Below are 141,399 nucleotides of genomic sequence, written 5' to 3' on the forward strand. Positions count from 1 at the left end.
GACATGGTCCCTTTCCCGCCTGTTTTGTGGGGTGGCACCTACAGAAAACGCCACGGGTACGATACCTATCGGTCCTGGAGGGGGTCTGGTACCCCAGAGGCGGCCGAGCTGCTCAGCCCCTGCCGGGCCACTCTGAGAGTAGAGGGGACAAATCTCTTGGTGTCGACCGGGAAGACCTCCCTAGAGTGGACCTGTCGTGGGAATGGGTCACTCGAAACACCTCTCCTCCCTCATGAAGCCTGCTTTCAAGGCCCTTGTCCCTCTGCAGAGGTCAAGAGCGGCCGCTTGGCTGATCAATGGTCCCTTTCTTCTCCGATATTTCTCCTTCCGGGGACAATAAGCCTCCTGGCTCAGCCCTGGGGCTGGAAGGAGAGCAGGGCAGTTTGAAGTGGGAAGGGGAAGCCTACAGGCGTGACTTGGGTGAAAGGGGACCCTCCTGCAGTTGCAATGATGACACTCCCTCGGGGGTGGGCTTGCTGGCCAGTCCCCCAAGAAGCCACACACTCTAAGACCTGCGGCGGCGGCGCTTGGTGGCTAAACAGCCCTCCACAAAGGCAGGATCGGGTTACCTCCAGGGCTTTTCTTTTGCTGAGTGGCTTATGCAAATGTGGGGCCAGCCTGGTGACTCTGGGCAGGAAGGGGAGAGGGCACCGCCCGGCTTTCCAGCCACCCCTGAAGGCTCCTCGCTAATCTCTAGGGATTAACTCGGTTTGTTCTTGAACTTGATGTAAATACAATAATGCAGGATGCCCCCCACCAGCGTCAGGTCCCTGGGGTCACCCGTGGTGTTGCAGACAGCAGCCACACACCTGTAATGGATGAAGCCCACCGAGCCCCATCCACAGTCTTTTTTGGAGATTGAACCCAGGAGCGCTCTACCACTGTGCTAAACCCTGGCCCTTTGTATTTTTTATTTTGGGGCCAGATCTCCCTAACTTGCCCAGGCTAGGTTTAAACCTGTGATGTGGTGAGTGGCGGGGGGGGGGGGGGGGGGGGGGGGGGGAATGTGGGTGTGCCCTCCACCCCCGTCTCCCTCCAGCTTACCTGAAATTTATTTGGCTGTTGCCCACGAGGAAGCTGCTAGAACCTTCTATCCAAGCTTTTTCGTGGACATCCTTCCTGTCTCCTGCTACGTGGGGATTTTTTTCTTTTATACTCTCATTAAAGTATTCTTTGCTTCTCGTGAAAGTAGCGTAGGTTCGTTTTGGAAATGGAATGTCTAAAACCCCATCACCCGTGGACACCCCGTTGGCCTCCTTCCTTGTCTGGGCTCACGGTTGGGAGGTTTTACCCAGGACGGACATAGAGGCCACTGGCCCCTGTCCCCTCCTTCAGCCCACACAGATGTAGCCTGATGGAGATGAGGGCAGGTGGTCCCCCCATGGCTGGCCGACTGTCAACCAGCCATAGATTGAGTGTGTGGGGGGGTGGGAAATTGGAAAGCAGATGTGGTGGGGGTAAGGAAGGGGTGGGCGGGAAGCAGCCTCAGGCCACGCTGTCCAGGAAGGGAGACAGAGAAAGCCAGTCCTCCCTCTCCCCATTCTCCCTTCAGTGCAAACATGGGTGTCCTCTCCTCTGTAGCTTGTTCTATATGCTCGTTTTTTGCTGAGCCTGTTTGATCGTGAGCCTAGGTACAGGATCACGTCTCACTCTGAACTTTGGTTTCCTCATCTGTGAAGTGGGGAGGTGGCAACCCCTTTCTCCAAGAGCAGGGTTTCTCAAGCTGAGCACGGGTAACAGAGCTGGATCAACCTCGGCTTGTCCTGAGCCTTGTAGAAGGTTCAGTAGAATCCCGGCCTCTACCCGCTAGAAGCCAGCGCATCCACCAGCCCAGCTGGGACAAAAACATCACCATACACTGTGACCAAATGTCCCTGGGAGGGGGGCAAAATAACCACTACCACCACCCCATTAAAAATCACTGCTCTAGAGCTCTAGCCTTGCACGGTGGCACACACCAGTAATTCCACCAGCTTGGGAGGCTGACACAGGAGGATCACAAGTTGAAGGCCAGCCTCAGCAATGTAGCAAGGCCCTAAGCAACTAAGCAAGGCCCTCTCTCTAAGTAAAATATAAAAAGGGCTGAGGATGTGGCTCAGTAGGTGAGCACCCCTGGGTTCAATGGCAGGTGCCAAAAAAAAAAGAGATCACTGCTGTGGAGGCACCGTGGGTATCACTGAGATGACGCATGGAAGGAGCTCGATACTCTGAGGAGGTCCCTGCTGAAGGAAATGGAAACTTACAAAACCCTCAGAGAAAAAGGGAGCTTAGGACTCTGACCTGCTGCAGTCTCCCTCGTCTGCCCCAATCCCCCTGCCTGCCCCAAAGTAATGGCCAAATGGTCCCATGACCTGGCCCTGCTAAACCTGTAGAACTCAGACCTGTTGTCACTCACTGCTGCCATTTCCCTCTTGAAAACGTGCCCCTCTCCTGCTCGATAAAGCATCTCTGATCCGATGAGGTCTGTCTGTTTCTTTTTGTTTTCTCCTTCATTGGCTTCTACCTGAACGGCATGGACTTGTGGACAGGGCTCCTTCATACACTCATTTTCTTTCCTTCCTTCCTTCTTTCTCTCTCTCTTTCTTTCTTTCACAACAAAAAAAGGAGGTGCCCTTCTCCGTAGGTACAAGTATCAGAAATACAGCTCAGAAGTCCTGGCATTCACAAGTGCCTTTTGAAAGTGGAGAATGTCAAAGACATGTAAATCATACTCTCTGGTGGTGACACAAGAGCCAGTCTTTCTGAAAGCTTTTGCAACTGGTAACTCATTGGCTGCGGACCAAGAGTCCCAGCAGTTCCCAAACCCAGTCGTGAGCCCAGTGTTTGCAGAAGGTCTGGATGGTGAGACCACACAGTTGGAATGCACGGGGGTGGTGGTTTGGGAACGTGGTGTTCCCCAAAAGTTCGTGTGTGGGACCACGCAAGGACATTCAGAGGTGAAATGATTGGGCTAGGAGAGTTGACCTAGAGCCAGTGGATTAATCCACTGATGTGGATTAATGGGGTGGTAACTGTAGTCAGGTGGGGTGTGGCTGGAGGAGGTGGGTCACTGGGGTTTCCACCGGTGAGTGGAGCGCTCCCTGCTTCCTGGTGGCCATGTCCTGGGCTACTCTTCTCTGCCACGCCCTTTGCCATGATGGTCTGCCTCACCTTGGGTCCAGACCTACAGAACTGGCTGACCAGGGACCAAACCTCTGAAACCAGGAGCCAAAATAAACCTTTCTTCCTCTTCGTTGTTCTTGTCGCGTCTTTTGATCAGGAGACCATTCTGTGAACAGGAAACCCGCGGAAGGGCCCCTGAGCAGGGGGCGCCTGCTGGGGGAAGGACCTTCCTGTTGCAAGAGGGCCCAGCTGCAGAGCCAGGGGGGCCGAGGGGCGGTCCTCACACCCCTCTCCTGCCCTCTGCTACGGACAGGCAGCTGGCTGCCCACTACCCAGGTCTCCCCCAGACAGAGGTGGTTCCAGGTCGCCCTCATGCATGGCCACCAGCAGCCACAGAAAACACCACTGTGTGTGACCGGGACCTGTTCCCTGACTTCTTCCCAGGCTGCTCAGGGATCTGGGCCCAGGTAGGTGCTCTCACTTGTCTTTGGCTCAATTTTTGCCCTGAGTCTACCTGAAGTCCTAGCCGTGCTGGGGAACAGGGACTTCAGATCTTTGAATCCTGCTACATGTCACTGCGATGAAACCAGTCAGTAGTTCATCCAGGGGTTAGCACTGCAGAGGTGAGGCTGGCAACCACGCCCACGGGCCACAGCCACACCCACATGCCTGGCCACAGCCACGCCCACACTCCTGACTACAGCCACGCCCACATGCCTGGCCACAGCCACGCCCATGACCCACAGCCACGCCCACATGCTAAGTGCAGTCTTCCCAAAGTCCAAAGCCACGCCCACAGATCTAGCCGCAGCCACGCCCACACTCCTGACTACAGCCACGCCCACATGCCTGACTAAAGCCACCCTATGGTCCAAAGCCACGCCCACCTCCATGCCCACAGCCACGCCCACATGCCTGACCACAGCCACGCCCATGGCCCACAGCCACGCCCATATGCTAAGTGCAGCCTTCCCCTGGTCCAAAGCCACGCCCACAGATCTAGCCGCAGCCACGCCCCGCCACCCAGCCAAGGCCACAGTCTCTGGCTGCTCTGAGACCCGCGCGGCCACACCCTCTGCCGCTGCCACCCCGCATGGACATTCCTTCTCACAGCTGCCCTCCGCCGAGTGGCTGCCACCACGTTCCAGAGAAATGACTCACCGAGACTGTAGCTTTTGGGGAAATCTGCTGCTAGTTTGTTTGGATGTCCCAAAGGCCGGTGTGGCCAGAGGCCAACAGATTGGCACCTGGACTCCAGAGCTCTCAAAACTCCACATTCAAGCCGGGCAGGGTGGCCACGCCCTGTACCCCCAGCCACTTGGGGAGCAGGGCTGGGGCAGGAGGATCACAAGTCCCAGAGGCCAGCGTCGGCAACTTAAGACCCTGTCTCAAAATAAAAAAGGGCCCAGTGGTCAAGCACCCCTGGGTTCCATCCCAGGTACAGCCAAAGGGACAAGAAAAGGAAACTCTACATTCAACTCAAAACCGTACTCTCAGGGACTCAGAGCACCGCTGGGTGACCTCTGGGCCTGGAGCCCTGAGCCAACCCCAGCTGCCGGGCACTGCAGTCGGTCCATCTCAGCAGGACATTGGAATGGCCCTCCACGTTTTCCTGTGCAGCCTAATAAAGCCTCATTTTCTCTCCTGTCCCTCTGCCACTAGGGTTCTTCACTCAGGGAAGCCGCGCGGGGGCCCGCAGAGCCCTGAGAGCTGCCCCATGCCCCTCGGACGCTTTCCGTGTCCCTTTGGACTGCCTGTCCGGCTCCTCCCTCTAGAACGTGGGCTCACCAAGGTCACAGCCTGCGTCTGCCCCTTCCTTGTTTACAGGACAAAAAATCATTCGTCTGGCAATGTCCTCATTTCTTCTCTCTCACCCCACCACACTCAGCCTCGTGATTGACAGCCGTCCCCTCCCCCTGGCTGCCGAGGAGGGGTGGATCTGGATCTTGAAGGGACGGAGGAGGGGGAGAGAGGGGAGTGAATCAGAGTGAGTCTTCAACTTCAAGTGCACAGAGCCACCTGGGATCCCTTTGAAATGCAGATGGATTGGAGGGTCCGGGCTGTAGCCCGAGGTCCTGCATTTCTAACCAGTTCTTCTGGGAGGCCAGCACCCCTGGTCCCCAGGCCACGCTTGGCTCCGCAGGGCTGTGAAGGACGTGAGCCTGGAGCTGGGTTCTGTGGAGCAGCTTCAGCCCTGAGAGAAACAGAAGAGGAAGAGGGACGTTTCTGATGGGTGTTGTCACAGTCTTAGGGTTTGGTTGTCCTCCTTCGGGAACTTGAGCCTGTTGGCTGTCTGTCAGCGCCCGGCCGCCAGCCCGGCTTCTGCTACCCGCTTTCCGCTCCCATTTGGTCGAGTGGCTGAGTCCCCCTCCCCTGCATGTGACATTGCAAGGCCAGAGGGAGCTCCCTTCCTGAAGCTGAATCAGGCACTCCGTCCAAAACAGAGCTGCCGGAGCCGCCGAGGGAGATTGTCCACGACCCTTCTGGAGCTTCTGGGTGCCTAGGGCTTCCAGCCCGACTCTCCGCCATCCCTTTGCTGGGCTGAGCTCACCCACAGCCTTCCAGGAATCCCGTTCTTGCCTAGATGGGCCCGAGTCAATTTCTGATGCTTGTAATCAAATCAACCAGCATAACATCTTGACCTGTTTTGAAACAGTGTTTCATTTCCAGATTCTCTGTGTGTGTGTGTGTGTGAGAGAGAGAGAGAGAGAGGGAAAGAGAGAGAGAGAGAGAGAGGGAGAGAGAGAGAATTATCAAACTCCTGCACTATTCTGAAGATGGGGCTGGCTTTAGAGAGGTTGCACATGGTATCACTGCCTAGCACTGTGCCTGGGAGACAGACAGTAGGTGCTCAATTAATGGCCACAGAAACAACGGGCGGTCAGAGCATCCACGTTTGACCTCCAGCATCTGCCAGCTGCCCCTGTGCCTAGGGACACATGAGTTGGCCTATCTGTCCCTAAGCACTAAAGTAGCAACAGCTTCTAGGCAAGTGGAGACAGGCTCGAGGAACTGAACCCAGAGACTCTTGCCACTAAGCTGCATCCCCAGCGCTTTTTGAGACAAGTTCTCACTAAGTTGCTGGGGGGGGGGGCCTCATTCAGTTGCTGAGGCTGGCCTCAAACTTGCAGTCTTCCCCCTCAGGCTCCCGAGTCGCTGGCTTTCCCTGTGTTTCTAAAAACCAAACGCGGCACAAGGGTCAGAATGCAGAAGCGTGAAGTGTGTTCCGTGAGTCTGTCCTGGTGGGATTCCTACTCCCACTCAGCCTAGCGGGTGGCGCGTGCCTGGAGTGCCAGCTATTTGGAAGGCCAAGGCGGGAGAATCACTCGAACCCGCGTGTTCAGGATCAGCCCGGGCAACATAGCAGGACCCTGCTTTAAATCAAATCCCATTGTAACACTGTGGCGTCTGTAGTGGAGACACTGTCCCTAAACCAAATTCTACGTGCACTATGAAGATCAATACCCCAAGCTGCGGGGCAAGGACTCTAAGTTCAAATCCATCTTAGCCGCCCGATGAACTCGCTGTCCTCGGCCATGTTCTCATTTCTCTGGGAAATGGGGTTGGTATTAACATCTCCCTCAACGGGCTTCTGTGCAGATTCAATAGGATGCTGCCAATGAAGGGCTCGGGTTCCCGTGCCCTCCCCCGCCCCCCCCCCCCCGCACTTAACAGAGTGCATAGAACTCTCCCAGCAACTGACAAAGTCAGAATATCATTTCTTTTTCCCACTCCCCAATAGAAGATGTTTAGAAAGCTTTGCTCTAATGGGGATGAAAAATAGATACACAAACGGAGAGAAAACATACTATAGCCTTTGACGCTGGCCTCTGTGACGTCATATATATCTTTTAATTTCTACTTGGGGCTCTCTTTGTTTTCCAGATTCATTTGCAGTGACCTTGTACGTTATTTTTATGACCAGAAGACAGCCCTGACAGATGCTATCTTTAAAGAGATGAAAAGCTGGATGGGATGGCGCTCAACCGCAATCCCAGCGGATCAGGAGGCTGAGGCAGGAGGATTGCGAGTTGAAAGCCAGCCTCAGCAACTGGAGGCTGAGGCAGGAGGGTCGTGAGTTCAAAACCAGCCTCAGCCACTTAGCGAGGCCCTGAGCAACTTAGCGAGGCCCTGTCTCTAAACAAAATATATAAAAAAATGGCTGGGGATGTGATTCAATGGTGAAGCACCCTGGGTTCAATCCCTGGTATCAAAAAAAAAATTTAAAAAAAAAAGAAAGATATTGAAACAAACTGGCAAACCTGCAGCATAATTTTGCAGGAACTGAATTTTTTAAAAAAATCCCAGTTAGATGAAGAAATAGATCTTTTCTGGTCAAGAGCATGTGGGGAGGGAAATGACATCAAAACGTGTTTGTGTCAGCTCGGTGACAAATCATAACGAAAACCGAAAGTCTACTGGGGTGGGGGGGCTGACCCCACAGCGGCAGCATTTGCCTGATGAATCATCACGTTGGAAATGACCCAGGAGGGCATGTCCCCCGCCACCGCAGGGAAGGTGCCCTGTGACAGATGAGCACGGCCCTATTTCTCAGCCCTCTAGGGACTCAGTGCCCACCGTGGCCTTCCTCCTACACTCCTGGGCAGCTGCAGCTGACCTCCACTGGCCTTCTGTCTGGAGGAGCCTGCAGTTATCCCCCACGGTTCCCACTCCCCGGGGCCTTGGACAAAATCGAAGGTACCTGGAAGACAATGTGGTCAACTGCAAAATCAGGGCAGGACTTACAACAGGGGGCCACGTGCCACCTTGCACCTGCCACCCTGGTGTGAAAGGGGGGAACAGGCAGAGGGGCCCCGTCTATGTGGAGTTAGAGGCTGTGGCGAAGAAGCGAGGAGTGTAGGTGTGGGAAGCGGGGAGGGACTGAGAGGTGGCCTCCGAGCAGCGAGCAGTGGTCAGCCAGGGTGGCCCCGGGCAAGCCAGAAGCCAAGAGCCCGGAGGCCACGTTGAGTTTCGATTCACCTGCTCTGTAGGACGGTTATGGCCCTTGCAGTTGTGCCCAGGGACTCTGGGGAGCAAACCTTGTGCTCGCGATGGTGTGGAATATGGGAGCCAGGGGACGGCTGAGGGCCAGGGGAGAACCACCGCGGCTGCAGCCCCCACTGACCAGGAGAAGGGACGGCTTTCTGGAAATCAGTGCTGTTTTGAAGCTGATGTGCAGACAGGGCCAGCCCCGAGTTCTTTGTTGATGGAGGGAAAGGCTGCCGCGGGACTCCCCGAGGGGGCGGTGCGTAACTGTCAGTGCAGTGACACCTCTGGATGGCGTTGGGATTTGCCTTTCTGCATTTGTATGGCTGTAACGAAATACCACAGACCCGGTGATTTATAAATAAGAGGACTTTAGTTCTCGCACTTCTCAGTTCTGGGAAGCCCAACGTCAAGGTGCCAGCAGGTGCGCGACCAGGTTTCTGCTTCCAATAGGGCACCTTGAAGGCCCTGGTTCACTGGGCAGAAGTGACGGACCTCCCTCCACCAAGCCCTTCCCGGGACACAGCCTACACACCTTCTAGAAAGCTCCACCTCCCCACACCTGTGCTCCAAGGACTGCTTTTCCAACCCAGGAATGTTGGGGACATGGTCAGATCACTCATTGTCCTCTTCTTCCCCCTCCCTCAAGGCCTGGAAAGCTCCTGCACCCCCCTGGGGGCCGGATCAATGAACCACTGCTCAGCGCACCCCCCTCCCCTCGGCCTGGGAGAGAGTGGCATGTGGTATCAAATTAAAAGCCCTCCCAGGGCATGGAGACTCTTATTGCTTCCTCACCCACAGGCCAGGCCACTTCATCACTGGAGGAAATTAAATCGGCGTAGAGTGAACTGTTCCTTCCCACACCGCGCTGGTCCCTAAGCCTTCCTAGATGGCTACAAAGCCCAGCGGCCGCCCACGGGTGGTGGCATAGCCAGTCAGCCCCACATTGACTGGCAGCACGGTTTCTGCAGGTCCGGGTAGGGGGTGGCTGGCTGGGTGCCTGTGGCCTCGAGTTGCTCCTGAGGTTGAGTCCTGGTGCCACCGGGGCCACCATCTTCTAGAGGTCTGGAGGTGGCCTCCAGGTGGCTCGTTCACGGGGCTGGCCCGCTGGCTCCACAGATCCCTCCGTAAGGTCATTGGAGTGTCCCTGTGACATGTCAACTGGCTTCTCCAGGATAAGGGGTCCGAGAGGCAGAGTCCTGTGCCCCGTGACCCAGCCTCAGGGGACACGCTGTCCCTTCTGCAGTATCCTACTGGTCACCCAGGCCAGCCTCACTCACAGTGGGCAGGGCCACTCAGAAAGGGCTCTGCCGGAGCAAGGGAAATCTCTCTTTTTAAAAAAGTTCTTAGATTTTTTTTTTTTTTTATTCCACAGCTGACCCACACTTATTCAAGAAGAGTCACCAAGACGAAATGATCGAGGAGGAGGGAAATAGAAGGAGGGACGTGGCTTTGAACTCCATTATGGCGGCGGCTGCAGGTCAGGCCTCACCCGCAGGGAGGAAGGCTGTGAAGCGCGGTCTCCTGAGTGTGCGCAGGTGTGCGCAGGTGTGCCCGCCGCGGACCTGGACGCTCCTAGAGCTTCCTGGCCCAGATGCAGAGGCCAGCAGGGCAGCAGTCAGCCCCGTTGGAGGGGAAGGTATTACCACCTTGGTGGGGTGTTTCCTCCGGTCGGAGGCCGCTCTGGCTCCAGGTGACAGACACGGCCCGCCCTCTGGTCTGGCTCCAGTTCCCTGCAGGCGGAGGCTGAGGGAGTTTAATTCACTCCATCTGGCATCCTGAGTTCCTGTGGAGCGTGGGTCCCTGTGTGCTCCCAGGGCACCCCAAAGCCCCCGTTTATCAAGTGCAATTCCACATTTGTGACTGTCTCTCCTGCTGCTCTTCCAACCCGAACATCAGCCCCAGAGGTGAGGCTCCTCTGCCTGCTCACCTGGACCTGCCTCTCAGCACCGCCCCCGTGTCTAGAAGGTGGTGTTTGTGAAAAGCTGCTTGAAATAGGAAATCAACTGCACGGTTTAGGGTGCTCACAGGTGTCTTCACCTAGGAGCCAGACCCCCTCTGAAGCAGGGAAGTCAGAGGCCAAGGCACCTCCTCTGATATCTAAAGGTAACTCGGCACCTTAAAGTCACGCTGCCGCCCCTGGGGACCTAAGGGCCAGTTATACTTTCTTCCAGGAACTGCAAGCAGTCTTCTAAGGTGCTGGGCCCCCCTTCTGTGCTGATAGAGGGAATGAAGTTCCCTGTTCCATGGAGCTCAGCTTCAGTGTCTAAAGACTGGTTGCAAGCGCAGCGTCTGAGACAAGAGTGTTCCGCACCTCAGACTTGGAGTTGGAAGAACTGAGAACCGTGTGCCAGGTCATCTGAAGTCCAGTGGTGTGAGCCGGGGGACTTTTGACGCTGCCTCTGAGCCTCCGTTTCCTCATCTGTAACATGGGAATCATGGCATGCCCTTTGCAGAATGGTGGTGTTTAAATGAGACGGGAGGGTCTTCCAGAGCCCCTGCACATCTGTGCCCTTCCCCTTGGAAGAACCTTTCCCTTCCCCTTGGAAATCAGAGAGCAGTGCCAGCGGGCGGCCCCAGGGTCTTTGTCTGGGGAGGACCTTGGTCAGTTATACCTAGGAACAGCTCTCGTGGACCGGCCTCCCTCTTCAGTGGTGCCCCTGTGAGATCAGGACAGGTGGACGCACCTCCAGGCTCTGAGCCCCGTGGTCCCCCTGGGGAGTTCCCATGGACACGCCCCCTGCTCCACCAGGCTGGAGAGACTCCCGGGGTGCAGGTCACACACTCTGCCCTCTGGGTTTCCTTTCTTCTTCAGCTTGGGCCGGGGCAGGGGGTCTTCCACAGTCGGGGTCCGAGTTCTTGGAGCCAAAGCTGAAGCCGCAGGAAGGCCGAGGTTTCGGATGGTGATTCTCGAGGACCAGGACGTGAGGAAGAGGGTTGCGCAGTGCCCTGTGGCTGGCTGGCCGTTCCTGCTGCCCTGGGTGGTTTCTTCCCTGTGTGAGAGGCTCCCAGTGCTGGGACTCTCCGCCTGCGGGGACTTCTTCCCCATCAGAACCGCCCGCCCACCGTCTGAATCCTGGAACCCTAATTGCTTTGCCAACCAGCCCCGTGTGAACAGTTATGGGGACACCCCATGCTCTCTGTGACAGCTGACAGCTACTCAGGGTGCTTTCAGAAGGATCCACCTGCATTTTCTGGGCTGAAGGACTAGAAATCATTCCTGTCCCGACTCCGGGGTCTTGTGTCTCCCCGAGGAACATCCACAAGGGTTCAGGTGGTGCCATCTCTGACCCCCGGGGCCCCTGTGATGGATGTGCCATCTAAAGTTCTAAGGGGTGAAGGAACTTTCTCAAAGTCTCAGGGTGACTTGGCGGCAGAACCTGGGGAGGGGGGTCAGATATTCTGTCCTCTGTCCTATGGCCCATCCCTAATTCCAGAACCTCCGGAGGCTGAGGGAGGAGGATGGGGAGTTCAAAGCCAGCCTCAGCAATTTAGCGAGGCCCTGAGCACCTCAGTGAGACCCTGTCTCTAAATAAAATACAGAATAGGGCTGGGGAGGTGGCTCAGTGGTTGAGCGCCCCTGAGTTCAATCCCTGGTACCAAAAAAAAAAAAAAAAAAAAACCAACCAGGAGAGCGCAGCGGAACTGAAGAGCCCGCTGTTTCTCAGACGCTGACTTTGGCCGTTGTCGGGGCTGCAATAGGAGACTAATCAAGCGTCTGCCTCTGTTGGTTTCCAGAACCCTCCTCCCACGGCCACGGCTGTGCAGATGTTGCTCAGAGCCGTTGGTCACCCCACTCGCCCTGCAGGAGCCGTCGATCGGGATCTGGGAGCCTCTGTGTCCAGCCGCGGGCTGAGGGCTCGCTGCTCTGCCTCCCGGGCTCTCTGGGACAGGCAGTCCTGCCCTGGGAGCCTGGCCTCGAGCTGAGGAGGCCCCAGGGTCCGCTGCCTGCTTCTGCCGGCTGTTGGGACGCGTCACTGAGCCCCACGCACGGCTGCACTCCGACCCCTGTGCCCTGCAGCAGTCCCGGATGCCAGCTGAAGCCAGGCAGAGCGCGTCCTCCAGAACCAGCCCTCTCCTCGGGCTTCCCCCCGTGGCTGGGCAGGGGCCTTGGCGATGGCCACACAGTGCTGCCGACCACCCACCTGCAGCCCACAGGCCTGCAGGGCCCCTGTGTCAGACGCGTCTGGGCTTCACAGAGGTGGCTGGGCGAGGCTGGCCTTGCAAGGTTGAGCAGATGTCCGGGTCATCTTCAGCACCGACATAAAGTGTCCCTTAAGCCACCGTGAAAGTGTGCACCTGGCTGTAGGTCCAAGACCCAGGAGCAAGCAGGTGTCCCCAGCAAGCACAAAGCAGGCCTCCAACACAGTCGGCCTCCACCTGGGACGGCCGGGACTCCACTCCCACAAGCAGGTGTCTGTCAGGGGGCGCTGTTCTCAGGGTCCAGCTTCACATGACCTCCTGGCCTTTCCATGACAAGGTCATGACTCTCCAGTTCTCCTCGGTAGGGTCACATGGGACCAAAGGACCAAAGGACCTTTGAAACCAAATGGGTAGTTCACTCAGGCGTTCGAGAGGCACTTATTTGATTAAAGGGACCCTGTCTAAATGGCCTTTGGTGGTTTCCTATGTCCAATCAGGGCAGACCGTACGCTCGGCCTTGGTGGCATCAGGGGCCGTGGCTGGTCCAGGGAAGAAGGGGGTTAGCAGAGGAGAAGACCCGTGAAACCCACTGAAGAAAGAGTGACCAGGACTCAGAACTAAACAGCCACTGGGAAGGCGGGCACCGTGGGGCACACCTGTGCTTGGGAGGCCGAGGCAGGAGGACGGCAGGTTTGAGGCCATCCTCAGCAAATTAATGAAGCCCGATCTCAAAAGAACCAATTAAAAGGTCCGAGGACGTAGCTCAGTGGTAACGGGGAAGCACCCTGGGTTCTATCCCAGCACCCAAAAGGAAAGGAAATCTGAGCCTGGGAAATGAGAAGCCTCTCGTCCGGAGCTGACCACTTCCTAACGTCCACTTCCTAATAACTGGCATGTCTACACTTGCAGACTCCACCCCTGGAGGCTCCGTCACTCCCACCCCGTGGAACGGACTCCTCGGACTTCATCAGTTTGATAGGAGAGACTTTGAGTGGCCTGGTGCTGGGTGCTCAGGGCTGGGGTGGCCTTTCGGGCTGACCCCGCCTTCCGTGTCGAGGACGGCTCCTGGTCATCCCCTTCTGGCGGATCATGGCTGCAAACTCTGTAAGTCGCTTCCATGGGACATTCATCCCAGAACAGGGTTTCCATGTGCTGGGGGGACGGTGTTCTCCCTGTGGCCTCCCCTCCCCGGTCACAGGCCCCCGTCCCACCTGCAGGGCCCATCTTGGAAATGACAGGGGAAGAAGTGGGAGCTGGTGGTAAAACGCACTGGGAAGACCACAGTAGCCGGGGAGCCCTGGCTGGTCTCTGGGCCTCCTCCGTCAGGAGGCAGGGCCTCCACCCAGCCCAGAGCCCTGTGGCCGGCCGAGGAGCAGGACTGTTTGTGGCCTCTTTACTACGACTGCCCAACACGCTACTGTGGTTTCAATGGTGCACGTGTGAAATGCATCCGAGGTATATTTGGAATCCATGCTTTGGACTATATTTGGAACAGAATCAGGATTTGAAAGACAGAGAGAGATTGTGAGTTTCCGAATCTCCTTCTTCCTGCTTCTCCAAGGATAGACTGAACATCCGGGTGCTCACGCGGTCCCTGGAGAGGTTTGTGGATGACGGCACCTGGGGGCACCTGGGTGATACAGGGCACTGTTTAGAAATGACCCATCTGGAGGGACTGGTCTGGGTGGGTTCATCTCTGCCACTCACTGACCAAGTGACCTTAAACAAATTGCTTAAACAGTCCGAAGTCTCAGTTTTCTTTTTCTTTTTCTTTTTTTTTCCTGGTACTGGGAATTGAACCCAGGGGCACTTAACCACTGAGTCACATCTTCGGTCCTTTTTACTTTTTTATTTTGAGGCAGGGTCTTGCTCCGTTGCTGAGTCTGGCCTCCAATTTGCAATCCTCCCACCTCAGCCGCCCGAGTCTCTGTGATGACAGGTGTGTACCACTGTGCCCTGCTCAAAGCCTCCCTGGAGGGCTGGTGACCTTGGCGATCGGACACCTGTGAGCACGCTTAGCAGTCTCATTCTCCGCGTCCCAGGGACACCGGGTCGGAGAGGCCAGCTTGTTAACAAAGGTGCAGAGCTGGAGCTGGTTTGTCCGCAAATTTGTGTGGGGAAATGAGATATCGAAAGGCAGGACAGAGGACCCCCAGCAGCCGGACCTGCGTGGCCCCAGCGAGGAGGTGGAACGTGGCCCGTGGGTTTGGTGCTGCCCAAGAGACACTGGGCAAGTTATGGAACCTCCGTGCGCCTTGGCTTTCTTCTACATCAAATGGGGACATCAGGGGCACCTCCCTGCGTTCTGAGGATTGAGCCGACGAGACTCAAGTGCCCGGCAACGGTAAGCCTGTGTCCCGGGCGCCTTATCACCAGCGCCATCGTCATGACCATGAGCAGCCTGTTGGTGCTGCTGAGCGAGAGACGGGAGATCTGTGGCCAGCCAGCGCGGGAGTGTGTGCCAGACGAGGCTGGGAGGTACAGGGTTTCTATTTGGGGGGGTGGGGATGGTAGTGAGATACCCGGGATTGAACCCAGGGGCACCTGGCCACTGGGCCCCATCCCTAGGCCTGGTTTGTATTTTAATTAGAGACAGAGTCTCACTGAGTCGCTTAGGGCCTCGTCATTACTAGCTCTGAACCTGTGATCCTCCTGCCTCAGCCTCCCGAGCCGCTGAGATCATAGGTGTGTGCCACTGCGCCCGACTGGCACAAGGGTTCTGTCCTGCATGTCGACTCCGGAAGCCGACTCTTCTCTTCAGAGCCCTCTCTGGTTCTGGGGGGCCTCTGCTTTCCCCCGTGGCTGCTACCACCCCGTGAACGGCTGGATTCTCCACGCAGACGCTGGTGGTGCCCTAGCACTGCCACTCCTCTTCTTCCTTGTGAGCAGAGCGTGGGTTTGGTTCTGACAGCCCTGTGCCTAGCCCCAGGGCAGGAGTCATGATCAGTGCCAGCCACTTGTGACAGACTCACTTTCCCGTTCTTTAAGTTCCTTAATTGGTCTCCGGGAAGGCAAGTGGATTAGTCACGTCCCGTGAGACTAGAGAGAATGTGCCATGATAAAAGGAGGAGGAGCCTGAGATGAGCCTCCTTTTGGTAGTTACCCTCTTCCTTCCTGCTTTAGGTACTGTCCTGTGAGGATGTGATGCGTGGATCTGCAGCTGCTATTTTGTGACCATGAGGATATGTGTGTTTGAGGACGAAACCCAAAGATGGCAGAACAGAAAAATAAGAACAAATCCCAGTTCTTAAAGATATGGCTAAGCTCTTAAATCAGCTCTGAGGCTGCTTGTCTCCAGACTCTTCTCTTTAGAACACCACGACTCTTCTCAGGCTTTGAACTATTGTTAATCAGCTTTTCCGCTACTTAATTGACCTTCTCTTTTCTTTTTTGCCGATCCTGGAAAATGACTGCTATGCGAATTCTGCCTAGTTATGAAGACATCCCGTTCCCATTTTCTTCCTCCACATTGGGGTAGTCAAGAGGCTTTAAGTAAATTCCTCCCTCATCCTTATAGTGAAACTGGTCTTGAAAAGGTCACCAACCAACTCTTGATTGACACATGCAGCCGCTTCCTGTTCTCGTCCATCCTACTTAGCCTCTGCTCCACTGGATGGCTCGGCCATCTTCTCAGGCTCCCCCGGCAAGAATTCCTGCTGCTTTTGTCCCTGGCTGGTCCCTGGCCAGGGTCCCTTCTCTTTCTGCTCCCTAAGTAGCTACAAGCCCCGACCCCCTGCCCTGTGCCTTCCTGTCTCTCGCCGGACACTTCCTGTGACTGCTGCCTGCATGTCCAAGACTGGTTACCCTCCGGGGCGCCCGGGGCCTCCCATCCTCACCCCCAAGGCCGACCTTCAGTGCGGATGCAGGTTGTGGGGGGCAGGACTCGCTCCCGGCGCCTCCCCCACCCGGCCACATCTGCGGGTCCTACAAGTGCTTTCTCTGCCGGCCCTTTCCCTCCGCCAGAAACCTCAGCGTGGTGCCACGGAGTCCCTTGTCCCCGGCGTGCCATTAATCACCCTGCGCAAAACTTTATTCTCAGGACGCGGCTGCTGCGTCCTGTGTCCCTGCGGCAGCCCCCATTTGTCACTTCTAGACTGTGAACGGGAACCTGGCCCAGCCTCGCTGTGCTATGCTGCTGTCGGGTGGATTTGCTAAATGCTAATGGCACCGTCCCCCAGGGCGGACACGTGCACGAAGTAGAAGGCCACCAGGGGACAGGTGCCCTCCAGCCCGCCACGCAGAGCCCCCACGTCATGGCACAACATCCGAGACCCTGTGCTGCACCTCCTCCCGGTCACCCTCCGTCCCTGTGCTCTGGGGACAGGGGCTGCCAACGCCTCTGTCCTCCCGAGATTTCCTCTGAGATGGTGCTGGATGCCAGTTCCCGGCAAGGCCACCACCCGATCTCCCATCCAGAGCACTGTGGACCCTCTGACTAGGCCAAATTCTGACCTTGACACTGGAGGCCTCCAGGACCAGGGGATGGCACCCGGGCAGCTGATCTGCGCCTGGCAGGCAGCAGTGTCCCTGGCCTCTTCCCACCGGAGGCCAGCAGCACCTGCCTTGCCCAGTGGGACAGACGCAATGTCTCCATTGCCGAGTGTCCCTGGGGAGCAGAGCTGCTCCAGTCGAGAGCCACTGAGCTAGACCGCGTCCTCCTCTTAGCGTCCCACAACTTCCCGGTGTTTCTTGATCCACGCACGCGTCGCGCTTTGGACGTGAGGTGTCCCCCAAATCTCCTGCGAGACCACACAAGAGAGTTTAGAGGTGGAACAGCTGGGTTGACCGGGCCTTCGGCTCACGGGCCACTGATGCCCTTGCAGGATTTCCTGGGTGGCCCTGGGGACAGGGAGGGGTGGCACCTGGGCGGTGCCTTGGGGTTTCTATTTTGTCCCTGGTGAGCAGAGCTCTCTGCTTCCTGGTGCCATGTCCCCCCTCCACACCCTCCGGCCATGATGTCCTGCCTCTCCTGGGCCCAGAGCCATGCCGTCGGCCCTCTGTGCACTGAGACCTCTGAAACCAGGAGCCAAAATACACTTCCTTCCTCTAATGGTTTCTGTCAGGTCTTTTGGTCACAGCAACGAAAAAACTGACCAAACCAAGAAGTGACCCGTGGGAGAGTCTCCTCCACCATGACCGCCTCTAATAGGCCTCCCCTGGCTCCGTGGGAGGGGCTCCTGGTGGTGGCCACCTGGTCTGCCGTCTCCGATGTCTTCCCGGGACGCGGCTCGGTGCTGGGGTAGGACTGGGAGCACTAAGCAGCGGTCGGGGAAGGAGTGACAGAAGGTCCCACCTGACACTTTCACGCAGTGTTGACTCTAGGTCTTGGGCCTTGTGTCCTCTTAGCCCTCATGCTGTGCACACGACCCTGTCCCCCAGCACTCGGAGCATCGTCTGTCGACGCCCATCAAGGTGACATGTGCGCTGCCATCTGTGCCATCAAATCAGGCTCCACCTTGAGGCCTTTTTCCAGAAGCAGAAAGTCAAGGTCAGGCGCAGGGATCTGGGGTCCTGACCTGTCCCTGTGCTGCCACACCTGCTAGGTCCTGGCCGCTCTGAGCCACGCCCACTGTACCCCCTGGCCCAAGAGAAGGGGTCACCAGACCTGCCAAGCTGAGGGACCATGGCCTCCGCTCCAATCCCCTATGCCCTGCTCTCCCCTGACTCTGCCCCAGCCCAGCATGGACTCCTGAGAGGTGCCGGTGACAAGGCACTTTGTCACCAGCCTGTTCTGGTGATGGATACGCCACCTCTGCAGAGGCGGCTTCGGAGCCGAGATGTCATTCAAGTCAACAGCCACTCAGTCTGGTGGGTGGACAGGAGAGCCGCCTGCCTGGGGGCCGAAGTCAGCGGGGGCTGAGAGTGACCTGCAGCTCTCTCTGCCCAGCAGGTGGTTAATGTGCACCTTTAGTCACGGGGGTTGGGGGGGTCGGGGAGGTGCTGCTGTCTGTCAGGGGACCCTGTGCAGAAATAAAAGCAGAGCCACCATGTGTTTGGTGTGAGGTCAGCTCCGTGTAAATAGCTGGGCCAGGTGCAGACACACGCTGGGGACCTTTGAACTCTCTGTGTCGAAATCCAGATGTTGGGCAAAGGGGCCTCACTCGGGTCCTGGCCGGTGAGAGGGTGTGTGCTGCTGCCTTCTAGCATCTTCCTCGGGGACTCTGGACGGTGGGGCTGGCCCCAGGCCCACTTTCCTTGCCAGAGTCAAGAAACGGTAGCAGCTGGTTGTTGCCCGGGGTGAGGGACAATCCCCTGGGGGTTGGGAGAGTCGGAGGTCACGGAATTGACCGCGCTGAGCCGCTGCCCATGCTGGGCTCACCGGGGACCTTCTGCCGTGGAAAGACATCAGGCTTTTGATGACAGTCCTGGCCGATCCGATCCGTAGGACCAGATCAATCTCAAAATCAACCACTCTCATTGGCTAAGGGAGGACGTGCCAAATTGCACTGTTCTTCTAGAACTTTCCTAGCCGCACTCTTTGCCTCCACCGTGCACGTAGGGTGTGGGGTTCGAATTTCTTTTTTTTTTCCCCCTTTGCATTGAATGCCAAATGCATATGTTGTTTGGGTTTTGTTTGTTTGGATTTTTTTTTTTTTATTTCTGCAAAATATGTTATAGGAGAAAGAACCACACAGCAACGAAATGACAACGTCAACAGAAAGCCCACGAAAAGATGCCACCTATTTCTAACACGGGGACAGCCACCTTTGCTTAACGAGGACTGAAGAACGGGGGCTTCGGCCGAGCATGGAGGGGTCCCCCTGTGACCGTCCCCGGATGAGTGTCTCTGGCACGTCTTACCCGGCCACTCTCAGAACCAGCAGCTCCTGGCGTAGAGAGGGCACGTCTGGTGCTGGCAGCCGGGCCACTTGGCCCCGGGCCTGAGTGCCGGCCCTGCTCTCTGGCTCCCGCCGCCGCAGTGTGTCACTCAGAGCCCTGACAAGGGTCCCAGTGACCTTCTAATTGCTAAATGCAAAGGGGCCTTCTGCAGCCGTCTGCCCTGACCTCCTTCACTAGAGGACATGATTGTCCACTCTTCCTCCTGGAGACTGTCTCCCAGCGGCTTTGATGACCCCACCCACCCCGCCACCTCTGGCTTTCCCCTTCTGAGCTCTCTGGGGCTGTCCTTTTTACCTCGCTGGGTCACAGCCACCGCGAGGCCATGGGGCCGGTCAGTGTGCGTCTTCACGGCAACCCAGGCACCAAGACCCTGAGTGACAGACAGATGCTCCCGCGAGGTCCTACAGCTAGTGAGCAGCAGACTCGGGATCCCGACCGAGGTCTCCACTCCTCAGCTCCGATTTCCCTTTCTCGGTGGCCCTTCTGCGAGCAGAGGCGTTCTCCAAAGTCCCCTGTGTGGTTCCTCTTCCTTCCCCATGTGGTCCCTGTAGGAGCTTAACCACGTCGATCATGCTCAGGTAGCTGTGTGCTTCCCCAGCCCCAACCTGCCCCTGGGTCCTTCTTTCCAGATGTTCTCAGCATCTTTCCACTGACCACGGGAAGTGGACACGCCTGCAATCCCAGCCGCTCGGGAGGCTGAGGCGGGAGGATTGCAAGTTTGAGGCCAGCATCAGCAATTTAGTGAGGCCCTAAGCAACTGTCTCAAAAGAAAAAAAAAGTGGCTGGGGATATGACTCAGTGTCCCCCTGCTCAGTCCTCCATATCACATAAATAAATAAACAGAGAAGTTCTCCACTTTGCGTGGGTCACAGTGGTCTCTTAAGGGTGGGGTGTCCCCACTGTCATTCCTGTTCCTGGTGATTGGCCAAGCCAGTCATTATCTGAGGAGTGGACCCAGTTCCTCCAGGAACACTGAAGGGGGAGATTTCTGCAGGGAGGGGACGTTGTAGTGTTCTTCCTCCCGAAAAGATGGGGGCAGGAAATAGTCTTTTCCTGTTAGCCTCGCGCCTGGGAACACAGGAGCTATGACAAGGACCTTAGGCCGATGCCAGTCGGGGAAGGAGGGGGCATGGGAGGTGCTGAGGCCTGGGCACTGCAGAGACAGGGAGGGCTGGGGGATGGAGCTGGTTCCTGACACCGGCTGATGGCCCTCACGGGGACCGCGATCCTCAACCCCGTTGGACAGCGCCTCCCCCACGGCTTGTGCAGGGCTCTGGCTGACTTGTTAGGTGGCCCTGTCTCCTGCAGCCAAACGCAGCCTGAGTGACCCGTCCAGGTTGGGCACCTGCGCTTGCTCCTGGGCCCCTCCCTCTGCCTCACCCCTGAGTGCCGTCCTGGTTCCGTCTGTTTTGGGTTTTCTTTGCGGGTTTTGGTCTCCTGTCCCCTTTCCTACCCAGACCCCAAGTCACTGCCATCGACACTAGTCCCAGAGGTTTTTAAATTCATTACAAGTCCCTCCCCTCCCCCGACACCCGGTGACCCGCCTGCCACTGTCTTGCAGGTGAGCCCTGACCACTGCTCACCTTGGGAGGGCCACGGCTCCCGTGTCCCTGGACCTGCTGTCCCCTGCCCTGGGCTGCGCTCTGGCAGGCCCGCCTGGCGCACCTTGGTCCCTCTTTGCAGGCGGAATCCCAGGTGCTCCAGATTCCCCCCCGCCCAGGTCCCTTTCCTGATTTCCCTGATCCGACTCCCTCTGAGAGCGGGCGGCGTCCACCTGGGGCCAGGGCATCTGTCTCCCACCAGTTGCCATAGAGACGTGCCTGGCATTCTTCTTGGCCCCCTGAGCCCCAGAGCCATCTTGGCAGTGCCCGCACCCGGTGGAGCCCCTGGGGGGGGCCGTGGGCTTTGTGGGCACAGGAGCCAGGCTGCTGCGCCTGCCCCAGGGCCTGGTGGCCGGGTGGGCTCCCTGCTGCCCGGCCGAGGCCCTCCGTCCCCCCTGCTCCGGGCGTCTTCTCTGTGCCTGCAGAAGCCCAGCCTCCCCTTCCTCTGCCTGGTCTCTGGCAGTGTCCCTCTGGGAACGTGGAGTCCAGCTCCAGCCCCGGAGAGAGTCGGGGCCTTCTCTCCTCCACACAGCTGCCCGAGGGGAGGGGACACCCGAGATTAAAGATGCCAGGGCAGATAAGCCCTCACCCAGCGTCCCTGCCTGTCTACTGCTCACACGCTGCTTCTCCCAGTTGCAGAGGCCCGCAGCGTCCTGTACCCAGCACTCCTGGCCTCTGGTACACAGTAGGAGCCTCATACGTGCCTGTTGAAACTAAAAACAGAAGTAAGAAGGGAATGCACTCTGGAGTCGGGACACGGATCCTGAGACTGCCCTGGAGCTGTGTGACCCTGGGTGAGAGTCTTGCCCTCTCTGTGTACTGGTGCAGCAGCGGGGTGCAGAGGGCCCTGAAGAGGAGGCACATGCCAGGATGGTCTTCAACACTGTCTCCTCTTCGCCCTCCCAGGTCCCGGCCCCTTCTCACCAGGTCCTCCCACCCTTCAGGTGGCCCTGTCGTCCCAGTCAGGGACGTCGGTCTCCGGAAAACCACGGGGGTTTGCTCTAGTTTCTCCAGGTGGGTTCCCTCCCTTCCTCCAGTGCACGCGGGGTTCTCGGGTTCCGGGGATTTGGTTTGTCGTGAAGCCCAGAGAACCTGAAATTCTGGTTCTGCTACACCTGGCTGTGGGAAGTGGGACGCGCTGTGGGTCCGACTTGCCTCCTCTGGTGGTGGGCACGGTGCTAGGTACTGAGCTCACTCCTACCCCCAGGCCAGGGCTCCAGAGCCCAGGCTGCCAGGTTCAAGTTTTACATTAATCACCTCCTTTTTTTTTTGTAGCAGGGATTGAACCAGGGGCACTTAACCACTGAGCCACATCCCCACCCCTTTTTATATTTTATTTAGGGACAGGGTCTTGCCAAGTTGCTTAGGGCCTTACTAAGTTGCTGAGGCTGGCTTTGAACTCGTGATCCTCTTGCCTCAGCCTCCCAAGCCTCTGGGACATGAATGACCTCTTTAAAGATCTCCATCTCCGAATACAATCACCTTTTCAAGTAGCAGGGACTCTGTCTTCAACGTAGGGATTTACAGGGGACACAATTGAGTCCATAACATGTTAAATAGATCCCAACCCTAGGTGTTCCCAAGGGGGAGTCTCAACACGTAGGCAGGCCTGGGGGTGGGGGTCGGACTTGGCAGGAAACAGCAAGTGCCCATGTGCCGAGAGCTGAGTTGGAGGCCAAGAAGCTGTAAGTGGTGAAATTAGTGGCCCCTGAGTGCCCAGGTCAAGATTTCAGATGGTCATCTAAGTATCCAGAGAAGTACTTGGAGAATTTTGAGCCAGGAAGTGACCTGGTCATAGACATTGTTGTTGTTATTATTATTTTTGGTGCTGGGGATTGAACCTAGGGGCACTTGACCACTGAGCCCCATCCCAGCCCTGTTTTGTATTTTATTTAGAGACAGGGTCTCACTGAGCTGCTTAGGGCCTCACTTTTGCTGAGGCTGCCTTTGAACCCACGAACCTCCTGTCTCAGCCTCCCGAGCTGCTGGGATGACAGGCGTGGGCCACCGGGCGCCTTCTGGTCATAGATGTTTTTAAAGGATCCCTCTGGCCATTGTTTGCAAAAGAGACTTTGAAGCATCGTGGTCATCACAAGCAAATGGCCGAATATTTCTGGCTCGGCACCTTGGAGGCACAAGTGGACAAGTGGATTGAACCTGCCATTGACTGTGACCTTGAGGCCGAGATCCCTGTGCTCACCAAGTCATTCCAGGCCCAGCTGCTCACTGCCCTTGGGAGGCCCTCCAGAGCCCCTTCTCAGTGACCCCCTGGGTTCCAGGTGGACGTGGCTCCGCTGGCTTCCGTCTTGGTCTGTCTGTGAGCCGCTGTAAAACACCTCTCCGAGAACAGGACGTTGTTTCTCGCGGTTCTGGAGGCTGGGACTCCGGGGTCAAGGTGCTGGCCTCCTGGGAGGGCTGCTCTCTGCTCTGGAGGCCGAGCCTTGAATTCTGCATCCTCAGGGGGCGGAAGGTGGAAGGCGAGAGGGACCAACACCCCCTGGGCAACCCTTCCCCGGGGGGGTTAGTCCACTTGTGAGGGTGGAGCCCTCCTGACCTCAACAGCCCCTCTGGGTCCCACCTCCGAGCACAGCCATGACGCGGAGACAGCAGGGGACACCTTCAGACCACAGCGCTCTGGGGCCCAGGGTGAGGAGATTCGGGGTAGAGCTGCAGCGACCTGCAGGGCGTCTTTTCCGACAGAAATCAATCAGAAAGTTCTGGAAGCTGTCACCATGGCATATCTAACAGGTGCAGGGAGCAGGAGGGGACCTGGGGAGGCCACTGAGGGGGCTGCTAGGTGAGCCTCGCTCGGAATGGAGTGGCCGCAGCGGAGGTCAGGGGAAGGGGCCAGGTTCAGGACGTACCCTGAAGGTCAAGTGCAGATGGACTTAGCAGAGGGGAGGGAGGGAGGAGTCCAGGGCACCTCCCAGGGCCATGGCCTGGATGGCCCTTGGGACAGCACAGGTCGCCCAGGGCCAGGCCCACAGCAAGACCACGGAGTGCTAGTTCTCAGGGCGGCCACTTTAAGAGGGAAAGTGAGACGGAATGTACGGGTTTGGAGAACTTCTCGACCCAGAATGACTGGAAGTTAGATTTACTGAGGTCTAACTTACGTTCACTAAAACTTAGCCTTTTTGGCGCACGGGGTTCAGTTTTGACTGATACATTTCCTTTCGTAAGGAATTCCACAATCAAGTCTGCTGCACGCGCCTGTTATCCCAGCGGCTCGGGAGGCTGAGGCAGGAGGATCTCGAATTCAAAGCCAGCCTCAGCAACAGCGAGGCCCTAAGCAACTCAGTGAGACCTTGTCTCTAAATAAAATACAGAATAGGGCTGGGGAGGTGGCTCAGTGGTCCAGAGCCCCTGAGTTCAAACCCCGGTACCCCCCCGACCCCAAAAAAAGATCGTGAGTTCAGAGCTAGCCTCAGTAACTCAGTGAGACCCTTTCCCTAAATAAAATATTGAAAAAGAGCTGGGGATGTGGTTCAGTGGTTAACTGCGCCTGGGTTCAATCCCTGGTACCACACACACACAAAAGTTTCAAATTGAGATGTATTCCATTTCTGTCTCCTCCCCAAATCCTCCTCCCACACCAAGCCCTGCACCCCCCAACCTCTTCTCCATCTCCATCGCTTCTCCTGTACCGGAAATCTACATCGGTGCCATCAGTCCCACGGGTCGCTGTATTCTGAGCCTGGCTTCCTTCATTTCAGAGAGTGCATTTGGGATCTGTGCATGTCGCCTGGGGCCAGGCCAGCAGTTGGTTCCTTTTAATCGCTCAGTAGTACTCCATGGCGTGGATGTACCACGATGTGCTGTCGTTCGCCAGCCGGAGGGCGTCTGGGTTGTTTCCAAGTTTGGGCGCCCACGAGGAAAGCCACGGCAAGTGTCTGCTGCAGGGTTCTGCGTGAACATATGCCTCCGCTTCTCTTGGTAGATCCCTAGGAGTGGGATTGCTGGCTCATATGGTAAGTGTATGTTTAACTTGATAAGAAACTGCCAAAGTGCTTTTCCAGAGGAAATGTACCATATTGCACTCCCCCTGGCAATGTGGGAGGGTTGCCCCAGTGCCTCCCCAGCACTTGGCATGGACAGGTTTTTTGATTTCAGCCATTCCGACACGCAGAGACACCACCTCGCTGTGGTTGTGCGCGTGTGTGCTCCCTACTGAACAGGGCTGCCGGGCCTGGTTTCATGTGGTCACACGTCTATCTTTGGGGGAAATGTCCGTTCACAACCTTGGCCTGCGTTTCCTGAGGCTGCTGGCCTTCTTCCTGTCCAGTTCAAGTTCTTCTGACGTTTTGGACATGAGTGCTTCATCAGGTACGTGTTCTGTGAATATTCTGACCCTCCCCGCCCCCCCCGAGTCTTTGACCTGGCTCTTCATTTTCTTAACACTGTCTTTCAAAGAGAAGTTTTCAGTTCTGATGAAGCCTAAACTTTTTTTTTTTTTTCCATGTATCAGTTTTTTTGGTGTCATTCTTAAGTAAATCTTTTTTTTTGGGGGGGAGGGGTTAGGGTTAGGGTTAGAACCCAGGGGTGCTTAACCACTGAGCCACATCCCCAGCCCTTTTTTATTATTATTATTTTTTATTTTAACACAGGGTCTTGCTAAGTTGCTTAGGTCCTTGCTAAGTTCCTGAGGCTGGCTTTGAACTTGCGATCCTCCTGCCTCAGCTTCCTGAGCTGCTGGGATCACAGGTGTGTGCCCCTGTGCCTGGCGCCTATGAAATCTTTGCCTACACAAGCCCATGAAGGTTTTCTCTCAATATTTTCTTCCGGAAGTTTTAAGGGTGTACACTTAGGTCTATGATGTCGTTTAAGTTTTGCAAATGGTGGGCAACGGGGACCCAGGACAATTGGAATTGATATTTCCTGCTGCGGAAGAGGCAGGTCCATAAAACTCCACGTTCCGGATGAGCATGTGCACAGGTGACACTGCAACTGGTTCCCTGACATGCTGGTCCGGGAAGCTGGCCTCTCTGCTTCCTTAGGAATCCCTCCTGTCTGCAGCATCCCTCTCCAGAGTCCACCCACGGCAGCCCGTGTGTGTCCTTAGGGAAACCAAGTGGTTAGATGCTCCAAGAAGCAATTTTCTCTCTTAAACCACCGAAGCAGCGTTCACGCAAAGCAGCGCGTTAATTCTCACCAATTAGGGTGCAAAGCCTGACTTCCCCAGCTCCTGCCCGCCGTGGGTGACCTCTCTGGTCATCCTGAGATCCGGTTTTCTGCTCAGTCACACCAGCTCTGAAAGTTCCCTCAAAGTCATTGACATCTTGGTCCCCTGGAAACATCAAGGATGACGTCGGTGAGGGGAGAGGACCAAGGCACAGCTGTCAACTGTCGATTTGGCTGATTGAGGACATATTAAGAGAGGCACATGGGTTGTGGGGGACACATTCAGACCACCGCGGTGATTAATGCCACCTCTCCATTAAAGACAGGATGTTGTGAATTGGAAGGAGATAACCTCAGAGTGAAAAATACTGTTTCCCAAGAATCAGTTGTTGGTAATTTACTGGGTCAAAGCATTCCTTTATTCACTCCTGATTTTCCTCCTTTCGCTGCAAATTAGTGAGAGCCTAGCGCATGGTACAGGACTCAGACCCTCTGGAGAAGCAGGGGTGCGGCTTGTTTCTCTGTCCTAAGGACAGAGTCTCAGGCGTGGTGGGTGAGCAGGGCTCCTGCCTGGGGGTGGCAATGTTCATTTGAAGGCAGGAGGCCGCTGAGCTGGACACTCTGCAAACCCTTCCTCTGGCATGCACAGGGCTCCTGAGCCAAAGGAAGGAAGGAGGCCCACCCACACTGACCCTCCTGGCCCTGTTCCCCAGCCATTTCAAAGGACCCTCCCCTACCTCCCATTCCCCGGGGTCTGCCTCTCCCAGCTCTGCAGGCAGCCCCAGGTGGAGGTGCCTCTTGGTGAGCCCTGAGTGGTTCCCAGGCACTCGGGGGACAGCTCTCTCACCTAACTCAGGCTCGTTCTCTTGCCACAGGGCCTAGCCAGGGCTGCCCCTCCAGCCTCGCCTCTCCTCCCGAGCCTTAGCCACAGCCGGGAGCCTTAGCTGCCCAGAGCTCTGGCCTGGTCTTCTCCTGGGCAGCCTTCGCTTTTCCAGGGAACGAACATAGCCCTACCCTCCCTCTCTTTGCATCCCCTCACCTGGCATCTGGTTGGCCTCTGTAGCAACTTGGGAGGCTGAGGCAGGAGGGCCGCAGGTTTGAGGCCAGCCTAAAATGAGCGAGGCCCTGAGCAACTTAGGGAGACTCTGTCCAAAATAAAATAAATAAATAAATAAATAAAAAAGGGCCAGGATGTGGCTCAGTGTGGTTAAGTGCACCTGGGCTCTATCCCCAGAATGCCCCCTCTACCAAACAGCCCACCAAAAGCAAATGAATGGTGACAGGGAGAGGCAAGATTGGAGCCCACAGGAGCTGTCACCTCTTACTTGTCCCCCCCTCCTAACTGGTGCATGGCAACACCTTGGGACAACCTGGGGAATCTGGTTGGTCTCTGAACTTGCCACCAGGTTCATCTTGACATTCCCGTCTGTGCAGCTGTAGGTGTCCTCTGCTATCCCCGGTGGCACACACACTCTTTCAGAAGAGTCCCATCGGCCGGCCAGGCCCCTAAGTAGGTAAACCAGGAGGAGACCATCGACATTCACCTCCAACCTCTGAACCCAATCAGGGCCTCTACAGTTCCGGCCGCAGGGTGATCTGTGGACCTGATCAAGTTCCTGGTGACTAGCTCTGTATTCTGGAACCTCTCTTTCCCTTAGTATCTGTATTTTAAAAGATGATTTATTTTCTGGAAAGTTAACAGAGACAAAGGAGGGAGACTGAAAAAAGTCAACGTCCTATGGACAGATAAATCGTGGTGTAACTGAAACGGGACTCCACACACTTAATTAAGCAAACAAAGAAGAATGAATGGCGGATATAGGCGACAGCCTGGATGGATATCACGTTGAGGTGCCTGGCCGTGGGTATGGCACTCTGGAGCCGAGGCTGGAACAGTGGGCAGCTCAGGGGGAGGATGAAAACGGCTTCTACTTTCACCTGGATGGTGGATTCACGGGTGTCACAATACGCACCAAGCCACAGGATGATTTGTGTATTTTACTTTTTCTTTTGGTACTACACTCCACCCCAGTCCTTCTTATTTTTGAGACAGGGTCTTGCTAAGTTGCTGAGTCTCCTGGATCCTGCCATCTTCCAGGCTCAGCCTCCCAACTTGCTGGGATCCCGGGCCTGCCCTGCCGCATCCGGCTTGTGTATTTTACTTTACAAATAATAATAACAAAGTCATTCTCCTTTCCGCGAAGGATTGACTACGGGTTTTCTCCCCGAGGCCACTCCTCCAGTGGTTTCTTTCTTTTTATTTTGAGGCTCAGGGGATCGAACCCAGGCCCTCATGCCTCCTAGGCAGCCTCTACCACTGAAGTGCCTCCTCGTCCTCCAGGGGCATTTCCTCATGCCCAGTACCTTCCCACCCCAGGGGCAGAGTCCTGGGAGCATGCCACGCAGACGCCAGAGGCCAGGGCAGCAGGCACTGGGCCATGGCTCTGTTCCTTGGCTTCTATGGCCCCTCTGCCCCAAGGGATCCAGCCTCCCTCTTCCTCCTCTCCTCCTGAGGAGGCAGCTGAGCAGGCGGCCGGGAGGTTGCTGACCCTTGTTAAACAGGCTGCTCCTCCTGGCCCTCCTGGGTGTGCCTGCCTGCCTGGAGAGGACATCGAGTGCTGATCAAGCTTATCGTGGTCACACTGCCTCCCTCTTTTACTCTCTCCCTTCTGATCCCTGGACTGATCCTAGGACTTCCTGCTTCCTGGGTTCTCGGCCTCTCCCGGCGTACCCTCCGCGGGCCAGTCTTGATAACGACCCACTGTGTGTGTCCACGGGGCCTAGGCCCGTCTTATCTGCCTCCCGCACCGCACCCAGCCACCACCTCCTGCACATCCTGTGGTCCCGTGCCTCCCCCACCTGGGGCTTGGGCCCGGCCTCCGCGACCTCTGCCTCTGGGGTCTGGCCCCTAGCCTCTCCCCGGCGGCCCTGGGCAGACGTCCCTTCCCGAGTCACGTCGGCCAGGCTGGCGCGATCCGGAGCGGGGCAAAGTGAGGGGCTCGCCCGTTCCCACCCCCCGAGGTGCACGGACAGGGCCCAGGCGCGGATCTGCGCGCTTCCCACCCATTGTGTCTCTGAATTCTCGAAACCTCCGTAGGAGGAGGGTTACGAGCCTCATTTTGGAGGCGAGGAGCTGCGGCACAAGGTTGGAAGGCAGGCATGTGGTCGCCAGGATCTGAACGGCAACTTCTCGGGGGAAACGCCCTATTTAGGCTCGGGGGAGTCGGAGGGGGAGCCGACGGCCCGCAGCCCGGGGTCTGGCCTGGGGCATTAGTTGCACCACACCCTCTCTGCAGAGTTCCCTCCCGCGACCCGGCCGCCGTCTCCACCCGAGGCCGGGACTTTGGAGGCGGCGGCTCCGGAGCTCCGCGTGGCAGAGGAGCACAAGTGCGTCCGGGCACGCGGGCCAGAGGAGGCCCTGCCGGCCGCCGGGGAGCTGCAAGCCTCGAGGCGCGGCGAGCGGCGCGGCTGTTGCCAGCCCCCGCGGCGCGCGCAAACTGCGCACAACTACTTCTCGGGCGCCGCTCGGGGGGTCGGGGGCTGGGCGGCTGCCCCGCGGGGCGGCCGTGCCAGAGCCCCGCCGCCGGTTGCCCGCCCCCGGGCGCGGCCACGTGCGCCCCGCCGGGCTCGCACGCTCCGCCGCGCCGGGCGGCTAAGGCCCCCGGCAGGCACGCGCGCCCCCCGCGCGCACACGCTCCCGGGCACGCACGCCGCCGGCCGGCTCACGTCCGCCACGCCCCGCCTCCCCCGCGCCCCGCCCCCGCCCCCGCGGCGCCGGCCGCCGCGCTCCCATTGGCCACCCGGCGCGTGACGCGCGGCGCCGGCCCCGCCCCTCGTCAGTCACTCGGCGGAGGCGGCGCTGGCGGGGACTAGTCTCGTCCGGAGACTGGCGGCGGCGGCGGCGGCGGCCGAGCTCGAGCCCCGGCGGCTGAGGGCGGGCGGGCGCGGGGGAGGGAGGGGGGCCGGTCCGCGACGACTCCCGGGCGGCGTTTCTCCTGCGGGCGGCGGCGGCGGCGGCGGCGGGGGGGGCTGGGCGCAGCCCGTCCATGACCATGGGCGACAAGAAGAGCCCGACCAGGTACCTGCTGGGCGCCGCTGGCGGAAGGGAGGCCGGGGCGGCGGGGGCCGGCGGCGACTAGGCCCGAGCGGCGCGCGCGGGGAGGCGCGGCTAAGATGGAGACCGGCGGGCGGCGGCGGCGCTCCGCGCGGGCCGGGGCCGTGCGCGCCGCAGCCATGGCGGCTCCTCCTCAGCCGCCCTCCGCCGCCGCCGCTCCTCCCAGACAAAGGAGATTTGCCCAGGTGGGGAGGAGGCGGCGCGGGCGGGCGGGCGGCGGCGGCGGCCCGCGCCCCGCCGCGCCGCCCCGCGCCCCCTGGACGCGCCGCCCGCCCGCCGCGGCCTCCGGTCGGCCGCGGGTGCGCGAGGCCCCCGGCCGGGCTGGCGGCCGCGCGGGGTGGGCGGGGGGCGCCGCGAAGTTTGCCGCGCCGGATTCCTGCGGCACCGCGCCGCTCACGCGCGCCTGTGTTTTGCTGTGCCCTGTCCCCGCTCGCGCAGGCCGAAGAGGCAAGCCAAGCCCGCCGCGGACGAGGGCTTCTGGGACTGCAGCGTGTGCACCTTCAGGAACAGCGCCGAAGCCTTCAAATGCAGCATCTGCGACGTGCGGAAAGGCACCTCCACCAGGTACGCGGCGCCCGGCCCCCTTTGTCGGGCACTGGGCTTTAAAAAAATTTTTTTGGGGGGGTGGGGGGGGAGGGCGGCGAGCTGTACTTTTCTGCCCCGGCTCCAACTTGTTGATCGCGGCTTTTCCTGCGCCCTGGGGGTGGGCGACGGGTTTGGGGTCGTGTGTCTTCGGCGTTGGGTGCAGTGCCTCGTGTTCCCGGGATGATTTATGGGAAGGAATTTTCCCAGGTTTTCGTCTTATTTCATACAGACGCCGGGGTTGACACTTGTATCCTTTTGGCTTATTGGTGTTGGCTCGGAAAGAGAGGAAGCAGTGCTCTTGCTATGGATTGTAGGACATGAGACCTTTTTTTAAAAAAATTTTTTATTTTTTTAAAATTTCTTCCATGTGCAGAATGGTTTTAATTTGCCTGTCCTGAGTTATTTTCCTCTTCTTTGGGAAATTTAATGGTGGTAGTACAGAAAGGCTGGTTGTGCTTTTCTTGTTGGAGCTGCAAATGTCTGTTATTTTCTTGCACTTGAAAATAGACGTTGGGGGTATGATAAAGAAAGTGCATGTTTTGGAAGGCTGAGTTGTCAGGTTTTTTTTTTTTTTTTTCTCTTTCACCTGCATGATTAGCTTATGCAGAGTGGTGATGGGGTTTTGCAAAATGTGAAGTGAATGGAATGACTATTTTGAAGTTTGTGTTTTAAGCTTCATTGTGATGAAAATAATGTTGGTTGAAAGAATTCCTTTTCATGTAAATGAAGGTGGTAGACTGTATGGTACCAACGGAGTAGAACTACTCTGGATCCCCTGGGAGGAAATGTCAAGACTGATTTTGTGGTCTTCCGGTCATCCTTAAACTTTTATCTGGAATTTCAGTCGTGTTTGAAGTGAAACTGTTCTTGGTATCATTTAATGGGCAGGCGTTGGGGTGTGTGTCAAAGGAAGACATTCAGTTCTTGGTGTATGCTTTAGAACTTAAAGTCGGTGGCCAGGAGTCTCATTGCACTAGCTACCTGTTTTTGATTGGTGGTGTTCCAATGTGTCTGTGTAGTAGTGCTCCAACTGGATGTAGTTATTTGAATGTGTCGTGTTGAGGGTTCCTTGCTGTGTTTATACCTGGGATTAAATAGGATACTGGACAATCTAAAAGCATGTAAGTGGGGTTATTTTGTCCAATTGCCGGTAGAACTATTCTGTGATTTCCACTAACTCTTAAGTAATGAAACTCCTCAATAAAAATAGTATAGAACTTGAGGAAGATATTTCCCCATAAGTAGTTTTCCTAAAAGTAAATTCATGTCAACTTTTTGTATCATCATAGATTTACTTAAAATTCATCATAGGTTTACTTAAAATTAAAAAACAAAACCTTTATTCATGGTTTCATGGATTTTGTTTTGCTATCTAAAATAGGGGATTCCATCAGATGGCATGAAACTTTAGAAACATATTTGTTACTTAAACAATAGTGATTGTGTATTATTTATGAGTAATGTTTTTTACATGTAGAATCCCTCAGAGGCCAAACCTCTTTATTGTGGTTTTGCTTTGAGTGTTACTGTAGATGGTGTTCAAGTAAATGATAGGAAACTCCTAAGAACTTGAGAATCTCACTGGTGAATAGAAACTTAAGCCAAACTCAAAAGTTTACATCTGATTTATTGCTGGGAATAATTATCTCATAATGAAATGCATTTCAGTTTCTGCAGAAAAGTTTTTTAAAAACCTGACTCATCAGGTTTTTGGAAGCACGTGGAAGGTTTTGACTTTAAAGAATAAAGTTTTTTTTAGGGCCACAGATGATGACAGTGAAATTCAGTTTTTAACAAATACTATGAAATATTTCAGAGTAAGTTCAGGCAAAGTTGCTTGTAGTACCTTTATGGATCCTCAGGCAGTTTTTTTGATGTCTGTCATTGAGTAGTATTTGAACATACATTTCACATGTCTGAGGACTTGAACTCTCACCAAGTTGTGATACTCTTATTTGACTGAGATTTCTTTGACTTTGGTTATTATCACTATTTTAGTGTTTTAGATCTTTGCAGAAGGCATTAATCAGAATTCAGTTAACACCTTGGCTTTCCTCAATTACGGATGGGCGTCGTGTGGGGACAGTGAGTTTTTGATGGGTTTCATCTTGTCCTTCTGTGCATTAGCTTGGTTAATTTCTCTGTGATACTTGCCACTGCGCTGTTTTTTCTTGGGTCTTTTTTTTGGTACCTCACAGGTTTGATATGAACCTGACGTTTTCTGTCTTGTCTGGTATTAATCAGACTTGGTATTGACGGCAGTACAAAACTTTTTTTTTTTTTTCCTTTTTCTTTCTTTTCCAGTCTGGGGGGGATTGAAGCCAGGACCTTGCACATACTAGACAAATGCCCTACCCCTGAGCTACAACCCAGCCCTGTTGTTGAGTTTTGGAACTGGGTAATAGGCAAAAATCAGGGATTTTAGAACAATTTGTTGACTGACATAGAAATTGTTTTAGCTGTATTTTAACAGCCTAGTTGTCTAGCCCATGGTTATTTTGAAGTTTTTGGTCATTCTTTTCTTTATTGTCAGTGTCATCTACCAGTCAGTCTGGGAGAACAGCTTTGAATTAGTGGGAGCCCAGCAGTGAACAGAACTCTATTTGCCCTATGAAGACAGAGTTGATATTCCTAAATATGATTAGGAAAATACTGCCACTCTTCCTAGGCTGTGGAAGATACTGTTGAAGGCATTGGGTAGGAGAGGGACATGTGTAAAGGATGGCAAGACATGTATCCAGATGACTGTAATTCAACTTGTAAAGACTCTGAGAGGCAATAAAAAATGGGATTGAAGCAGTCTGGCTTGGGGAATCAATCACATGGTTCCCTTCCCCCCCTTCTTTTGGACAACTAGAATTGATTTCTCTAGAATCACCTGCCAGCTTTACACTGTTATTGCCATGTGCATCAGTTGTTTTTAATTCTGTAGGTATAATCATGAAGGTGATTCAGAGTGAGGACTTCTTTTCTTTTTTGGGGGGAGCAGAATGAAAGGGAGATAAAAAGGTCGTAAGGAATATGCTAAGGTCCTAAGGAATTTGTAATAGTCCCCTTGGAAGGCTCAGGGGCAATGGAGATACATGTTTTAGATGTATTATTAATTACGTGTTGGGTCTCTGGTTCTTTTATGCAATTTTTTCCCAAGCACACTATCCCACTCTCTAGCCCTTGGTCATTATTTGTTTTAAAATCTTTTTTGAGGTCCTGCTTGGTGATGCACACCCGTCATCAGAAGGGACCAAGTTGGAGGCTAACCTCAGCAACTTTGCTGGATGCTGCCTCATGATAAAAGGACTGCGAATGTGGTTCAGTGGTAAAGCACCCTTGAGTTCAATCCCCAATATAAAACAACAACAGCGAACCCATAAACTTTTGTTAAGGTGTAATTTACATATAGCATTCGTCCATTGCTAATGCTGCAATTAATTTTTTTTTTTTGTCATTTTAAAGAGTTGTGATGTCATCACCACAGTGTAGTTTAGAACCTTTCATCACCTAAGCTGGTTACCTTATGCCTATTCTCTGATAGAAAGTCTCTGATCCTGGAGCATGGAGGAGTCAGGGGCCGCCAGAGAGTTGCTTCGCAGTGCTGCTGGATGGAAAATAAAGAGGGGGGTTCAGTGTTAAGAGAGGTGGCAGGTGGGTAGGAAGAGAATCCTATCCCTTCCTATGTGATCGCTGTAGTAGTGCTTCTCTTCCTGCTTTGACAGACACACAAAAAGAAGATGCTGCCTTAAGAGAGGAAGGGAAGCAAAGCTGGATGTTGGGATCTGCCTAACTGTTCTCTTAAGCTGCACTTGCAGGTGTCTGGTAGTCACTTCCTAGACTGGTGAAGAAGCATTTTGCTTTTGTGGTCTTATGACTGTGAGTGCAGTGTTGTCTTTAAAATAAAAATTACCAAAACATTGCTCCATGTTCTTATTAATGAATGTTTCTTTGCTAATAGGGCTGTAATTTTTGTTTTCAACTGCTGTTTATGTTGCATTCACTTGAAAAATTAGAAAAGTTTTGTTTTGGCTAATTGCCACAGATTTAGAACTTTGCTCTTATGATGTTGAATTGAAATCATGCTTTATTTAATTCCTGATCATTTGACAACTGCACCTCTGAAAAGTTCACTGTTTTGGGAGCCTTTATAGACAAGTAGAAGCGAGGATTCCTGACTTTGGCTAGTGCTGTGGTGTGGGAATAAATAACTTGCTTTAAAAAAAAGCTGGTACTGGGCTGGGGATGTGGCTCAAGTGGTATTGCGCTCGCCTAGCATGCGTGCGGCCCGGGTTCCATCCTCAGCACCACATACAAACAAAGATGTTATGTCCGCCAAGAATAACTAAGAAATAAATATTAAGAAATTATCTCTTAAAAAAAAAAAAGCTGGTACTCAGGATATTGGAGTGCAGGGAGAGGCAGCAGCAGTGTTGTGTGTGGTTTTTCTTGTTCTAGACTCCCTGATTCTTTGCATTTGTACTTTTGGAATCTTCCCCCCTTAAATGCAGGTACCTTGCCAACTCAAAACAGGTAATTATGAACTGTTGCAGACTTTTTGTGGGAAAACACAACTTAGTTATGACTTTTGCTGGAAGCTTTGTAAGGGTGTCACCTGGTGATGCTTTTTAGGAAGGAAACCCCCGAAAGAGGAGGAGGTACCTGCACTGGGACAGAGGAAGGCCAGGCTAACAGTGCTTCCTGAGGATCCAAACCGTGGCTTTACACCTTAGGTACTTGGTTTTGTTATGTTTGTCTTTTACAGGAATACTCCATAAAATACATGGAAAAATTGCCTCTGTCTTCGAAATCATCAAACCTTATCAAACCTTTCAACCTCAGAGCTGGTACAAAAGCTGGTACGGTTTCAAAGATTACTCTTACCCAGGAATGGAGTGATAATTTATTTTGTGTTTGCTGTTGCATTGGACTTAACTGATTTATTGGTACTGACTTGATCCTGTGTGTACTTGATGACCTTAAAGTAAATTACCTGGGTAGTTGTGGTCATTTGACATGTTTTTATTGAGCATACCGCCATCTGGGCTCTGGGTATGCAGTGGTGTAAAGACAGAGAAGGTCTCTATCCTCATGGGATTTGAAATACTGTGGAGAGGAAGAGAAGAAAAGCAAGTGGACAGAAAAATGAGATAACTTCAGTTGGCCACAAGTGCCGTGAAGCAATTGGTAGGATTAGGAACTGTGGAGTGAGGAAGACCAGGCAGAGGCCTCCTGTGGACCAGTGTTGAGGTATGCATTTTCACTGTTAGGAAATGGGCTACTTTTATTTGATGCTTGAGGATAATTAAGGTGTAGTTTTACCTGTGCAGGTTAGCTCATTTCGTAGAGCTGCAGTATTGGTGCAGAACCTACTAAAGTGAGTTGCATGCTGTAGACTAAGCTCAGACTAACCAGTTTCTGTTAGTCATTGAGTTGGGAGGGTGTGAACAGATTCATTTATGTATTATTTACATGGCATACATTGGTTGTGTACTTCAGTAGGTGTGAAGAAACTGTAAGATTTAGAAAATTGTCAAGCAACCGTAGTTATTTTTTTTTTTAAGTTGTAGATGGACACAATATCTTTGTTTTTATTTGTTTATTTTTATGTGGTGCCGAGAACGAATCCAGGGCCTCACATGTGTGAGGCAAGTGCTCTACCATAGAGCTACAACCCCTGCCCCGTAGTTTGTTTATTTTTCATTTTTTTAGAGAGTTTTTTGAATTGAAGGTGCATGTATTGTGAGTTTAAAGATTTGCTGCTCTTTCACAAGGTGATTGTGTGTTTGTAACTGGGACCAGATTCTGCATCAGATTCTTAAAGAGAACATTCCCAGAAGCCCTTGTACTCTGCCACCTGCCCCTGCTCTCCTGACTTGTAGCACAGGAGATAAGGCTTTGCTTGTTTTTGAATTCTCTTTGAATGGAATCTTAAGAGTATAAACAGTGTGGTTCTGGCTTCTTTCAGTCATAGTGGTGTTTGCAAGACTCCTATCTGTTGTGTGCAGTTCTGATTTTCCCAGTTTTATCCCTAAGAATCTCTTAACGCTCAGCTCTTGGTATGCAGACCCTTGTTTACACATTGTAGAGGGAGGACCCCTCCCGCCCTCTTCACTTACCTACCTCAGCAGTTGCCGCCTCCTGGCAGCACAGCACCCAGTGTGAGAGAAGTGGGGCCTGGTGTGTAAGACTTTCCAGTGGTCATAAAGGGAGTCAGTCATGGCCTTTCGTCAGTAGTATGTTCATCAGTCACTTCAGTTTTAAGGCATTGGTTAAATAAGTGGGAAACTCCTGCTTTCAGGGAACTTAACAAACTTGTTGGAAAGTTAGTGCATAAGAAGATGGCCAGTGGTGGATAGCACCCTGGATGTGAGTGGTGCAGTGAGAGTGGAGCGAGTTGAATCCAAGGTAGAGACAGACAGTGCCTTTTTTTTTTTTTTTTTTTTTTTTTAAAGTAAGTGCTTTTTGAAAGAGGGCAGAGAGAAACTTTGGGCCTCCCTGATTCTTGCATGTCAGATTTGTTCTGTAGGCAGATATAAGTTACTTAGTTCTTTGCCCCCTCCTCTCCTGTACCTTCATCACTCTATTCAGATGACATCATCCACACTTTTTTACTTCTCCCGTGTCTGCCCAGGTACTACTTACCATCCACCCATCACTACCTCTGCCTGTGTACATAGGGTTAGGAAAGCCACTGCGTCCTGGGTTTCTTACTTGGGCTACTTAAAGACAGTTCTTACCCCACAGGTTGAAAAGCTGAGTTAATGTAAAAGTGTTTTCTCAAATGCCAACCAGAACATTCCAGTTCCTGGTTAAAATTATGACCTGGTTCTCATTGTCTTTAGGATAGAATTCAAATCCTGAGTATCACGAAGAGCTTTGGGATTGGGTTCCTTCCTCTGTCTTTGTTTAGAATTTCTGGGAGCAGCCCACCACTACCTCATTTGCCCTCCACACACCCAGTATGGTGTGTTCTGAGTGTGGACTGTGGGGTCTCACTTGCATGCCTTCATGCTCTTCTGTGGTTTCTTTTGAAATGCCCTCCCTTCCTTCCTAGATTGAACTCAGGGGCACTGGACCACTGAGCCACATCCCCAGCCCTATTCTGTATTTTATTTAGAGACAGGGTCTCACTGAGTTGCTTAGGGCCTCGCCTTTGTTGAGGCTGGCTTTGAACTTGAGATCCTCCTGCTTCAGCCTCCCTAGCTCCTGGGATTTCAGGCATGTGCCTCCATGCCTGGCTTTTTCCTTTCTTCTTGTGTCCTGACTAGATGTCTCTCTGTCCTCTCTCAGGCCTCAGGAAGCCTTTCTTTCCCCTGCAGTCATGCATATCTCTGTCATAACACTTGGAACTATATTTATGGGATCTTCAGTGTGCTTCTGTTGTGTTGTCTCATCTTGAGGGCAGGACTTTTCTTTTGTATCTTTATTTTCCTATGTTTATTACAATGCCTGGCACTTGGTAGGGGTTCAGTAAATACGTACTGTACAGAATAAATGAAGACTGTAAGAAAAGAGTTCCAGAAAGAATTCTAATACTGTGGGGGGGGATGTACCGCCCATCCCAACTTTTGGGGAGGCTGGGGTGGGAGCACACATTGAGCTCACAAATTGGAGCCCTGCTTGGGCAATATAGTGAGACCCTGTCTCTCTCACCCCCCATCCCCCCAAAAGTTCTATTAAACGTTCTTATATATTAGAGCTGTCATCTTGTGTGTTTGTTTAATGTGACTGGGTTAGGCACAGGTGGTCTTTATGAAGTCTGGGTAGTATTCCTGTTTTTCTGGTTTTGTTTTCTAAACAAGTACTTGAAATTAAAACAGGATTACAGATGCAGGGGCTGTAGACTGTGCATTTAACTCACTTCCTAGAGTGGGGTTTTTGAACTTCAGATCATTGGTGTGTTTACCTAAGTAACATTAATTGTGAAAAGCCTTATTTCTGGTTGTCCAGTTCATGGTGTCAGTAGCCAGAAATCACGTTGGAAAGTCTGGTTGGTAATAATGAAGCAAGGGATTGATCGTGTGGTACAAAACCTATTTTGGCGGGTACTAAGGAACTAAAGTTGTATGTTTGTAAACTGTCACCTTAAGGGGACTTAAAAATGTTTACAAAACATACTAAGTAGTGTTGGAAATGTTGTGCTCTTGTTCTGCCCTAATAACTTCACTTGATAGCTGGACCCTTTGTGCATGATAGTTGGACCTTGGACACTGTGGACGCTACCATCTGTCAAGTAATTTGGATTATTTCTGTTAAGTTGAAGTCTTGACTCATGCAATTCATTCATTTTTTTAGCTGTATTTTCATTTCCGTATAGTTAATTGACAAAAACAGTCAAATGTTGCCAAAATGAATTCTGAGTAAAGGTAATGCAGATGTACCACTGTACTACTCAGAAATCATGAGAGTTTGATGCTACTATCTCCTCTGCTTTCCTTCCTCTGTTTAAATTATCCTGTGGTTGTGAAGAGAAACTAGCAGAAGGGATATGTTTAGAAAAAAAAGTGTCTTAAAACTTTCCAAAATATTTCTCTCTACAATTTAAGAGCACTAGCAATACAGACGAAGAGAAACTTTGGCAGATTTTAGAGGGGGCAAGAAATGAAGAGTGGCATCCGCCAGTTTCAGCAGCATATTGGGTCTTCCACAGGGCATGGTGGTTAGTCATGGCTACAGTGAACCTGGTGACTGCTTTCTTCTAAGAACAGATGAGATGTCACACGAGGGTTTATAGCTACCCTCTTCATGCTTTTATAAAACTAAAGCTGATTTAATATCATAAATGCTGCAAGAGTGGTCAAAGTCATAAGAAGAAGGAATTCAACTTCTTTCAGCCAAAGACAAGACAGTTTACTGGTGCACATGGCCAGTAACGAGGAGGTCCATATCCATTTGGACTCAGGGAATCAAAGGAAGAACTACAAGAATCAGGTCTGCTGTCACTCGCCCAGTCCCTGGGTCACTCTTTGTTGCCTAGAGGTGGGGATTCTGTGACCAAGCCACCTTACTTGTCTTCAGGGTGCGGGAGCTGGGACACTTGCTAGGTGGATGGACATTCCCACCCCAGCTGAGCGCAGGTCCTCCAGGGTGGGAGCTGGGTTCCATTTATCTTGTATCAGCCTGGCATCTTTGTGAACTATTTGTGTATTTTTATTGTATGGGTAAAGGAATTAGGAATATCAGTGAAGGCTGGTTAGAACCTAAAGAAGGTAATGTTCCATAGGTTATTTTATTTTGTAGTTACATTTGGTAAATGATTCCTTGTCCTTTGTTTTGGTTATGAAGGTAACACATTTATTTTAGGAAGTATGGGGACAAAACAAAAAAATATAAACATTACTCATAATCCTGCCATTGATAAATATTTTTGTTTATTGAGTAATTTATTTATTCAGGCGACTACAAATATCTGAGTGATGGCAGTTGAGTTTCTAAAGCAGTAGGTATTCCATGTGGGATATTTCACATCAGGCTATGTGTGATGTGAAACAAATTAAGTCTGATTTGAAGACTTCTGATCTGGTTCAGTCTGGATTCTTTAAGGGAGAAGAAGTTCGTGAACATTTTACAATTTTAGGATTTCTTATTTGTAGAGAGCAAAGCAGGAATTAATTTTTTTTCTAGATCGTTTCATTTTGGGGGGAAAACTGAATAGTAAATTCTTAATTCAAAGGCATACTAATTTTGTCCAAACCCTTCATTAAAGAACCATTTTGGGTATGCGGATTTAATGTTTTCATTCTAAATGTGTTTAGAGTGCTAGTTCTGGGACCTTCATGTGCACCACAATCACCTGAAAGCTTTGGGCTTCGTTGTCATGTGTCTGTACATGTGCAGTTGGGCAGTTTCCTTCTCTACACCTCTCTGTTCCCCTTCCTCCTCCTTCCCCGCTCCTTTCTTCTATTGGTCCTCCTTCTGTTTTCAGGAGGACACCCCCCCCCCCCTTTTTCTCGCTCTCTTCCACATTGGAGAGAAAACATCCACAGCTTGACCTTCTGAGTTTGGCTTATCTCTCATAACATAATGCTTTTAGTTTTCCATCCATTTCCTCATGAATGACATAATTTCATTCTGTATGGCTAAATAAAACTCCATTCTGTATACTGCATTTTCTTTACCCATTCCTCCATTGACAGACACCTAGACTGGTTCTGTATTCGGTTGTTGTAAATCATGCTGCTATAAACATGGATATTCGTGTATTGCTATAATAGTATGATGGCTTTAATTCTTTAGGATTAAATATGGAGGAGTGGTGTAGCTGGGTCATATGGTGGTTCTATTCATAGTCGTTTGAGGAACCTCTATACTGATTTTCATAGTGGTTGTACTAATTTATGGTCCCGCCAACAGTTGAGTATTCTTTTTGCCCACATCCTCTCCAGTATTATTCTCTGTGTTCTCTATTCTAACTAGACTGAGATGAAGTCTCCGTGTTTTGATTTGCATTTCTCTGATTGCTTTGAACATTTTTTCATATTTTTGTTGGCAATTTGTATTTTCTTTTTGTGAGAGGTCTGTTTAATTCATTTGCCCATTTATTGATTGGGGTTTTCTTCCCTTGGAGTGGTAAGTTTTAGAATTCTTTATATATTCTGAGTATTCTCTGTTGGAAGAGGAGCTTCCAACAAATATTTTCTCCCTTGTTTCACTCATTTTCTTTGCTGTGCAGAAGCTTTTTAATTTGATGCCATCCCATTTATCAATTATTGTATTAATTCCTGAATTTTAGGAGTTCTGTTGAGGAAGTTGATACCTGTGCCTATGTCGGAGTTGACCCTCTGGTTTCTTCTAGCAGTTGCAAAGTTGCAAGGTTTCTAGTCTAATTCTTAGATCTTTGACCATTTTGAGTTGACTTTTGTGCAGAATGAGAGGGATCTAGTTCATTCTTCTGCATATGAACAACCAGTTTTGCCAGTATCATTTGCTGTCTTTTCAGAGTCTGTTGAATAGACATTGCTGAATCTCAACCTTGGAAGTTACTGGTGTAGGGTCTGAGAATTTGCATTTCTAGTAAGTTTGCAGGTAGTGTTGACTCTGCACTTTGGGAAACTACTGGTTTACATGACCTTAGGCTCTCCTAAAGAGCAGCTGGTTTTTTCAGGGAAGTTTGTTTATTTACTTATTTATTTTTTTGGTACTGGGGATTGAACCCAGGGGAACTTAACCACTGAGCCACATCCCCAGCCCTTTTTATATTTTATTTAGAGAGAGAAGGTCTCACTGAATTGCTTAGGGCCTTGCTAAGTTTCTGGGGCTGGTTTTGTACTTGTGATCCTCCTGCCTCAGCCTCCCTAGCCGCTGGGATTGCAGGTGTGTGCCACCATTCCCAGCAAAGGTTTTGATTGTATGGAAACATGATGTGTTGGTATTTCAGAGTGAACTTATCTAAGTGGTCAACATTTTAGGACCATATTATTGACCTAGGTTGGCATTGGAGGTGATACCTTAATGAATGAATATTCTGTGCAAAGTATAGGAATATAAATTGGGGGGGCCATATCAGTTCTACCCTGGTATCTTTTCTGCATTGTAGAGACAACTGTTATCTTACTTTACTAACACTTTGATTTCAGATAAAATATTTTTTTTAACAAATCCTGTTTCTAGATGGAACCAGGTTTTATAATCAGTAAACCAACATTCTAGTAAAAATCTGGCAAATAATCTGAACAAGTAATTAATTCATTAGGAAAAAAAATACAAACTCGAGAAAAATATAACTTCCTCCATTATTCAGAGAGATACAAAATAAGATTAATATATTTTGGCCAATCAGATTGTAAAGACTAAAAAATAATTTTAGTGAGGTTTGGAAATGGGCATTCTCATCTTCAATGGATACATAAATTGATTAAGTTTTTGGAGGCCAGTATGGCAGTTGGTATCAAATGCTTGTAAATTATTTGTACCCTGTGACCCAACAAAAAATGATTTCTAGGAATTTGTGTGACCACATAAATTCCTCAGTATAAAACAACAAATTGAAAATCACCTAAATAAGGATCAGCACAGAATTGTTAAAAATATGGAATATTCATGATAGAATATTTTGCAGCTGTTAAAAAATGTTTCGAGATTTGTCATACATGGCTGATGAGAATGTAGAACAGTATGCTTTACATTCTGGAAAATAGTCTGGCAGTGTCTTAGAACTAAACAGTACTTACCACGTGACCCAAGTGGTCACACCCCTGGATGTTTATCCCAGAGCAGTGAAAGCCTGGGTTCACACAAAACCTGGTCAATTTTTTCTTTTTTTTTTTTGTCATAGCCCCAAACTAGAAGTGACCTAGGTGTTCTTCAGTAGGTGACTAGAACATCTGTGCTGTGGAATGCTATTGAGCAATACCGAGGGACATTTACTGATTATTAGTATAACTTGGATGGACCTCAGGGGTCTTTTGCAGAGTGAAAAGAGCCAGTCGCAAAGATTTTGTAGGGTGCCATTGCCATTCTTGAAATGACAGAATTCCCAATGCTCCGGGCTGGTGGAGGGACTGGGAGAGGTGGGCGTGAGTTAAAAATGCCGGCGTTCACATGATGTGTGTCTTGGTTGTGGTTGTAGTTTTGTGAATATACAGGTGTGAAGAAATGGCTTGAGTTGGTGAGGAGGATTGAGAGGTTGGATGCAGGTAGCTGAGTAAAGTCGGGAGGCGTGAGCTCTGGTGGTCCACCACTGTAGGGGACTGGTGTTCACCACCGTTGTTATTTCCAGAGAAGTGTTAAGAGAGGAGTTCAGAGGTTCTTAGTAAAGAAATGACATAATTTGAGGCGATGGAAATAGTATAACCACACTGACTTGCTCATTGTACATTGCACACAGGTGTCAAATTATCCTCATATCCTATAAGTCTGTAAAGTTATTGGGTCTAAAATTATTCTTGAGATGGTAGAGCACACATAAAATGGCAGAGAATTATTTACACACATACCATAGTCAGTTTCCTGGTTTTGATATTTTACTATAATCCAGAAGGTGCACATTGTGAGGAAACTGGGTGGAGGTTACATGAGACTTTTCTGTATTATTTTTGTAACTTACTGTGAGTCTGTGATTATTTCAAAGTAAGTTAAACTGTTTAGAAAGAATATGTAATGATGGAGGCAAGTATTTATAGTATAATAATTAGAAAAGGCAAGTTTCAGAATGATAAAACTATGGTTCCACTTTAATCTCAATATTTCGTACCATTCAACCTAATATGCATACCTAGAAATAAACCATTAACATTGGAAAGTATCTGAATGAATTGAATATGTTGTATTTGAGTTTGAAATTGCATTACAAGATATGTAGATGATGTTCTGAATCAGTGCTGTCCAAGTAGACATATTGCAGACCATGCATGATTTTGAACTTTCTAGTAGCCACATGCAGGAAGTACAAAGCAGGTGAAATTTATATATTTTGTTTAGTCAGTTATTTCCAGAATGTTATCGTTTCAACCTGTAACCAATAAAAAATATCATATTTTATAGTTTCATAAAAGTCTTCATAATCTGGTGTATGTTTTGTAATTACAGCTCTTAATTCAGACAGGCTGCATCTCAAGTGTTCAATGGGAATGTTTGACTAGTGGCTGCCATATTGGAGAGGAAGAGTAATAGTCGAGAAAAAGTGTTTTGGTGTCAACCTCAGTTTGAGCAACAGTAGCTCTGCTGTTGGCCTAGTGGCCTTGGTCAGGTTACTTGAGCCTTTTCTTTCATTTTTCATTTATAAAATATGGGCATTAACTTCTCTGTATGGATTATGTAAAGATAAATAAGGCTGGGCATAGTGGTGCATGCCTGTAATCCCAGACTTGTTGGGAGGCTGAGGCAGGAGGGTCACAAGTATGAGGCCTGAAACAACTTAGTGAGACCTTGTCTCAAAATAAAAAAGAAAGGGGCTGAGGATGTGGCTCAAGCGGTAGCGCGCTCGCCTGGCATGCGCACAGCCCTGGGTTCGATCCTCAGCACCAAATACAAACAAATAAAGACATTATGTCCGCCGAAAACTAAAAAATAGATATTAAAAAAATTCTCTCTCTCTCTCTATATCTATCTATCTATCTATCTCTATCTTAAAAAATAAATAAATAAAAAAGAGAAAAGAGCCAAGGATATGGCTCAGTGATTAAGCACCCCTGGACTCTCTTTTCTGTAACTCCCCCCTCCCCCCCAAAAAAAGATTGAATGATTGTAGTGTACTTAGCATATGACCTGGCACAGAATACATACTGTAAACAATATGAAGCGCGATTGGCATATTTATTTACATATTTATTTATTTTTGCTGGTTTTGTGAGTGATCTGAGGGCCTCCTTCATGATGCTAGACAAGTGCTCCACTGTTAAGTTACACTTCCTGTCTTTTAAAAATTTATTTTGAGACACTATCTTGTTAAGTTACTGAGGCTGGCCTGGAATTAGGATCTTCCTGCCTCAGCCTCCTGAGTAGCTGGGATCATGGGTGTGTACCACAAATGTGTGGTGCATGACCTAATTCTCATTTTCCAGATGTAAAGCTTGGGGCCTTAACTTGTAGAGTAAGACTTGACTGAATGGTTCTTCAGCATTTAGATGATTAGGCCATCCCGAGATGCTTTGTTTGCATAGTGCTTTACATTTTGCATGCCAGCTGTGTGTATTCTCCCAGTATAATATTCAGAGCCACCTGAGAGGTAGTTATTAATTTTAAATGGAAGAAGCGGAGGGTCAGAAGTGTCAACTTTGATTTCTTACTAGGTAAAGTAGAAAAAACTGACTGAATTAAATGGACAAGGGAGCTTGATTACCAGTGTTCTCATCTCCTTCTTTTCCTTCCATCTTTGTCGTTTCAAGGGAAAACGGATCGCCCTCTTTCAGGCCCATTTGAATTAGAGGAGGACAATAATATAATGCCAGTAGAGTGGTTACTTGCTCAGATTTTTAGCCTAATTGCATCACTTGTAATTAACAAAGTGAGTGGAGGCTGTCTAGATTGACTTATTTTGCTTTTTGCTGTGTTTCTCTTTATAAAGTTCAGGGTTTCTCATCCTGTCTCTTAGATTTACCCATAAAAACAGACTGAGAATATGGAATATATACTCACTGTCTTAAATCAGGTTCTTTGAAGTGTTGTTCGACACTTGACTACTTTTAAAATTATACAACTTTTTGAAAGAACATTACATGTCACCATGAAATTCCTGGGCAAGTAGTGATTTTGAATGATTGACTTTCCCCAGGCTGGAGTGCCTGTGCCAGAGTCAGATGGAGCAGATATCACTGACTTTCAGACTCTGTATTCCAGGAGGAAGGCTCTGCACTCTTTTGTATGCAGGACTTAGCTTTATTTCCAAGCCCTTCACTTAAAATATTGAGTAAGCCATAGCATGTCTACTTTGTTCTTGGGTACCATGGGACATTGCGTGACATTGAACAGCTTGATGTTGGCAAGTTTTGGTGTGCACCCTAGAAGCATATTTGTAAGAAGGGGAATCATACTTTGATGCTCAGGATGAGAGTGATAATAGGGAAGGTAGGTAGGTAGAGTGTTATTTGATGCTTGGTATTCAGATTTACCCCCTTTTGGATCTGTATGATTGGCCTGGCAACACCTCCCTTTCTGCCTGCTCATGGAGCATCCATAAGATCCTCTGCAAAGAATTCATAATTTCTCATCTTTTTGAATCTTAAATTCTGAGTTTTTTTTTTTTTTTAAACTAAAGGTTATAAGAACTGTGAAACATGACTATCAATGGGCTTTTGGGGAGAAATTTTATATAGTGGAATCATGTTTCAAAGATTTTTGTTTTAGAAGGGGAATCTCCGTTTTCAAGATTTCTTGTAAGTTTCACTATGTACAGTTTCTGTTACTGCAGTCAAGTTGTGAATAAAAGCTTTAAAATACCACTATTATAAGATGAAACTTTTTATATGTACAGAGGTATATGCTAGGTTGGGATTTAAATTTGAAATGAATAGAACTGGTTGATTTCTGTCTTTCCCAGATTTGAAATACTGAGATTTGTCAATTTTGGTAATTTATAGTAAAATGAATCTTAAATACCATGGTGCTAAATTACTTGTGTGAAAACATGTGAAAATAATTTATTTGTAGCCTGGTATGGTGGCGCGTGTCTGTCCCAGTGGCTCAGGAGGCTGATGCAGGAGGATCACAAGTTCAAAGCCTGCCTCAGCCAAAGTGAGGCCCTAAGTATCTCAGTGAGATCCTGTCTCTAAATAAAATACAGAATAGGGCTGGGGCTATGGCTCAGTGGTTGAATGCCCCTGAGTTCAATTCCTGATACCCCCCAAATATATTTGTAATGTAGTCCACCCAGCGATGTATAAATGGATATTTATTTGTGCATTTTGGGATCACTGAAAATTTTTGGTAGTGTTGAGTTTATATGTAGCTGAATATATAGTTGTAGGTAATATTTTGTTTTTGGAATTCTTGTCTTTGATTTTTCCATTCTAAGAAATTTAACTGATTGTGGTCTGACTCTAAGCTAAATTCAGTCTTTTAGGATCTCTGAGTTGGGGGGGTCACGGCAGAGCAAAAACCTGGTGTGGAAGGCAAGTGTTTTTAAGTATTAACTGGTGGATTGCAGCCCTCAGGCAATGCATATATAGAACTTTGTTACATTATTTAATTAAAAGAATGACACTGATAAATTTTTCTTTGAAAAGAATTTTTATTATTGAAATAGTTAATACTGAATTATGCCCCACAGCAAAGCTTGGTTCTAATTGAACAGGTGTACATTACGTGTTTTTCTTGCTTAGCATTTATTGAACCTGTTTATTGGGTGTCCGAGGTGCTGTGAGTGTAGCCAACTAGGAAGGGGCTCTGCTCATTAAGAACAGTGGGGCACAGTTCATGGAGACCTCAGCAGTGATCTTGCAGCCTGGCTGGTGCTAATAAGGGCCACCATTTAAGGGCATTTAACAGAATAGACACTGTTTCATGCATTTCTCATTTAATCATTAGAAGAATGAGGTATGCATGGCTTTGTCCCCATTTTACAGATGAGAAAATGAGATTTGGAGCTCACATTCCTAACCCCCCAGATCAGTAGAGTTGCACTTGACTTGGTCTTTTCCAGCTTCATAGGATCACGTGTGTTATTTAGTCTTTTTATCTGATAATGGCATTATCATCCACACAGTGGAACAATTTGTAGACACCTATAGCAGATACCAAATGTCACTGGTTTTTATTCCTCTGATACTATGGCTGCTACTACCTTATTTTAGGTCCTCATTATTTCACTTTTAATTTCAGTACAGTTCAATTAATTTTAAGCCTCTCTTGCCCAGATCTGGACCTGTCCTGTTGCAGTAACCTTTAGCCTGGTCTGCCACGTCCAGTCTTTTGTGTTGCCCAGAGATAACTCTAAAGAACATGTAAATCATGTCACCTGTCTGTGCAACTGCTGTGGGTGCTACCTCACTGCTCAGCGAGGTCTTGCTCTTCTTTGCATGCACTTTTTGGTCAAGCTGATGATGTTCTTGGGAACATGTGCTTTTCTGCCACCATGCTGCTTGCCACCTAGGTGTCTAACTGTGTGAAAACTGCAGGTAAACTCCAGCATCTGCTTCAAGACCCAGCTCTTATTACACTGTCTTTGGATTCTTCTTTCATCATTAACACTTTTTTTGGGGGGGGGCAGGGGTGCACTGTCTCCAGCATGGCCTGAAAATCATTTCTTCCTGGAATTTCTTGTTTATATTTGCTGCCCCAGGAAACCCTCAGGAACAGAGACAGTGACCTATTTTTGTTAAATCTCCAGTGCTTACTGAAGTGCTGTGTTTTGTATTCTTCAGTATAATGGACAATCTATTTCTCTGATCTCTTCTTTAAGTACTCTTTTTAAGAAAATAAAATTAAGGCAGATGTTGATTAGCCTTCTCTGCAGATGGGTTGTGGTCACGTAGAAAACCTGAATGCCTTGGAAATACTGCCACTAGTTCCTTCCTCACTCGAGGTTCTAATTTTACTCTTTGCTTTGACTCTAAAGATGGTTCCCATGATCAGTTTCCCTTCCACCTTCATTCCTGCTTTTCTGCTTTCAGCTGAGACACCTGTTGGCTGTACAGAGCACTCTGTGAAGCAGTCAGTGAAGGTGATCTCTCAGGAGGACTTTCAGAGAGAGAGTGCTCTCCTGAAGTTCTCTTCTCTCTGCTTTTTGGCTGAAGGTTTTAGAAACACAGAAAGTGGCTTAAGAAGGCAAAGGTAGACTAAAACCAACCAGATCAAGCAATCTGTGTTTTTTTTCTTAGAGGTTTTGCAGCTGAATAGGACTCAGAATAGTTGTAATTCTCTTAGGAAGAGATTTTCAAGAGATGGACTATAGAATTTTTTGAACTGTGCACACCTGTGTGCACCTGCAATCCCAGGGATGGGAGAGGCCAAGGCAAGAGGAATGCAAGTTCCTGGCTAGCCTCAGCTGCTTAGCAAGACCCTGTTACCCCCCATCCCCCCCAAAAAACCTTCGCAATGAGAGAAGCCACACTCCCTGTGTACTGGCCGCAAGAGGTCAGAGAATGTGAAGCAAGACATAACGTCGTAGATAGAAAACGTTTGAACCAGATATTGGGGTGAAGATAAGAAATAATATGGTAGGATTACTCCTATCAGTAGAAACAAGACAAATAGCATGGGAACCCCAAAGTACATGAAACTGCTCCAGTGTGAACAGCCAGATTGAGGATCACTTCCCTCTGTCACTAAACCACTTCATTCCTTGGTGAAGTCCTCGCAGCATGGGTTGTTTCTGAGAAGATGGACTTCAGAATGTATGTGGTGTGTTTCCTGTGTGCATAGGATGGTAATGAGGGTACTGATAACTAAGGACTAAAACATTAGAATACATTGCTGTGGCATTTTGAAGATACAAGGTAGTGGGGTTTGTCATACAAAAATAGTTTGTAATGTTTTTAGAATACATTCTCAAATAGCACTAAACGACTAAATTTTACTCTTTTAAAGGTGACAAATAATAAAACTTGACTAAGGTAAATTTTGTAGATTGATGTACGATTTCAGTATTGCTGAGTCTCTAACTGAAATCAAGAAGTATTTTACTGCAGTCAGTAAAAGTGCCACATTTACCTTGCTTGTTTAATTGTTTTCAGCCTCATTAAAGTATAATTAGCATATTAAGAAACTTCACATATAAATATACTCTGGAAAACCACCACAGTGAATGCAATGACCACAACTATTACCCCTGACATTTTCTTTCCTGCTCCTCTCTGTCCCCAAGTAACTGCTTTCTCTCACTGTAGATTAGTTGGCACTTTCTTGGTATGGAAACTTGGTATGGAACTCACATGCCTGGCAAGAGGTCCACGCTGAGCCACACCCAGCCTTGTTTCAGTTTTGTGTGAATGCATGTGTTCTTTGGGGGGTGGGTGCCTGACTTCCCTCAGCATGCTGGTCTTTAGGTCATCATTGTTTATTCCTCTTACTGTTGAATAGTATTCTACTGGGTAACCTGCAGGGTTGTCTGACCAATCACCAGATGGTGGACATTTGAATTGTTTGCATTTTCTGGCTCTTAGAAATAAAGCCGCAATGTATTCCCAAACAAGTCTTTGTGTAGAAACATGTGTTTCTTTCTCTTTTGAGTAAATACCTAAGATAGGTTTTGCTTTTTTTATTTTTATTATTTGAGGTACTGGGGATTAAACCCAGGGCCTTGTGCATACAAGGCAAGCACTCTACCAATGGAGCTATATTCCCAGCCCTAGGTTTTGCTATTTAGGAAATTGACAAACTATTTCTTAAAGTGGTTGTATCATTTTAAATTCCTGCTAGCACTGTAGGAGAGTTGTTGTTTTTCCGTACCCTAAGTTCCTATAGTCAGTCCATGGTTTTGATTTTAGGCTTCTACTGATCCCTTATTGTGGTTCTCACTTGTTTACATCCCTAATAACTAAGAGTGTCGAACATGTATCACATGCTTACTTCCCTTCTGTGCATTTTCTTTTAAGTATCTGTTCATATTACTCATTTTTTAATTGGATTTTAGTAAATTGTGAGATTGTGGGTTTTTTTGTTTTTGTTTTTTGGCAGGTGGGGTGGGACTGGGGATTTGACCTAGGGGCTTGTACATGTGCTCTGTCTACCACTGAGTGACATCCCCAGCATTTTTATTTTTTATTTTGAGATAGTATCTTACTAAGTTTCAGTTGCTCAGGCTGTCTTCAGACTTGGAATCCTACCTCACCTTCAAGAGTAGCTGAGATTAAAGATTAAGATTGCCTCCCTGCTTGGCAAGAAGATTATTCTTTCTTTAATTGGTTGGCATCTTTGATGGAAATTAGTGAACTATATATGTGTGAGTCTGTTTCCAGACTCCATTGTGTTTCATTGTTCTAATTTTTTTTTTTTTAAACATCTGTTCTGTGGTCTTAAGTAGCTTTATAGTGAATCTTGCAATAAGGAAATGTAAGACCTCCAACTTTTTTGTTATTATTTAGCTATCCTAGATCCTTTGCCTTTTGGAAAGTCTGTCAGTATCTACATAAAAGGCATGCTAGTGTTTGTATTAGTATGTGCTGACTTTAGATAAGATGGAGGGAAACTGATGAGCCAAAACATTAGATTGAGTATTGCAGTCCATGAACATGGTATATCTATTTAGGTCTTGTCTTAGCAGTGTTCATGGTTTCATTCTTCCACAAGTTTTACTTCTCTTCCATCAGATTTGTCACCAGGTATTTCATAATTTTAAAATTTGTTGCTAGTTGTTGAAAATACAAGTCATTTTCGTTAATTGTGTACCCTGTAACATTATTGAACTTGCCTATTAATTTCAGTAGCTTTTTGGGTAGATTCCATAGAGTTTGCCCCATTGGCAATCATGTTTGAATTAACACACTGCTGCTTCTTCCTTTCCATTTTGGATGCCCTGTATTTCTTTTAACTGCTTGTCATACTAGAAAGACTCCAACACAGTGTCAAAACTGTTGGGTAGTAGTGTTTTTAAACCATTAATTATGCTGTTTGCTGTAGGCCCCTGCCTCCTGGTTTAGGAAGCTCCTTTCTATAGTAGTTTGCTGAGAGTTTTTATTAAAGAGTAGAAATTGGATTTAGTACTAAATTGGTTGGTTTTGAAATTTTAAACCCAATTTGACATTCCAGTGGTAAAGCCCACGTTGTCAGTGTATTCTTATTTGTGTTCATGGAGAACATTGGCCTGCCATTTTTTTCTCCCTCCTAAAATATTTGTCAGGTTTTATATTTAAGGTAATACAACTTTCATAGAATGAGTTGGGAAATGTTCCCTCCTTCTCCTTTTTCTAGAAGAGGTTGTATAGAATTGGTAATTGTTTCTACTTTAAAACTTTTAATGAATGTACTGGTAAAGGCATTTGGGTCTAGAATGTTCATATATATATATATATATATATATATATATATATATATATATATAAAAGCTACAATTTGAGTTACTTTGTAAATATATTTTTTAAAATTTAGATTTTTCTCGGGTGAACTTGGCAGTTCATATTTTACAAGAAATTTAGGAACTTGTTTGTTTTATTGAAATAAAGTTTAAAATATTCATCTATCTTTCTATTATTTGTAGAGTCTGCAGCTGTTACCTCATTCTTTACTGATAATTTGTGTTCTCTTTGAGTCTCGCTCATCAGGATTTCATTGATCTAAACAATCTTTAGCTTTCACTTTTCTTTCTATGTATTTTCTGAAGGTGTCAGCTGAGGTTCTTGATTTGGAAACCTTTCTTTTCCAAGTGCAGATGTTTGCTGCTGTTAATTATTTAGTTGTTACCCTATACTATATTGTTTTCATTTTTATTCAGCACAAAATACTTTTTTATTTTCCATTAAAGAAATTTTTTTTTGGTCAGGTAGGTTGTTGAAGAACTTTAAAAATTTCTACTGATGTGAGGATTTTCCAGATATACCCTTCTGGTTTTTAAATTTAATTATGCTTAGTTTTGCGATTAGGCTCCTAAATAGTTAGAACGTTAGGTTCTTCTTGATGAATTGAAACCACCCTCTTTATCCCTAGTAATATTATTATTTGCTCTGAAATTCATTGTGTCCTCTGTTTACCTAGCCATTCCAGCATTCTTCTCAGTGCTGTTAGCATGGCATACTTTTTCCTGTAGTTTTGTCTTACATTTGAATTTTTTTTTTTTTTTTGGTAGACATCATATGGTTGGGTTTTGCTTTTCTAATCAGATACCACAATCTCTGCCTTTTAATTGCAGTGTTTAGCCAATTTACACTTAATGTGTATATGTGAATGGTTTTAAATCTACTATTTTGCTGGTTTTCCCACATATTTTTCTACATTTCACTTTGCTTTCTTTTGGTTTAACTGGGGGTTTGTTTCCTTTAATAATTCTCCTTAACTTATCGGCTATACTTATTTGATTTGTTGCTTCCCCATTTTGCTCATTGCAGTCCATCTTCAAGTAGTAACTGTATTTCACCCACAGTGTAAAGGTGTAGTAGTGGAATAACCATTTTTCCTCCTGGCCTCCGTTCTGTTATTGTCATACGTTTACGACTTCTGTTGTGATCCCCACCATATGTTGTTATAAATTTTAAGTAGTCAATCCTTTTTAAAGGTTTAAAAATATAACACAGTAGGTTTTTTATGTTTTCCCACATTTCACCATTTCCTGGGTTCTTCATTTCTTTTACATAGATTCACGTTTCTACCTGGTAGTACTTGACTTCTGCTTGAGGAACCTCCCCATAGTTCTTAGAGTACAGATCTGCTGGTCATTCTTCAGTGTGTGTGTGTGTGTGTTTAATGTATCAGGATCAAACTTTGCTTCTTTCTGCTAACAGCTTTATTAAGATATGATTCACATAATCATATAGTTCATCTAATTAAGTTTGTAATTCAGTGGGGGTTAATACATTCAGAGTTATAAACCATGGCCACATTTTACACCCCCCTCCCACAGCACACGCACTGAGGAAATCAGCTGCCTGCCAGCCTACCCTGCCTCAAGACTTCAGGGAGTCTCTGATACACTTTCCACCTCTAAAGATTGGCCTAATTGGGGTATTTCATATAAATGGAATCCTGCAGTAGGTATTCAACCTTTTGAGGAACTACCTTCCAGTTCTAGTTTTGTAAAAAAATAACTGCAGCATTTTATTTCCCCAACAGTGTATGAGGCCTCCAGTTTCTTGTCCTTGTTAAAAAGATTTTTCTAATGGGTGAAAAACTCTAGCTTTAGGTTTTCACATTATATCACAGAGATTGACTCCATTGTCTTCTGGCCCCCCCCTCCCCCCTTCCCCTTCCCTCCCCCCTCCCCCCCTCCCCCCCTCCTTCCCCTCCCCCTGAAACCCAGGGCCTTGCCCATGCTAGGCCAGCACCCTATGACTGAACTACATCCCCTGTCCTTTCTGTTCTATTTTGAGGCAAGGTCTTTCTGACTTGCCCAGGTTATCTTTGAACTTGGAATCCTCCTGCCTCACCCTCCCTACTAAGGAGCTAGGATTGGTGATGTGTGCCACAGTACCTGACAGGGTCACATCATTTCAGCACTGTGTTATTCTTTATTCCTCTACAAAATGTTTTGTTTTCTCTGCTTTAAAAAGATTTTTCCTTATCACTGGTTTTTAGCAGTTTGGTTATAATGAGGCTTAGTAAAGTTTTTTTTTTTTAAGTGTTTCTTGTGCTTGGGGTTTGTTGAGCAGCATTTTACCTTTTTATTTAAAGCTTGTTTGCATCCTATTGCAAAATAACTATGAGTTTTATAATATGCTTTAAATCCTTACTTAACGCTATAGCATATTTCTTACTGTATCTAGCCAAGAAGAGATAGAATCCTTTAAATTGCCCTTGATTACACACTACTATTTCTTCCCTTCTTGGGAAAAAAAATCTCCTTATACACAGGCCTTGGAGACGATTTCATCCAACCATTGTAGGACAGAAGGAAACAGTAGGCTTCCCTCCCCCAGTGACAGCCTTTCCCTGTCTGTCAGATCTGTGGTGGACCACGAGGTTCCATAATACAACAGGGACATGTCTTCTCAGTTCCCAGCTCTCCCATTTCTCCAGCCGGGTGCTGCTGTGAGGCACTTCTGGTTAGCACACAGTGCCTGAACTGTGGGACCCATCTCACACTTGAGTTCTTCAGTGCTATTTTAGGAAGTCCATGATTTGGCTGGGCTGGATAGGTAAAGCTTTGTGTTAGATATGAGTGATGGCTCATTTTCTCTTGACATATGTTTCTCTTTTTCTGCCCACCTCATTTCCCACAGTGGGAAGTATGTATGGATGTAGGATGGTCACCATCTGTAGCATATCCATAGTGGTTCTTTGCCTTGGTGAAGTTTGCTTTGTGTTTAGAAGCCTTTCATATTGATGATTCTTTTTGGGATCTTTCTGTGTAGGTGATTGTGGAACATCTGGAGCATTTTGGCAGCAGTGGAGGACTCACATGTCCTCATCCTTCTTGGAGTTTCATTGGTTGCCTGTACATTCCCATGCATTAGATGCAGGTTGCCTGATTTGGAACACCCTGCCTTCTTACCTTGCAGGGTACAGGGTTAATGCAGGTATGTGAGGTTCTTGGAAGACCATTTGGAATTACAGGACGAGTTTTTAAATGGAAAACTGAAAAATTTTTGCCCTTTAATTTCCCCCAATCCATTCTTCTCTTTTATTTTCTTTTAACGGAATTTATTATTATTATTTGAATTAGGTTTATTGAGCTATTTCTATCTAGTAAGATAAGCTCTTTCAGGTTCACAGGTCTGTACATTTTGATGAGCTTATCCTGAAAACACTAATAAAGAAATAGTTGTTTCTGTTCTCCTGGAAAGCCCCATTTTATATTATCAACAGTAATGTATGAATTTCCATCTCTTTGCATCTTCCTTAGTATTTGATATTTCCAGATCATTGTTTTTTTCTTTTTTAGACTTTAATAGCCATCATAGTGCCTGTGCAGTGGTAACTGTAGTTTTTCCATTTCCCTTATAACCAACAATGGGCGTCTTCCCATGTGCATGTGTAAGTCATTGTATATTTGGTGAGGTGACGTCAGATTGTTTTACCTGTTCTTAAATTGTGTTCATTCATTGTTGTTGAGGTTTTAGAGATTTTCAGATACTCTGGATAACAGTTCTTATTTTGGTATGTGTTTTGTAAATATTTTCTGGTCTGTGGCTTTTCATTTTCTTAATATAGTCTGTTTGAAAGGCAGAAGTGTTAGATATAAATTTATGAGATCCAGTAATAAAGTTTTATCCAAGAAAGCTTTCCTTAAACTAGGGACATAAAGATTTCCCTTGAGTTGTCTTTCAAGTTTTATAAGTTGAAGGTTTTATATTTATTCTGTGGTCATTTTGGGTTAATGGAGAAAAGGTATGGATAGAAGTTCTTAATCGGACATTCTAAGTTTTCTGCTCCATTTGTTGAAAAGACTTTCCTCCATCAAATTACATTGAGATGTCAAAAATCAGATGGGTGACTATATTTCTGGACCTTGTTTTGTTCATTTATTCTTTGTTCCTGAGTTTTTCTCAGTATCACACTGTCTTGAATATTGTAAATAATCAAGGTAAGTCATGAAATTAAATATCTTTAGCACTTTACCTTGGTTCATTTTCTTCGAAATTATTTTGACTATCATAAGTCCTCTTCTTTTCATGTAAATTTTCATTAGCTTGTCAGTTTCTGTGACACTTCCTGGGATTTTGACAGGATTGTACTGAGCCTGTAATGTCCAAAAGAACTTTCTGTTTTGTTTTGGTGGTTCTGGGGGTTGAACCCAGGGCCTTAGGCATGCTGGGTAAACACTGTACCACTAAGCCACACCCCTGGTAATGAGCGAAGTGTTCTCTGTATTTACACTGTCCACTGTATCCTAGTCACTTGCTGTACATGACTGTTAACTACTTAAAATGTGGCTAATGAGATTAAGGAAATGAATTTTAAAGTTTCTTTGATTTTAATTAAGTTCAGGTACAATGATATCACTTGTGGTTATTATATTGGATAGAACAGCAAAAGATGGCAGACTGACTTCTTCATAGTGAGTCTCTCCCTACTCACAGGGGTGGTATGTGGTATCAAGTATAAGTTGAGTATCCCTTATCTAAAGTATCTGGGACAAGAAGCATTTCAGAGTTCAGATTATGGAGTGTTTGCATACTCATAATGAGATGACTGGGGGATGGTCCCCCAAGCATGAGAACAAAGTTTGGATGTCTCATAAACACCTGAAGTTATTTTATACAATATTTTAAACAGGTCTCCCTTTTGATGGGTGGCTTTTTACATGAGGGTAGGCGAGGAATTGTTCACTTGTGACATTATGTTGGTGCATTTTGGAGCTTTTCAGATTAGGGGTTCTCAGTCTAAAATTTGGATCCATCTCACTGAGATAGATTGCTTTATAGTTATCATTCTCCTTTTGGAAGCCCAGTTCCTTCCTCTACCCTTCCTTTCTCTTGAAGATCCTGTAGAATTCTTTTTTTCTTAAAAGCAGGTCACTTGGCCTTGGGGGGAGGGGTCACACGTTTTTCTTATGTTTTAAGTGCTGAGGATTTGGGGGAGTGCTAATTGGTTTGTTGGGGAGGCTTCTTGATCTGCTGTTAAGTGAGCTGTGGTCTTCTGGAAGAACTTGAGAGGTGACTGCTTGCTTTTGAAGCGCTTGAGGCTTGAACTGGGGTAACCCTGCAAGTGCTTTACCTCTGAGCTGCATCCCATCGAATCCAGCCTGTTAGCCTTAGTAAATATGGAATTGTTCATAATCTCTTCCTTACCATTTTCAAATGTCTGTAAGAATTAGTATCGTTTTTCTTGATTTTTAATATGCTACTCTTTCTAGAAATGTGAGGAAAAAGCAGAATGCTTCAAAGTACTAGAAAAGCCTAGAGAAGCAACCTAAGAGCATTTGTTCACCACCTAATATTAATAAATGTTAACATTTTTCACATTTACTTTTTGATAATTTAATTAAAATTTCTTAAACAGAGCACATCATCTGCTGATTTCAACAACCACCTCTTTCTGACTCTTTCCTCCTCAGGATCTTGAGGAGGCCCGTCCCTGCAGTAGGTACACTGTACTCCTGTTACCCATAGCTTCCTATCTTTCACACCCGTGTTTCTGAACCTACTCTCAGCATATCCCTGTTGTGTGTGTGTTGAAAGTCTGCTAAATGGTGTGCTGTACACAGTCCTGGGCATCTTGGTTTTTTACTGTGCACTGTTGAGACGTAATCATATTGACAGTAGGTCTAGTTTGCACATTTTAATTGTTGTGTAGTGTTTCATTGGGTAAAACACAGCTTGTCCATTGTTTCAGCTAGATAATAGTTGTCTTTTCCCGTAACACGTAGTGCTGTTACGTATGCCTTTGTAAATATGTCCTCTGACAGTTGGCAGATTTTTTTTCAGCTAAGATACTTACAAGTGGTGGTGCTGGTTGCAGGCTGTAGGCTTCTTCCATTTGTCAAATGGCGCAGTGTCTGTTCCGCAGTGGGATTCCCATTTTCCTACGTGATACCAACATTGAAGCTGTCAGATTTCACAGGGATAGGTCTAAAGGGCGGGGAATAGTATTTCATTGTGCTAATGTATCTTCCCTCACCAAGAAGGCTAAACAGTTTTTATGCTCTTTGGAATGCTCCTGAGTTGAGCTGCAGGAGTAGGACATAGTGGGTTGCACTTGTCTAGAGCATCCTTCCTGAGATCTAATGTGAACTTCAGCAGCCCCTCCTTCCTCATTTCATAGTGTCTCCTCTTATGTCCTTCATCCTTTGTTTTTAGTTACCTCTTAGTTTAGGGGACAAAAGAACAGAAGTGTGAGTTCCTCTTGTTTTTCTCTCTGTTGTAGTTGTCAAGTGAGGTTGCAGTTTCTCCAGTGGCTCCTTTCTCTGAATAGAAGGAGTGCTTCCCCACTCTGTTCCCTGTTCTGATGGCTGTCCTTTGCAGTCTAAGATTTACAGGCTTCCAACAGTCTGAATTATAAGCAGAATGCTCAAGTGCTCAAGGTATCCTATCAGATCTCCTTTGTTAGATGTGAAGTCTTTAGAAGCCTGTTGGATAGTGAGCTTGGTAAGTCTGGCATTCAGAAGGACAGGTGTGTTTGTTTGTGTATGGACTTGAAGGCATGGCTCTTTTTACCACACTAGAAAGAGAATGAATACCTTTCGGATCAATGGGATTGTTATTGTCCTCTGTGTCCATTTTACAAGTACAGTATGCTAACCAGTTGTACCACTGGAGCTCCCCCGTGAACATCGTAAATCCACTTCCAGAGATCGTTAATGCACCTTGGTGTGAAAGTTTTAAGGGTTAAATTTTTTCCCCAGACTTTCCCCCTGGTTTTTAGGAATCAATAATGTTTGATTTTTGTCACAGTATTTCTTAGATCCGTTTCAATTCAAGAAACGTTTCTGGTCATTAAAAGAAAAAAAAAGGTATTGCAGATCTTAAACATAATTCAACCTTAGGATGTCTTGGTCTTCCATAGAACTGCAAATACATTGCATTGATCTGTTCCTGTCCTCCCTCCCTCCCTTCCTTCCCATTTCTTTTCTTTTGGGAACAGTGGTGCACACCTGTAATCACAGTAGCTTGGGAGGCTGAGGCAGGAGAATCACAAGTTCAAAGCCAGCCTGAACAATTTATTGAGGCCCTGTATCAGAAATGAAGGGCTGGTAATGCGGCTCAGTTGTTAAGCACCAATCCCCGTGTTCAATCCCTGGTACCTAAATAAATAAATAAAACAAATCTTGAAATAATTGTAGATCCACATGTGGTTGTAAGAAATACTACAGCAAATTCTCATGTACTGTTGACTGTTTTTCTCAGTGATGCTGTCTTACACAACAGTAGTACAGCATGCCATCCAGGAAGTGGACATTATGCAATTCATATACTTTTTCAGCTTCCCTGGTTTTACCTGTACTCTTAGTATGTGTCCTTGTTTCTGTGGGTACTGTCTTGTATAGTTTGTCAATATACAGGATAGTCTTTTCATAAGAGTCGTTTATACTGCTCTTATTGTATAGTCACTGGGTAGTGCATGGGTTCTCCACCTGCTTAGACCTTAGTGATAAGAATGAATTGTGTCAGAAATTTCTGAACATTATATTCTAAAAGAGAAACTTACTCTCTCGATTTTCATTAATCTGACCTACAGTGCGTGCTTAAAAATGAAACTTGTACAGAACAAAATGGGTGAATATTTTGAGAATTAAAGTAGCTTATGTATTAATTGAAGATTGAATTTAAAATTTTTATTTAACAGCTTCATTCTGGTATAATTTATATTCCATAAAAATCGCTTCCTACACAATTTAATGGTTTTTAGTGATTTTATGTAGCTGTGCAGCCACCACCACAATCCCTTCCAGCTCCCCAGAAGGTTTCCTGGTGTCTGTCTGCAGCCAGTCCTTTTCTCTCTGTGCAGCCAGGGCCTGGCTTGTAGTCTCTGTAGGAACCACAAAGCATACAGTCTTTTTCTGGTCTGGCTTCTTTAACTTAGCATGGTTTTGATATTTGCCTGTATTACTGATACTTCCTTCCCTTTTATTGCTGTATAGCATGTTTTTGTATGATGACCACCGTATTTTCTTTGTCTTCTAGTTGTTAGATATTACCGGTCTTTCCCATCTATTGCTGTTGTGAATCATGTTGCTGTAAACGTTTGTGTAGCAGTCTTTGTGTGGATATATGTCTTTGTTTCTCTTAAGTAGATACCTAGGAGTAGATAGCTGAGTTTAATAATTGTAGGTTTAACTTTTTAGGAAACTTTCTAACCTTTAAGGAAGAAAAGTTTTCCAAAATAGTTGTTCCATTTTATATGACCACCAGCAATACCTGAGGGTTCCAGTTTCCATTTCCTCACCAATACCTAGTGTTGTTTTTTATTATAATCTTTTGAGTGGGTGTATTGTGAAACTTTCTTGTGGTTTTAATATACATATTTCAAATGACTAGGATATTTAGCATCTTTTCTCTTGCTTAGTAGACACTTGTAGATCATTTTTGGTCAAATTTGTATTCAGGTCTATTGCTCACTTAAGGATTTGGCTTGTTTTTTTTTTTTAATTTGTCTATTTTCTGGTATGTACATCCTTTAAAGACAGATGGGTCTTTTCATTCCCTGTTTGTCTTCTGAAGAGCAAAAGGTATTAATTTTGGTAGAGTCTGTTGTGATTTGAGCATGTGTGTCCCTCCAGAGTTCCATGTGTTGAAATCTTTAGTGTGTGGAAATGGGGCCCTTTAGAGGAGTTAGGTGAGGTGGTGAGGGCCCACTCTCATGAGTGGCGCGTGCACTCCCTTACCAAGTGCCCGTGCCGGTAATTGCTTCTTTCCTCTGTGAGAACGCCCAGCACAGAAGGCCCCACCCTCACCAGAACCAGCCCGCTGGAGCCTGGCTGGATCTTGGATTTCTAGCCTCTGGAACTGAGAGCTATCCATTTTTATTGTTAATGACCCAATCTAAGGTATTATTCTAGTAGCCTGAAGGGTCTAAGACAGAGTCCAGTTTATAATCTCTCCCCCTTATATAGAACTACACACACACACATACACACGCGCGCGCACGTACATATATATGAAGTTGTAGGTGGACACAATATCCTTATTTATTTTTATGTAGTGCTGAGTTCCGAACCCAGTGCCTCACTTGTGCTAGGCAAGTGCTCTGCCACTGAGCCCCAGCCCTAGAACTACATTTTTTAAAGGAAGAAATTTAGGTGGGAAAGAATGATATATACCTAAATTGCCTTCTAAAAGTCTGTTTCTAAACCGTGTTGGAATATCACCTTTACTCTTCTTGGTGTTTAGTTTTCTTACCCACACAATGAAGAAAGAATCTGCACGTCTCTACTTTTTGCTCCAAGACCTTTTTAGTTATATTATAAACCTTATGTGGAAAGTTAGATTTTTTTTTTTTCATCATCTTATAGTGAAAAAGTGATATTCTTAGCCTAGGACTGCTCTGGACATTTTTATGAAGAGTAAGCAAGTAATTAAGCTTGATTGAGATACACTAAGTATATTTATTATTATACAATATTTAATATGTTTGTAATACATATTTATTCTAATGCAAATACAATCCGGTTATTAGAAATATAGACTTACCAGTGTCTTGTTGAGGTCAGTTTTCTATCTTTACTCTGTTCAGACACTGATAGCAAAGGAAATTTTTTAAAGTTTATAATTTCTCCATTTAAGACTCCCAAGACGATATTGTTGCTATTTGAGTTTCTTTTTTGAAATTGCTGTCTGAAGATCAAGTACAGCAATGTAGATCTGACATAAGATTTGCCAGATTTTTTACATCTTTTTTCTCCCTTCATGCTGAATATCTCAGTGATGTCCCACTTTGCTTTTAGCTCACTAGTACTAATTATCAAAGTGGGAAATAGATCTTGAGTACAAACTATTTAAAACAAGGAGAAAGTCTGTTGAAGGAAGGAATACAAAATCTGCACTTATTGTGGCGTGGGGACTGACTGGATTTCTTTCCCCTCTCAGCATCTGCACTTGCCTGGGCAACTCGGAGAACACTGGGTTTAAAGTGAGCCTCTGGTGGGTTTCAGAACAAGGAACAAGCTAAAGAGAGCATTTGATTATTTTTCCTGACTCCTTGGCATTTCTGTGCATCAGTTGTCTTCTCATCTTCCAGTCTGCTCTTTGCAAGAGTGTCCTGGTCTTTTGAGCATTGTGTAAACATATGTGAACCACCTGCCATATTGGCAAATCTGACTGTAGAGGTGAGAATCTGTAGGGGTCTGAAATCATCTTCCAGATGGGACAGGGTAGTATGAACTCTGGTGTATCTTAGTTTGTGCTGCTATAACAATTTCTGAAGCTGGGTAATTTTATAAAGAGTAGAAGTTTACCTTGGGATGTGGTGCACACCAATAATCACAGCTATTTGGGAGGCTGAGGCAGGAGGATAGCTAGTTCAAGACCAGCCTCAACAATTTAGCAAGACCCTGTCTCCCAAATAAAGAAAAAGGGTCAGGGATGTAGTTCAGTGTTTGAACCCAGACTGTCTCTGGATTTGATCCCAAGCCCAAAGTAGGGAAAACTGCAGGTTTTTTTTTTTTTTTTTTTTTTTTAAACCTAGCTAAAAGGTATAAGTCATCTAAACTTTGGTGATATGGGGAAAAATAATATGAATTTCATTGACACATCACTGAGAAACTACTTCAATGAGCTAATTCTGTGAGGGAGTGGACCGCAGACCTGGGAGAGGAGGTGGAGGAGTGTGCTGAGCTCCTGTGTGAGGCCAACCCTCAGGACGAGCTGGCCTTGTTGTATTATAGATGGAGCACCTGATTTTTGCCGTCATCTCACTTTTTCCCTAGTCCAGATTTGTTAATGGGAGTATTTTCATACGCATGTTGTAATTTTTAAACACCCATTATCTTGGACTTGCTTGAAACACATTTGAATTTGGTGTTTTCAGGTCTCATGGTGGAGGGCAGCGTGTGGCTCATGATGTGGTAGTGGATCCTGCCCTCTTATCACCTGGACTCTTACCAAAGGGAAGGGATTCGCCTCTTAACCCTAGGACAAGTTGGTTGCTGTCCTTCAGTTACATATGTGCAAGCCTGTGTTACAGACTTGTGCATGGCAGGTGGCTGCACTTTTGAGTCTTTGCCCCAAGTGTGAAAGTTTGACTCCCATTGGTTACTTTTCACCATACGGGTTAACTGCCTTCTTCCCACAGTGCTAGTGATGTACTTTGTTTTTCTGTTATTGAACATGTTCTCTGGAACACCTGTTTGTCAGTGTCTGGGAGTTGAATGGGGGAGCATTTTTGAAAAGGATGCTGATTGATCGGGGGACTTGTGCTGCCTCTTTATCTCTAGTCTTTTCTGCTTATAAGCATTTGTTCAGAAAAATGTGCTAAGAAATAATAGAATCCCATTTGGTGCAAGATGGAAATAAATTTGGATTATTTATTGTCTCTTATTTGCACTATTAGTGCAGCTTTCAAGGATTGGTTGGCTCCCTTTGTAATCTGCAGAGTGAAGAGCAGCCAGCCTTGCCGTGGCCTCTGCAGACATAGGACTTCTCAGGTGCTTTTATGGTCCTCGTCATCTGGGAGATGGTTTCAGTGGAATATTGGAGATACTATTTTTTTTGTTACTTTCCATCGATTAACATTGGGATGGCTTCTTGCCATGGATTTAAAAATTGGCAAATCAATAATCTTTGCTATTTTTGATTTAAAATTTGTCATCCTTGCTAAGGGTGAGCACTCACTCTCCATGTGTATAATGTGCTTAGATTCGTGTTCTGAGATGTCTGTATTGCTTATGATAGACTAAAATTCCTAAGTAGCTCACAGCAAAAGAGAAGAAAGAAACCCTGGTGAAAATCTGTAGCATAGTGAAAATATACTACTACTTTTTTTTTGCTTGAGCCATGTGAATTCAAACTTTGCTTTATCCCTTTTGGTAAAGCAAAGGTATAATGGATATGAGATGCTATTAAGAAGTCAGCGAAAAAAAGTGGGAGAGAATTTCATTAAAATAGAGGAAAGATTAGTAGAGTAGAAGAAGGGAGTTAAGGAGGAGGAAGAGAGGACAGGAAAAGGGAAAGACAGTGGAATGAACTCAGTCAAACTTCTGTGTGTGCGCGTGTGCCGGGGTGTAGGGCACTGTGGGTCTGGCATCTGGTGTATCCGCAGTATCCTAATTAAAACACAAAACAAGCAAGCAAAACTGAACTAAATGGATTGAAGGAGAATCTGTGGAGTAGGAGGAGGGTAGTGGGGAGTGCTGGGGGTAGAATTGCAGCTGGCTGTGTTCCGTGGTTTTGTGATTATGCCAGGGAGTATCCTCATGTTGTGTATAACCAAAAAACATTTTTAAGATGCTATTGGCGTTGAATTTATAAAGGTTGGGATTGTGGCTCAGCAATAGCACGTATGAGGCACTAGGTTCGATCCTCAGCATCACATAACAATAAATAAATAAAAGATATTGTGTCCATCTACAACTAAAAAAATTGAATTTATAAAATATGTTCTTATAAGGCTTAAAGATTGAAGTCATTTTTCATTTAACTTCAGTTTTTTGAAGAAATTACTACATGCACACTAGGGTGCATCTGCATTAGGTGTCCTTTGCACCATAGAGTATTTCTCCTGACAGTAACGGGGTCTCCCACTGACCAAGGCAGGGCCAGTGACACAGTAAACAAATTTGAATGTAGTTTCAGACTTGAAGAAGTTGAGTCTGCAGTGCACCCAGAGGAGGTAAGTTGTGCTGAGCTGGGGAAGGGTTGTAAAGCGATGCCCCTGCACACCCATCGTGCTCCTTAATCAGCTGTTGCTGATCATCCTGGGAGACCTCCACTTCCTCCGGCTTTTTTTCTGAAGGTAGTGTAGTGAATTGAGGGTACAGATAGTACCTGGCAAGGGAGTGTGGGGATCCTTGGGCTCTCTGTGGGCTCTGCCCCAAGCTCCCTGTGTCCACCAGCAAGTTGCCTGAGCTTCTCTGGCTTTTTTCTAATCTGTAAAACAAAAGGGTCAGCTCCTGCCCTTTGGTATTGTGTGGTTCAGGCTGAGAAAGGCTGTGACACTCCATAAATAGGCACTGACCCCGTCAGTACTCATGTGAGTTTACAAGCGCTGAGCTTGCAACATTACCTGCCACACGCTTTTCGTTTTTTAGTGACCCACACAGTTAGTAAACACCACCGTTCTTTCTTTCACTGATGGTAATGTGCTTTGCCTACCCAAATTATTTGGAGTTTTCACGTTTCTTTTTGGTCCCTCACTTTATACAAACATATAATACATATTATTTACATGTTAGATTTGGTATATAATTTTGAAAGAAAAAAAGCCTACATGTTCTGTACAGATGTGATTTTTTAAAAAAACATTGTTGATCTGCAGTTATCTGAATTCATGAATATAGAACCTATGAACAGGAAGGGCCAACTGGATGTATTTATAACAAAGCCTTTTTTTTGTACTGGGATTTGAACTCAGGGGCACTGGACCACTGAGCCACATCCCCAGCCCTATTTTGTATTTTATTTAGAGACAGGGTGTCACTTTGTTGCTTAGGGCCTCACTAAGTTGCTGAAGCTGACTTTGAACTTGCGGTCCTCCTGTCTCAGCCTCCTGAGCTACTGGGATTACAAGCTTGGCTATACCAAAGCTTTTCTTTTTTATGTCATGTGGGAAAAAAAAGAGGCTTTAGAGCTGAAGTATGTGTGAAATGGTGTTAGTGGAGTGCCACTGAGCTTGACTTCCTGGTCAGGTCCTTTGTGAAGTCCTGTCCTATTTGCCAGTACAAAGTTGGGAGTCCCTCTTGTGACACCCTGTGTAGGCTCCTGACGTAACTGTTGTCGCCCATACATGTCTTACAGAAGTGCCTCACATTCCTGCCCTCCATCCCTGGAGAGCAGGGCTTGTTAGATGGTCAGTACCTAACGCACATGGGTGAGTAGAGTGGTTCCTGTGCGCTCTTACCGCCTGAGGACGGGCATTTACAGTGAGGTTGTGCTGTTGGATCGGCAGCTTGGTATTGGGCCCCCAGAACCCAGACCTTCACGGGGAGAGGAATATAGTTGTGTCCTCACTAACTCCAAGCCCAAACCATCTAAACCCACGAGCACAACCTGATGGAGAGCAGAGACACCAGAGCATGTTCTGAGTGGTGAAGACCTAGGTGTATATAATTGCAGAGAATGAGCCAGCGCAGTGTTTAAAAACAGATGGAAGAGCTTTGAAGGAGGGATGAAGCTCTCAGCAGACCTGATTGGGAGTGCTTGCATCTTCACTAACTGATGTCTTAAAAGGTCACCATCATCTCTGAGTCTCTCATGCCATTTTCTCTTTTGTGACATTGTCCTTTTGAAAGGATTTCTTGAAAATAAATGGGGGAGTGTGGAAAATGAGAAAACAAAATAGATGTGTGAAGTGTAGAGAGAAACCTCACAGATCCTAGGTTTGAATTATTGAGAGGTATTTAGGGGCTAATAAAGCTTGGCACAGAGTGGTGTTGGGGTAAATCTCTGTGAGTCAGTAAAAGAGGCTTCAGGATGTAATTAAGATTGACAGAAGGAGTGGTCTAGGCAAAAGGTGCCCTTAAAGGAGGGCTGTAGCACCAATGGTACTCGGCGACACTGCACACCGTGAAGGTCCGAGACCTGAGGTCTGGCTGGAAGTGCTTGTGGGGTCCTTCCTTTTGAAGGCGGTTAGAGTCTGATCAGTGACCATGGAAGAATGAACTTTGCCCCTCTTTCTGATAAGTAAGCACAAGTGAGGTGTACTTTGATCTATCCCAGGAGGTGTGATAATAATCATTTATTGACGTTTTTAAAAGCCAGGCCCAATGCAAAGCATTTGAGGGGTGTTTTTTTTTTTTATTTAAACTTTACAGTAGCCACTGTAACCCTAAAGATGAGAACGGAAGCAGCCCATCCAGCAACACAGATAGTAGCCCCACGCTGTGACCCAGGAGGCAGTTCCAGGAAGCAGAGCAGGGTGGGCATCTAGTAGCTATTGATAGAGGTTTGCTCCTTGCAACAGAGACAGAGCTGGTCTTGCTTACTTTAGCAATGAGTACCTTGTTTTTGTTCTCATTATTTTACTGAAGAAGTTAGACCTTTAAGTTTGTTCTGTTGTGTGGAATAAGTGGTCTTACTGTTAGGAAGGATCACACTTTACTAACACAAATCACCTGTTTAAAAAAAGAGCACTTGGATGGGGTGGTGGTGGTATTGTATTGAGAAAGCTGTACTTTTTGAGTAAAATAGCAGTTATATACTTTTTTGAAGGTAAAGTAAGTACTCTATCCAGTAATTTGACTTCCCACTTGATACTAAACACCCAAACAAAAAATGAAAATAAAATTTTTACCACGTATTTGTACCCAGTGCATCTGTTTTTTGTTGTTGTTGTTGTTTGTTTGTTTGTTTTGCGTAGATAAATGGTTTGCTCTAGTGTCCTCAAGTCTCTACTTACATTCTGGCAGTTTTAATAGTTGGTTGACCTGTATTTGACTTGCTTTTTGGATTCTTGTAACTGTGACATGGTTGCAGCTTGAGAGATTTTGAATGCACTCCCCATCCTGATGCCTGGGACCCTATGCCTGTCAAATCCTCAAGAGCTTTCTGCCTGGGGCACAACAAGCACGTGTGAATCCAAGTACTTTCCTTTCTCTTGTTCTTTTTTTTTGGGGGGGGGATGGGGATGAAAAGATGTGTCTCTTGGACAGATGTCACTCATTTTGTTTGCCAGTTTGAGGGATTTTACCCAAAAGCCGGGGTTCAGCTGGAAGTATGCAGGGCCAAACTGCTTGCTTTCAGGGTAGTTTTATTATCTGTCCCAGCACGCAGACCCACTCGTGTTTTGACACCAACGTCCTTGTCTGGAAGGGTATGACTACAGTGAGGGTGGCTCCTCACCTGTGTGGGGCTCCAGCAGCTGGGCAAAGTCCAGGAAGAAGAGGAGGGAAACACACCTGGTGTGTGAGGAGTGTTGCAAAAAGCAAAAGGCAGTTTCTGAGCTGCTGCTGCTTAGGAGGCTGTGCGGAGCAGAGATCCATCTTCCCCAGGATAGTGTGTGAGAGAGTCCCCTGGGAGCTGTTTAAATACCCTTTTCTAGGTGTGCCCTCTCTCACAGCCCATTAAGTCAGAATTTCTGTGGGTGGGCCGGAGCATCCTTGCTCTTCTAAAGCTTCCCCAGCTGATCCCTGCTGATGTGTGCTGTTGGATTTGCAAGCCATTGCTCTCTTAAGGGTGAGTGTGGGATCCTGTTGGATTTCCCACCAGTCTCTTTATTTCTTCAGTAACTTCAGATTTTGTTCAATAACAGGTGGTGATTTTCCTTCCTACCAGGACCCTATTTCCATATTTCCTTTGCCCGAGATCTCCCATCCTTGACACCCTCCGCCCCCCGCCACCTTAAACCTGGTTTATTCCCTGGACTTAAACAGGGGAGGGGAACACTTTCTTTGAATTTTGCCTTGTGTTTCTTCCCTTCAGAACACTCCTCAGGTGCAGTCTTCTATGAACTTGCAATTACTGGCTTGCTTGGCTCCATTATTAGACCAACTCTACTGAGAGCAGGGTTCTGCCAGTTCTTACCTCTGTCTGTGTTTCTGGCAGCTCCACAGTGCTTGAGTCAGAGCATATGCTGATTGATGAGAAGTACAAAGTTACTGGACCCAACTCCATGTGTGTGTAGAACAAAACTAGCAGGCTGCTGATATATATACAGCCATAGTGCAGAGGCCTGGGGCAGGAGCAGGGTGGGAGTGATGGCTAGCAGGTTGGTGAGCAGGAGCTCCTCGGAAAAGGGTCAGGCAGCCCCATCTGTTTGTTCTGGGTAAAGGGACCTTGCCAGAAAGGCAGGTGTTGCATGGGCAGGTGTCAGGTTAGGCATGAGTTAAAAGATGCAACTGTGGGATGAAAACTGGAGTCGGAGTAAATTAAGCAGTGTTGACGTAGAGTTATTTTTCAGAGGAATTGTTATCAAATGAGTGCCAATGCCTGCTGTTACAGATTTTACCTGACTTACATAAGCTAGTTAGGGTTGGGTTTCTCCCTCTGTTTTTCCAGAAGGAAGGGCTAAGCCAAGTTCTAAATGCCAGGCAAGCCACTTGTTCATTAATATGATGCTTGCTAATTAATAGCAGATCAGTCGTAGGACAAATTTTTCATACTTTAGCACTTACCTATGACCTTAATGTCAGGATATTTATATGAATGTTATAAGAAAAGTGGCATTATGGAATTTAAAAGCCAAACCAGGGTTTTAATACACAATAAATATCAGCTAACCCTTTGACAAATCACTGAGCATCTGGATTTCATTTCCTTATAGAAGTGCACTGAATATATTTCAGCAGAAAGAGGCAACTGAACATGGTCACTTGTTGTCTTGTTATTTGTTGTCTAGACTGACCTCACAGCTTCAAGAGAAAGATCATTGTGGCTGGCAGTTTTAATTGTGGATGGCCCCGGGCTCAGAATGCCTGGGATTGGCCAGTGTTCATCTCTGATGACTACCCTTGCAAGAAGCCTAAGCCTATTTAGCGGGCTGTCCTCCACTACCAGGTTTGGAAGGCTTTTCTGTGATCCTGGTGGGCACCTGCTCTGAAAATTTGCCATACAGAATTTTAAGTGGCCAGGTTGTGGTTTTTATACATACAGCAAGGTGGGAATTCCAAATAAAATTAAAAAAAATAAATAAATAAAAGGGAAGTTCCACCTGCAGTCTGCCCCGTGATGAGCAGGTGAGTGGCCTGGTTGGAGTGCCTTCATGCACCTGCCTCTGTATCTGGTTTCCCATCTCTAGGACCTCAAATTCCTTCTTTCACCTGATTGTTCTATTCAGCTTTTTCAAAATTGTCAAAAAATGATAAGAAAGATTAGAGGCTATGTAGCACATTTGCCCCAAGGATCTCTTTCCTTGGGGATCAAGTGACTCTGCAGAAGCTGTGTGAGCCTCGTGGGTCTTAGAAGAGTCTGCAGGGACCAGTTTTTTCTTGGGTTAAGGAATGCCCGCCCCCACCCCTTCCCTCTCTCCTCTCTTTGTCTCTGTTTTCATCAGCTACCTGCAGCCAACCTTGAAGTTCAGCTACATTTAGCAGAAATGTTGACTCCAGCCCTAGTTTCTTGGTTTTAGGCTTTCTTTGGTTGGTCAGTTTGGGTAAACCACTTCATCCTTTGTAAAACAATGGATAGGAATATTGGTTGGATTACATTTTAAGTTCCAAATAAGCTCATTTAAATATTAGTTTCATTTCCACTCTTTGATACATTTGGAATCTTTTTGATCTCGTGCTAGTTATCAGATGCTACACCAGAGGGAAGTGCGGTCTTCCCCAAGTGCTCGCCGCCACCGTTCAGGAGACTGCAGCCAAATGAGTGTGAGACTGTTTGGGATTTCACAACCAGCACCTGGTTCTCCATTTGTGCTAGCTGTAGCTGTTCTGTTACTTGTCCTGTGGGTGTCTTCATGGTCATTGGTTGGCCCATCAGACTGATTTCAAGGGCCTTCAGTGATATTTTCACCTGAAAAGGGACATCTAATGGGAAGCTTTTATTGAGGGGAAAGAGAGTTCTGTTAAGAAGATTAATGGGTGTCTAATTTTAGAGACAAAGACAAAATTCTAAGGCAAATTAAACAAGGAGCCTGGTATTCTCTTTGGAAATACCTCACTGGTTTCTTAGACTTGTCCTAATGTGAGAAGCAAAGCACAATGATATTTCCTAGGCCTTAATTCTTTTCATTTTCTTGCCCCTTTTTAGTATAAGAATACCTGCTCACCACCCAGTATCGGTTAAAGAGACAAAATTAAGTTATTTTAGGGCCACAGATTTGTGGCATTCAAAGGAGTCAGATGTAGTAAACTAGAGCTCCATCGTGAAGCCTCTGGATCCCAGAGAAACCAGATGAGTGGGCAGAAGGTCACCCACTAGTCACGGAGTGAGGGCTGGCTGTTGGCTGTCCATTTCCCGACTTTACTGCTGTAAGAACTCATGTAATCTGATTAACCTCATTCTAGACATCCATTGATTCAGATGCAGTGAGTTTACAGAGCTCGCTGCTCTTTGAAGCAAACAAAAAGCAAAACAGATGAACAGAAAGTTAACTCCAGAGGATGTGGCAGTGTAGGTTGGCCTTGCTCCTCTTGCTTGGTGCTAGGTCCATGGCTGCAAACAGGGCCACCTCTCAGTCTGTTTGTGCTGCTCTTACAGAATGCCATTGGCTTGGTGGTTTGCAAACAAAAAATGATTCCTCAGAGTTCTGGAGGTGGAAGTCCAAGATCAAGGTGCCAGCAGATTGATTCATTGCCCGGTGAGGGCCCATTCCCCCACTAGTGGTACCCTCTCTTTCCTTCCGTGCTGGAAGGGGAGAGCACTAACCTCATTCCCGAGGGCTCTGCCTTCATGACCCAGGCACTTCCCAAAGGTCACGCCTCCTGTTTGACTGCTTGGGGATAGGGTTTCACCCTAGGACCAGGGAGGGAGGAAACCTTAGACTGCAGCAGTCCCCTGACCCCAGCTTCCTGGCTGAAGGAAGCGCGCATTTAAGGACTGCCATCTAAGAGAACACATTCTTGTTGTAGTCTGGACTCTAGTGGACAAACTATGGTCCACAGCCTAAGAACGTATTTTAATTTTTTTTCTTTTACATAACAAGCACTTAAAATGTAAATTGTATACATACTATTCTGGTTTTTGCCTCTTGTCCTTTAGAGTTTAAAGGAGTTACCTCTAGTTGTTGCAGAGAAACCTTTTGATCCCTGATCTAAAGGAATACAGAAAATTTTGATGACAAAGCGATTGATTTTCTGAAGTTCCACTGTGAACTCCGAGCTGGGTTACTCACACGGTCATGTGCTGCCTAGTGTCATTGTGGTCAGCGAAGGGCCCAAATCCACAGTGAGAGCCTCATAATATTGTAAGGCAGCTGAAAAACTGCTGTTGCCTGATGATATCCTAGGTGTCAACTGTGGAAGCACAGTGTGCTGTGTTTGTAGGGATATTGGTGTAAGCAAACCCAGGGCACAGCCACCATGGGTAGTACACAGCACAGTTATGTTCAGGTCAGAACACTTGGCAGGTTGATACGGACAGCACATGAGTGTTACTGCCTTATGTGCGTAAGTGTACTCCTTTTTATTAAAAATAGTCTTCTGTAAAAGAATATGTTGTGTTATTTATGCCAGCAGTAGTCGTGTGTCTCATGCCTAGTTGTGTTTTAGTTAATTAATTTGTATACATGATAGCAGAATGCATTTTGATTCATAGTACCCAAATGGAGCACAGGTTTTCATTTCTTTGGTTGTACACAAAGTAGAGTCACACCATTTGTGTCTTTGTATATGTACCTAGGGTAATGATGTCCATCTCATTCCACCATCTTTCCCACCCCCTTGTCCCCTCCCTCCCGTTTTCCCAGTCCAAAGTTTCTCCATTCCTCCCATGCCCCCCACCACATTATGGATCAGCATCCACTGAACTTTCGGCCTTTGGGTTTTGGGGGGGGATTAGCTAACTTCGCTTAGCATGATATTCTCCAACTCCATCCATTTACCTGCAAATGCCATGATTTTATCCTCTTTTATTGCTGAGTAATATTCCATTGTGTATATATACCACAGTTTCTTTATCCCTTCATCTATTGAAGGGCATCTAGGTTGGCTCCACCGTTTAGCTATTGTGAATTGTGTTGCTATAAACATTGATATGGCTGTGTCCCTGTAGTATGCTGTTTTTAAATCCTCTGGGTATAGACCGAGGAGTGGGATAGCTGGGTCAAAAGGTGGTTCCATTCCAAGTTTTCCAAGGAATCTCCATACTGCTTTCCATGTTGGCTGCACCAATTTGCAGTCCCACCAGCAATGTGTAAGTGTGCCTTTTCCCCCCACATTCTCACCAAAACTTATTATTACTTGTATTCTTGATAATTGCCATTCCAACTGGAGTGAGATGTAACCTTAGAAAGTAGTTTTGATTTGCGTTTCTCTAATTGCTAGAGATTTTGAACTGTTTTTTCATATATTTGTTGATCGATTGTGTATCTTCTTCTGAGAAGTGTCTGTCCAGTTCCTAGGTTCTTTATTGATTGGGTTATTTGTTTTTTTGGTGGTAAGTTTTTTTTGAGTTCTTTATCCTGGAGATTTGTGTTGTATCTGTGCGTGTGGTAAAAATTTGCTCCCATTCTGTAGGCTCTCTATTCACCTCACTGATTGTTTCTTGCCGAGAAACAATCCATCCCATTTATTAATTCTCGATGTTTATTTCTTGTGACTTTGGAGTCTTGTTAAGGAAGTAGGCCTAATGTGACATGATGAAGATTTGGGCCTATTTTTTAGGTACAGGGTCTTTGGACTCATTTCTAGGTCTTTGATCCACTTTGAGTTGAGTTTTGTGCATGGTGAGAGATAGGGGCTTAATTTCATTTTGCTGCATATGGATTTCCAGTTTTCCCAGCACCATCTGTTGAAGAGGCTGTCTTTTCGCCAGTGATTGTTCACCAGTTGTGGCCCTAGGAGTATAGACTGTACGCAACACACCCAACCTGTGCAGCATTGAGGCTGGCAGTGTTTGTGTCACTGTACGTTCATGTTCACACAACGATGAAATGGCCAAGTGGTGTGTTTCTCAGGATGTAGTGATGCAGAAATATTAAGATTCACTTGTAGCTTCTCAAATTAAACATTGTTCCCTCTAGAATAGATCTGCTCAGTGCATAGAACTTTAAAGAAAGGTTTGGGGAAAATAGCTGGGTCATGATCTGGACCCTGTACCCTCTTTTCTGGCATTCTTCTTAATAAAAAGGAGTTGCATATTTGAGGATATGTGGGTGTTTTTCTGTATGTTAGTTGCCTGTGGCTGTATAATAAATTATGTCCAAATTAGCGATGGAAAAAAGTATTACTTGACACTTTTGGAGAGTTGGCCATCTGGAAGTGTCTTAGCTGGGTGGTTCTGGCTCAGGCTAGTGACATTGTACCGTGGCTTCTACGGGGAGCTTTCAGGGGGACTGATTTATGTGTAAGGCTTTGCTGAAATCCTCAGAGCTGCACTAGCCCTTGGAGGGTCTTGTTGCTCACTGGGTGGCCTCTCCATAGGTGTTGTGAGTGTTCTCCTTTTGATGAGACTCTGGCCCCCAGTGATCAGGGGAGAGCAGGGGGAGAGCCAGCGTTCCTTTTAAAGTGTAGTCACTGGGCGAGCTCCTGTTCTGTTAGGTGAGAGTCACTGAGTGTGGCCCACAGCAGAGGAGGAGAGACTTTGGCTCCTTAACTTTTCTTTTCCCAGAGGGAGGAGTACCAAAGACTCTATGGACAAACTTAAAAGCTGTGGCAGTCCGCTTCCCTGGGGTGGCAGTGTAGCATAGTTGGAGCACCAGCTGGAAGGTGTGTGGATTAAAGGCGGGTTGTGTTGCATGTTGTATGGTCAGTAGCTGAAGGTGGGGGGGCGCTGCTGGAGCGTTTGTGTTTTAGGTGACATTAGGGACACTGGTTTATGCAGTGGTGGATTGTGTGTATTTTGTTGGTCTTGGGAGTATGCCTGAAGGGTAGGCATATTTGAGGGGCACACTTGTGTGGAGTGTGTTTGGGGTTGCTCACAGTCGTGGGCAGGGGTGTGTGTATGAAGGAGTGTGTACTAGTGTCTCTGAGGTTGGTGCAGAGTCACACTGGGTGCCCTGTCCTGTGGGAGGAAGGCTGGTTGGTGGGAAAGGGGTAGGCTCCTCACTATCACCAGGCAGGTCGACATTTCATTTGGAGACCCTCTTGGGAGGCCACACCTGCTTTTGGAAACTTCCTTTACCTTTACTTTTGCTATAACTGGAATTAATTTATTACCCACATGTATTTGTACCAACACACATCTATGAATTCCCTACACGACACAGATCTGTGGACTGTGCTATACAGACCTGTGGAATTAATGTTACCCAAGTCACCATTTTAGTCGACTTCCATCAACTCAAGGATGTGCGTGAGATATCTCCAGACTGTCTTAAGCTTCACATTCTCAAGGTGGGCCCAATAAATTCAGTTAGGAAGGAGACTAGTGATATACCAAGAGTTATTTTTCCTGTTGGAGCACATTCCAAAGCATCTGTGTCCTGGGAACACTTTATAGTATGGGCTTTCCATTTATCAGTGTTGTTCAAGGTCCTCGAGGAGGAAAGAAAGACAGCTCTTGATTCTTTAATAGTGGGCGTTGATATTTTCTTGTCTTCAAGGTCTTTGTTACAGAGGTGCAGGTCTTAATGGTAAAAAGGGAAAACTACAGTCCTTGATTGTGGGGTATGCAAAATTGAGAGAAATTTAATGGCCAAGTGCAAACTCAGTTTAGGAGTTAGAAAACCTCCCTCCCTCTGTTAATCCTTCTGTAATCAAAAGCAGTGATGCGCCAGAGGTTGAGTGGGAGGGTGGGCATGATTCTTGGATGTACATATTAAGTTGTTCCTCAATTGTTGGGCACATAACAGATATGAAGGTCTCTAGGAAAGAGGTAGGATGACGTTTGTGTGTGGCCATTTTCAGTCATTTTAATTTACCATGTTTTGTAGTTCTCAGAGTTGAAAAACTGAGAAAAATCAGACATCTTGAATGTGACATAGTGAGATTCCGCAGATCCCACGTGGAGTCTTAACCTGTTTTCTGCTTGTTTTTTATGTAAACTTGTGTCCACTGGACCTTAGATTAACGACCTGGAACCCACAGATCCTGAGAATCTTTTAAGGCGCCAACTTGTGGTGCACTCTTTTCATCTTATGCACAAAGGCTTTTAGAAGAGACCTCACCCAGCCCCCAAATCAAGACCAGTGAAGATTTTATTTGTGATACAGATTGTGTTCATCTATATTCTCGGCACTTAGCACAGCGAATACATGTTTCCCAGGGACACAAGCCTGATTCTTTTCTGGAAAGATAACTGTAGATGCCCCATATTTTCCTCCAGAAACTTGTATTTTTGCTTCTTGTTTCTACTTATGTAAGCCTGGAACATCAGAATTAAATGCAGCACATATTAAGGGAGTTGTTTATTTCTATAAAATATTTCACTCTTTTTTTTTTAAAATATAGTGCTGAGGATTGAACCCAGTGCCTCATACATGGTAGGCAAGCGCTCTACTGCTGAGCCTCAGCCCCTGCCCAGGAGTTATTTTTCTAGGATAATTTAAGAAGTTCTTTGTTTTGTGATAGACATGGTGACTTCCTGAAGGGTTGGATTAAATAGTAAGAAAAGTGAACTATTTTAAACAAATCCATCTGACTCAATACGTTGGTCCCCCATATTTTTAAAGAGTTCCACAGCTGTCCAATTGTTGCCTGAAAGCATGGATAATACAATTTTAGAAAAATTGTAACAGTCTGATGGAATAAAAAGAATTTAAAGCTTAGGAATTGTTTATTCCTAGAACTTTCTATAAAATATTTTCAGGTCATGACCGGTTAACTAAACCTTGGGAAGCAAAACTGGGTAAGGGGAGATGACTGTACTGGTCTTTTAAAATTAATTTGGCATATTTTGCAGTGGTGACTAAGTGCAGAGTGATCCACACAAGTAAAGCATCCCCCCATTTGAAATGTCATTTCCACATTCCACCTTTCTGAAATTGTGACATGTTAAAATGGTTGGCACCAGAGTCAGAATTAGAAAGTGGGAGTGTGAAGTAATTGTGTAAAAACTTCCCTTTGACATTTGGGAAGTTTAAGAAGATGGGACATCAGATGCAGCTTAGATAGAGGAACCAAGGATTCCATTTAGGCTTTGGCCCTTCTGTTCTAAACTGGCAAAAATGTGGGGAGTCCTGATCAGGTGCTTCGCCTGTTTGTTGGTTAATAGTGTGTAGCAGGTTAAAGCTGAGGCTCTTGTGAAAATCACTGGCTCTCTCTCAGCCTGTCCACTCCTCTGTAGATGGGCGAGTTCTTCAGAATTAGGAAGTGACAGCAGAGGAGGGAACACCTCCAGTGTCCTGGAGGCAGTGCTGCAGGTGCCGTCCCTCCTGAGTGGCACTTAGCAGTCCTGTCCTGGGAGTGGGGTGCTGTAAACTCCTCACCCTGCTGGGCACCTTTGATGAACTTTGATTCCTGGAAAAGGGGAAAACAAAAAACCCCAAGTCTTCAGGGTAGTAGGGAATACCACCACCGTCCCACAGAAAGCCAGCAGAGCATCAGCCTGCACAACAGGGGAACAAGAGAGAGGAAGGCCCCGAGCACACGGGTGCAGGCTCATTGGGTGAGGACAGTCTTGCAGGTGTCGTGGAGTAGCTCTTTGCAGCCTTCAGTGCTTACTGGACACTGTAAACCTTACAAAGGGCTCTGTGACAGACGACAGATCTGATCAAATCTGATGTGTCTTCAGATTTCTTTCTTGAAGACACATCACCTTTCCACACCTCACCAAGCACTACTGGAGATGGCTGGTTTTCTATGAGTCACATTATGGCCACAAGGCTAAGCTCGTCTTCGGAGGTTTGCAGATTGTGCAGCTCCTTACAGTCCACTCCTTCTTAAAGCTGGCTTTCATTGTCCCGACGGGATGTGTTTTACACTTTGCTTGAGATTTTGGTCCAGTTTGTGTTCTTTTGATGTTCACCACTGCACATTGCACTAGTGCCCATCTTGTGTTTCCTTGCAGTGTCAGTGTCAGGCCGCCTGTATATTTAGGAGATCCTTAAGTAAGCCTGAACGTGAAGCCCCCACCCCCGGCAAGGAGCTCAAGTGAGGGTGCTTCCATTTGTATTTCCCCTCGGTGCTTTACTTTGCTCAGGCAGAACTGAGGTTTCAGACAGGGTCTGACTGCCCAAGAGTTAGCTTTTTGGTCACTGTGACTAAGATACCTGACAAGTACAACTTAGAGGAAGGAAAGGTTATTTGGCGCTCAGTTTTCAAAGTTCTCAGTCCATAGAGAGCCTACTCCATAGCTCTGGGCCCAAGGTGAGGCAGCACAGGGAAGGGCACAGAGGAAGAAAGCAGCTGAGGACACGGCAGCCAGAAACAGAGAGCTCTGCTCATCAGGGACAACATGTATACCCCAGATGCAGCCCCCACACCCCAAGACGCATGCCATCCATCCACTCCCTGCCTGCCTGTAGCTATCACCCAGTTAACCCATACCACTGGATCAACCCACTGATTAGGCTCCGTCTCCTGTCTCCTGATCTAATCATTTCACCTGCACATTCTTGCAATGTCTCACATGTGAGCTTTTTGGGAACACCTCATATCTAAACTGCAACATCCAGAGATGGGCTTTTTAGGAGTTGTGCATATTGGAGAGTTTGGTTGTCAGCTCTTGTCTGGACTTATTGCAGCTTGTGGATCGCAACTCAAAATTAGGGTGCAGGGGGCTTTTGTTTGCTGACCTTTCCCCCCACAACTAAACTAAACTGCTTGTCTCCTTATCACTATGTGTGTTTTAAACATGACCATATTTTTCCCCTTGAGTCTGGAGGGGTCTGTCATCTTCTCCAAGAGTTGAGAAAAATTAGTTCTGTTGTTAATGCAAATAAAAAAGTTTAAATTGGTCATTAATGTGCATTTTTTTTGTGTTTTAAATGGGAATTTGAATTTTGTGCTTTTGTAGGATTTAGGAATGTGAATTTTCTAGTTCTTTGGATAGACACCACCTCTTCTATGGTTATGAGTTTTTGTTGATGGTTTCTGGTGAGGCTGGCTTCAAGCACCCGGCCCCCAGCAGTAGCTGGAATTGCAGGCACACACCCCTGCGCCCTGCTTATGGTTGAGATTTAGTAGTCATGAGAGGTCCTGGCTTGCCACCCCTGTGACCCAGGAACTTGTTTCCTCGATGCTTTTTGAAGGAAGGAAAGGGTTTGTGCCTGTTGGCTGTGACCCGTGGGTTTCATGAGATAACACTTCACATTTGCAGATGAATAGGACTTAGATGTGTGCGCCTCTTCTTGAGTTTCTTAACAGATTCAGTTTGGGATGTGGATACATGCTCAGATAACATGGCCGTGGCTAGTTTATTAAAGACACTTGAGAAAATGCTGAGTTAGTGGTCAAAAATGGAACAAAACTGTGGTCTGCTTCTGAAGGAGCAGCATGTTGTTTTAAATGCATTCCAGTCTCCCAGAATGACGGCTGGGTGCCAGTGTGGAAGACTTTTAAAATAGCAGCAGGGACCATGGACAGCTGCTGGTGTAACAAAGGTGGCACAGCTGAGCCGTGCACTCTGCTGGACCCCGTGAAAGCAGTGGCACGACTGTGCTGGCCGGATAGCAGCCTAGGCCGTCAGGAAGGGGCCGGTGGCGCTCCCTGTGGTACTGGAGTAGCAGTGGATTAACTTAGTAAGTGTAAGGCTTGTCTCCCAACCTCCCTTTCCTGCTACAGAATTGATTATGCAATACCAACCCTTTAAGCTATTTGTCTGAGTGTGGCAGAAAATGTTCATTTGGTTTCACTGAAACCAAGAAGGGGACATGGGGTGTGTGGGTGTTGGGGGTAGTTAGGTGGTACTGTGGGCGGAACCCAGGGGTACTCTGTCACTGAGTTCCACCACCAGCAACCCCCCACCCCCAAGAGGTTCTGGCCTGGAACTTGAAATCCTCTTGTCTCAGCCTCCCTAGTTGCTGGGATAACTGGTATGTGCCATGAGGACCAGCAAAAGCAAAGATTTTTTCAACTTGAATTTGTTTTATGACTATATATCCAAGAATGGGGGAAACAAAATTGTCCTTCTGTATTCCCTCAAGGATTTATTTCACGAGTTCCAACATTTCATCCTCAACCCTATGTGAGAGTAATGTGGGACTGCTGTTTTCTTCTTTTTTACAGCTAGTGAAACCAAGTCTGAATCTGTGGTTCCTGTTGTAATTCATGTGCAGATTGCTGAACGGCCAGGGCTGAACCTCCACTTTCTTAACATCCTATTACTCTTTCCAGTAGACCATTTGCATTCAGAATGGGAATTACAGCAAGCAGATTATCTCCATAAGTATTGCTGTCCTGTGGAATCTTATTGTCTGATGGCAAATCCATTATTCCAGCTCACCGAGCCCCTAAGTGTCCCTCCAGCCATCCTTTTGCAGCCTTGTCACTTGTCCACTGAGCCTACATCTAACTCACTGATTTTGCAAACCTTCGTATAAGTACATGTTCCTGGTACTGGGGTTGGAGCCCAGAAATACTCCCCGTCGTCCGTCCCCCCCTTCCCCTGCCTTGTTTTTTTTAAAAGTCTGAGGCAGGGCCTTGCTAAATTGCTATGCTTGGCCTCGAGCTATGATTTACCCTGCTCTGTGGGTTAATTTTGAAGACATTGTTGATTGTAGGGTGCTGGTGCTGGTGGTTTTTGTGGTGTTAAAGATCGAACCCAGGGCCTCCTTACGTAGGCCCAGCTGTAACCGAGCCACACCCCAGCTGTTCGTCCCAAGTCAAGAAATGCTAGATTCTTTTACTCCTTCCCTCCCTTGGACAGGTGTCGTTTTAACTGTTTAGAGCTCTGGAGTAAGACATTAATTTCTCTAGGCCTGCAGTCCAGCAGGCTTCTAGTGGCGATTGAACTTGGACAGTATCAGCCTCCTGTTCATGGCTGGCCTGACGGTTGTCCAGGTGGTCTTGTTGGTGTTCAGGAATGGCGTACAGGCCCGATGCTCTGGAGGCCAGGCTTGTGCTGTTTGCATGCAGGCAAGAGGTGGCACCTCATCTCCAGTCACCAGAGTCGCAAGTTAGAGCACACTGAGACACTGCTGCACGCCCACTCACAGGGCTCCGATTGAAAAGACTGACAGTACCCAGTGCTGTTGAGGAAGCGCAGCCTTCAGAATGCTCAGGCTTTGCTGGAGGGACGTGAATGGCATAATCACTCTGAAAGAGCTTGGCAGTTTCTTAGAAGTTGAATATAGACTTGCCGTAGATCTTTTAGCCAAGAGAAATGAAAACATATGTCCACACAAAGATTTATACTTGAATGTTCATCTCAGCTTTATGCACGATTGCTTAAAATTGGAAAAAGCCTAACCGTCTATCAGTAGGAGACTGGATAAACAACACACGCAACATGAATGAATCTCAGGAACATAGTGCTCTGAGAATGTAGCCATCACAAGGAGCATGTATAGTGTACGATTCACATGTGAAGTTGGAGGAAACAAATCTAATTCATAGTGACAGAAAGTGGATCACTGTCCTCCTGGAGCTGGAGTGGGATTGTCTGGGATCGGGCACAAAGGAGGACTGGGGTGGCGATTTAACTGCTGTATACATTTGTTGTAACAACTTCTTAAAGTGTATACATACAGTGTATATGCATGGTCCATAGTTTCAGCTGCTCAGAAGTCAGTCGGGAGGATTGCTTGAGCCTAGGAGTTCAAGGGCAACATGGCAAGTCCCTGTATCCTTTCTGCCACAAACAAAACAACACACCCAAAATCCCCTGCACATATAAATTGGACCCTGTTATAATTTATCCTAGGCACAAGTGGTGCGTCTGTACGCCATGTACAACTAGAGAATTGAAATCTTGCACTCCGTTTGTATATGAAGAATTGAAATGCATTCTGCTGTCATGTACGGCTAAGTAAAACACACAAAAAATAAAATAAAAATTATCCATTTTATTAAGATAAAAATGGGCCAAGTCAAGCAGGTTAGTAAACTGCAGCACCTGCTGGTCTTGCCCTCGGCTTCTGTTTGAATGGCCATGTTTGGAGGCACCTCTGAGGGGGGAGAGAAGGGTATTTGGAAAGAAAAAAGAACACTTCATTTAACTGGAATCTTTCCAAGTTATTGTGTCCAATTACAACTACAAAAAATACATATTAACAACAAAAAAAACTCAGAAGATGTGGCCGTGATATCCCAGGACTGGGTGAGGTATGTAGACACCTGCGTGCTTTTGATAACAGTGCTGTTTGTCAGGACTGGCTGCATGGAGTATGATGGTTCACCACCGTGCCAAATTGACGAGCTTAAAAAATGTCTTATCTCTCTCTGTATGGTCTGCATCCGTTTTCAACTACACTGTTTATGAATGGATCACAGTGCAAGGATCATTTGATCCAAAAAATCTTAATGGCCTTCTAAGCCCTCAAACAATGATGGGGGTTTTCTCTAAAGGAAGACCACAGGGGTCAGCCTGAGAAAGGAGAGCCAAAGCCTCAGAGCCAAAGTCAGAACAGTTTGAGGGGGAAAACACATAATGATAGTTTTGGGTTTTGACCCATAGAGTGAAATTAAGTACATGGGAAAGAAGAAATGGATCTTAAGAAAAATTGCAGTCAATGAATGTGAAAGGAAAGAGGGAACTGGAAGATCACTAGTAAACCACGGAAGGAAATAAGGAAGGAAACCCACTGACTTAAAAATAGTAGTCACTGTGTGGAGCCCACATTTGGATGCTAGAATTAGTGGCTGAGAGTTTAAGGAGAAAGTGCTTTGTATAGTTAAACACATCTCCACCAAGATGTTTATTTGAAAGAAACTTCAAGGTGGAGAAGTAAGACTTAGCAGCACCAGGAATCCTAGAAATGTGGCCCCATCCCATCCCAAGAGAACACCAGGCCCCAGGGGAGGGGCTTTTACACAGACAGACTGAACAGCAGGCTTCAGAGGCACCAGCCCAGGGAGGACTGAGAGGCTGTCAGATAGGAGGACACTGAAAGAATGAAAGCAGTAGCCTGTGGTGTGACAGCCTAGGCCAGACCCTGCAACAGACAGGACTTCAGAGAGAAAACTGGGGACATCCTAAAAGGGCCTGCAGTTTAGGTGACAGTATGGGACAGGTATTCTAGTGTGGGTTGTTGTGCTGTGTTTCTGTAAGCCCCTAACACTACGGGAATTGGGGTGAGGTTGTGGGAACTCTGCTGTTTATGAAACATTTAAAATTTCTACTCCCGGGGCTGGGGCTCAGTGGTGGAGCGACTGCCGGGCACATGTGAGGCACTGGGTTCGCTCCTCAGCACTGCATATAAATAAACATTTTAAAGGTCCATTGACAACTAAAAAATAATAACGATAATTCTTTAAAAAATGCATTTGGAAAAGATCTATTTTGTCCTCAAATTTGTAAATTAAAATTTTGGCAAATCTTTGCAGAAAGTGTACTTGTAGAAATTTAAGAAGGGGAAGAGTCCTTCTCAGGCCTTGAGTCATTAAGGAATACAGACTCCTGGAATTGCCAGGAGCTTCGCAAGGAATGGAAGTGGAATTGCTCTGATGCCAAAGGCAGATGCTTAATTTGAAGTGGATGCCAGGTTGACAAGGTCTTGTTTGTCTGTCTGTTCTTGGGGTACTGGGGATAGAACGCAGGTGTGCTCTACAGCAGAGCTACACCCCAGCTCTTCTTAGTTTTCATTTTGAGACAGGGTATTATCCAGGCTGGCCTTGAACTTGCAATCATCCTCCCTCACCTCCCAAGTTTCCAAATTACAGGGAGTGCCACCCTGCCTGGCTGGAAGGTCTCTCGTGTCGGGGTGAGTCTGCCCATCAGGTGCTGTGGTGAACGCAGTCTGGGATCAGCCCAGTTGATCCCTACGTGGCTTTTTGTAAGCCAGGGATTTGGAGAAGTCTATAATGGGGACCCCAGCTGATGCCAGAGTTGTTGCACTGGTGACAGTGTGAGCAGGTTTATTCATGTGCTAGGCTCTGTGTTTACTATCCCCATAGATCTTTCTTACTTGCATGAGAAATAGAAAGGAGTGAAGAGCAGCATTCCCAGAAGATCACATTCTAAGAGTCTTCTCCTGGCTCCTTGGCCCTAGGTGTTCACAGTTGCAGACATACAAAACAGATTAGGAACGTCACTTTCTTCACATTTAACTGTGGTATAAGTGGAGGACATTTGGTTGGGGTGTGGAGATAGGACTAAAGGGGCATGTTCCTCGTCTAGTGCAGGGGTCAGGAAAGCCAGGGTTTAGAAGTCCCGGCCTTGAGGTCAGACCCGAGGCCTGCTGTCCTCCGTGCTGCACTCTGAGCACTCCCATTCTTCCCTCCTTTCTGAAGTGGTGCTGCATTCTCCTTTGCTTCCTTTCATGGGCTTCTGTTTATTTCCCTTCTCAAGGTGCAGTTTTCTGAGTGGGCAGAGTGGTTTTGTGGAAGGAGCAGAAACTTGGGTTCAACTCAAGGTAACTTTGACCAGTCTGGTGCTGTATTTCCTATTGGAACTCCAGCCTTTGTTTCCTCTAATAACTCCAGGAAGAGGCTGTGTGTAGACACTCGGCATGATGCCTCCTCTCTTGACCTTTCTCATCTGTGGAATTGAGAACCTACTGTGTCCCAGGCTTTTTGCTAGGGAATGGCAGTATAGAAGATGAAGCAGCTGTATAAAATCCCTGAAGGGCTCTGTTCTGAGGCTCAGCCAAACAGTTAAGTACAGCATTATATTGCAGTGTTATGCCACATGCCGACACGGCATCTGCTAGACAGCAGCCACATTATACAGAGGATATACATACTTGCAGCCAGCATTGACTGAGCTACTATTGTCAGGAAACCATCATTTTGAAGCAGGTTTATGGAATATAGCATAACATTGGAAGGGTCAGTTCCGCCTTGGAGATGTTCAGAGTCTAGAGGGGAGACATAGACACATAAGTGGTGAATGATAATGAGAAGTGTTAAATGGTAGACAGATGTCAGGATGTTTGGAAACTCTGAAAATCTGGCCATAGTCAGAGAGACTCTTCCCAGGAGAGTTTGGGAAGGAAGTGGCATTCAAGCGTGGTCTTTGGGAGGTGAAGGCTTTGCCTGTGAAGTATGGAGAAGGGTGTTTAAGAAGCTAAGGGTAGCAGTGCCTTGGGAGGCAGGGGCAGGAGGTCCGTAGTGTGAGGCCAGCCTGGGCAATGCAGGGAGACAATTAACAACAAAAAACAAAAAGGAAGGAGTAGCAGACAAGCAACGCCATGAGTGGCGAGAAGTGTTTTGTGAGAGAGGTATGGAGAAGTCCAGTGTGACTTTTAGCCAGTGTAGACTGGTGGTGGAGCAAAACCCAGGAGCCCAAGCATGTCACGCTGGGGATGGAGATGGCCTTCTGTATGCAGCCTCAGTGTCCACAGAGGTGTTGCTCAGTGGTCTCGGCAATCAGATCACCTTTTCTTTTTAGGATCCGTGATCTGGTAGCATGAAAGACAGATGGAAGATCAAAAGGGACCTTGTGGAAGAAGCCACTAGGTCCTTTCTAGGATGGAGGAGAACCACGAGGGTGGGGTGCATTGGAAAGAGTCCTTTTTTTTTTTAAGGTAATTATTTTTTTATATATATTTATTTTTTAGTTATAGGTGGACACAGTATCTTTATTTTCATGTGGTGCTGAGGATCGAACCCAGTGCCTCACACATGCTAGGCAAGTGATCTACCACGGAATTACAGCCTCAGCCCTTGGAGAGCCTTTTCTGTGGTCCCCTTTGTGTGCTCAGAATGAGGAGGAGGGCAAGAGTTGGTGCGCCAGAATAGGCGCACAGGAGCGCAGGTACCCGGTGTGAAAACTCGGGCCGGCACCCTAGAAAGGGGCATTTGGCATCAGCTTGCTACACTTACTGCGGGCAAGTTGCTTTGAGAACTTTGCTTAGGCAAGAAAAGTACTTGGAGGCAGGGGGTACAGAGAATTCACTTTTCGTATACATTTTTTATTATCATTATTATTTTTTTAAACCACTGGGAATTGAACTCAGGGCCTGACGTGTGCCAGGCAAGTGCTCTACCATGGAGTTACATCCTAGCCCTTTTATTTTGAGAGAGAGTCCCATGCAGTTGCTCAGACTGGCCTTGCTCGGCATCTTCCTGCCCTAGCCCCCTATAGAAATACTTAATGTTAAATGCTGCTTCCTGTCGTCCCTCAGGGTCAGTACAGCCTAGAAGGAGCTGGTTACAAGATTCTCTGAAATGCCTTCTTTAGCTGCAGCGGACTTCATACTTGTGGCTTTCTTAAGGCGCTGAGGCCTAGTGTGTGCTTGGGCATGTTGGAATATGTGCATGGTGAGCGTATTGATGTTTCCATCTTGACTTGGGTTTCTGTACTTTAGGCAAGTAATTATTTTCATCATTCTGAGAAGTAACTCGCCCATGTGTAATAAATGTGATTGACCTTGTTTGAATTGAAGTGTGAGTTCCCATTGTCTACCTGGCCACATGCCCCCCCCCAAAAAAAAAAAAAAAAAAAAAAAACAGAACAGGTGCTAGTGTCTGTCTGAAGGGTTTTGCAGTGTTGGCCTCCATTCACCTCTGATTCTTGAACCATTTGAAGTAAAGATGCCCTGAGAGTCTCCTCCTTCACTAGAAGTGAAGATTGTGGCTGACCAGGAGTGTCTGAAGTGCAGCTGGTGGTGATTGGGGAGACGTGGCGTAGCCTGCCCTCGAGGGCCTGGGCTGAGCAGAGTGTGGCCCAGCTTGATCCACGTCAGCCCCTGTGGTGTCTTCCTGTGAAACCCAGGGAGTCTGGTTGGGGGACAGAGTCCTGTCCCTTATGCCACTTCTGTGGTAGGGGTAGATTCTCACCTGGGTGTGGTTTTGTGTCTGCAATTACCACCCCCCTCCATTTGTCTCTAACCTGGGGTGGTGGTGCTGCTGGCATCTGCAGGGCTGCTGAACATGTGATAAGGCCACAGAGCACACAGGCCCCTGGGTGTCACCTGCTGTCATTGAGTCGCTGTGCAGGTGAGCTGCTGGTCCTTCCTGGGTGGCAGTGGGAAAACCATCCCAACCTGAGCATTTGGTCAGGAATTAACTTGTTTCTTACAACTGTTATTTTCTAGTACCAAAGCTTTTGTTTTCTTTTAAAGTTTAGATTTGAAGGAGACCTTATGTTACCTTAGGCATACAACCCTTGACTTAATAGGTGGGTGGGGAAACATACTTGAGGAGGTCAGCTAATTAAGTATTTGTTAGAGCTTGAATTTCTTTATCGTAGTTTTTTTTTTTTTTTTTTTTTTTAAGAATTACTGATTGATTCTTCTGTGGTTTACAAATGCATTTGTTGCATGAGCTGTACTTTGAAAAAATGGTTGCATACATTTTACATGGGAACACTGACAACTGTGAGGTAATTTGCAGACCATATTGAATTGCTTTGAATGGAGTATTTCATGGAGAAAGAATTGATTTTACTCTCCTACATCTGAAACTATAGTTAGCTTAGAGATTTGTAGTTTCTACGATTCATTTTGGTTACTGACCTGGTTCATAAGGTAATTTTGTGTATCATTTGGAGGAAGGAGGAGAGGTCATGTCCAAATAATTGTAACAGCACATAGTTTGAAGCATGTTTGTAACATCTGATATTTTTGTTTGACTTGAAAATAGGCAAACCAAGTTACTAGCTTGAACAGCAAACTCTCAAGAATAAATACTTCATAGCTGGGTATAGTGGCCAAGCCTGTAATCCTAGAAGCTTGGGAGGTTGAGGCAGAGGGACCTCAGGTTCAAAGGCAGTCTCAGCAACTAGCAAGTCCCCAAGCAACTTCAGGAGACACTATCTCAAAAAGTACAGCTGGGGGCATGCCTGTAATTCTCCATCTTTGAAGAGGCGTGGGGGGCCGAGACAGGAGGATCTCAAGTTCAAAGCCAGCCTCTTCATAAGCAAGGCAGTAAGCAACTCAGTGAGGCCCTGTCTCTAATAATAGTTTAATAGGGCTGGGGTTGTGACTCAGTGGCCAAGTTCAATCCCTGGTACCCTCCACCCCGCCAAAGATACAAAGGTCTGGGAATGTGACTCAGTGTAAGAGTGCCCCTGGGTTCAATTTCAAGTACAAAAACAAAAATAAACATAACTTTATTAATATAAGTTGTCTTTCTTAAATATTGAATGCAAGTGTCTGACTTAAAAGAATCCTAGAGCTCACTTCCATTGGTCAATCAGGAGTCAGGTTTGAAGACTCTGTGTGAGTTATTCAGTCAGAGTGAGGGCATCCCGCTGAGCTCTGTCTGTCCAGGATGTTGTCCCATGTCGCCGAGTCTTTGGGAAGCTTCTTGTAAACTTGTGAGATAATGAAAGGGAGAAGGCATGATTTTAGAATTACTGCAAAAGTAGTTTGTACCTTGTAGATCCTTCTGAAAAGTCTTGGGGACCTCAGGAGATACCAGGCTGATTTTTTTTTTCCTCCTTCTTTTTTTTTTTTCCTTTTTGGAGAGCCACCACACTTAAGATATCTGTGAGTGGCTACCAGACTGCTTTATGAACTAGGTGTTTTGTTTCCAATAATCCAATCCACTCGTCATGCTTGCTGTGTGACTGTGTGTTTCTGAGTTGCAGGAAAGTTACAGCGCCTTCCCTTCTTGGCACTCAAATAGTGAGTGTGTTCTCAGGGCACAGGAGAGGTGTCAGTATTCACAGGGACAGTTTTGAATGCAGAGTTGAACACTGATCTGCTGCTAGGATGCTTGCTAGTTCTGTTGCAGCCGCTGGTTCTGACCAGCTGCCTCCAATGAGGCTGTAATAGACATGTGTTGTTGAGGTGGCCTCCCCCGAAGGCACTCTCGTTTAAGGGAGAACCACAAACCAGGACTCTCTGAAAACACAAGGAGATTGGCAGCTGGGCTGAGGCGGCTTCCTCAGCGCTGCCCTTGCAGTGGCATAATTAATCAACTTCAGGACACTGCCATGCGCAAAGGATCTGTGTCTCCATTTGCCTCCCAGGATCTGAGCAAGGGCGGTAGACATCTACAGCTGGAAATGTAGTGCTTTGAAGCGTGTGTGCTAGTCTCCCCAGGAGTCCTCTTGTCACATGTCTCCATGTGCTCTGACAGGAGTGCCATGCAGTGTGGTGTGGGGCGGGTCAGGTCACCTCTTTCATCTCAACTCCAGCCCTGGGAGATGAGGTGCAGCCCCATTCCCATGCCAGGGGCCCTGTGTGCACTCAGTCCAGGGCCTGGTGGTCCAGAGGGCAGTCTCCTCCAGAGTCTCCACTCTCCCTTTCTGCTGCCTTCTCCCTGCAACAGAAGGAAGGATATGGGATAAAAAAGGGTGTGGCCTGGGCTTTTAAATTTGATAAGCAGGAGTCGGTTTGTGGGAGACATTTGGTCGATCCCCCCATTCCCTCCCCTCTCCTCTCCCCCCTCCTCCTCCCCTTTCCATTCCCCCTCCCATCCCCTCTCCTCCCCACATCTTCCCCTTCTCTCCCTCCCTCCCTCCTTTCCTCCTTCCGTCTTTTGGTGCTGGGGATTGAACCCAGGGCCTTGTGCATTTTGCACTCTACCAAGTGAGCAGTACCCCGGTCCACGTTTAGTTTCTAATACAGAGCACACTCAGAGATGTGTACTTGTGCGAAAGAGTAGGCTAAAGTGGACTGAGTTCTCTCAGGGTCACCCAGTGGAGGCTTCTTAAAGATGAGCCCAGGGAGTAGAGGCATGGAGACAGTATTTCCTTGAAAGAGGAAAGGCATAGGAAAGAAAGAGCCCTGTAAAAGAGACACCGTTTGGGAGCCCAAGACATTAATGCTATCCCACCGAGTGTGGTCTTAGTCAAGTTCAGTGGCCGTTGAGGTTTCAGATTGTCCATGTGGTAATGATGGCTGGGCTGACATGAAATCACCAGGCCACAGAGCCTCCTTGATACTTAAAAGTGCAGTGGCGCAGGAGCCTGGCAGGCTCAACTGACAGGACGAGTTGTGGTCACGGGAGCTGGGGGCCATTGGTGTTTAGTGGGTGCTGCCGTTGTGAACGGGCACATTTAGGTTAACACCTGATTGCCTTAGAGGTCCATGTAAGAATTGCCCAGTTTAAAGAATGGTTTGTAGTCCAGAATGTATTTGTAATTTGGTCACTTAGAACTTGGGAAACATTATATAGGCCAGTCCAACAATGATCGGATTTATTTAGCTCCAGAGTGGCTTTAACAAGACACTTTTGCAGTTTATAATAGCATGTTCTCCTGCTTGGCCTACCAGTTCCCTGAAGTCACGATTTACTGTCCCCCCACCCAAGATACTTTCATTAGCAGGTGCCACCAAATAATAGCTGTACACAGAATGCTTTGGGATGTTTCTTGCTGGGACATAACAGATTTGGGGGTGTCAGTAATACAAAGACCCACTTAGTGTTGATGGTCAAATGCATCCTAGTCAAACACTGTGCGTGGGTGTGACCTGAGCACTTGAATGCAGGGAAGAGAGTCCCCAGAGGAGGCTCCTTTGCAGTGCAGTGCCCCCCCTGGGGGGGCGGATGCCACCTACTCTTGCTAAGAGAGTGCTTGTTCTGGAAGGGCCCTCTCCTAGCTGACCATTCTTCACTACAAATGTCCAGTGCCACGGAGGACACAGAACTCAAGGTTGGTGGTGAAGATGTGAGTTTTCAGGATGGTAAAGCACCCCCTGCACACACACACCCCCGCCCGCCCCTCAGTTGAGCTGATGGTATGGGTCCAGAGCCTTTGAGGTAGTTTCATTGAAAGGTGGCATTCATTCATTGAAAGGTGCATTCGAAGACAGTTCATTGAAAAAATTCTGGCTTTGTGTTGCTGACACCAGAAGGTGGCCTTGTGCTTGTCACTTCCTGTGGCTGAACTGTGAGAGGCACTTGAGTGCACCCAGGAGTAAACACAGACCCAGGCTGTCCAGAAGGGCTTCCTGTGCCCACGGGCACTCTCTGGGATGCTGCTGCTTCAGAGATCGTGGGTGTCCCCAAGTAAAGATTTGCTTTAGTTTTTATGGAATGGACTCTTGTGAAATAAAATTTGTTGTTTAAATGCAAACAGATAGACGTGTTTTCCTCAGGATGCCTGTTATTGAAATTTCATAGCACATTTTAATTTCAAGAAGGTGGTATTTTTTCATAAGAAGTTGTCATCTTGAAGAAGATTCCGGAAACTTGCCTGTGCCACACTTAATGCGGGAAACGCGTGGTTTTGGTTTTGGCCGGTGGTGGTTGTGGCTGCCGTGTTTGGTTTCAGTTTGAGGCAGAGATGCTGGGAGCTGCAGCCATGCCGACGGCTGGCTTGGCTGTGCGCTGGGAGCCCTGGGCTCCGAAGCTGTCGGCTGCAGATGTGAGGAAGCTCCGCCTGTCAACACAGCGGCTTAGCTTGTCGCTTGTGGGGACTCCATGAAGCAACCTGGGTTGGTGGGAAGTTATTTCTCACTGATCAGCAGGGTTCACTGTCGGGATGGGATTCATTTCTTAAGGGGATGTTCCAGGTGCAGTAGGAAGCAAGGAACGCACCCTAGCCAGCTCACCACGCCCTTTTCTCTTCTTCAGGGACAACCCAGCAGCCCCCTCTTGCCCGAGTGTGGTGAGGGGAAACTAATGAGGGCCCGGGGTTTCAGGGAGGTGTCCGCCTAAATTGTGCCTTCACCAGAGCCTTTCATCCCCAGTACCTTGTGCCCAAGTCACCCCCTCACCCAAGACACACACACACACACACACAGTCTGCTGGGATGTCTCAGGTGCCACGCAGTTTGTGGACACCTTTTTGAGAGCAGTTGCTGGAGAGTCCGGGCAGAACTGGGTTTGAACGCCTCATTACTGAACCATGGCCAAGTTTAACATTGTCCTCCTGCATTCTGAATTCATAAAAGGGAGTGGACAGTCCTTCTCTGGAGCATGCTGTGCTCAGTCTTGTTCACTGTGTGCCTGCCCTGTGATGGCCTCTCCTGCTCGGGCACAGTTGGCATGCCTCGTCTGGAGGGTGGCCCCCAGGACTGGAGGGCGGGCTAAGGACTGAGGCTCCCTCCGTCAGGGCTGCTCATCCTGCTCTCCTGGCAGCCCGGAGAGTCTTGGCCTGGAAAGAAGGAAGGGGCAGGTGGCAGTGCTCCCAGAGCGCGTGCTCGCAGGAGCACCTTTCCTTGGGAGAGTGCGTACCCACTGGTGGCTTTCCTCCCTCTTCCCAAAGGTGGGTTCCCTACTTAGGAAAGTGCCCCTGACCCTAGAAGTACTGTTGTTCTTGCTGAGACACCTGGATTGAAGACAGTTAATTGGTCAGAAGTAATGAGTGCCTATGTGCTTTGCTGTCAGAGGGCATCGGAGGGCCCACAGGATGCCACGTGTATACAACATCCGAGCAAGAGAGTCTCCAGACAACACGAGGGCCCGCAGACGTCCCATTCTTGGTTATGGTCAGATCCCACACAGCCTTGGGTCCTTTTCTTTCTGGGAAACTTTGATGTGTGCAGAGGAAGGAACACACACTTTGTCACTGCTCTGGTCGGAAGTCTCAGGGGCGGGCAGGGCGAGGCTGGCAGCCCTGTGCTCCTCCCGACCAGGGCTCTGGCCACTGTTTACCTGGGCGGGGCTGGAGCTGACTCTGGGAGCCTCCTAGCCGCATTGCCAGCACCTCCAGAGGCAGAGCGCTCACCATCGCTGCTGCTGGGCGAGCCCTGAGCCCTGGGGAGCTGAGAGCGCCCTGTGGCCTTGTGGGCTAGGTAGCCGCCTCCTGCTGCTCCATGTCCAGCTCCTCCCACGTACAACCCGGCAAGCCTGGTGCCGCTTCCCATCTCCATGGTTTCCAGGTCTGTTTTCCAACTTTCCCAAATGCTGCCCGCCACCCCACCCAGCCCCTCCTGTCACCACTTCATGGTGGGAACAGCTAGCCGAGAAGCTCTTCGGACCATCCTCTTGGTGGCAGAAGTGTCCACTGGCTTTCCCTCAGAGCCCTCTTGACTCTTTGGAAGGGACCAAGCCTTTCCCCAAGATGGACTGTCCTTTGCCCTACACACCCCTCTCACCTGGCCTGTCCCTCTCTGGAACTCATGACCCAGGAGCTGGCCTGCGCAGTGCCTGCCGCTCAGCAGCAGACCACCTCAGCCCCGGCCCCACTCTTCTCAGGAAGAGCTCAGTGACAGCTCTGTGCTCTTTCTGGCTGTCCTGTCCCTGGCTTCTGGTGACCCCACGTGCCTGGGTCTCCTCCCAGTCCAGAGCTGCACCCTTGCGCCAGCCTGCACCCCACATTGCCTTTCTGTCCCGTGCTCACTTACCTCCTAAGTTGGCCTAGCACTGTGCTGAACACGTGTAGTCCTTGCCAGCAGGGTGCATGGTGGCTTGGCAGTTAAGGCGTAGCTTGTGAGTGGCATCATGAAACTGCCTGGTGGCCCGATGTCCCGACTCAAGCAGCCTCTCAGACTCGGGCTGGGGAGGCTGGTGACTGCTGGGGGACTCTCTGTGGCCAGGCCCTTGGCCTCTGATTCTCTTTTGGGGGAGCCCATACGTCAGGGTCGGCCACCCTCTTATCTTTGAGTGGCCTTTCTCTGGAGGAAACTATCCATGGTGGCTTTAATTGAAAATCTCCCTGGAGGTGTTCTTTGGCATAAAGTTCAAGCCGCTTTTTCACTGAACTGGCTGAGGCACTTTGTTTGAGCACCTGAGGGTTGGTTTACGCATGGCGGTTTGTTGTGAGCTCTCTGAGGCTTGTGATGTATTCCCGTGAAGGCTGTGAAGTGTCATACAGTGTCACTGTCATCTGTGAGCCTTAACAGGCCATCCTCCTCTAAAGATGGTGGCATGGGTCAGAGTAGCTGCCACTTCAGTTGTTAGACTGTATGAAGAGACGGAGAGGCTTAGAGGACGTGCTAGTGTCTGCAGGGCCTTGGCTCCCCTCCTCTGGGGGCCTCTAGGTCCATGAGTGCATGCGTCTGGCCGTGGCCCATGGCCTGGGTGCCCCGTGGCCTGCTCTGCAGCCAGCACACCTAGAGGCTGGGTGGAAGCCAGCGGAGAGATTGCAGCTGTGTGCTCACCACTGAGCCCCGTCACAAGCAGCACCCAGGCTCCTCTGCTGCTGTCTGGGGTGGCTGTCCTCCCCTGCTGCACCCCAGGAAGAGCAGCAGAATCGCCTGGGTTTTCCCAGCCTCTTATTTTCCTCGCAGACCAACTCTGACGCTGGTCCGGGTGCCCCCTTTCTTGGGCCAGCCATGCTTGTCTGTGCTGGGGAATGGAGGGGAGCTCGAGATTGAGGGTGGTCCTTGCTCTGAGGCCCCCAGTCCCTCAGCTTGTGGACGGCCCAGTTGGCTCGTACCTGGGGAGTGTGTTCTCCGCAGGGCATGTCTGTGTGGATGAGGGGGTCTTTGGAAATTAGCGTTACAATAGTCCTCGTATCCCAGGTTTCACTTTTCAGTTTCAGTTACCCGTGGTCAACCACAGTTTTTTTAAAAAAAATTCAAGTGGAAAATTCCAGAAATAAACATTTCATGGATTTTTAGTTGCACACTTTCCCAAGTCATGCAAAGAACTTGCAGCATAGCATGTTGTCCTGACCTGCACACGAGTTGTCCCTTTGTCCAGCATCCCCACACTATGTGAGCTGTTTGGCCGGAGATCAGTTGGTAGTTGTGGGGGTATCAGGTCTGTCTCCACCCAGCGAGTGGCTCTGGCACCCGTGGGGAGCCTTGGGATGTCTTGTGGCAGGTGAGGAGGGCCGCCCGGGGAGGAACTGCACAGGTGTCCGCTCCTCTCTCCCTCGGGTCCCAGTGGTCACGCGTTGGAAAGTGCTCCGCACCACGCGGATTCTGTGAGCATAGTGCTGTGCGCCAGTGTCAGTTGGAGATTGGCACAGACGTAACGGCTGATGGCACGATGAATATGCCACTGTCTGACTTTCCCATAGCGACTTCCAGTCTGCACCCCTGGGAGCTGGTGTGAGTGCAGTTGCGGCGTCCTCTCGCTCCTGTGGGTCGTCCCTGCCACTCATAGCTGCAGGGAGCGCCGGAGCAGTTAGACGGAGGAGTGGAGTCACACTTCTAATTTCATTCTTTTCAATGGATTACTGATGTCCATTTAATAAAACGAGATTAACCTTGTGCTGCAGGAGTGTTTGAAAGATGTCAGTCAGTATAATCTTGACAGCTCAAAAGAAGTAGTGTTCTTGGCACTCTGAGAATACTGTCCTCTTTTATAGGCCACACAGCAGTGTGAGTGTGTCACCTCCTTTGAACAAGGAGAAATTCTGTGCCTCGTCTATCTGTATGGAAATGAACGTTCAAGCAGCACCACAGAATCTGGCTTTGAGTCGCCACATGTCTGAAATGAAATACCTAACAAGGCAGCAAAGCAAAAGTGAGGTTTAAAATACTTAAAACCACTGAACGCCACCTTTCCTTGAATGTTTCAGAAAACCTCGGATCAACTCTCAGCTGGTGGCACAACAGGTGGCTCAGCAGTATGCCACTCCACCACCCCCGAAGAAGGAGAAGAAGGAGAAAGTGGAGAAGCAGGACAAGGAGAAGCCAGAGAAGGAGAAGGAGATCAGTCCTAGTGTCACCAAGAAGAACACCAACAAGAAAACCAAGTGAGTCGGGGGGCGGCTCCGCTGTGGGGGGGCTCCCTGGGGTGCACGCAGCTAACGCCCTGCCTCTTCCCCAGACCAAAGTCGGACATCCTGAAAGACCCTCCTAGCGAAGCCAACAGCATACAGTCTGCCAACGCCACGGCAAAGACCAGCGAAACGAATCACACCTCGAGGTACGCGGGGCCAGGACCAGGTGCTGACCGGTAGTCACAGTGCAGAGCCCAGGGCGGCCCCTGGGGGTGGGCTGAGGAGCTGGGTGGGGACGGTGAGTAACAGGATTGTGATGGGCGGAGCTCAGCCGGCTGACAGCACCCGCGGTGGGTGGGTGGGTGGCAGCTGGGTGGGTGGGTGGCAGCGGCAGTGGCCATTTTGGCATCCCTGGGCATCCGTGACAGGCCCCTTGGATTTGGAGCCCGGTGCCAGCAGGTCCTGGTGGGGTGACGCTCTGCTGTTAAACCACACCTTTCTTAACCGCCCTTCCCCCTGGCATTTCAGGCCCCGGCTGAAAAACGTGGACAGGAGCACCGCACAGCAGTTGGCAGTAACTGTGGGCAACGTCACCGTCATTATCACAGACTTTAAAGAAAAGACTCGCTCCTCTTCAACGTCCTCGTCCACAGTGACCTCCAGTGCAGGGTCAGAACAGCAGAACCAGAGCAGCTCGGGGTCAGAGAGCACAGACAAGGGCTCCTCCCGCTCCTCCACGCCAAAGGGCGACATGTCGGCAGTGCAGGACGAGTCCTTCTGAGGCCGCACGTGGGGCAGTGAGAACCTCGCATCAGGGTATAGGATGCAGCCCGCCACCTGCCCGTGCGCCTGCGCCTGGAGTCTCTGTGGACGGCCACCGCCTCTGCAGGATGCTTCCTGCTCGCCACGGGCATCTGGCCACCCAGGAATTTCGCACCCTGACGGTTACTCGTGACACTTTTATGTATTCCATTGTTTTATATGATTTTCCTAACAATCATTTATAATTGGATGTGCTCCTGAATCTACTTTTTATATAAAAAAAAAATCTGCTGTGCACAATTTTCCATGTACATGACAACTGGTTTTTTGTTTTTGTTTTGTTGAGGGGGCGTTGGGAGGGGGGGGGAACTTTTATTTATTGTGTTCACAACTCCATCCTTTCAGCATATCCTTTAAGTTTAGTTCTTTCTTCCAGTTATACTATGTACTATCAGTTTTGATATAACTATATATATATAAATATAAAATTATATATAAAGGGTTATTTGAAACCAATCCACGGCAGCGCTGGTGCTTGATACACTGTGAAGACAACATGGAACAGTGCAGATCTGGGACAGTCCCTTCCAGAAAGTGCTGAGACTGAGTCACAGTCGGTCTCGCGTGGAGTGTGTCCCACCCACGTGGGAACCTGACTCTCATCTAATGAGTCCTGACGATAGAAAGATTCTCTATTTTTTAAACAATGTGATCTGAGAGGTAAAGACTGCTCCAGATGGCCTGCATTGGCAGGGGGTAATGACAAATCACAGGTGGTGCAGTGGGGGGCTCTGTCACCCAGGAGTACCTGAAGGAGCTCCAGAATGCCACGTGTTGGTGTAAGTCACGGTCACACGCTGACTTTGCTGTTCTGCACAAGCACCCGGCCTCACGGGGTCTCCCTGGGTCCACCCATCTTCCAGGCCTCCCCTCAGGTCTGGGCCCCCAGGGCCACCCTGGCCTCCACCTCCAGGGGCCTGGCAGTGGGGGCTTTACAGTTGGACTTGGTTGCCTCACGTCCCCGTCACTCAGACCCTCGCCCTGCCGGTGCAGACGTGAGACTCCCTCCTCGTTCGTTCTTAAAACTTACTGTGGTTCATTCTCCTCTGCAAAGGTCACGGCCACACGAGAGGCCCCCAGTGGAGCCCGTGCTGGAGACCCGGCTCGATCCCCCAGGGTGGGGACTCTGGCACTGAGTGGCCGAGGCGCAGGGTAAGGCCATGCTGCCTGCCCTCCGAGGGCCTCCCCTGGCAGAGACCCTGGCCAGAGAGCGTGCTCCAGAGTTCCTTGACCTCTCTTGACTGTCCTGGGGGGAGGAACAGCCACTCATCTGATCTAGTGACACCATCCTCCTTGATTCACGGCCTTTGCTTGCTTTGCTTTGCTTTTGTTTGGATTTGGGGGTCTCTCTTCTCCCCGACTTTCCCATTCACATCCACTGAGTTGGTAGTACACCAGAGTCATTTCGGGCGTGGGAACTTGATGTTAACCTTCCTTTATTTGATCTTGCTTTAAGGACTCACGGGAGGGTGTGTGATGTAATGAAGCACCACATTTTGGTGTTAAGAACCTGGTTTCCTTAATAGTAGAACTAATTTCTATCTGGAGGCAACAAGTAAAAGGAAAAAAAAATTAACAGCTTGAATTGAGTAGCCAGCAGGAAAGGTTCCTCTCACATTTACATTAAAACGATGCTGTAGTCACCAATGTACCATAATTTAAATTTGTCCTCGAAGGTATAGATTATAAAGCAGTGCCATTCGTTGCTGTGGTCCTATTCTCAAATGCATGGACAATGTTCCCTTCTTTTTAAAATAATGCTTGTATCTGGGATGCAAGCTGTGCTTATCTTTTTAAATACCTTTTTAAAGTATTTATTAATGAACCAAAGGAAATCAGGTGCTTTCTATAAGCATCAGAATATATAATACATAGTGATTTGACTATGAATTTTAAATCCACGTTTTAATATTAGTGGGATATTGCAAAGACATTCCTTCTAAAAAGTTTTAATATTCCTTTTATTACGGGTCTCAGGGAGGGTAAATTAGTCAGCCATATTTATTTTCCAGAGGTGTAAGGAATTGCTAAGTTTTTTAATTAACTTTTTTAAAAAAATTAAATGCCACCAAACTCGTGGGTTGCACTGCTTTTGGAACCAGTCAGTGTTGGCATGCACTTTGTTCACGAACACTGTGTGCTTTCGCAAATCAGTTTCATGTAAAGTGATTGGACCCCTAATGAGTGGAAAAGCTGACGATCCAGCTACTCAGAGGCTGCTCAGTGATCCATCGCCAGTGTCTTGGTTTTTTGGTTTTGCCTCCGTGATCAATTAAAGAATGGGGAGAGGTGAAGGAAGGGCGGGGGGGGTTGGCTTTAGGACGAGTGGGCCCAGCTTGCTGTTGGGGCAAGACGGAGGGCGGGTTGTCCAAGCACCAGACGTCACAGGGCCAGCCCGCAGCTGCCGCGTGTCTGGGGCAGCGAGGTGGTGGGTACCCAAGACCTTGAATTCCCAAAATTGGTGACATCCCTCAGGCACGATCTCTGGAAACGGGATCCCACTTCCTGCTGTTGCGTCCCGCCCTGCGGTTCCTAGGCAGTGCGTCTGAACACTAGCTAGCGTAGGTGATGAGGATGTACCTTGAAAGGACCAGAAACACTCAGTGTTCAGTGGCACAGAAAGCAGGTGAAAAATCAAAACAAAAAGCACAGTGTTAACGCAAGTTTCCCTTTGTTTCGACACCACACGATTTCACTCGCGTGCGGCAGCTGACCTGTCCGCTCTGCTTGCGTCGCGCAGTTAAGACAGAGGTCAAGACATCCGACTCCCACTATTTGAACCCAAACCTTTCCGTTCCAATCTGGATATTCAAACACAACGTCGGCAGGAGCTTCTGTGAGTCCTTCCATACGATGTTCCACCTGCCTTACCGAGACCATTCTCAGTCTACTTTTTTAAGCTACCGTATCTTAAATTATTGAAAGTTTATTAATTGCTGAATATATAATAACCTTTGCTTGTATGTAACCGAAAATGGTGTAAGAGCCGACATTTAGAGTTGGACGATGGAGCCGGACAGTTTCTAATGCGCAAGCAGTTCTGTTCTTGTGTATGACTCGTAACCTTAATTTACTGTGTAAAGATGGTTACATTATTTCCTTAGCTTTGTTTGTTGGAGACAAATAGAGAATGCTTGTTAAGTATGTCAAAACATAATCTTAACCTTGTGAATTTTTGTTCATGTATTATACGAGCTCTATTTTCCATTTGCCCAGAAAGACAGCTTGTATAACGCTTTTGGAAGTTTCTGCTCTGTAAGGTCTCTAGAGCTGACGGTCTGTTAGGTTTGTTTTCTCTTCATGCTAAAGTGTCAGTTGGTGGTTTTGTGAACTGGTCAGAAATTCACAGGTCTTAAATGTTTTGGGAAATTTATATTGGACACTGCTCTTTGTCTAGCAAATAAAAGATGTTAATATATTCCTGTTACTGGCATGTGCACGACTATGTTATTAGAAGCCACTTTATCATTTTCCTGCTTTAAATAGAAATGTCTATTTATGAATTCTGCTTGTAGTTTTTTCACAAATAAAATAGTAAAATTTACATTGGAAAATCTTTATTTTTGTCTCGCGCAGAGCACCTGCCCTGAGGAGAGTGGCTCCCCTCTGCCCCTGTGGGGTGAGCCCGGGCAGGATCACCAGGGCCAGGGCCACTCCTTTGGCTCCTCCGTCCTTCAGAGCTAAAGTCTTTGGGGGCCAGTGCCTCTGAGACGCAGATGAAAATGCAGCTGAGCTGGGAAATGTGGAAAAAAGGGTGTCCATGCACCTGGGAGACGTTGCAGGGGTGGAGGGACAGGGGATGGGGCTGGACAGGGTCACCGGCTGCTAGATAGCCTCCAGATGGCCTGTTGGTCCCATTTCAATACTGGGGATCAAACTCAGGGGCGCTTAACCACTCACTGACCCATGTCCCCAGCCCTTTATTTTTTTGAGACGGCGTGAGTTACCCAGGTCCCCGCTAAGTCTCTGAGGTGGCTTTGAACTTGCAGTCCTCCTTCCTCAGCCTCTTGAGCTGGGATTATAGATGTGTGCCACCACTGTGCCCACCTGGGGACCCTGATGGGGGTCCTGAGTGGCAGAGGTTCTGTTGGAAGGAAACCTTACAAGCACTCTCCTGCCAATTTTAGATGAGAGGTCATCTGCAAGCCCCGCCCCCCCGCCTTCCTGGGGGCCCCACTGCCAGAGGCTGGCCTGCACCCAGTGCTGGACCCTCATGGTGCAGGTGTGCCTCTTAGGAGAGGGCCGGCTCCTTGCAGCCCTGGGATGGGAAAGGAGGCCTGGGCTTCTTGTCTAGTGCTCCAGCATTGAGGGCAAGCGTCCAGGCCCCTGCTGAGGTGTGGGGCTAGGTGACATGGTCAGGAAGACCTGGCTGAAGCCACCCTGACTAAAGGTAGACCCCTCTCCAGCTGCGGTGTGCATGGGCCTGTGCCAACCATCTGCTGCCACGGTCCTGTGAGTTGGCCACCTCTGCTGGGGGCAGGAGGCAGGGTCAGCGTCAGGCCCTGGGCATCTCGCCCTGACCTCTCGGCAGTAGTGCAGAGAGAGCCGCTCAGAACCTTGAGGTGGTGTCCAGGTGGAGTTGGAGCCGCCCTGTGGGATTGGAGGTGGAGCAAGGTCCCGTCCAGTGGTCGTTGGAGGGAGATGCGTTGCCCAGCTGGGCACTGCAGGGAAGGCCCCGACTTCCCTAGAAAGGACACAGGATGGTCAGAAACAGGAGGGGGCTGGGGCTGGGCAGACCTGGGTCCGGGGGGCACAGGAAAGCAGCCAGCCCCGGAGCGTGTCCCTGGTCCCAGCCATTCTCCAGGGCTGCCCAGTACAGCGCACAGGGTGACTGTGGTGTGTGCAGGTGGGAGGGGGACAAACGGCCCTCCCTGCAGGCACTGGTGAGCTGGACCTGCAAGGCCAGTAAGTGGCATAAAACGTCCACCCGTGGGCCCTGTCCACCCTCGGGCTTGTGCCCAGCATCACGGAGCAGAGTGCTCCCTTCCAGCCGAGTCCAGACTTGACCCCCACACCCCGGCCACACGTTAGCCATTCCTGCCCTGGAAGAACCCACCCGAACAGCTGGGGACCCACGAGGAATCTGGGAATGCGGTCTTCCGTCATGGACACTAGAATCCAGGGGCCCCTGGAGACCTCAGGGGAGTCGAAAGTCACTCTCAAGAGCTCAGCTTCCTGTCCAGAGCCAGGCCAGGGTGGAGGGGCCTCCGTCCAGTACTGGCTGGAAGGGTAGTCCCCAGCCCCAGACCCCAAGGCCCTGTGGACAAGGTCCTGCCAGGCTGTCCCCCCACTCTGTCGGCCCCAGAAGTCACCGCAGGACACAGAGGGATGTTGTTCACGTGGTCGGAGCCCTAGGCCCACCTCAGGCCCCCAGGAGTGTGCCCCTGGCCTCTGCTCAGGACCCCGCCGCGGGTGGTGGCGCCCATTCTTCCCATTTTCCCCCCTGCACTTTGATTCTGGGATGAAAAGCATTTTGGGATTGTCTTAGGCTTCGTAATTTCACTATTTTGTGTGGCCCAGAGAAAGAAAGGAGCAAATCTGTTCAGGGCCACATGCAAAACGAAATCCCGTGGGTTTTTTTTTTTTTTATGTTTTTTACTTGTTGATGGACCTTTATTTCATTTATCTATAAGCAGTGCTGAGAGTCGAACTCAGTGCCTCACACAGGCCAGGTAAGCGCTCTGCCACTGAGCCCCAGCCCCAGCCCAATCCTGTGATATTTTTGACAGATACTTGAGGTTTCTGCATTTACAAGCAACATTGGGACGAATGTGGCTTCTCTTCTCGTCATTGAAAGTTCATTTTTTTTTTCAGTGATGTTTACTGCCTCTTTTATTTTTTTACAGTTTATGGAGTCGGTGGGAGAACTCAGGACCCCTGGTCGCCCGCCACTGTCTCAGTGTTAGCAAGCCTTAGTTCATGCTTAGTCCCTGTTGTTAATTGAGAATAGGATTTTCTCATGCCCACACAAATCCACAAGCCCCCAGGAAAGAGACGGTGGAGCTACCGCCTCTGGATGAGCCACCAACAGTCTGCAGAGTGGACGCTGGACAAGGGGCACCTGTGCAGCCTATATCCTGCCATTACGGTGGCCCAGGCGCGGAGCGAGACAGTTATAAAGGGATGCCCTCCTGACCTGTGCACAGAGGGATGTGCCCACTTAGAGGGGTCGGCAGGAGGTCCTCTCACTGGCTGCAGGGGAGACAGTCGGAAAAACGTGCGAGTCTGAGACGTCCCAGCAGGGCGAAACCAGCTGTTACAGGATGCCGTGAAGTTCCAGGGGACGCCTGCTGAGGGGATCTCGGTGGCAGCACCCACAGAGCCTGGGAACAGATCAGGTAATGGGAGGGAGAGGAGCCGGGCGGCCCCCACTCACCCTGGAGCAGGTGGCCCATTGCCAGGCCACCAGTCGGAAGAGGCAGGGGCCACTTCAGGGGGCTGCTGAGAGGGGACAGCCGGGCACATCGCTCCTCCTAGAGGCAGAAATGTCCCCATGGGAAGAGATGCCACACAGAAAGGTTGTGTTGGGGCTGGGTGGTGCAGGGCCTCCTCCCTGTGACCGCTATACCTTCCCAGCCCTGTGACAGTTCTGCGGAACGCGAAGGGGCGTCCCCAGAGCCCGACTTATGTTAGCAATAAGGGAGGCAGCTTTTATGGGTTCCGTCTTGGTCTTGCAGGCCTCCCGCGGCACGCACGGGACTTTCACGGTTTCAAGTGGTTGAAAATTTTTATTTATTTAAATTTTTTTTTTGGTGCTGGGGATTGAACCCTGAGGCACTTTACCACTGAGCGACATCCCCACCCCTTTTTATTTTGAAACAGGTTCTTGCTAGCAGTTGCTTACAGCCTTGCGGAGTCGCTGAGGCTGGCCTCGAACTTGCAATCCTCCCTCCTCAGCCTGCCAAGTTGTTGGGATGACAGGCATGTGCACTGTGCCCAGCATGAGTGGCTGAAAATATTTTTAAAGAATAATAGGTATGATTTGTGAAAATCATATGACATTCAGATTTTAATGCCTGCAAATTGTTTTATTGGAACAGTGATTGAAAAGTCTATGAAAGAGACTCACTTGACTCTCTTTGCTATGGTGGTGACACGTGAGAACCTTCTACCAACAGATACGACTTGGAGCAAGGCTTTAGTGAGCAGAGCGAGGGGCTTGTAGTTGAAGCCTACTAGGTACGAATGACGTTTCTGATTTTCAGCTAACCATCAAGCCTCTCTGAACCGCCGTCTCTTTCTCCGTAGAATGGTATTTTTGTAAGGCTTATTTGTAATTATTTGTAAGGCTTTGAGCTGATAAATTCCTGCTTCCTGGTCGGTGCTCAGAACCTTAGTTCCTGCCTTGCCCTGGGGAACTCTGGTATCCTGCAATCTGCATTTCCCACTAGAGGGGCCCCTTGGGAACCACGGGAGCTTCCAAAGTGATAGCTCATTTTGTATCCTGGGGCCTCACGGGGACTGATGGGGGCCAGTCTCAGGCACCAAACACCACCTGGCTGCAGAACGGAAGGTTGGGCATCCTGACCACAGACCCAAACACAGCGTGGCTTTGGTTTTGGCGTCCCTGGGAAGCCAGAGCGTCACCAGGTCAGGGGCCCTGGCACTGGTACTTCATAGCTATGCCTTGGACTCCGGGCAGCTGCTGGGGCTGGCTCAGGGCTGGCCGCCTGCCCTGGGTTATCTCAGCTCCGTTATTCAGATGTTGCATCTCCTCATTTTCTTATGGCTGCTCTTTGGTGCTCTATCTCTTGGGGGTTTTGTTCTTGGAAAGAGAGTTCCTCGTGATTCGGCTTGAGTTGTGCCCCCAGAAGATGTTGGCATCCGCACCCCAGGGCCTGTGAACGTGCCCTTCTCAGAAATAGGCTCTTCGGGATGACCAGGTTAAGATGAGGTTATTAGGGTGGCTCCTGATCGGGTATGACTGTGTCCTCGTAATAGGGGACACTGGATACAGGGACACGCACAGGGAGACTGCTATGTGAAGGTGAAGGCAGAGATCTGGGCAGCCACCCCAAACCCCAGGAGGGCCGCGTGGCATGGACTCCCCGTCAGATTCTGCAGGAGGGACTCTGTGGCGTGGACCTGGAGTGTCCCACAAAGGCCCCTGTGCCCAGGGCTGCAGCCTGTCGGGAGGTAGGGCTTTGGGAGGTGAGTGGATTACAGGGTTTCGGCCTCCTTGGTGGATTAAATCACTGGTGCTGGAGGTGGGTGGAGCCTGGGAGGTGGGCGGAGCCTGGGAGGTGGGCGTGGCCTAGGAGGCGGGCGTGGGTGAGGAAGTGGGCGTGGTTGAGGGTGGGTGTGGCCTTGGAGGTGGCTAAGTGGGTGTGGCTGAGTAAGTGGGTGTGGCTGAGGAGGTGGGCGTGGCTGAGGAGGTGGGTGTGGCTGGGGAGGTAGGCGTGGCCGAGGAGGTGGGCGTGGCCGAGGAGGTGGGTCACTGGGCTGTGCCCTGGAAGGCTCACTCACCTGGCCTCCCCTCTCTGCTTCCTGGCTGCCGAGGACTGAGTGGGCCTCCCTCCCCACGCCTCCGCCATGATGCTCGGCCTCGCTGACCCCAGACAGGGGGACCGGCCAACCGTGGACTCGGAAACCGTGAGCCAAAGGAAGCCTGTCTCGGGTATTTCCCCAGCGATGAAACGCTCTCTCCCAGGAGAAGGACCCTGCACCCGCGGAGCTGGATGTCCCTTGTTGAGCCACCCCATGGTGGCAGCTCTGGGGATCGTCACCTGTGCCTTTCACGGCTGAGTGGCCCATGTCTGCTGTCATGTTCCGGTTTTCCCACGCTATTTTCTGTTGGGCTCCTTTCCTCTGCGTTACACCCTCTGCTTTCGTTCATGCCTGCAATACGTTCTCTCGTGGCTCTGAGAGGATGGAGGCTGTATCTGTGTGGAGTGGTCTTTGCCCGGCCTGGCCCCTGGGACGGTTGAGGTTCTGGTTAGTCTCTGTCCCGGGCTTTGCTCAGGTCTCTGGAAACCTCCTGTTGAAGGATGGAGGAAGAGAAGCCCCAACACCAAGCCCCAAGTGGGCAGCTCTGGAGGATTTGCTGCGCTGAGCTGGGAACCCAAATGCAAATGTCTGTGGGTGTCTGGCCTCCATTGTGCGGAGCCTCAAGGCCTCCCAAGGCTGCTTCTTCAGGCATGAAGCTGCCCAGCAGTGGGCGGGGAGGAAGGGCAGGAGCACAGAGCCGCCTCCTTCTTGGACAGCTTCCAACCAGTCCTGGCTTTCTCCTGGCCACCCTTTACCTCCCTTTTGGAATCACAAGAGCCCTCAGTTCCTGGCCTCTTGGAAGATTTGGTTTCTTCTTGGTTTTCACAGGTTGGCTCAGGACCGGGCTCTCTCTGGTCAGGGCCATCTGTTCTCCATCTTGTTCTTTTTATCTCCTTCCATTTTTCACAAAGCTGTGGTTATTTTGCGGTAGGGGAGGTTCACCTTTATCTCAGGTCTGTTTATAAGACTGCGGTTCACCCAGCAGAACAGCTGGCTGGGATGCGCCTGCAGGGTATGGCAGACCCAGGGCGGAAGGGCAAGTGTGACCTCCCGGTCAGGAGCAGGGCCGGGGCGTCCACCTCGCTGTTCCTCCTCACCTCGGTCCTGGGCCTCCAGCCAGGGCTTAGTTCAGAAAATGAGATAAGAGGTGTGTGGCCTGGAAGGCAAGGAGTGTCATTTACTGATGATGTAATCTCGTCTATAGCAAATCCAAAACGATGCTGCTCCCCAAACCAGGTCTCGATGACCAGGTTCTGGAAGTTTGCATTCGAAAAGATCAATGTACAAAATCAATCGCCTTTCTATACACTTGCAATGAGCCATCAGAAAATGAAACTTAGAAAACAATTCCATCCCGTAATAGCATCCTAAAGAACAAAACAGGAACAATTTTAAGAAAAAGAATTGCCCTACAGTGGTCAGAAGAAATAAGGCAGAGACACCCCGTGTCCGCGGGCCAGAGACTTCCTGAGGGCCCATGTTCCTCAGCGGACCCGCAGGCTCAGTGTAACCCCTGTCAGGATCCCAGGTGGCCTCTGTGCAGAAACTGACAGGCAATCCTAATATTCACATGGAAACGCAAGGGACCCGGCGTAGCCAAAATCATCTTGAAAAAAAAAGAACGCAGTTAAAGGTCCACGTTTCCCGGTTTGAAAACTTCATGCAGAACAGCAGTAATCAGGGTGCCTACGGTGGTGCCATCGGGGTCGACACGTGGGTCGGTGGGACAGAATCCAAAGTCCAGAAATAAAGCCTCACGTTCACGGTGCATTGATTTTCGACAGGGAGGCCAAAGCCATTAAACAGGGAAAAGAAGTCTTTTTTTGACAAATTTTGCTGGGACCACAGTAGAGCCACCTGCAAAATAATGGAAATAGACTCCTACTTCATACTAAGTGCAAAATAAGTCAAAGGACCTCACTGCAAGAGCTACAAACATAGAACGCTTAGAAGAAAACATGCAGCCGTGTCTTCGTCCCTTTGAGTTGGCATGCTTTCTTACGTGAGGCCAAAGGCAACCAAGGAACTGGGAATGCATCCGATGCCATAAGATGGAAAGCTTTTGCACCTGAACAACAGAGTGAGGAGACTTGTCTTGCTGAGGATGGTTGCTGTGGTCTGGACAGAGCGGTCCCAGACTCCTGTGAATGCAGCAATATGCAGAGGGGAGAAGAATGGACTGTGAGGGCTGAAACCCAGTCCATCCACCCCAGGTGACTGGAAGGACCCGTGGTGCTGTGGGCAGGTGGGCCTGGCTGGAGGAGGTGGCCATTGGGGGCTGCCCTGGAGGGTGCATCTTCCTGCGGCCCCTTCCCCTCTCTCTCTGCTTCCTGGCTGCCATGAGTTGAGCAGCTGTCCTCAGCTGGGTCCTCCCGCCACGATGTCCTGCCTCACTCAGGCCCAGAGCCGTGGAGTCGGCCGTCTATGGACTGAGACCTCTGAAACCTACCGAGAGCCAAAATACACCTTCCCTTCTCTAAATTGCTCTTGTTGGGTATTTTGATGAAAAAGCTGATTAAAACTATCATGTAAAATGGTCCGGCCACTCTGGGAGGCAGTCGGAAACTTTCTCAAAAGTTAACCGTAGAATCACCGTGGAACTCAGAAACTCCGGGATTCGCAACCCAGAGACGAAAACCTAAAAACTTGATTCATGAGGGTCCCAAAGTGAGAACTCCGATCTCCCTCAGCCGATGAGCGAGTCAATAAAAATGAAATCTTTGCCCGGTTTCCAGTGTGGACCATAACAGAGTAGGAAGCCCCAAGACAGTGCCGTGTGTCTACACTTGCAGGAATCCAGATGCAGAGTTCACACAGCGGGGTTTTATTTTATGGGATGTCTACAATGGCAGAGTCAATGGTAGTCTGCTGGTAGTAGCTTGGGGCCGGGGAGGAGGTCAAAGAGAAATGGAGAGAGCTGCCCAGAGCTGCTCAGGGGCAGCGTGTTTGGGGGTGAGTTGATTGGGTGACGGCGGTTCTGCCCTGGGGTGTACTAAAAGCCACCAAGTTGACTTTCATGTATGAATTGCAGGATCTGTGAGTCACCTACTGGTTAGGTCTGTTATTATTATCTTTTTTTGCAGGGGGTAAACAGGATTGAACCCTGGGGCACTCGACTGCTAAGCCACATCCCAGCCCGATTTTGTGTTTTATTTAGAGACAGGGTCTCTCACTGAGTTGCTTAGGGCCTCACTGAGTTGCTGAGGCTGGCTTTGAACTTGTGAGCCTCCTGCCTCAGCCTCCCAAGCTGCTGGGATGACAGGCTCAGGCCACCACACCCGGCTGTTATTATTATCTCTTGAAAGCCCCATTTTATCTGCCCTGGCTTCTGGGCCTCTATGGGAATCCTTGATGCCAATTTTTGGGGAGGTTGGGCTGTGCCTTACAAATCGACATAAGGACGCTCTGGATTCTAACGGAGGAGGTCAAGATCAGGGACATTTGGTCAGGCAGATTCGAGTGGACTCCAGCCCACCTGTCACTCATTGGCTGCATAGTCTTGGATGAGGAGCTTAATCTCTTTAGCCTCAGTTTCCTAGGGCAGGATTAGCAGAAGGACCACAGGAAGAGATGTGTTCATGGGCAGAGCCCTGTTACGTGGACTCCAGCAAACACCAACATCCTGTTCTCCTATCCTCTGCCCAAGCAGAATGTGGAAATCAAGCAGCTTGAGCCAATGGGAGGCATGGATTGGCTTGTATTTACTGTGAAATCTGGGGATAGCTTCAGGCATGGCTGGATTCAGGGGCTCAACTGATGTCATCCCCTCCCGTTTCCTTTGCTTGCTCTGTGTTCCTGGTCAGAAGACCCTGAACCAGACTGCCTGGATTGGAGTCTTACCCGTCACGTGATGTTGGGCGAGTTCCTTAATCTTTCCAACGCTTCGCTTTCTTCATCTTTCCGGAGTGCTGGTGGTTTCCAGAGTGCTGATCTCAGCTCAGAGGAGTGTCTTGGGAATCCAGCAAGATGATGTGCTTTGAGTGTCGGCACGGTCCGTGCTGGGTACATTTTGTCGTGATCATTATTAGTATTGACTTTATGATCGGCCTGCTGTCTGGACCATCCATCAGGGAAAAACTTGATTCTTGGTATCCCTAGTGCACAGAGATTAAAAAACAAAAAGCAGAAAGCATGATCTGGACCCACCAAGTGCAAGTCCCAGGGGCCATGTGCCTGTCCTCTGAACACAGATCTAGGATGGTCTCCTCCTGCATCAAGGACCTGCGTCACCAGGAACTGGGGACCGTAGTGACAGCCTGGTGAGATGCCAGCAGGCGGGGGAGGGGCCAGGCAGACAGATATAGGGTCCTCTGCACCCACAGTGAGGCTTGGGGGTCAGAGAAGCAGCTGCTGGGAGGGGCGTGGCCGCCGCTGGAGGCCAGCAGGGCCAGGCCAGGCCTGTGCAGCTCCTGAGGCTGAGGGGTACCCCCGGCCCCACCGTCCCTGGAGCTGGAGCAAGCGGCTGGGCCTGGTTGGAACAGCCACTGCGGCTGTGACTCCCGCTGCGGGGCCAGAACTTGAGACCCTTTTACATTCACAATCAGGACCACATGTGGAAAAGATGGGGGTCTTTGGTCTGGAAGGAAAGACAAAGGCAGCAGCCCCCCATTCGGGATGGTGGGAGGGTCTGAGGTGGTTTCCGGGCAGCCTGCGCCCTCCACCTGTCGGGGAGGTGCGCTCCGTCTGGGGTCTCCGGAACCAGGAGAGGGTCGTGCTGAGCCAGCCCGGGTCTGCGACCCCAAATAGGGGGCTCAAGGAGTCGTCCTGAGAAGATGGGAAACAGCACTCGGGGGACCCGTGGTCAGCCTGTGCGGGTGACCTGGGATTGCTCCACCAAACAGACAGAACAGACTCTGATTTAGCCATCAGCCGAGCCTCGTGATGGCAGTCCCCGTGTCCTCACGGTGTCTATGGGGGACCGGTGGACAGCAGGTAGAGGCTGATCCATCCACCCTTTCTTTCTTTGAAATGTCATCTTCTCTGCACCAGCCGGGTCCTGCAGCCTCTCGGGGCCCCAGCGGGGTCCTGGCTCCAGGCCCTGTCCTCCTTTAGTCTGGGACCTCACAGACCCGTCTCTGAGCCATCGTTGAACCCCCGATTTGGTTGTCTGACCTCAGCTTCCCCTGGAACGACTCCCTGGTGGACTCCACGTGCCTGGGCCTCGCGGGGTTGCAGGGCATGTGCCTGCGCCCCTGGGGCAGGAGGCGAGGCTCCAGTGGGCCATCGGGTGGGAAAGGCTAGCGAAAACAGGTGCCTCCTGTGGCCGTCCTTGTCACCAGGCTGCCCATCGCTGGACGGCTGGATGGCCGGAGCTGCTGGCCTGGGGTCCGGAGGCTGGAGGTGTGCGGAGGGGCTCAGGCAAGAGGCTTCCTACTGGGGCTGTACGGGGAGGACCTGCTTCAGGCGGCTGGCCATGGCTGTGGCTGCCCTCTGCCCTGAGTCCCCACATCCTCCTGCCCTTTCAGGTGTCCCCTTGGCGTAAGGACCCCAGTCCTGTGGACTTGGAGGTCAGCTAATGACCTGCTGTGAACTGCCTCTGTAAAGAGCCCTTCTCCAAACAAGGCCACCTGGGGGGCCTGGGCCAGCGCTCCACCTGAGTGCGGCCACCGTCCCTCCCGCGTTCCCACCCATGGCCCTTCCCATGGCCCCACCCACCGTCCCTCCCGCGTCCCCACCCATGGCCCTTCCCATGGCCCCACCCACCGTCCCTCCCGCGGCCCCACCCATGGCCCTTCCCATGGCCCCACCCACCGTCCCTCCCGCGGCCCCACCCATGGCCCTTCCCATGGCCCCACCCACCGTCCCTCCCGCGGCCCCACCCATGGCCCTTCCCATGGCCCCACCCACAGTTCCTCCTGCGGCCCCTCCCACAGCCCCACCCACGGCCCCTCCCACAGCCCCTCCCCTGAGCAGAGCCGCTCAGCTCTCCGGGCCTCCTTCCTGTGCCGGGCTTGGAAGGTCACTGGTTCCCTCTGGCCCTCCATGAGGACTAAGGAAGAGGAGACGGCGTGGCCAGGTCCAGCCCGCGTTTGGCAGCTGAGTGTTCAAATGGTTTGAACGGGAAACCACTGAGCCAAGTGGTGGCCAGTCTTGTAGCCAGGGGAGCCTAGGACCTGGGCAGAGGCCACACAGCGGGGTCTGGTGGGGCTGGCCGTGGGCTGTGTCTCTGCAGCTGCTTGCTCAGTGCCTGGTGTGTGGAGGGATGGACACCTGCTTCTAAAGCCCTGGCCGAGGAGCTGGCTAGGAGGGCAGAAGGTCTGTGCTCTCCCGGATGTGGCCAGGGGGGTCTCTGAAGGGGCAGCAGCCTCATGGTCATCCCCACCCCTGGAGCAGGTGCAGAGAGGCGAGTCAGGCCCTCAGGAGGCCGCGCTGCTCTCTGGGGATGAGATTGTTACCAGTGTTTACCGAGACCAGTCCTCGCTTCCCCAATGCTGAAGTAGAACACCAGAGAAGCAGGCCGAGCGAGTGGACAGTGGAAAGTAGGAGCTTTATTAAGGGCAGCAGAAGAGACTTCTCCCGGAGGAAGAAGGGGACCCAAAAGGCGGACTCCGTAGAAGGGGGAGGTCTTCCCTCTTTTACAGCTGAGGTCTTCTTTCAGCTTTCCCACACTCCTGTCCTCTGTTTCCCTTCAGTGATGGAATGCAGGTGGGCAGGCCCAACAGGTGGGGGACAGGTGGGCTGGAGGAGTCATCTGGGCAGGAAGGGCCTGGGGTGGCCTTTGGATTAGCCCTTCTGTGTTTGCTGGGGGCTGCTTCATTAACAGTTCCTTAGGATGGGCTCTGGGCCTTGGGGACATTAACACTTCAGTGTCCCCAAGTGCCGCTCTGGTTTCCTGGACTCCATTCTCCATAATGGCCCCCATTCTATTTATCTTACCACACTAATGACCTACAAGATGACCTGGCGTCCACTGGGATGGACAGACCCAGGGCTATGCTGTGTGGCCTCAGCAGGACCCAGGGCTTAGGCTTCGAATCAGAGCCAAGTTCAGGTCCCGGGTTCACCCCAGCTGGCTGTGGGACGTGGCGCATCGCGGAGGGTCCCCAAGTGTGACACACCTCAGCCGAGATGGCCCGCAGCAGCCACCTCCCAGGGCAGGAAGGGCAGGGCCTGAGCAAGCCTGGGCGGGTCTGTCCATTGGCTTGAGTTCCAGCCTCACGTGGAGGCGTGGGAGCTCCGTGTGCCCCACCTGCTGGACTGGGTTCTGTTCCAGCCCTGGCCCTTCCCAGGAGCTGAGGGTGACGGAGGCTGTTAATCTTCACACTTCTTTTTCTTTTTTCTTTTTTGTTACCAGAGATTGGGCTTAGGGACACTTGACCACTGAGCCCCATCCCCAGCCCTGTTTTGTATTTTATTTAGAGACAGGGTCTCACTGAGTTGCTTAGGGCCTTGCTGTTACTGAGGCAGGCTTTGAACACACGATCCTCCTATCTCGGCCTCCCGAGCTGCTGGGATGACAGGCGTGCACCTGTGTGCCTGGCCTCTTTGCACTCCTTGTATGACCAGTCATCAAAGGGATCAACTCCCTGAGTTTACCTGAAACAAAACCCAGCAACTAACAGAAAAAAAAAAAAAAATCCAAACCCCCCAAAACCAGATCACCATTGCCTCTGGAAGGACCCGATTCCTCGGCTCCCAGGTGCAGGGCACAATCCTGGGCCTTCCCTGGCCTCTCTCCAGTCCTGGCAGAAGGCACAGGCCTGGCCTCAGGTCGCTCAGTGTCCAGATCCTACAAGACGGCGGGGGGCACAAATCCCAGGGTTTCAGAAAAGTCCCGGAAGCCCCTCTGGGGACGTCCTCTGTCGGGACTGGAAATGTGGCTGCTGTGTTTAAACACTGTGCCTGTGCGGGTCCCCGGGGGTACCCAGGAGGCCCAAATGGCTGCAGCTCAGAGATGACCGGCTGCCAAGGGCAGAGTCCCTCAGGCAGAGCTCCAGGGTCCAAGGGTCGCCTGGCATGGCCCTGGGAGGAGGCCCCAGCAGTGCCCCACAGGCTCTCAGAGCTGTGGCCAGCACCTTGCCCGTGGCTCTGGGGCACCCAGGGCAGCTGGGCTCCAGGCCCTGGGGGTGAAGGGTGCTTCTTCCTCCTGGAATCCAAGGCTGTGCAGGGAGCGCCTCCTGTGGACCAAGGTCCACGTCCAGCCCCAGGGGCACAGGCGAAGCCCGTGCTGCCCACACACCTTCACTCTGGGCTGCAGGAGCCCAATGGCCACGCTCTCACCAGGGACAGGGACGCGCAGGGCACTTACCGCCATGTATAGGCCATCTGGTCCTGCCATGGTGGGCAAGGGCCTTGCTGCCTCTGTCATGACGGGGGTGCTGGACGTTTCTCAGGGACCCTTACTGGAGAGTAGTGGGAGAAGCAGAGAGGCTCAGAGTGTCCAGGGTCCGCTCACTGGGACCCTCCTCTGCTGGTGGGCTGGCCAGCTCCCCTCTGGTGACCCTCCTCCTCCTCCTCCTCCTCCTCAGTCCTGTGATCTGGAGGTGGGAGCTTGAGGTGACCCCACTGTCATCAGGGCTGGACACCTGATCCATTCCTGGACAGTGCGAACACTGACCATTGATCCTCTGGCTGCCTGCATTTTTTGCCACTGTGGTCGAAAAGGACCGAGAGGAACATTCAAAGAGGAACCGTTTGCTGTGGGGCTCACGGTGCCAGGGGTCGCCGTCCTGGTCCGCTCTGGGCCCAGGTGAGGCTGGGCATCCTGGTGGGAGGGGCCAGGAGGGAAGGACGTGGCATCAGGAGGCAGAGAGAGACGAAGCTCAGCTGACGGAACATCAGCCCCAGGGCTCTCCCTGGGGACCTGCCCTCGTCACCGCCCGGCCGATCCCACCGGGAGACTGACCGCTGACCGGGCTGGGGCTCACGTAGCCCAGCCACTTCCCCTCTGAGGTTTCTTACCGTCTCACACGCTGGCTTTTGGGGACACTTCACATCTAAACCATGACACCATCTCTGGGCCCAGAAGGATTAGCACCTGGGACTGCCATCACCATTCTGGCCCCACGGCGAGGCCAGCCCTGCTCTCCGTCCACTGAGCCCATCTCCTGGACACAGGAGGCTCCTGGGCAGTGGTCAAGGGAAGGCAGGTCCCCATGGCACCTGGGAATGCAAACCGCGGTCTCGACGTCCACCATGCTCCCACCCCAGCCCCCTCCTGGGGGCACCGCCCTGTCTGGGCATCACAGATGTAGGCCAGGTCAGGGGACTCGGCTGCTGTCCCGTCCAGAAGAGAAGTTGTGACTCTTGGAAGCAGCTTCCTCATGGGGTTGAAGAAAAAGGTGAACTCCCTCTTCCCCCACAGGTGAGTTCCCTGGCTGCCCACACTGGACAGTTGACCGCCAGGGAGATGGCCTCTCCACAGTCCTGGGGACACTGCAGGGTCAGCTGGCTTCAGGGGCAGGGGTAGTGAAGCTGCCTTTTAAGATCCTTAATTTAATGACATCTTGTAAAGACCTTTTCCAGCTAAAGCCACACACATAGGTCCCAGAGGTCAGGGACTTGAATGTGCCGCTCAGGTGGCCTCCGGTCAATGCACCAGGCCTGGGATCTGAGTCCCTGCTCAACACTTGACCCACAGTGTCGCCCTGCCCAGGGAAGCCCATCCATAGCCCACAGCCTCTCGAGGACGCATCCTGGGGACACTGAGTGGGCCCTCAGGTCAGCTTGCTCCCAAGCAGCCGTCACCAGTCCCTTTCTCTGGGTGGCCATTTCTGAGGAGGGAGGAAGGGGCTGGGTTTGGTCCCTGCAGATCTGCCCGGCTGCTGCGTGCCAGTGGGCACCAGGCAGAGACTCAATGATCAAGCAAGCTGTCTGTCCAGGGGTTGATGTCCTGTCCATGGGGATCAGGTATCTCAGTGCCAGGGGCAGGCTGTGAGCAGCGCCCGGTGCCTGAGACATTTCATAAAAACAGGCGGGGGCTGGAGCCGCTGCGCGGTGGCCTGCAGAGCCCTGTTGCAGGGGACAGAATGGACAGAGGCGTCCTGTGGCCCTGAGGTTAGCAGGAGCCACCTGCTCCTGCTCCTGCCACTTTCCCTGCACAGCGAGCAGCTGGCCCCACGGAAGGGCCATGTCCAGGTGCAGAGCACAGGGCCTGGCCTCGTGGGCCCCCGACCCCTTGGCCGCGACTGCAAGGGCCACTCTGATGACTCCGTGCCCGGCCAGGACGATCTCGCCTGGAGAGGAGCCTGGCAGCGTGGCCCCAGGGCCGGCGGCTCCTCTGGTGCGGAGGGCCACCAGCCGCCCTCTGCCATGGCCAGCCTGGGACCCTGGCGCCTCTTCCCCGGCCCCGTCTTTGCAGGGGTGGCCGCAGAGGCCAGGGATCCCCGCCTTCCTGTGGCCTTTTTCTTCCCAAGGAGGGACAGCAAGTCCGCCCTGCAGTGTGGAGGGAGGAGGCCGGGAGACGTGCCAAGTGTCTGCTTTGGGTTTTCTAAATTCCGGGGGAGGGAGGACGCGTTGGGGAGGACACGTCTGGCCAGAGTCTAACAGCACGTCTGTCCCGCCGCCTGGCCGCCCAGCCCAGTGCAGCAGGGAGGGCTGCGGTGGCTGTCACCGGCCCCAGGCTTGGACAATGGTGCCTCAGGAGGGGGGGGTCTCTCTCAGGATTGCTGGGTGGACCCCATCGCTGAAGCCAGGGGCACTGGGAGCTATGGACAGGGGGGCTGGGGATGGGGCTGGGGATGGGGCTGGGACCTGGGGGCAGAGGACGGGGATCGCCGATGCCCACTTGCGCCCGAGTCTGCTCACCCAGACCCCAGGGCCAGCTGGCAGGAGAGGGACCCGCCACACACCCCAACCCCCAAATTCCCAGGACTGTGCTGACAGATGGACAGCTAGAGAGATGGACGGGTGGACGGGTGGTGAATAGATGATGTGTGGAGACGGCCCCGAGCGTGATGGCCCGTCCCCATGCATGGCGGAGGGCCACCTGCACCCACCCTCGGATCTCGCAAGCGTGGTGCCAGCAGAGTCTGGCCCTGGCCATCCCGTGGCTGGCTCTCAGGGTGAGCATCGGCCGCCGTCCTGCTCCAGGAGGCAGGGTAGGCCCCGAGCTGCTCCCTCAGCCGGATGGGCACCCCCAGCCCCGTCACCGGGCAGCCGAGGGCAGGTCCCCGGTTTCCGCTGCTTGCCTGGGCAGCTCGCCCCACTTCTGCAACCCTGTCTATCTTGAGTTCCTGCTGTGAGCTGGGTGCTGTGCCGGGCGCTGGGATCTGCAGGACAAGACCCACCTAGGGCCACCCACACTCTAGAGGACACCCACAACCAAGATGCGAGTCTCTAAGATGGCAGTTGGTGACCAGAGGAGCACAGAAAAATGTGAAGCCCTGTCAGAGGCAGGAGGAGAACTGGGTTGGGGCTCGATCCTGAGGAGGTGAAGGGAGGAGCACATGGGCCTCAGGGAGAAAGGCCCTGGGGGCAGAGAGTTCAGCTGGTGCAAAGTCCCTGGGGCTGGAGGGACTCTGCAGAGGTGTTAAGGATCTTGAGATGAGCAGATTATCTCCAGGGACGAGGCCATCAGAGGGCCCTCGAGAGAGGTGGCAAAGGTCAGAGGACCAGCTGGCACGGGCCATGCAAGAGGTTAAAGCCACCTGGGAAGAGGCCCCGCCTGGGAGCAGAGGCAGGGAAACCCTTCCTCCTGGGCCTTCAGAGCTGAGGCTCCAGAGCTGCCTGCTCAGCTGGCCCCGCCCCAGGCCAGAGCAGGGCCCCTCTTCTGGCCTCATCCTCCTGGGCCCAAGGTGTCCCTAGATGCTCCCCCTCTCTGGCCCCAGGCCCGAGCAAGGCTCCCTACCCACGAGCTCCCGCGGGCTCAGACCCGCCCGGGACCCTCTCCCCTTCTGCACCTCCCCCCATTTCTGTGCCCCCTGGGTTCCCGTGCCCCCTGATTCCTGTGCCCCCCATTCCTGTGCCCCTGGATTCCTGTGCCCTCCAGGTTCCTGTGCCCCCTGATTCCTGTGCCCCCCATTCCTGTGCCCCCGGGTTCCTGTGCCCCCCAATTCCTGTGCCCCCAGGTTCCTGTGCCTGCTGGGTTCCTGTGCCCCCCTGTTCCCGTGCCCCTGATTCCTGTGCCCTCTGGGTTCCTGTGCCCCCTGATTCCTGTGCCCCCCCATTCCTGTGCCCCCTGAGTTCCCGTGCCCCCCCATTCCTGTGTCCCTGGATTCCTGTGCCTCCGGGTTCCTGTGCCCCCCCCATTCCTGTGCCCTGGATTCCTGTGACCCCAGGTTCCTGTGCCCCCTGATTCCTGTGCCCCCCCCATTCCTGTGCCCCCTGATTCCTGTGCCCCCTGATTCCTGTGCCCCTGGATTCCTGTGCCCCCGGGTTCCTGTGCCCCCTGATTCCTGTGCCCCCCCCATTCCTGTGCCCCTGGATTCCTGTGCCCCTGGATTCCTGTGCCCCCGGGTTCCCGTGCCCCCTGATTCCTGTGCCCCCCCCATTCCTGTGCCCCTGGATTCCTGTGCCCCCGGGTTCCCGTGCCCCCTGATTCCTGTGCCCCCCCATTCCTGTGCCCCTGGATTCCTGTGCCCCCGGGTTCCTGTGCCCCTGGATTCCTGTGCCCCTGGGTTCCTGTGCCCCCTGATTCCTGTGCCCCCGGGTTCCCGTGCCCGCTGCTCAGCTGTGTCCATCCGCATTTCAGTGTTTCTTGCCCTCTCTGCTTCCGCTCCTGAAGGGGAGAGGCCAGGAGCGCCTGGTCCACAGCCCCTCTCTGTGCCCCCCAGGGCCACCGTGGACCTCCCAGGGGTCGGGTCTACCTGACCTGCACAGCACCTGGGGAGCTGGTCGAGGAGGCCCCCGGCTACTCATGACCCCGGCCGGCCCTGCCCGTTCTGGAGGCAGCAGGAGTGGAGGGGCACCGGCCTCCCCTGAATCCTAAGCACTTCTAGGCCTCGGCCCTGGGAGGGGGGCCACATCCCCGCTGAAGAGGGGAAGGAGCTGGGCAGGTCTGGTCTGTGGCTGAGCCGGCTCGGACGCTGGGGTCAGGTTGGGTGCCCTGTGGGGTGGGCTGGGGCCTCTGCCCTGTAACCGGAGCAGCCCTGAGCGCTCAGCAGTCTCCCTGCAGGAAGGACGGCGAGGGAGGGTTGGGTGGCCATGGCCTGCAGCGGTCCTTGGCCCTGACCTTGAGGAGGCTCATCGCCCAGCTGGCTGCCTTCCCACCTGTGGTAGGTGCCGTGAAGGGCATCCTGAGCCCCCTCCTCGGCAGCCCTTGGACGTACAGGGATCCTGCATCCGGGTTCCCAGCCTCCCATAGGAAGTGTTCCTCCTGGGCCTCCCTGCCTCCCCTCAGCTCCAGAGAAGCGCCGGGCCTTTCCCCTGCCCTGCAGAGACAGGGACCCTGGGCCTTCCCTTCCCCATAGGGCCTTTGGTCCTTCCCAGGGGACCCTGGGGAATGACCTTCTGGCTTCCTGCTCTGTCCCAAGGACAGGCTCCGGTGGCTGAGTGGCAGGAGCAGCAGGGGTCCTTTGGGGGAGCAGGGCATTTTGGGGTGCTCTGCTGGCCCTCTGATCAGCTTCTACCAGCTGCCTGGCCGCTCCCAGGGGCTGAGGTCATGGGTCCCCAGGACGCTCGCCTGGGAGGCCTTGGTGTGTCCTGAGCACCTCCCGAGAGGCCAATCCCGGTGGTCACTGGTTGTCTGTGGCGTCTGGGGCTGAAGCCTTCCCCTGGGGGTTGTCTTCTTGCCTCCCAAGGAGCTTACGCAAGAGGCGCTGTCCCCGACCCCTCCCTCTGGGGGACGAGGAAACTGGGCACCAGGGTCAAGCCTCCCTGCTGGAGCCCACCTGTTCAGCGCGTGCCCTCAATGGCTGCGTGCCCGTCCCATTAGCAGTGTCCCTTCAACAGCTGGGGAAACTGGGCTCAGAGGGACAGAGGGCTAGCCGAGGCCGTCCCCTCAGTCCCAAGGCCTGGAGCCGGAGAGGTGGGGCCCACCACCTGTGGGGCTCTGCAGCCACCCTGAGGGCCAGGTCTGGGGGTCCTCCGGGCCCTTGAGGGCTGCGGGCCTCTGCTCCCTGGGCTACAGTGTGGCGGTGGCCACGGAGTGTCCGCTCCTCCCATTCCCTGTGCTCTGCCAGGGTTCTGCAGGACGGCGCTGGCCCCCGTCCAAGCCCATAAACTCAGTCCCACCCACACGGTTCCGGCTCCTGGCGGCCCTCTCCCACACCGCAGGCGGGTCCTGCCCCGTGGTTTCATGGGTCCCCGCCCCCTCCCCACCTTCCCCCTACAAAGGCCCAGTGAGATGGCCAGGAGCCGCCGAGAAGGCCTGCCAGGGCCCGGCCGTGGACCAGGCGGACAGCTTTCCATCTGGGCCTAGCCCTGGGCAGGGCCTATTCCTGTTCCCCTCGGCTCCGGCCTCCCCCTTCCTGCCCTGCCACTCCACAGAGGCCACTCTGTCCCCTTGGGCTGGGCCAGCTCCCACTCGGGCCCTGTAATGGTTCTGGGAAGGAGACCGGGAGGCGGTCAGCCAGGGAAAGCCAGTCCGTCTGCCATTGTCCCCGTCAGACTCCCAGACACAGCCAGGGCCACCCAGCATGCTGTGGCCACATGTATGTGAGTCACAGCCACGGTCAGCCGGTCAGCACGCTCGGCCAGTCAGTTAAGTGGCCGCTCTTACGGCCACACGTGTCAGGGTCACAGAGGCTCAGGGGAAGTCACAGTTGTGGTGGGTCACCTGGAAGCCCAGCTGATCTTGGCTGATTGGTTGTTGTGGAGCCACCATCTATGGTCAGCCTCCTGGCACTCTGCTTTAGTGACCAAATGACCCAACGAATGGTGCTCCTGGTTTCAGAGGTTTTGTCCATTGATGGCCGACTCCGTGGTTCTCTGCTCGAGGTGGCCCCTGTTGGTCTCATCATGGCGTAGGGCGTGCAGGAGGAAGGCAGCTCAAAGGGTCACCCAGGTGGCCATCAGCCATCAGGGAGCAGAGGGAGCTCCGCTCACCGGGGACAAAGTACGAACCCCAGCGGCAGCCCCAGGGGCCACCTCCTGCACCCGCCCACTGCCCACAGTCACAGCCCAGCCAATCCCCAGGTGGACTAACCCACGGACCAGGCTGGGCCCCCATAGCCGGCCATCTCCTCTGACCTCCTTGCACTGCCCCCCACGGAGCTGCTGGGGGACACCTCATACCTAAGGTCACATAGTCCTCCCCCACTGGAGTCACGGCCATGCCTAGCAGGTCTGGGGCCACCTGGTCACCTCAGACCGCCCACCATCGGTCCATCAGCCAAGGCAGGGCCAGGTGGTCATTGCCAACAGCCAGTCATGGCCACCAGTCCGCCACAGCCAATTGGATCAGTCTGCACGCTCCACCCGCCGTCCAGGGGAGGCGTCACAGCTGTCCTGTCAGAAACCACCGCTCACACCACGGGACGCTAGCCCTCTCCCAGCAGCTGGTCCACCTGGGCAGTGGACAGCCAGGTTTCAATAACCAAGGCAGAGGCCAGGCCTTCTGTAGGCCTGTAGTGGACAGGACATTAGTCCCAGGCAGCCACTGTCCACAGCCCTGCCAGGCACGGCCACGAAGAAGCCCCAGGCAGCCAGCCGCCCCTCCTTGGGAGCAGAAATGCTGTCCAGGGGTCACGAAGCCACCCAGGCACCCATCGGGCTCCTCAACAAGCGCCTGGGGACACTGTCACTCAGCACTGGCAGAGCTCAGAGGGTCACCCAGGCGGTCATCAGCCTGTGTCCTCCGGCCAGGCACACCGACTCAGCCACAGTGACAGTAGGACAGTCCTCCCCAGGGAGCTCCCTGGCCGGTCGGTCTGGAGGAGGTGGGCAGCCAGCCGGCCTCGTGTGGCAGGGAGCTGGTCACAGGTCACCTGGCCAGTTAGGTGCCATCCCTCGTGCAGCCGCGGGCACCCCAGGGGACAGGTTCCCGTGCCTGGACGGCTCCTCGGTACCAGTCACTGGAAGGGAAAGTCACTGATCGCTGGCTGAGCCTGTGGGGGTGGGAGGGCCGTCGGGCTTGGGAGTGTGAAGCCAGCGAGGCCGAGCGTGGGGTGCTGACCTGGACACCTGTGCCCACACTCCATGCTCCTCCTGGACATGGGCGCAGAAGGTGGTGGGGGTGGAGTGCTCCAAAGTCACAGTGTCACCCAGGGCACTGTGCAGGCAGGAGGGGCGGGTGGCGTGCAGCAGTGTGACTACCTCACTGTCCTGGAAAACGGCTCCTGTGGCCACCACGCCCCAGGTCAGAGGTGCCGTCTCGGCAAGGCCAGTGGAGCCGCCCGCTCAGCTGCGAGGCCTCTGGCTGCTGGGAGAGCAAGTCACCGAAGCAGAGAGCTGGCCGGGTTGACCCAGTGCCCTCCCTCGCTGACCTGGTCAGTCCCACCCCCAGCCGTCTGCCCTGGAAAGCCCGTCTGTGACAACCAGCCCGTCACCCCACCCCGTCAGCAGCACCAGGCACCCACAGGCTCCCACAGGAACCCCAAGTCTTGCCCTGCCTGCCTTTCGGCCTTCAGGGTGCTGCCCTGCTCCTGATTCATCAGGCCGGATGGGGCGGGGACAGGTGGGTGACCTGCTGGGGAGTTCAGGGGACTCCACGCGTCAGCTGGGTCAGAAGGCAGGAAACGAGGGGCAGGCTGCCCACCCACCTGGGTGCCCCCAGCAAGGAGACACAGGGCACATTGCCCACCCACCTGGGTGCCCCCAGCCAGGAGACATAGGGTCCTGCTGCCCACCCACCTGGGTGCCCCCAGCCAGGAGACACAGGGCCCTGCTGCCCACCCACCTGGGTGCCCCCAGCCAGGAGACAGAGGGCACGCTGCCCACCCACCTGGGTGCCCCCAGCCAGGAGATGCAGGGCCCAGCTGCCCACCCACCTCTGTGCCCCCAGCCAGGAGACATAGGGCACATTGCCCACCCACCTGGGTGCCCCCAGCCAGGAGACACAGGGCACGCTGCCCACCCACCTGGGTGCCCCCAGCCAGGAGATACAGGGCACGCTGCCCACCCACCTGGGTGCCCCCAGCCAGGAGATACGGGGCCCAGCTGCCACCCACTGGGTTCTCCCAGCCAGGGGACATAGGGCCCTGCTGCCCACCCACCTCGGTGCCCCCAGCCAGGAGACACAGGGTAGGTTGCCACCCAACTGGGTGCCCCCAGCCAGGAGACACGGGTGCCTGGCTGCCCACCCACCTCGGTGCCCCCAGCCAGGAGACACAGGGCACGCTGCCCACCCAACTGGGTGCCCCCAGCCAGGAGACACGGGTGCCTGGCTGCCCACCCACCTGGGTGCCCCCTGCCAGTAGAGAGGGGCAGGGGGACTGGGGAGACTGTCTTCGCTTCCTCCTCCTTCCTCCTCCTCCCCCTCCCTGTCCTCCCCCTCCCCTCCCTCCTCCTCCCCCTCCCCCCCTCCTCCCCTCCCTCCTCTCCCTCCTCCTCCCCTCCGTCCTCCCCTCCCTCTGCCTGGAGCAAGGCCCAGGCTGCCTCCTCCTCCTGGCCCTGCCCTGGCGCCCCCCCCCCCCCACCACACACACTCACAGTCACACCCTGTACACACACACCCACGCACACCCCAGGGCCACACCGTGCCCTCTCCTTGGCTGCCTGCCCACTTCAGGACGTCCTGTCCCCACCTCCCCCAGCCCTGCTCTGGGGCTTCCGCCTGCCCAGCAGCCCTCTGGGGCTCCTTCCCCAGGGCCTGGTGGCCTGGACCCGCCTGCTGGGCCTCTACTCCTTCCGCCTCCTCTGGGGCAGGGTTGGCGGGAAGGCTGGGCAGGGAGGTGTCTCTCTCCAAGTTCCCTGGGCCGAGGCTCTCCCTGGGGCAGGGGCTCCCAGGGGCTCTGGGTACCAGCAGCACTGGCTGGAGTCCAGCGGGGAGAGACCCGGATCCCTGAGGCTGGGGAGCACTGTCCACTTCAGAGGGACGGGGCTGCCTTCCACTGGAGGGGCCGTGTTCCCGGCAGAGGGGGCCCTGGACCCCTTCCGACATGGGCACGGTGAGGCTTGGGTCCTCCCGCCCTGCTCTTTAAGGTGGCCCCGATCGCAGACCCACCAGCAAAGCAGGCCACGTCGGGGGCCCTCCATTGAGGCCGGTGGCTCCTGTCGGGTGACCCTGCCTGTCCATGACAGCCTCCTCTTGCAGCCTGGGTTTAGACCTCACTTAACCTCTCCGGAGAGCCTGGGGCTTGGGCGCGGCCTCATCACGGCCCCCCTGGGGTGGTGGTCACCTAAAGCTGGTGGAGGACGGTGTGGGAGCGCGGGAGGAGGGGGATGCCGAGGAGCTGGGGTGGGGAGTCCAGCCGGGGTTTCGGGCCCTCTGGGGACTGGCCGGGCCAGGAATGCAGAGAGACGGGAGGCAGGAGTCCACTTCTTGCAGAGGAAGGGGTGGTAGAGGGCATCCTGATCTGGGGGCAGGACTCCTGGTGACAATCGCTCTAGGGAGGAGGGGAGAGCGTGTCACCTGTGAACCCTCCTGGGAGCGGCAGAGGGGGCTCTGGCCAGTGCACCTGATGGGGCCCGAGTGCCCAGGGGCTGCCCCCGCCCGCAGGGCAGCCCCGCGAAGCCCCTGTGTTTTTGGAAACATGCCGGGCAGTGGTGACACCCTCCGAGGGCTGAGGGCCGGTGGGGAGTGGTGTGGCCGTGGCAGCAGCAGCTCTTAATTTTCAGGCCCGAGGGCCCCGGAAGCCTGTTCCTCTCCTGCTGACCACAGACCGGCCATTTCCTGCTTCCGAGGAACAGGGCCAGCTCTCAGGGCCACCCTGCTGGGTGACAAGCCTGGGAAGAAAAAGGCTCCCCACAGCCAGCATGGTGTCCAGAGGCCTGCCCATCCCCCGCCAAAGGCCACTGCCCAGCCCTGCCCCCAGCCACCCCTTCATGGACAGCACCCCGGGACCCCTGGCAGGCCACAGAGCACAGCTGCCTGCCTGGTGGGGCCCGAGGTGGACCTCTGGGCACTGGAGGGGGAGGGCTCTGGTTGGTGGACCAGGAAAAACACCCAGGGCCCATCTGTCTGTTTCTCAGATGTTTCTGGAAACTTCTGGAAACAGTTGGAAGCTGCCTCTACCATCAACTTCTCCGGCATGGATACGTAGCCAATGTGTGCGGGGTACGCAGTCGCGGTATCTTTAGCTGCAGGGTTTGGAGTCTGAGTCCCGATTCTGACGGTCACGGCATCGATTTGTAATCAGAGTACAGAGAGCCAACTATCACCCCAACCCTCTCCTTTAGATGAAGAAGAGTCTGAGGTTCCAAGAGGTGAGCTGCCTTACCCAAGGTCACAGAACAAATGAGGGAAAGGGCCGGCTCCTGTCTGCTGAGACGGAGCCCTCTTCATCTAAGCTGCCCCAGGGTCAGCCGAGGCTGTGCGTGGCTGACCATGGATCATGACAGTGGACACTTGATGGTGAGAGGTGCCCGTCCCCTCCCAGCTCTGGCTCAGGGAACGTGAGCAGACACACAGCTCGAGGTTCAGGTCCAGGGTCAGTCCTCCCTGCACCCCCATGTTGACCCTGAGTCTTGGGAGGAAGGGGCCACAGGCAGAAGCCAAAGCCACCCTTTTCTGTGGGACGTAGGGACAAGCGGCGGGCCTAGCCCAGGTGGGATCTGACATCTGTACCCGACTCGCGGTCGGGCTTGGAGTCGAACCGTGGCTGTGCCGCGTTCTGGCCATGACCCTGGCTGAATGTGCACGTCCATTCTTCCTCATCTGCAAATGGAGACGCTTCTCATGGCCGACCTCCCGGGGCCGTGGGAGGGCAGGAGACGCTGGGTATGGGTGTGTTTAATGACGCGGCGGAGTGGACGCCCGGGTCTCCCAGAGCAGCCTGGGACGCGGGGCTTCGCTACACCCCGGGCCAGCCCCCGTGCGCAGCCATAGTGCAGGTCCCAGACAGAAAGGTTGAGCCAGGCAGGCTGGAGCCCACGTGAGCCCAGGGACTCGGGAGGCTGAGGCAGGAGGATGGCAGGTTCGAGGCCCTCGGCAAGATGGTGAGACCTGGGGTGTAGCTCAGTGGCCCACTGCCCCGGGTTCAATCCTCAGTGAGATGGCGGTTTGAAGACACAGAGCAGTTACCAGGCTAGGCGCCTTCCACCTGTACAATTGCTAGGGCCCTGCTCCCCGATTTTGAACAGCCCTGGGGACAGATGGGGTTCCCAGCAGGGGGATGGGGAGGAGCAAGCTCCTGGGTCAGCCGGCCTGGGTCAGAGCCCCCGATTCCCAGTTTTCCTGCCAATGACCTTGAGCCACTTCCTTAGCCCTTGGGACCCTCAGTCTTTTCATCTGCAAGATGGAGGGGTGTTGGTGTCACGTTCTAGGACTGCCATGGGTGGGTACAAGTGGCGTGGAGCGCAGCTGTGGCTCGGGGACCCACAGTGATAGTCGGGTGCTAGAGTCGGTCCCACTGGGAGCCTCTGTGGGACTCAGAGCCCAGGTGGCCTGTTGTGGCCTCCGTGCCTCTGCACAGCCAGAATCCGAGGCTGCAGCCTCCCTGCTGCCCTCCCCTCCCCCAGGCTTGAATGAGTTTAGTATTTTCATCAAATCATTCCTCCTACAACACAGGGCCAGGGAGGCTAAAAATAGCTCCCGAGTCACGTGACCGCCCCAAATGCGGAGGCTCCCAGGGAAGGTGCAAGCCCGCTCCGTTTCCTAGGAAATGCGAGTCATTGTGAGCCTGACGCCCGCCCGCCAGCCGCCAACGCAGGGCTCTGGGAGGCCCATTGTTTCCTTCGAGGTCCCCCCGTGTGACAGGCGGAGGTGGGGAGGGCTGCTTGTTCCCAGAACGGGAACCTCCTCCTGGGACCCTAGCCTCCCAGCCAGAAGCCGCCCCTCTCCTTGGGGATGTAGGGTCCCCAGGTGAGGGGGTCCCAGACTCTCTCTCCTTGGGAGTAAGGGGTCCCCAGGTGAGGCGGTCCCCAGGTAGGAGGTCCCCAGGAGAGGCTGTCCCCAGGTGAGGCTGTCCCCAGGTGAGACGGTTCCCAGGTAGGAGGTCCCCAGGTGAGGAGGTCCCCAGGTAGGAGGTCCCCAGGTGAGGAGGTCCCCAGGTGGGGAGGTCCCCAGGTGAGGAGGTCCCCAGGTGAGGCTGTCCCCAGGTAGGAGGTCCCCAGGTGAGGAGGTCCCCAGGTAGGAGGTCCCCAGGTGAGGCTGTCCCCAGGTAGGAGGTCCCCAGGTGAGGAGGTCCCCAGGTAGGAGGTCCCCAGGTGAGGAGGTCCCCAGGTGGGGAGGTCCCTAGTTGAGGAGGTCCCCAGGTGAGGAAGTCCCCAGGTAGGAGGTCCCCAGGTAGGAGGTCCCCAGGGGAAGCTGTCCCCAAGGGAGGTGGTCCCCAGGGGAGGCGGTCCCCAAGTGAGGCTATCCCCAGGTGAGGAGGTCCCCAGGTGAGGCTACCCCCAGGTGAGGCTACCCCCAGGTAGGAGGTCCTCAGGTGAGGCGGTGCCCAGGTGAGGTGGTGCCCAGGTGAGGCGGTGCCCACCGTCTCCCAGGTGCAGCACCCCCTGCCCACTGGACCTGGAGGAGCCTCTCTGATGGCAGACCCACCTGGTGCGCCTGCAGCCCCGAGTCCACTGCATCTAGCCCCGTGGCCAGCTCAGGGTGTCCAGACTCGGGCCACAAGCCCAGCAGGGCAGGTGGGCGCCGTGGACGTGCCCGGCCTGCTTCTCGTCTAGGAGGCCGGGGCCTTTCTCTCCCGACCCCACAGTGCCACCAGGCGAAGTACTGACATGGTCCCCGTAGCACAGGTGACAGGCCCGATGTCTACTGGAAAGGCACAGCCTCAAGGCACAGGGAGGGGGACAGCTGGGGGTCAGTGACTTGAACTTCAAGCCCAAGTGCAGTCCTGCTCACCTGTCCACATCGGGAGTCCCTCTCTAGTGCGTCCAGATTGGAGTCCACACACCCTGGGGCTGCCCTACGCTCCGAGAGGGTCCCTGTCCAGCTGCTGAAGTGTGCAGAGCTGGGGTCTTGGACTCTCGCTTGAAGGCGGGGACTTTGTCCTAACCACCCCAGGTCCCTCGGTCTGCACCAGGGTCCAGCAGCAGTCAGTGCCCACGGCCCCCCAGCGCCCCGGAGGACACACTGAGACAATGGCCGGTCAGTGTATATAGGATGAATGTGTAATGGCCAACGGCTTCACCATCACCAAGTGAGTCCGTAGCGGTTAGTAGGAGCTGGTGGCTGGAAGGACAGACCAGACCCCACGGTGTAGACACGCTGGCTTGTGCAGTGAGTGGACGGGATCCATAGTGAGGTTTTCTGTGTGGACTGGTGAGTACGTGAGTGGCTAGTAGGTGCTCACTGCGCGTCACTGGGTGACCCTCTGGGTCGGCTGGGGAGGGCGGTGGGTGGGGTGGTGTGCACAGGGGGAATGGAGGGTGGGTTCTGGGAGGGTGGGTTGGGGTGCGATGGACCCTGGCTATAGAGGGGTGGACAGGTGGGTGGACAGGTGGAGTCCACGGGTGTGGGGAGGATGACAGAGGAGTGGGTTGGTTGGCTCTGGGGCACACCCGCGACACGTAAGCCTGCGGGCACTGTCTCCGTGTGGTCACTGATTCTGGAAAGATGACAGTGTGACGAGTCCACCACACCCCATGGCCCATGGGGTCTGCAGCCAGCAGGGAGGCCCAAGAGTCCCCTGGGCCACCAGCTCTGACTTGGGAAACCAGACGGTGACGTCCCTGGGCAGCAGGCCTGGGTGAGAACCCTGTGAAATGTCGGGGCGTCCCCCGGCTGTGCCGCGGGGCCTGACGTTCGTCACGTTGCTGAAGCACTCATGACTAATTATTGTCCTCTTGTGGCTGGGCTCCTCGGGAGGGGACAGGGCCTAGGCAGCGAGCCGGGGCCCTGGCTCAGGGACCCAGCTCACTAACAAGCCCAAGTGAGCTCACCGGCTGCCGAAGCCACACCTGGAGGCCACCTCGGGCCTGGCCAGGGGCTGCCGGGGGGAAGTGTCTTCCCTGCACCCACTGGGCGCCCAGCACCCTGAAGCCAAGCCCAGGAGGAGGTGTGACGATCTGGGGAAGGCGGGGTGGCTGTGGCTTTAAGGCGCTTGATTTTGATCTCCCTGAAGTGACTCATAGCTTCTAAAACCGCTGAGGTGCTGGGACCTTTCGTACATGCTGCCCCTGCAGGCCGTCACCCCGGGAGTGGCCCTGGAGGTCACAGGTGCTATCACGTTGCCGCTCTGCAGTTCACAGGTGAGGACCCTGAAGGGCGGATGTCCTGGCTCCTCCCACGAGCCGAGCCCAGTGTCCTCTCCCGAGGACATGAGCCCAGACCCCAGCACCTGGACCTCAGAGCCCAGGTCAAATGGTGATCCTGCTCGCTTCCCCTGGCTTTGCCTCCCCTGACCCTTGAGGCCCTCCGGAGCCTCCGCGGTAGAGGCTGCTTGTGGCAGCCCCACGGGAACACCACCCGGGGACAGTGAGAGCCCCCTGGGGACCCAGTGGTTCTGGGCTGGGGAGGGTGAGTCTGTCCAGCCCCTGCCTCTGTCCCCCACTGTCTCTGAGCAGAACTGCGTGGAGGACCTGAGGGAGGACGCTTCCCTGGAATCCATGACTGGACAATGAATGGTGGAGTCCGGGCACCTGCTGGAAGCCCATGGGGGAGCCGGGCCCTGGACTGGGTGGGGACGTGGAGGGACTTCATGGGAAATGCGAGTGAAGGGTCTGTGCTCAGCGCTGGGGACCCAGGGAGATCACCGGCTACGGCTGGCGCGGTGCCCACGTACTGGGAGCTCAGGCTACAAAGCCACTGTGTTGGGAGGGGTGACCTTTTAGGAGGGGACGGGGCTCTGTCCCCAGGAACAGACGGAGGTCATCACTGCAGAGCGGGTTCTTTATGGGGTGCCCCGAGCCTGGACACAGAGGTACCTGCTGTCCCCGAATGACCTCTGCCATTCCCTCGGCCTGAGCTGCTTCCCGCTGCCGTCTGAAGCGTCACTTCTTCCCCTGTCCCAGGCCGTGGCTCAAATGTCACCTGCTCATTGAGGCCTGTCCTCACTACCTAGTTAAAATGATCCCCGTCCCCCATTCTCTGTCCTCTTTCCCAGTCACGCTCCTGCCCAGTCCCCCCGTTTCTACCACGTGACCCCTGGCTCCTCGGGGCTCTGCCTCTCGTCACCAGGACGCCAGCCCCAGAGGACAGGGACTTTCCTGTTTCATGTGCTGTCCCAGGACAGTGTCTGGTACGTAGAATGTGCTCAATAAACAGTTGCAGTGGGTGTTGGTGGCTCTGGTGAGGGGGACCGTGAGGGAGAGGGACACGGCAGTACAGGCTGCAGCCCGGGGAGGGCATCGGGGCGTGGGGTCCGTGGTGCCAGGGCACGGTGGGCCTCCCACCCACCCCCGGCCAGGTGGCACACATCAGGGAGCGGCAGGGCGGCGGGGGAGAAAGCGCCGTGTCACTGCCAAAGGAGGAAGTGGCCTCTCTGGGCCTGTGGGCTCCTGACTCTGAGGAGGGACAGGCCCCGGCCTGCCAGGCGGCGGGTTGGTGCAGGGAGGCCAGAAGCCGGTTCCTTGGCTCCTGGGGACGTTCATTCAAACTGCAAAGGCCTGTGCTGGCCCTGTCCTCTCCGTGGGCAGCCCTGGGCAAGCGGGTGGGAGACTAGCCCCAGGACGGTGGCCTGGCCGCCAACGTGTGGACAAGGCCCGGGTTTCTGAGACGAGATGGACTTGAGTGAGCAGAGGGGCCCCGGGCCCAGGTCCCCTGCCCAGGTCCAGGGATGGAACTGCCCCCGAGGGGTGAAGTGAGGGTGGGGACTTGGGAGGTGGCCGCCCTGCAGGGTGGGGCCACCCAGAGCCTTTCCCCCAGGGCCCCCAGGGCTCCTGTGTCTCCCACCCGAGAGGACAGCAACAGAGGCCACCAGGGCCAGGGCGGGGCTACCAGGCCAGGGTCTGTCCTTACCCTGGGCCTGGACGGTTCTGTGCCCAGAGCTGAGGGAGATCACCTTCTGCTGCGGGCCAGCCACCCAGTCGAAGGCGTCCGATGCTGCCCCCAAGGGGACGTGACTTAGAGCAAAGGGGGCCAACGTGGAGCGTCTCTGGCCCAGACAGAGCAGGGCACGGGTGGCCCACCGCCTGGGAGCTACGGTGACGCCAGGAGGAGCGGCACTGCCCAGCGGGACGTCCCCTGGGTGGCCATGTCCCCAGCAGTAACCCCCATGTGGCTGTCCAGGTGAAAAACCCAGCGTGTCCAGGAATGGCGACCATCATTCCGTTTGTCCTAAGCAGCCCTGGTTGGCAGCTCCGCCCCCGTGCTGGGCTCTGAGCCAGGAAGAAGCTGCCCGGGGATGCTGGACACTGTGACGGGGACCAGGCTGCCGTCTGGCCCCTGCTCCCCAGCAGCTCACTGAGAGCAGGGGGTGAGATGTTCTCTGCCATCAGGGTCCACCGGATGGCCTTGGCCGGGGCCCAGATCAGCCCTCCTGGTGGGGTGGGGTCCACGCCCTGCCAAGAGCAAGTCCCCCGGCTGCAGCCTGCAGGGCCCGCGGGGTGGTCCCTCCGCCTGGCCGCTGCTGGCCGGCGGTGCTCCGGGCTGCAGTTGCTGGCCTCCTGTAGCCAGGGCGCCCGGCCGGGCCAACACTAATATTTACATCCAAAGGCAGGGCTGTGGCTGGGCCGCTGCCCGTCCCCTGGCGCTCTCCCGGGTGGCTTTCAGAGGTGGGGTTGGTGGGCAGCTTGTGTGGGCTGAGCCGGAGCCCAGCGGATGGCGGGAGGGAGCCAGTCCTCCACAGCAAGCAGCTCTCGCGACCGATCCCGAGCTCCCTGCGACCCGCCAGAGCTTGGGGCCGTCCCCCCTCCGCAGGCATCTCCACTGGCCCCCCACCCAGGGCTCCAAGGCAGGGCTATCTCAGCTGAACAGAGAGGCAGAGGAGCGCTCAAGGCCACACAGCGGCTGGGCAGCGGCCGGCGGAGCCCACGCACCTTGGAGACCCTACAGCCGCAAGCTTGGCAGCCTCCTGAGGTGAGCGGGGCCTGGCGCGAGGGGCAGGAGGGACGGTCAGGTGGCACCAGGGTGCTGTGTCCCCTTAGATCAGGCTGTCTGGGCCCTGTGGCCTTCCTTGGGCCTCCTACTGGGTGGGCCCATGGAGGGGAACCATCTGCGGGGCCTAGGGACCCCACGATTCTGGGTGTGTCCAGTGGTCAGTCGTCCTGCTGTGGACAGGCTTTTGGTGTCACGGTCCCCCCCACCACTGGGGCCTGCTGCATGGTGGCTCCCTGGGCGTCTCCTGGGTCTGGGCGGATGTGGCCCCGAGCCGTCCCATGGACTCATCTGTCCCTGTGCTCATCTGTCTGTGGCTGGGGCCTGGTTGGGGTGGGGACCCGAGCTCCTGAGCCCAGGGCCGCAGCCCGAGACAGGGAGCAGGGGAAGGGACCCCTCAGGCCCCAGTCCAGAAGCCGCCTGGCCACACTCGGCCATCCGCGTGGGCCCAGGCGGTCCCGGGGCTGTGCCCGGCTGAGGGCCTCCACGGCGCCTTTGGGAAGTGTCAGCCGGCTCCTTTCTGTGGGGAGCCCGCGGAGCTTCGAGTGGACCTCTGACCCTGCCTGGGCTGCTCTGGGGAGCCCCCGACAAGAGCCTGTCTCAGCCTCCGTGGGCCGGTCCTCGCCTGGGTCTCGACGGCGTCCTGGGAGATGTGCTGGGACGTGACCCCTCGAGTGGGCGCGGATGTGGCTTCTGTCCCTGCTTCCCGGCCCTCCTCCCGCGGCCAGCTGTGCTGTGTCACGGCCTCTGGGGACACTCAGCAGAGCCCAGGGCCCAGCGCCCTGAGGATCAGGCCTGGCCTGGGGGGGACTGACCCTGAGTGTGGGCCAGGGCAGGAGCTGGGGACGGGGACACTCTGGGCCTGGGTGGGGAGGGGAACCAGTGTTACAGGGGACCCAGGGCCCAGTGGTCAGAGTGGACGTAGCACCAGGAGCACGCCATGGTCACCAGCCCGGGATGCCCCAGGGGCCCGTCAGTGCCAGCCTTGGGTCACTCTCTGGGCCACCTCGCTGTTGGTGGCCAGGAGCTGTGTGGCCTGTCCTTCCTGAGGACGCTGGGGGGCTGCCTTTGAGGTGGGCAGGATGGGTCAGGGCAGCCCCCAGCGGTGAGCTCTGGACTGGCACCTTCTCCTCGTCCCTCGGGGACACCTGTTCCAGTGTCTGAGGACACGTGGGGATGGGCGGGGCCTGGCCCCAGTCCATGGTGGCAGTGACGGGGAGGATAGGCCCTGGGTGTCCCTGTCTGGCCCTGGTGGCCCGCACACAGCCTGTCCCAAGTGTCTAGTGGAAACTGAGGCCCCGCAGGGTGGACGGCTGACCCCAAGAGCCTGCTCCATGCCTTCAGCCGTCCCCCTCCTTGGAGGCTGCAGAGTCAGCCTGGCCTCCCTCCCCTCGAGGCCCCGGGTGGACCTGGCGCTGCTGGCCTCTCCCAGGGGACTCTCTTCCCGGCCTGCTGCCCGCCTTGTCCTGCCTGTCCCCTCCCAGGTCCCCCACAGGCCTTTCCATGTGAGCAGTCATGGCCACAGGAAACAGATGGTGCCGCGAGGGTGACAAACACCAGCCTCTCCAAGTCCCGGAAGCCACAGTCCCGGCCCTGGTTGGGGACTTCTTCTGAGGTGGCCCTGGCATGCCTGCAGCCTGGTGGCCTGAGCTCCTGGGGTGGCCCGGGGCAGGGCCCAGCAGCCCGTGGCTGGTCGTGTGTGACCCTCTCTGTGGAGTTGCAGTAGGCGGTGTCACTGCCCTGGTGACAGGGACGTGTGACGTATGGGGCCAGGTGTAAATGGGGGGGGCTGAGTTCAGAAAGTGGCCAGTCCAGGCAGAAGCAGGACTGAGCCAGGCACCTCTGAGCACCGGGCCTGACTGCCTGGGCCACACAGCCGCAAAGCCACCGTCACGGGGCGAGACGGTCACCCAGGCCAGCGACGGGAGGCCAGGCCGCCTGAGGAAAGCGAGGTCCCCGGAGTCCATCTGCAGGTGCCCCTGTCCCCAGCTGGCTGGCACCCTCCAGGTCATGGCCACCTCACACCCCACGTGGCTGCGGATGCTTCGGGCCCTTAGGAGCGTGGACATGAGAACCCCCTGGGCCTGCCCTGCCCCTGCGTCCAGCGAGCCCAGCAGGAAGTGCCCATTTTGAGAGGGACATTCTCTCTTCCGAGCAGCTGGGCCCCCCCGGGTCAGGAAGACCGTGGCGCTGCTGAGTGTGGGAGGTGGTGTCTCCACTCGGGCTCTTGGGGACTTGGAGGGCACCATGGAGGCAGCTTCCCCGGGGACGGCGGCGGAGGTCCCTGCGTGTGCTGGACGCCGTCTGACTCTCGGTCATGGGAACATAGGTTTGCATTTTACTCTAGGATCACAGTGGCTCTCAAGGGACTGAGAGACCCCCCTCCCTGGGGACACTTGGCAGTGTCTCAGAGACATCCATGATGTCACAGCTGGGACCGGCTGCTACTGGCTTCCAGAGGCCGAGGTCCGGGGACCTCTGAACGTCCGCAGGGCCCAGGCAGCCACCAGCGCTGCGGAGGCAGAGAAGCCCCAGGAGCTTGTCAACCTTGATGACACAGAGGACAGGCTGTGTGTGGAGGCCCTGTCCCCAGGACGCTCACTGTGAGATGCCTTCTGAGCCTGTGACCACGGCTGGGTCCCCGTCTGCAGTCCATGCACCTCCGATAGCCCCACAGCCGCGCCGAGAAATGCCAATCATCACCCCCATTTTGCAGGCGAGGAAACTGAGGCGGGGAGAAGAGACCTTGGGGGAGGCGGGTCCCCAGGTGTGACAGACAGCAAAAGGGAACTTCTTTTCCCCTAAGAGATCCACCTGGCGAGGAGCTGGGGACCTTCCCAGAGCCTGGGGCGCAAGAGCTGTGGTGGGGAAAGTCTTCCTGGCCTGCTCCGGCCATCAGGAAGCCCGGTGGGCGGGGGACAGGCTGCCCGAGGCTCGCATCTGATGGCCTCTGTCTTGGGAGGCCCTGCTGTGTCACCGCGTTGGAGCTTTGACTTCAATTCCTCCCCGCCCTCCGAGTACCTTTGGGATGGGCGGCACCGCACCCGTTTCACAGGTGAGGACACTGAGGTTCGCGGGTGGCCCGTCCTTCCCCGCGGGGCCCAGACTGAGGAGGGGGGAGCAGAGAGGCCTCCCCAGGCCCTTAGCCTCCTGCCCCTGCACAGCAGGCCACCTCTCTGCCGGCCTGGCCCCTTGGAAGGAGCAACGTCGTCCAGGACCCTGGCTGGCCTCCCCCAGCCCCCCGTCCCCCCTCCGCTGCCCACCTCTGTCTTGAAACAGGCCGCCACACATCTGGCAGCCCCGGAGGCCGGTCCTCTGACAGCCTTTGATTTAAAGGCTCCTGGAAATTGTTGGGCCAACTGCTGTGACGGAGCAGCCAGGTACACAGGCCTCCGGGGACCCCTCAGGCAGCAACATCTGCTTTCGATTACCCGGGGGAGGGCCCTGGCTCTGATTGATGGCCCATTTGGAACGAGGCCTTGGGAGCAGTTGCTTGCTGGAGCCGCGGAGCGAGCTGGCTGTGTGCAGGGATCCCACACCCTGGCTGGCCGGGCCTCCCTGCAGGGGACCTGGCTGGGGGCCTTTCCCCAGATGACCAGGCTGTGTTCTGAGACCTTCCTGAATACTCGGTCATTAGCCTCCCCATGAGTGAGGCACTGTGACCGTCCTAGGCCCCAAAGATGACATCACTCACTGCAGCCTCGGGGACAGGAGCCTGCACTCAGCTGGGATCCAGTTGAGGCCCCAGGATCCACACGCCTGCCCCGGGTGCCACCCTGCCAGCGAACCAGGGTGGCTTTCCTCTTTATTTATTTTTGGTATTTGAGACTGAACCCAGGCGTGCTCTACCACCGACCTAGGTCCCCAGCCCTTTTTATTTTCATTTTTGACATAGGTTCTTGCTAAGTTGCTGAGGCTGGCCTCAAAGTTGCAATCCTCCTGCCTCAGCCTCCCGAGTCACGGGGAATCATAGGCGTGCACCACTGTGCCTGGCTACCAGCTTTAAGATGCATAAATGGAGCACCACGTCCCCCACGTCCCCTGCTCAGAAATCTGAGCAGCAGAGGCAGCGTGGGTGACTCCCGTATCTGGGCCGCGGCTTGGAGAGTTGGGAAGACAGCCGGGCAGCCCAAGGCCCAGGAGGTCCCAGGAGGTGAGGGCCCCACTGCAGCCCTGGGGAACCTCCCCTGGACAGGACAGTGGGAGAAGGCAGGCCAGTGCTCCCCCGCTCCCTGGGAACCTTCCCCGCCGCCTCCTGTGCCCTCTTCCCTCACTGGGATTAATTGGGCAGCTGTGGCTGCGCGGGCACTTGACCTTCCCGTGGGCCTGCAGGGAAGCATTATCACTAATCCCCAGCGGCTTCTCCGCCTGTGTGGGAGGCCTGGGAGCCGGACCCCGGGCCAGCGCGGCCTCCCAAGAAGCCCAGCGTGGACAATCCTGCCCTCTGGAGCCAGCCAGCCCGGGACCCATCTCCTCCAGGCCCGTCCCTCGGAACCCAGCGCCCCCGGGGACTGGAGCGTGAGCGTCCTGTGAAATCTCAATTTTCTGGTAGAAACGTTTAAAAAGGTGAAGCGTTAATAAGACCTTAGCCCAGCGGATCCTGAGCATCTTTGCGGTATCTGATCACAGACGCGCGCTTTGGCGAGGCGCGGAGCCGGCGATTTGGAGAACCAAGCCTTCCTTCCAAGTTCACAGGCAGCAGGGGTCAGCGGACAGTCCTGGGCAGGCTGCAAGGTTCACGGGTTTTAAAACACTCGCGGTTGAGAAAGGCGACTCCCGGCCTGAGCGGTCCAGACCCTGTAAAAGCTGCCGGCCGAGGGGTCGAGGGTGGGTTTGAGTTTAAGTGTGAATCAATTACAGTCCAACAGCAGCAGCACCTGGGCTAGTCCATCACCCGCGCATATGTGAGGCTGGACGACGCTGCGGTGTGGAACGGGCAGCTCTGGCCTTTGTATGAGCTCCAGCAGCTGCTGCTGCCTGGCCTCCCCACAAGGTGCGTGCCAAACTGGAGGAGGCAGAGGCTTGGCCTCCAACTTGCTGTGTGGCCTTGGACAAGTTGCTTGGCCTCTCTAGGACTTACGTGCCCAGCTCTCCAACCTTCCTATTCAATAAAGCAAGTTCCTAGTCTGAGGCCTGGATGGGGCCCTGGGGGGGACATGAACAGAGTCCCCCCGCTGTCGGGCGTAGCACGTCCTGGGTAGCTCTGTGCCTGGGAGTATTGGGAGCCCTGGGCATCAGCCGACACCTTTGAATATCAAATACCTTGAAGGGTTGGTGCTGGCTGCTGCTGGGGTCTCTTGAGCTGCACAGAGAAGTTCAGAGCTTTGCCCCAGGCCACCCAGCGGGCCGGTGGGGTGGGAGGGGAGCCTGCTGCCCGGTGACCACTCCTGTCCCCACTGCCTCTGGGGGTAAGAAGAGGCAGCAGCCGGGTGCTGGGAGCAGAACAGCAGACCAAGGCGGGTGCAGACGGTGGACACCCAGGGCAGGTTCCCTGATGCCGATGGACCTCTGCCTGAGTCAGAGGGGAGCAGCCACTCAGAACGGCACTGTGTGGTGCTCAGGACCAGGGGAGCCTAGGCCACCGTGCCAGGAGGTGCTAGTGGTCCTGGCTGAAGGGTCAGCGTCGCCAAACGAGTACCCGGGAGAACAGGCGTCTACTGCGCTCGGCGTTGGCAGCGGGCCTGCTGGGCCGGGCTGGTCTGGGGAAGTCAAGGGCTGCGATCGATTGGTGATGTCTGCTCTGGGCAGCCCCTGTGTGGCAGGGGGTGTGCGAGTCTCCTTTCTGCCGGCCTTGATCTGTCTCCGCAGGGACAGCGGCACCCTTTCCACCCGGCTCTGGGCTGCCTCCTATTCTTTCCCCTCGCTCTAGGGCTGACCACTTCAAAGGCCCACCCTGGCCCTCTTCCCAGTTGACCGGTCACTTCAGGAAATGCACGGGCTGCTCTCTGGAGGAAGGCGAGCACTCAGTGGGTTCCCGTTCTCCAGAACGAGAGGCTGGCCTGGCCGTCCGTGGGCAGGGGGAGGGCTGGGGCCAGGGGAGGGCGGTGCTCAGCCGCAGGCGTGGAGTTTGATTCCAGAGATACCCAAGGCCGTGTTGGCCAGGGCCGCCTTCTGCTCACCACGTGGTGACGGGGTCTGCCGGCACCGATGTGGGGTGGCCACCGGGGGAGGGACTGGCCACTGCTTCTTGGGGGACCTGCCGTTGAGAGGAACACTTCAAACTGACCTTCATTACCTAAGTAAGTGGTGCAGATTGAGAAGTGGAGGAGGAGGAGGAGCCACAGGGACAAGATGAAGGCTGGACGTGTCCACTCCCTGGACAGAGGCAGCGTCGTGTCAGCGGGGCCAGGGGACTTGCTTGGGAGAGGCGCTGGTGGGTGTGCCCGGGAGGACTCTCTTCCCCGACATTCCCGTCTGCGTTCCGAGCGCTGACGCTTCTGGGTTGTGCTACAAACACCTCTTTATCTTTTTCAAAAAGCAATGTCATTCCTCCGTCCACTCCAGGGACTGAGGAGTTTCCTGGGAGAGGAGAATCTGCGATCCTGGTCTCACTTTGGAATTTAAGGCTAAAACGACCCGGCCTGTGGGCTGGACTGGCCCCCGTCAGGAGCAGAGGGTCAGGGAGGACCCCAGGACTGTGGAACACACCCTGGTTATGGGGGAAAGGAAGGCCTTCCTGGGGCCCAGGTGTCTGGAGGTCAGGATCTTCTGGGCACGCCTGAGACTGTTTCCAGAACCTTCCCGAGGGAGTCACCCTGGCTGTGTGGCCGCCCCACGGGAGAGCGTGGACATGAGCCTTTAGAGGCACCGACCCTGCGGGGTTCAGACAGCCTTGCTTTGGGGCCCCTCTCGACTGCAGGAGGCTGGACACTTGGCTCAGAAGAGACAGGGTGTTTCCCCACATGTGGGGACCTGGTGGCCCCTGCAGGTCTCACCCAGCCGCAGCCAAGATGCTCAGGGCTTGCTGGACAAGTCGTTACAGTTAGCGGCACAGTCGGTGGGAGAGCACTTGTCTGGTGTGTGGGAGGCCCCGGGTTCCATCTCCCGTTCTGCAGAGCAGATCAGCGCCCACAGATTCCCGGAGCCAGACTCCTTGGGTTGGAGTTCCATCTCTACTGCCTCTTAGCTGTGTGACTTGAGGCTAGTGACTCGGCCTCTCTGCACCTCCGTTTTCCGGAACACAGAGCGCCTATCTTGTGAAGTCCTTATGAGGATTGCATTGATGCGCGTCCATCTATGCGTGACGGATTGGTGTAATTATTTGGTGACCCACGTGTGTCCCCGGGTGCTCCTGACAACGTGGCCTTAGGAATGGGAGAAAACCTGGCCATTCTTGTTCATCGGCAAGGCGGGGCCTGGGGTGATGTTTTTCCTGAGATGTTCCTGGAGCGCGAGGCTCTAGGGTTTCCTGGTGGCTTTGGAACCCAGGTCTCGGGCAGCTGGCCGGGCGGCACTTGGCTCTGGCTCGGCTCCCTGGGATGGGACACCCGCTGCCTTGGGCTGGCACGTCTCTTCCTAGTGAAGTGGCTCGTCCCCGTCTTTCCTGACATGTTGCACCCAGACGGGGTGCCTGACCAGGGCAGGGGCCACCACCCACTCCTGGCGTCCACACAGCTTCCGGCACACAGTAGGTGCGCAGTGAGCATCTGGCAGGGGGCAGGGGGGCGCTCGAGGTTCCTGGGCACCTTTTCATGTTGATTCTCTTGCTTGGCTTCCTTTGCTTTCTGCATAGCTGACCCTTGGACGGAGGAAAGTGAGAGGACACTATGGCCAGCAGGGCCAGGACGGGAGCATCGAGAGCCCAGGGAGGGCGGCTCCTGGTGTCTCCACCTCGTGTCCCTCTGCTTGGCGTTTTCCTCTCCTCTGGGCACGTGGCCTCTGGCATGGCGTCCTGCACCGCCCAGGCGTCCCCAGCAGGGTCTCCGATTGGCCCTTCTGGGGCCAGGTGCTGGCTTCTCATCCAATCAGGGGGAAGGGCCACACGTGGAGGTGGGTGCCAGGCGCCCCGTGGCAGGGGAGGGTGGGCAGAGCGGGACATGGTGACCCCCAGCAGTCCCCTCCACGGTGCCTTCCACTGACCTCTCTGTCTCTCTGCTCAGATCCGATCCCCACGTCGCCCTGGTGACCAGGCCTGGGTTAGAGCGAGGATTTGAGGGACTTAACCCCATCTCCCGTGTCCGTCAGGGATCATGGCCCGCGCCTGCGGGGCGGGGTCTGTCTCCCGTCTCTGAACATTTAATCCCCGCAATGGGATTTCCAGGGAGGCGGGAGGGTCCCCCCGAGCTTAGCATTTGTCCATGATCCGAAACGCAGCTGGAAAAATAAATATAATTAAGAAGATAACTCAGGCCAGCATGCTGCGCGGCCGTTTTCCCCCGGCGCGTAATGAATGCTAAGCCCGGCTCGGCGGTGCCAAAAAGCAGAATAAATTCTTGGAATTGGTCCGTTTCCTGCCTGCCATACGTTCGCTGGTTCCAAACAAATATATTTGTCAATACAACACAATTAGGAGGGCCGGGCCCATCAGACCGTCCAGTACCCAGAGAGGCAGAGCCTGGCTTCCAAGGGCCCTGCTCGACGGACTCGGGGTCAGAGGGTCAGGGCCAAATCAGTTAGGGCCTGGAGCCGGGCAGCCCGGCCAGGACACACCCTCCTGGGTCCTCTTCTCCCGGATGGAGTTGGGCCTTCTCCCTTCTCGGGATGGCCCCTGACCCTCAGCCTGCCCAGTCCTTTAGGCTAATCGCTTCCCCTTCTGTGCCAGCATGGGCGGTGTTGGGAGCCAGCGCCTGCCACCCTGGGACTGACAATCAGCTGATCGTAGCTGCTGTTTATGGGGTAGATACCAAGTTCTCGACCTGCGTGGTTTCTCCTGGTCCTCACCGTGACCTTGGATGGGCTTTGTCCGTTCCACAGACGAAGACTCTGAGGTTCAGAGAGATCAAGACTTGCACAAGGCCACACAGCCCCCCACGGCTCTGCTGAGGTCCAAACCCGTATCAGGACTTCACGGCTAAAATGCACAGACCCCAACCAAAGCTGGTTTTTAACAAGCAGGGGCTGGACCGCCTTCTGTCAATTGATGTCCCAGGGCGAGCTTCAGGCACAGTGACATCCAGCCACTTGGATGAGTCTCCAGGACCTGGTGTCTCTGCTCCGCCCACCTCCGTCAATGGCTCTGTGTTCTAGGGTCCTCTGTTCGGGGCTCCCCCTTCCTGAGCTTGCTCAATGACATCTTGACTCCCTCCTGGGGGAACGAGGAAGGGGGAGCCTCCCCTGTGCCGGTGCCCATGGAGACAGGAGGCTCTTGCCATCACAAGGGGCCTGTCCTGAGCCCCAGCACCTGGCCGGACGGGATGTCACACCCTCCCCGAAGCTGTGTGGCTGTCAGTGTCACTAAAGCCCGAGCTGAGGGAGGGATGGTGACCCTCCCGCAGACGTGGGAGCTGCCGTCACCACAGGGGAATGGGCTGGTAGAGGGGTGCCCAGACTGCTCGCTGACCACTGGGGACAGGTGCAGGCCACAAACACCCCCTAGCTGCTTGATGCTCCTGGGGAGCTCCCGGGACAGCGGCAGATCATGAGGAGCCTGTTGGAAGTGCAGGGTCCCTGACGTCCTCCCTACGTGACAAATAGGAGTCTCCTTTGGAACCAACTTTCCAACCTTTGGCAAGATTTATCCGGGTTTGGCGGGTGGTGCTGGTCACTTACTAGTTGGGTGACTATACAGAGCTCCCGCTAGTGCCAGCCATCTGCTCCCTTGAAAGTGGGGACACTGACCCAGAGAGGGTGCCACTGCTGCAGACCGGGCATGGACCTCGGGCCCTTTGGGCTAGCCGGTGGCTTGGCTTTCCTCTGGACAGCAGAGGTTCAGAGCTCTGGCTGCACATTGGAATACCCCGGGGAGCGTGAGAGCCCACGGTGGACCCAAGTGGACCCAGTCAGGCTGTCCCTGGGGAGACCTGGGCCTCGGCACTCTCTGAGGCTCTCAGGCCGTGCTGTGAGCTGCCCAGGAGAAGCGCCCATGTGCCCGTCTCTGCCACCTTCTTGATTAGCTGGGTCAGGAGAAGGCTCCGCTTTGGAGGGTCTGAGTGGCTGCCGCGGGTCCCCGTCTGCACACCCGGCATGGGCTCTGACCTGCTCTGCCCCACACGGAAGGATCGTGCTGATGGGGTCCATCTTGAACGTCCCCACCAGCTGGGGCGGCTTGGGCCTCTGAGTCAGGAGGCCAGTGAGTGGTGACCCTGGCTTTGACCATGGCGGGGGCGGGGCAGGTGGTAAACACGACCATCTCTGCAACCGCGTCCCGGAGCCAGAGAGAAACAGACAAGGACTTGTATCTAACCCTGCTGGGTGTCCTGGACCCTGGGCGTCTGACGAAGCCGCTGGACCCTTTTCAGAAAGATGCCTTTATATTCCATAATAAGGCTGAGGCACGAGACGGTTTGAAACACGTCCATCAGTCTGTTACAGGAGCTGTGCGTGCGCAGTACCAACGCCTCAAACCACAGAGCCCGGGACATGGCTGGTGGGGACTGTCCCACCGCAGGGGAGCCTCCATGATTGTCCTGGGGACAGAGTCCCCCAGTTCCACTGTGGCTGTCACTGACATCCAAACCCTCAACCCTGGTCAGAGGTGAGGGGAAGTCATGTACCGTCCTCCACGCAGGTCCACCACCTGCCTTGTCCTCACTAGTTACGTGTCCTGGCTGTGTCCCCAAGTCCCTGACCGCTCAGGGTTGGGCTCCCACCCCTGGGGAACAGGCCACCAGGGCTGCCTCAGTGTGACGGGAGGTGTCTGTGAGGAGTGCGTGACACCTGGTCCTCGTGCTGATACCTTGTCCGCTGAGCCCTCTGCATGCTGTGGCCCTGGGACACGGTGGCTCTGCGGATGGCTGCTTCAGCCTCACCTCCTGGTCTGCTTCCTTGGCTGGACCAAGCAGGACACCAGGGGCAGAGAGGGCTGCTGGTGGCCTTGACCCCAGTGTGTCCCCGAGGGAGGCCATGGCTGGCTGTGTGAGGTTGGATGGAAAGGCTGACGCAGGGGGACCGTCCCTGCCCTGGGCTGGCTGCTCTGGGCCCCACCCGGGGCCCGGCCTCTCCAGCTCTGGCTCCCCAGCATGT

At 52.0% G+C, this 141,399-nt stretch overlaps 1 protein-coding gene across 1 annotated transcript; it reads left to right on the plus strand.

Moving 5' to 3' along the window:
• Nucleotides 1-29,764: 29,764 nt before the first annotated feature.
• On the plus strand, nucleotides 29,765-99,435 carry Rybp (RING1 and YY1 binding protein). Its single transcript, XM_046425666.1, has 5 exons — nucleotides 29,765-29,868; nucleotides 30,343-30,468; nucleotides 94,926-95,102; nucleotides 95,177-95,275; nucleotides 95,598-99,435. The coding sequence occupies exons 1-5, from the start codon at nucleotides 29,837-29,839 to the stop codon at nucleotides 95,848-95,850; spliced, it is 687 nt and encodes a 228-aa protein (XP_046281622.1). The 5' UTR covers nucleotides 29,765-29,836; the 3' UTR covers nucleotides 95,851-99,435.
• The last annotated feature ends 41,964 nt before the right edge of the window (nucleotides 99,436-141,399 follow it).

This window comes from Marmota monax, unplaced genomic scaffold, assembly GCF_021218885.2.
Source record: "Marmota monax isolate L192 unplaced genomic scaffold, Marmota_monax_Labrador192_F-V1.1 WCK01_AAM20220418_F8-fsc00028, whole genome shotgun sequence".
Taxonomy (NCBI): Eukaryota; Metazoa; Chordata; class Mammalia; order Rodentia; family Sciuridae; genus Marmota; species Marmota monax.

Bases quoted from the DNA above. Each gene is read 5' to 3' on its own strand.
- Rybp (XM_046425666.1), top strand. From the start codon at position 29,837: ATGACCATGGGCGACAAGAAGAGCCCGACCAG. The intron at 29,869-30,342 runs GTACCTGCTGGG...CCGCTCGCGCAG, and splicing joins GACAAGAAGAGCCCGACCAG to GCCGAAGAGGCAAGCCAAGC. The intron at 95,103-95,176 runs GTGAGTCGGGGG...CCTCTTCCCCAG, and splicing joins AACACCAACAAGAAAACCAA to ACCAAAGTCGGACATCCTGA.